A 128885-nucleotide genomic window follows, 5' to 3' on the forward strand; every position below is an offset into this window, starting at 1 on the left:
GACCATATTCACCATAAACTTCCACCAGTATACGATGACTTTCGGCTGAGGTTTTCGACATATAAAAGTAATAAAAAAGAACTCAGCGAAAAACAATTTTTCATGTGAAAAATTCGACACATATAAATCATGTAGATGAGGTACTGAAAGTGCCGATTTTCATCATAGATAGACTGTGCTCTTAAAATGTCTACTTAGGTAAAACAAGATTTCAAGAATAATTAATGATGACATTGCTAGCCAATGTCCAGGAGAAGCCAGAACAAAAGACAAGAGGACTCGGTCTAATACGATGCACATCTGAAAAGCTTCATGATAGTTATAATCTAGTGAGCGCCGAAGGATTATAAAAGCTTATTAAACAGGTTAGGCGCGCGTTTTTTTCTAATTGTGGGGAGCACTTATGGATACCATTCCACTAAAAGAAGGTTTTGGTTATTTCTCCTAGCAGAAGTCTGATATACTATGGAGAAGAACTACCGATTTTAGAGAAATTCTTTCACATCGGCGTAAATGAAAGTATAATATTTTAGAGATGTTTTTGAGAGAGCCAGTTAATCAACACATTGGCTATGCTTATTCTAGGCTTTTGAGCCTTTTGGCTGGGACTGGTTTAACATGAAGGTCTTTGTCTGTGTGTACATTAACTTCACTTCGAGGAGGAAACTAATTTGCTCTGTTTGCATTATATGCAGCACTTTGAATCCAGTTTTCCACTATCGAATTAAAAATATTATAATACTCTTCGAAAAATATTGTTCGTAGTCATAAAAACAATCATCTACTCCAAATTATTTGCCTGCATCGAGTTCATACGAATACAGACCCACCAAGCCGGTCTACCGCAATGCATTTCGATTCTGGGAAAACAGGTGCAGCCTTCAGGTGCTACATGTTATCTGGTCGCTCAGCAAATGCTCCAGTGTGGAAGCGGAAACAGTTCGGGCATACTAGCATTGGCTGTTCGTTCCAGTGCTTACACCAGTCTCTCATGCCAACTCGAGGAAGAGACGCCAAAAGCCAGACACTCATTTGCATTTTTTGGGTAACGGGAAATTTTTGGCGAGTCACATTTGTAATTGCTCGCAAGTATGGCTGAATTTGGTGCGGCAATGGAACGCAGCAAAGATGGAGTTGGGATGGCAGTTGACTTTATGGGCTGGAGACACTGTGACGTTGGTAATCTATACAAACTTACATGTTTAATGCACATTCCTCAGCGTGAGGCAGACACTTGTACTCTTTGTGATTGTTCAATTATGACATTATCATTTATGTTGTGTTAAATTATAGCAGAAGATGACTGAATGTGTGTCTGATTTTCGATGAAGGTTTTGGGGGACAGAACGTTTAAAGATTGACACTTATAGTTGGAGTTATCAGTGAAGCAATTTTGAAGTTTAGAGTCGTATATTACTTTGAGAAAGTTATGATTCCAATAAAAGAGTTATTTTGTTAAGACCGAATTATACTTTAACTATAAAATGTTGAATTTCTATTTTTGATTTTGGTTTTCGAGAAAATATATGCTATTCTTTGGGCCTTTAAATAATTCGAAAGTCTTCTAATCTCAGTGAAAATGTATAAACTTGTAGATTATGTGAATATTTTCCGATCCTTGTGACACAAAGTAGTAGTTGGTTGATCTGGAGTCAAAGAAACTAAAATATTAGATTTGAAAACCTCCTTTAAAAGTGGTTTATAGCTTACAGAGCCGTTGTATTGTATGAAGCTCAATAAAGAATTCGAACCATTAGTTAATTTCATGCTCGATGAGAATATCGGGAAGAAGAGCTGAAGCCATTTTGAAACAATCATGGACGATACTTTTGAAGGAAATCAGACTTTCTATATGAATCCAAGAACTAAAAATGAAGTTGTTGAAATGAAAATGTCATCATCGTTTCCACCTTTAATTTTGCATTGTTTAGGGTTTATTTTTCCCTTTTGAATATAACTTTTTAATCTTCTCTCTGAAGGGCATTCAACATTAAGCGCCGTTAGTTATCTTATGTATTAGTAAGTTATGTTCTAATTGGACTTAAATTTTAGATTTTAACCTTCTCGTATTTATAATGAGTTTGAGTTGATCAATTTAAAAAGAGGACAACTACAGTGTCTTTGACATTTTGTCTCATTTACATCATAGTCAGGTTGGACTATTAGAAGCGGTTCGGACATAGACTATTTCTTCAGTGCAGAGGTTTTTATATGGAGTTGTGAATTGTAATTAACACTTTTCAGATTGCGTGCAGGGGCTTCTTAGAGTCCTGAAATCCGAATATTTGGGTTTCTGAGTCCAGTTCAGCAGTAAGATAAGGCTATTGTGCTTAGGGCCTAACGGTTCATTTTCGTGGCCTTAACATGCTTAGCAATGTCGTCTCTGTTTTTGATAATCACACCGCCTAATGTTACTTTAGAAATAACCGACGACATCGCTGAATTGACTTCAACAACAATTGCTTTCATAACTCTATAAGGTCTTTATAACCAACGAGTATAGCTAAATTGAAAAATTTGACATAATATCCACATTTTCTTCCTTTTAAAGTGAACTTGCTGGCCAGAGGTTATTTTGGGATGTGTATTCTCTGAGATTAGGAAATCGTGTGATGTAGAGCAAAAGCAGAGTGATAAACCGCCAGCGTAAGGCAAGCATCTTCTTAAAAAGATCTATCCTGATCTAATCAGATCTGTTATAAAGGCAAGCATATAAAAATAGGAAATGTGTGTTAATAAAAATGAAACATTTTTGGTGCAAATAATAATGAAACGAATTATTGCAGCCGACTTTAACTCAGTACTGAGCAAACGATTTAACAAGGATAAATGATGTTGAGCCTGGCAGGCGAGTAGACAGCCCAAGTAATTGGCTACAACAAGGATTTGCGTGAGACAGCCAAACAAAGCGAGTGTCGAGTAGGGACAAGGGAAGGCAAGCAGGCAGTGAAATAGACAGATGCGAGTATATGTGAGGGAAATATAATATATGTACGGGGGTACTATAAATATGTGTATACCATATATTTGTGGGTGTGTGTTGCTGTTTTTCGCTGGTATGACAAAAGAGCCAAGATGAAGTAATACAAGCAAACTCGTAGAAAGGCATATAAGGAAAGGCTGAGAAAGGAGTTAAATTGATTACAAAAAATATTTATATGCAAATTAGACAGGCAAAGCGACGCAAGCGAACGAAGAAAGATATGGAAATAAGAAAAATTATACAAACAAGAAAATGTGTGAAAGCGGTGTGAGTGTGTTGGCGGCTTAAGCAAATGAGGCGTGTGAGTATGCATACAAGAAAGCTCTACTATATAGCTAAATATATATACAAATATATACATATACATATATATGTAATTGTGTGTGTAAGAAAACGGCTTTCAAGCAAGCGACAGCAACATTGTCGTATCTGTCTGCCCACTTTGTATTCATGTCCACATATGTATGTGTGTAATTTTGTTCACTCGCCGGCAAATCCTTGTGATTTTTTGCGTATGTAAGTCCGTGGGCGTATACGTGAAATTGATTTATGATAAGCGAAAGGATACTAAATACACACATACAAACATATATCTACGCATTCGATGACTGCGCTAACGCTCATCCTCTGCACCGATCTCCGCCCCGCTTTTAATTTGTTTTATTCCACATACCGTTGTTTGTGAGCTCATTGAGTTCTCTCTTCTCTTCATCCGTATTCATTTATTTTATTTCTTATTTTGCCTATTTCTTTTTCATACTCATTTCATTTTGCTACAGTAACGTATAAAATCTTATTTTTTGCCTGGTGAGCAGAAAAAGGTGACTGCGTTTACGAAAAACTATCAGTCAAAGTTTGCGAAAAACTTCTAGTGTTAAGATTTATGATGCTGAATATTAAAAAGAAATGGCCGGATGGATGATTGGAGCTCAGCTAATTCGATTGAGATATGTAAATGAAATCGGGGTCACTCTCTCTTCGAAACCTGAAATATCTCTTATTTGCAGCTATATACGGGATTTAAGAATGTCTTGTGGTCCGACTAAACTAACGTATCGAAAAATTCAACAAACGATTATACTGAAAACGAAATTAAAAAGAAAATGGTTATTCTCTTCGTTTATGGATTGATTTTGGATTGCAGTATGCTACCCGAATGACGTATTCGTATCATTACAATATTGCAATAAAAAAAGATGTTTGAAGTAACTACTTAACCTACAATAGAAAATCGTAAAGTTTGGAAAAACGGATATATTTTGTTTTCGAGCCTCTTGTAAATAGCAAAGTCGTCATGCGGGATTTCAGCTCTAGGTTGGCCGATATTGCCCATCGGCGTAACCGTTCTCCGTCACATATATAGCTATGTCGTCCGCATCAGCTATCAGTTTAGGGGATTTCCTTTACAATTTTTCCAGAAGATAATTAGCTACCAGTGACCACAAGAGTGGTGACAGTATACCCCTGAGGAGTTCATATTTTTGCTAATCTGAACAGTCTAGCTTCGTTCCAAATCTACATAGTAGAGGCTTGTGATCGTGTTTTCCTTCTTTATGTAGTCTATTTAGATCACATCTTGTGAAACCTAAACACTATGGTAATCACACTGTAGGTCGATGTCTTACGCCTACTTCGGAGCAAGTTCGCCAGTTGAAGTCCAGTGTTTCAATAGTTCATTGGCCTCTATGTGTATTACTGGAAACGATGGAGGTGGGAAAATGGTCAACGTATACAGCATTTAAGATCTTTCGGATAGCTCTTCGTAAGTTACGTCGTTTTTGGGTGCCATGAATAGGCGATCGAAAAATAAGATGGTAATCAAGTGCAAGCGAACATAATTTAATCGCACTGTGATTCGAGTGTCGTAGATCTACATATTTATTATATAGAGATCTTATTCAGAAGCTTTATCAAATTTAATGGAGAGCTATGCATTGAGGGAAAATCTAGGTATTATATTATATGTTCAACTGCTTTGAGCTCGATATTCACTTTTGATATGCTTATCCACCTAGAAAAGGACATTTTATTGTATACAAATATTTCTTTGGGCTTTTTTATATTATACTTCCTTTCAAATCCGAATAGTTATTGCTTTACAGTGTACGCAATTAAACATTTATAGAAATCTTGTACGATTGTGCTTAAGCAATGACTTTTTTGATTGGAATTTGAATTTACGCTGGAAGGTACTTTATACTTTTTAGTATTTTTCCTCATATAGAACAATGTTGGTACATGCAACGAGTTCTGGTTTTGGTTGAAAAATTTATTTTTAAATATTTAAAGGTTTTTGAAGAAAACAACAATAACAACTTTTTATTACTACAAATAAGACTGTTTGTTAAATTTTATTTTGATTTGTCAAAATTATTGCACATGAATTGAGCTTTGTTTAAACAAATGCACTTACAAATGAGTACAAATATATTAACATACATATATATATATATATATATATATATATTTAAGTAATGTAAAATAATATTTTAATAAAATTATGATAACAATATCAATTATATAGGTAGTATTGCACATGGAAATTACCCGTAAAGATCAAACTTGCTGCAAACATTTATAAATGATTAGGTTTAAACATTTATTAAAAATAAAATATTTTATGTAATTACTAATAAAATTTCTTAAAAAAGATATATTTTTAAAAAACTAAAAATTATAAATGTGAATAAGAATGTACATTGGCATATGTATGAAATGTGGTTGAAGATGTACAATTTCTACTTTCTTAAAATTTAACAAATAAGTTTTTTATGGAAGAGCATCAGCATTGGAATATATTTAAAAAAATTTAAATTACCAAAAAATTAAAATTTAAAAACGTGTCGAAGTAAATGTTGATTGACATTTTTTTTAATTTAATGTTTTAAAATTAAAAAATTGTAATTTTATAAAATGTTATAACAATTTTACCTTCAAATTTTTGTTATCAGTTAGAAGGGCTTCAGATTATGTAGCTAAAAAATTAATTTTTGATTTTTAGTTGAAATTTCGTGGAAAAATATTTCAGGGCATTTATTAGTTTTATTATTAATATGTTTATATTAATCCCAAGCACATAAATAAATTTTAAAAATGTAAAACATAAAGATTTAATTCAAAGGAGCTGCTTTATTTTCTCATTTTTATATAAGAAATCGTTAAATAAAATGGAATATAAACATTTAAAAAAAAATTCAAGACAAATTTATAGCTAAAAAATAATTATGAAATTATATAATAAATAATTAATATTTTTAAGTTTAAATAAAATACATTCATTAGTTGAAATGAGAAAAAAAAATTGATTAACTAAAAAATATTTTTAATATTCAATAATTTATTGTTAAATATTTAAAAAAAATATTTTGTAATTTATAAAATTCTTTTTATAAATTTAAAAAATTAGTCTTTTTAATTTAATTAATTAAAAAATCAAGTCAAAAAGAAAATAAATTATTTGTTGTCAGTTTATTAAATCATTTCAATAAAAGTCAACATTAATTAATTGTTTTAAATTTTAAAATATATTTGTTTAATTGTTTAAAATTTAATTAAATGAAACAAAGATTGAAGAATAAATATAATATTCGAAATTGCACTATTTCTCCATAATTTGCTTTTTACATAACGTTTTTTTTGTTTGCAGTTAATCAACAAAAAATCGAATTTACACCAAATTAAGACCAATAATTTGATTATTGCTATTTATGTTTTTTTGCTGCTCGCCAACTTCTGCTCTCTCCTACTTCATACTATTCATTTGTTGTCAACTTTATTCATTTTATAATTAAATTTGGTATTATTGCATTTTAATTGAATTTTCGCAATTTCTGCACGGTTAATAGCTTGCAGAGAAGACGTGAAAAATGTTGCAACCACAAAAAGGTGAAAAAGTAACAAAAAGGAAAAAAGAACACAGCCACACTCAGAAAGTGTTGAAATATAGCGAGCAAATTCATTTATGGCGCAGTGAAAATAATTAGTGAAAATGAAGAACCAAATAAACAGTTATTTTGTGGATTTTACAGAGTTACATTTTTTGTTGCAACAATAAATTTCATTGTATTTTTGGTCAAAATTAATTCTGTAATAATTATTGAATAAAAATTTTATTTCAAATTACAGTGACGAGCACTTAAACATTTGACATAATTGAGCAAGCGGTTAATTATATGATAATGTTTGAAGTTAATTGGTATGATCTAAAAAATTTTATACTTTTAATGTAAAAAATCAGTTTTATGAACTCAAAGTAACTAAAAATAAAGAAAAGTATTATAAAATAATCATTATTCATAAAAAAAAATCAAAAATGAGCATAATATTTCATTTACACCTGAAAAAATTGACAAAAAAATACACTTTAAAGTTTTTTAAGTTATATAAGAAATTTTTTTTTAATTTTCGGATTTTGTGAAAGAAAAAAAATTAAGTATTGACAATTTTTAAAACGAGAAAATTTTAAAAGAAAAAATTAAGGAAAATTAAGATTTTTGGATTTTTTGGTTAAATTTTAAATCCAAAACATGAATAATTCATTAGATAATTTTTTAAAACAGTTGAATAGATAAAAATTTCAAAATGAAAAAATTAAGGAAAGTTAGCATTTTGAATATTTGAAATCAAAAACATGAATAATTTATTAGATAATCTTTAAAATAATTGAAAAATTAAAAAAAGATACAATTTAAAATAATAGGATTAGATTTATTAATTTAATAGATAATACATTTTAAATATTATTTAACAAACTCATAAGCAACCAAAAATAAAAACATGAAAAATTATAAATAATTTAATATATTGATGATATTTTAAAGTATTTATTATATGTACAATATTAGTAAAAAATTAAAATTACTGCTTGAACTTCCAAAATAAAATTTTTGTTAAATAAAACATAAGAAATTCGAAAATAAGAACATGTATCAGATATAAAATGACGTTGGAGCATGGATGTAGCTTACAGAAATAAAGTTTAAAAAAGATTTTTAATATTTTTTAATTTATTAATTAGTAAGAAAACGTTTTCAAAACAACAATCATATATCATAAATAAACTAAAACATTAATTAATTCAAATAAAAAACAACTTCCAAGTAAGCTAAAATAAGATTATAGTTGCCGAAAAAATGAATTTTAAACAAAATACTTTATCAAACCAAAGAGTTATATATATTTAAAGAATTATTTAAATTAAACGACAGCTATCTTTTTTGTTCTTTAAATTGTAATTCCTTTTTGTAAATTCAAAAAAAAAAACATATAATAATTTGCTATCAAAATAATATAATAACAACATAACATGCTATCAAAACCAATGATATTGGCAATCCAATAAATTTTGTTTTTGGAAATTTTGCTTAGTGGTTTGAAAAAAAAAACAGTAAAAATTAGAATCCTGCAAATTTTGCAACATTTAAATGAGAAATAAAATAAAAATTAAAAAACCTTCAATTACGCAAACATACATATGTAATATGAATAAAATTCTTTTCCAACAACATATAACAGAAATATTAAACAAAAACAAAAAGGAACAAAACAGAAGGATTATAATTTTGTGACAAAATCAGTGAGTGCCCTTTAACAAAACACTAATATTAGCAAAAACTACCGATGTCAAATTATTGCATTGTTGCCAGCCTACTGAATTGTAATAATATTATGCATGCAAGAAAAAGTAAATAATGAGCCACACATACATACACACACGTTGTTGTAGCTGGCCGACACGCAAACGCAATCGAATTGAGCCGTGAAACCGCGATGCCAATCAGTGAATGTTGTGGCGCCGTTTTTGTGGCCGCTACATGCTGTCGTTGTTCTTATTGTTGCAGCTTGTGTTGTTGACACCACTGTTTTTGTCAGCACTGCAACCAAATTCTGATTTTTTTGGAAAATCATTGCTTTTTTGTTTATCATCTTTTACATATTCCGAATGCTCGACACCGCAACCCCGCGCTCTAACTGTCACACGCTATATTTTTGGCTTTCATGGTGCTGAAATTGGCTTAAATTGACTGGGTTGCTTGCTTGTTTGTATGTGTGCGTGTGACTGTTGGGCGTTCAGGGGCACCCGACTCAGTGTCCCGTCTCGAAGCTGACATCCGCATGGAATCCCGTATCGTCTGCATAATAAATGACATTCTGTATACGTCCGTCCGGCAATAAAATATGATATTGACCGCGCGTCACACCATCCAAATCACGATTCTGTTTGTGGCCAAAATCATTGCCGGTATTAAAATCACGTATGCGATAGCCAAATGCATACTTTGCGGCGTATTGCAGCTGCAATGAGACAAGCAGAGGGTGTGTACATGTGAGAGAGAGAAAGATATATGTATATTAAAAGTATCAATGGAAAAGAGAGCTAGTGATGTGACTCCAGTCACCGAGCGGACACTAGAGAATATACAAACAAGAAAAAACGTTAACTTCGGTTGCACCGATGCTATAATACCCTTCACAGAACTTGATTCGGATCGTTCAATTTGTAAGGTAGCTTCATGTTATAGTGATCTGATCTGAACAATACCTTCGGAGATTGCATTATTGCCTTGGACAATAACTCACGCCAAATTTCGTGAAGATTTTACGTCAAATGAAAAAGTTTTCTATACAAGTACTTGTTTTCGATTGTTCCGTTTGTATGGCAGCTTTATGCTATAGTGGTCCGATATTGGCCGTTCCGACAAATGAGTATCATCTTGGGGACAAAAGGACATGTGCGAAATTTCAGATAGCTTAAAAACTGAGGGACTAGTCGCGTATTTATAGACGGACGGACGGACAGACGGACATAGCTAAATCAACTCAGCTCAGCATGCTGATCATTTATGTATACATTTTATGGGGTCTCCGATGTTTCCTGCTGGGTGTTACAAACTTCGTGGCAAACTTAATATGTTACCCTGTTCAGGGTATGAAAATAATTTTTTAACGAATAAAGTTGAAAGCGTTAAAATATAAATGTATTTATGCATGTGTGTGTCTGTTTATGTATAAGTGTGAGATGAAAAGTCAGTGAGTGAAAAAATATGCGCAAAAAATCAAATTGTGATAATTGTATTCATTGGTTATGCTTTATGTATATGTATACATACCTATAGACCACATACACCTCATTGTATAGGTATACATAAGTGTGAAAAGTTCCGATTGTGACAAATTGAAAAATGAAAAATGCTTTTTTGCAAAATCATTGTTTGTAAATTTTAATAGCATTATTTATGTATGTGTACATATGTTTATATGTACATATTAAGTGTCTGTATTTCTAATATACAAGAAATAAGGTTAATTTGGTTACACAGTAGCAATAATACCCTTTACGAATAAAAATTATTCATGTATGAACTTGATTATAATCGTTAGTTTGTACATATAATATATCAGATATAGGTTTAGTCCGATATGAAAAATTTTCTCGCAGATTAAACCGCTGCTGTAGACAGTAATCCATGCGAAATTTCGTGAAGATATCTTGTCAAATAAATAAGATTTCTGCACAAGAAATTGATTTTGATTGATTTTCAGTTTGTACGGCAACTATATGTTACAGTTGGTCAAAGTATATATAGCCTGGCCAGGTATAAAAAGGATATACACATGTATATTATGGTGGACCAATTAATAATTTTTCCTTAGATACAGTGAAAATAATGATAATAATAGAAATTACCAGAAAAAATCTGGTAATTATCTCATATACCATATGTATAGCGCATTGGGATTTTTGATTTCCGATTATCCCATATTCTCTTATTGGGTTTTTGCCTCACTCTACTATATATATGTATATATGAAATGTAACAATTTATACTTTAGAAAATCTGTCAGCTTACTGTTGCTCTAAATTTAGTCTTTCAATGACCAGTGGAACTGTTAGTTCTTCAATGAAACGCTTCACCAATATCTCCACATCAATATCATGTTAATAAAAGTAATAAATTGAAAATTCCATATCCTGTACGAAACCACTGTAACAAAAGTTTCCTCTTGAACCATTGGCATAAACACTGAAGAAGTTTAGTAAGAATATAATTTTCCACTCTGAATTGGACTTATGTGTGCTCGATATGGGACCACAGAGAGGCTGTTCTCTTCTAGGCTTCAGTTGCTATAAGATGGTTTCCAATAACAGCTTAATTTTTGTAAATTCAGTTTTGATCTTTGAGTGATTACCAGTTTGGAGTTTTATCCTCGTCAACCGATGCAAAGGTTTCAACAAACAGTCTATCAGATTCAGAGGTTTCTACCTACAGTCTTTCTATTCGATTAGCCAAACTGTTGGCTTACTCAGATGAGAAAAAAATTTTCAGGCGAAGCAATCTGTCTTTAACACATAACTAGACCGAGTAAGGCAATATTAAGATTAAGTAGCAATAATTTCATCCATTAGTTAGGAGGAGTGGACTAATAGCGCATATATTAAAACAACGTTGTATTAGTGCAGAGCTGCAGTGCGAGTCTCTTTAAAAACGGAAGGAAGCAGAGAAATTATTATTATTTACAAATTTTCCTAATCTTTACGTGATAGTGGGTCTTAAGTATGTTTTTAGAAAGTTTCTCAATTTTCGAGAATCTCATCTGCTTAGTCATATGGTCTAAGCCCACATCAAAAGAGAGGATTTCTAAGAATTTCTGATAACAAGATTACTTCATATGTTTTGGTTGTCTTTCTGGTACTAAAAGAGTCAATCCACATTTCAATTGTTGGCGGTTTATATTGAGAACATATCATGCAGAATACATCCCAGCCACCATGGCCTCCTGACCTTAATTTGCTTAACTTAAGTAAATTGTCACTAAGTTCAGATGATATATGCTCTCCATTATTATTATCTTCTTCAGCGGCGACAGGTGCGAAATTGGGTATGTATGTATGTATATCTCGAACTTTTTTTTACATCGAAATGTTAATGATCTTGAATTGTTAAAATTGGTTGCCACATATACGGACCTGGAAGTGATCTCAAACGAACTCTATTAGGGTAATTTATGATGTTTGTTCTTGATAAATTCCATGAAATAAATCTTTAGAAAAACAGTAGGGAAGCTCTTATATAAATACCGATACACAGAGGAATATATTCGTACATATATTTACTCATATGTTTTTGCATATATAACAAATAGAGATGTGATATTTATAACAAACATTTTGAATTGCTTTGATGTCTTTCAACTAAACATTTAATGTCCTCACAGATGTAGCATGGATGGTATGTATGGCTGTAAAAATACTACAAATATTTCATTTTGTAATTTCTGTATGTTTTGACGTGGCATTTGACACTCGTAACTTGATTTGTGTATTTCGAAAATAATTTTTGTGCATAAATTTCTAATAGAGGAAGCGAGTTTCCAAAGTCGGCGTGATTTATTGCAAATTTTTGAATATGACATAAATTGGTTAAGGTTTTTATTAGTTTCTGTTGAAACAATTAAATGCAGATAACGGTGACTAGTTTTTTGATTTGCGTTGTCTTTTAAAGTAAACATATTACAAATACACAATATGAAAATATTTTATTCAAAATTTATTTTGATTTTAATTGCTTGCAAAATAAATTGAGGCTTACGTAAATTGTACAGTTAACTAAAAAAAACCAAAAATTGGAAAACTTGTTTGATTCATTTCACGTAAACTATAGCAGCCGACTTGGATCGCCAGGTTTGTTTTTACGATAAAATTAGCAGACGTATATCTAAAGATTTTTAGCTCAGCATTGGTAGCATATAATTTTTCTCAGCAAGTGGGGTCAAAACTCTACGTAAGCTTTGAAAATTTCTTGGATTCTTGGATTGGATTGAAGTTCCCTGTCAAGTACCAGGAGTATTTGGAGAGGAAAGGATCGGCACCGTCGGGGAAAAATGTGCGTGAGTAAAATGAAAAAAAAAATCATTATTTGTGTGAAAAGTTAGTTCATTCATTTATTGTTGCTGACGTGTACCCTTGAATTTATTTTTTGGTATACATATATGAGTACATGATATATGATTTTTATAAAAATCAGTTTCTCATCCGTCACAAACTTAGTTTCTAGGTGTAGGGATTTGAACAGAGTAAACATCCTACCGGTTGTTAATCGTAGAAATTAATTCGAAGAAGACGACGAAGAATCACTTCAACGTTTTTATCTTCTCTGCTCCATCTCTAAAATACTTTTACTAAAATACTTTTTGCGGGATTCTATGGATAGATGGATCTGAATCGCATTACAAAAATACTGTCTCTAGCAGTCCAAGTGTGATCCCCATCTTAGGAATCAGCTATAGCACACAGTTCGTTTAATCATCTGCTTAGGCCTATGTGACAAGGCTTTTACTATTATCTTATTATTCATATAGCGTTGTCCTTTGTCTTCGCGTAAATACTGTGAGAAATCAAGCTCAAGTATACATTTATTTACTAAGAAGCATACAATCAAATTTAAATTGAAAAGTGTAAAAATTATATGATATAAATGGTAAATTATGACAATAATGCATTCAGTTCTACTTAGTCGTTGTGTTTTATAGCCTAAAAAAAGGTAAAATAAGTTTGCCACGATGTTTGTTACACCCAAAAGGAAACGTCGGGGACCCTATAAAATATATACATAAATGATCAGCATGATGAGCTGCGTTGCTTTAGCCATGTACGTCTGTCTCTCTGTCTGTATATACGTGAACTAGTTCCTTAGTTTTTGAAAGATGCTGCTCTTTTTTCGGAATCACCGATTTCGGACAACTATAGCATAAAGCTTGCATATAAACTGAATAAATAAAGTGCTCGTAAGAAACAATGAACGAGATATCTTCACCAAAATTGACACGGATTATTGTTTAAGACAGCGGCGCAATCGCCGCAGAAATTGTTGAGATCGGATCACAGTGGTAGCATATAGCTGTCATACAGCCTGACCGATTAAAATTAAGCTCTTGTAAGAAAAACTTTTTTATTTGTAAAGGGTATTATAGCTTCGAAGCAATCGAATTGCAATTGTTTTTTAAAGTGCTGTGTAGTTCTCAAATCAAAATCATGTTGAGATAAGTGAATTATAGGTATTCTTAGGTGTGTTTAGTATGGAGATGTGTTCTAAAAAGATTCCCCAAACCAAGAGCAAAGACTTCCTTAAATGAACTAAAAGCTTAAGTAACAAACTTCTGGAAAAGTGAGAGAATTTCACGCTTTCAGTTTCTTGAGTGATGACTTCATTCATCAAGTAGACAAGTCAAGCCTCGAACCTTCTAAATGTCGGCAACATAAGTAGTTTCTTGAAGGTAGTTTTTTATCTTATGAAAAAGTGTCTTTAGTATGCTCTTCAACTTGATAAAGATGCCTACAAACGCTTAATCATATTAATTTTCCTAATGCTTTTGCGGCAGAAAGCACAAAATTATACCTTTTCATATTTTCCAAGAAATTGCTTCTGATTATTTATTATTTTAGCCACTTGTCACTGCTTCTAATCAAATTTTCTACACTTTGTCGGCATTTCTTACAGATTTTGCCACCGATGGGCACCTTTGCAAAAATGTTTTGATTTTATTGATTTATTGCTTGACAAATAGGCACAGAAGTGTCAAGAAGCCTGCAAAAAGACGCAAAAGGGCAATCACAAGAATGCTCAGCACTACTGCCCTTCCCTCCTCCCTGGAAAATGTGGGCAAGATAGCTGCATAAATAAGCGTATAGTTACTATTGGCAATTCAGTGGAGGATTTGTTTTTGTGTCCTCTGTGACTTGGCAGAAAAGAAGTTCATTACTCTGACGGTATCCCTGACGTGACAATGTAAACCAAAAAAAAAAGAAAGAAACACAGTGTTGCACTCGATGAAGTTATTGTTGCTGATTAGTTTTGTAATCAATCACTGTTTGTATAAAATCGAACTATGGTGATTCTTCGTTTGTGTGAAGAAATAGTGGCGGGCAATACAGAGCGAGATAGTCAGTTTGTTTGTCTTCCAGGGTGTGTGGTTTTCCATTGCTTGCCTTTTTGGTACAAATGTTTTCATGAAGAAGTTTGGTGATATATCAAGTTCATTATTATCTCTCCCAACGAGAAATAATGCTTTTGGACTTAAGACTATCAATAGACTTAAGATTAGAGGACGTGATCTCATAATGTCTATGCCAAGGCATCCCAACCCGAAAGTGAAAACAAATGTTTAAAAATCTCTTACTATATGAGTTCCTGTAGTATGGTTCTTTTAGTATTGAACCGAAAAATTTAATACACAATGTATGAACTCGGTAGTGAAGTAAATACCATCTGATAAAATTTGACCCAGACTCACAAAAAAAAAAAACAAGTGTGTCTCTCGGGGACTGCCGTGGTAAGGCTATTGCATATCATTTTTTTATCAACTTATGCAACTTAATTATTTATTTAGTTTTTATAAAGTATTTTTTTCTTTGATATTAATTCAATTAACACTTTTTGAGCATGGTGACAAATAAAAAAACAAATTGTTTTCTTTTATTAAATACATGAGAAGATAATATTGTTTAAAATATTTTTATTATCTTACAATACATGTAGGTTATTCAGGTTTATGGTTACTGAAATAAGAAACATAAGTTTGAGACTTGATATCTCCTAAATATCTGGAAAATACCTTGTCAATTGTGGTCCCATATTTTGTTGTAGATTCTTGGGGATCATTCTTAATTTTCAAATTCATTTTTTCCTAAAGAAAAGTTGTCAATCGCTTTGATTTTATCAGCAAAGTTGACATTGAAATACTTAATTTCAATTGTACTGTTCAATTCAAACGAAATACTGTCCCGCAAGGTGGGATAGCTATTTTCCAAAATAATAACAATGTTACTAATTTTATGACTGCAAATATTGAATAATTTTTTTTTATTAATTAAATTAATGACAAATAAAAATATGGAAATATTTAAAATTAAATATAATTTTTTTTGAATCACCCTGCTGTCTCTTCAATTGATTTTTTCCGCTTGAGATATGCGAAAATACGCCTTAAAGTATGCAAACATTTTGCGCATAGTGATAGAAGCTATGCAATAGCTTAAACATTTTTACGTATTTTAATACAACTCTTTAATATCACCTAATAGGTACCTTTTGAGTCAATACAAACATGCAATTGTACTAAACCTCGATTGGGATGGTCCTCAGTGCCTTCAGCTTCAGACTTTTAAAGGCTTCAATGGAATCATGGTTCTCAGGTTCGAAAACGGAAAAAAGTCACAGGAAGTCAAATCTCGTGAATACGGTAGTTGAGCGATGACTATCGTTTCGAGTCAGTCATAATCATGCTAGAATGTTAGGTCGCATGTTTGTGGTGAAGAATCCATGAATTTTCCGTCCATATATTTTCCGCCTACAAACCCGGTCGTTTACAACGAATTGCAGGACGTCACACCTCAAAACAGCCAAGTAGAATTCCTTATAGACCTTTTGACCTGTGGAATGAATCGGTGCTGAACCATTCCACAATAATCAAAAATTATTATGAGCATCACATGGACTTTTAAGCGACTTAGACGTGGTTTTTTCGGTTTCGACTAATTTTTGGTGTGTAATTCGCTGGATTGTTGGACCGTTTCAACGTCATATTTATAAACCTACGTCTCGTCACCAGTAATGATGCCTTTGATGAATGCGGCTGCATTGTTAAGCATATTTTTTTAAGATGAGTTTTCGATGGTTTCACGACCTTCAGTGTATAAGGTGGATAGCTCATGGTTTCCGAAAGAATGTAAAGACAGAAAAGTCTACCAGTCTTGATCTCCGTTGACGGTCGATGTATTTCCGAAGTACTTATTGCTCTGATGGGCTTTGACGTTTTCTAAATAAAGAGATAAGACAATCTAGGGGATCGCTTGGGTTCACAATAACAGAATTCTGCCTACAGCTAAGCTCTATTAGAATAGCATAGATCATTTCCTTTTGATTTCCAGTGGTACCAGGAAAGTTGATGTGGCTCAAAAATGTGCTACTAACGTTAATTAGGGACATATTAATTATAATAATAAAGAGCAATCTGTGGATCAGATGAATTTGCTTGAACAAAAGTTAATATTTCTAGATCACTAAGCAGCCAAAAGACATCAATTCAATAACTGGGAAACTGTCACTAGCGAAATTCCTTTTCCATTTTAAGTATACTTTTGCTCCCTTGTTCTTACATGTATCTAGTATGCATTTCCATTAATGCATTTGTCATTTTCACACGCTTTCCTCCGCGCCCCTCCATCAATTACCGATATCTTGCCCAGCAATAATCAACACGGCTGACTGACTAGCTGAAAATATCCTTTACATTTGCTGTTTGCATAGTAAACGGTTTTTTGTTCACACACTTAGCATTGCTGTTATTGTTGTTTTCTATACAAATACGAGCACTAACGCTGCCGGTGCTACAACCAAAGGCGGCTCATGCATTTATACTTTTGAGCTGGCTTTGCCACTGCCATTTCCATTTCCGTTTCCGTATCTGTTTCTTGTTGACATTGACTTTGCGCGCTGATAACGAACTTTAGCCACACTAACACTACAACATACTGTAAGTGTAGCTGGTGATCAGAAAGGATATGCTCTTGCGATTTTTTCTTGCCTGGTAACTATGCTTGAGAGCTCCGATGTGGATGCTCGGTCCAATGCCCGCCTTTGTAGTTCTTTGCACTGTAGAAACATACTTTTATTTATTCCTTTTTAATGTGCACTTTGGATATTCATTGTCGCATATGTGTTGATGCTTACTACAGTGGTGTGCAAAATAAGCAAAAGGTATGAGTTGAGAGCAGTCATGGCAAAAATTTCGGTTGAAGATGTATGCAAGCTCCGCTTGATAGGTCGGTGCGTCTTTACTTTTGTCAAATAATATAATATTCTTAAACACAACGCTGTTCGATCAGTAAATTACTGCGACATTTAATTTGACAGTTTCCAATATTTTAGAAACATTTAATTTTTTGACGAATATCGATATATTAAATAAAGAAACTAAGCTATTCATAATAGGTTTAAGTTGGCTTTTGAAGTTTGAAGTCCAATTTTTACAAAACAAGGTTATCACGCACGAAACCGCCGATAAAATTGGCGGAATAATACTATAAGCCGACTTCAACTAGATTTTTTGATATTTTCGCATATGTACATTTACTTAATCTTGCGAAGCTTCCCACTATAGAGCAAATATTTTCTGAGATCAAGATGTTTATTCGATGTGAGCTATTTTAGCGTCGATTAGATTAAAAAGGATCGAAGGGAATAAGAAAGTAATGTTACTCTGAATTTCTCAGAACTTTTCATTATGCCGTTATAGCTAAGTTTCTAATCAGCAATGTGTAAGTGCTCTATTCGATTAGGTTAGATTTATTGGCCGACTGTTACGCTAAAAATACCATACATAGGTCAGCTGATCCTTAGTAATGCCAGATTGAAGTTCAGTTTAATTTGAGCTGAAGTATTTGTCAAACAGAACGTTAACGCTTTTCCGAACTTTAAGAGCGAATTGATATAATTTAAATACTTCATCCAGTCTCTTGAACTGCGAGGCTTCCAGATTTCTCTCATGCCTACTTCCCTGTACTTTCGGCATGTATCGTCATTACAAATGATCATCCGGCACGCATATGATGTGACTGAGTCGTGCCCTTAGGCCAACATCCCTCCTGCAGCCCTTTGAATACCGTGTGAGTAAAAAGCATGCATGTTTACGTTCGGCGCTCTTGCACATGATCTTGGCGATCCTGGATGTCCTTAAGGCATTCTCACCCTGATCTGGCCGGTAAGCCGGAAATTTCTTTAGGTATAGATTTTAGCGACTTACGTATTTCCTGTACTGGTTCAGTAGCCAGACAGACTTTTGGCAATCTCATCAGATATACTGTTCCCGGAATTTCGTTGTGGCCTGAAAACCAGTATATATGCAGCCACTACATATACTGCCTTCTTGCTTCTAAGGACATTCCTTGACGTAATGCCATGTGATATTTTTGCCTGAATTGCCGTCTAGCTATCGCCGAATATATTGAGTTATTCAGCTAGATATAAATGAGTGATTTTGATGACAAGATTCTTTCGGTTGAAAGAATTAGGGCTTTTATCTTAGCACCAAAGTTTTTATTTGTACCCAACGTAGCTTTAAGACTTATTCTCTTCAAGAATGCTCCTTTGAAATGAGATTACTTTCGGTACAAATCACCATTAGCTCAAGTCTCAAGGTCTGATATAAAGATCATCCTGCCACAAATACCGATTTTTGATTTTTACTCCAGACCTTTAATGATATAACTTAGAATATTACCAGAATGAATATGAGCAAAACAAAATTTTCTGCACTTTTGGCAAAAAAATATTTTCAAGTGATCACTGTCTTAACAAACCACGCTTATTCTTGGTCGACATTTCATTGAGTTTTTCTTTTGGAAAGTTGTCCATTTTCTCGTTTTATTCTCCTTCTACATTTTCTTGCTCATTCGCAGATGTTCTGTCACCGCTGTTGCTGATTTGCAGATAAAGCGTGAAACGTTTTTCAATATCGAACGTGATGTTATTTATTTTCGTAGTTATTCGTAAATACCTTTTCATAAGCTAGACGGCGTCAATATGTACAATTCATTGCGATGAAAACATCGCCTCCACTCTCGTGTCTCATCTCTTGTATACGTAGCTAGTTGTGACATCTTCATCATGTTGCACACACACCCTCTTTCTCTCTCACTCAGTTTTGACTATTTTATTTTTGTTTTCTTGTTTTATTTTTATCGTCGTTGCATCATGCCTGTCGTTGCTAACAGTTTTAGTCCTCGCTGATAACTTTGTTGCTATTTAATGTTTTGTTGTTGTGTTAAAAAAATAACAGTTCTTCCAATTTATATGTCATTGCTACACCTGCAATTCTTTGCTGTGATTTCTAGAATACTTCCATTGTTGTTGTGTATCGCGAGGAGTAAATGAAAATAAATGTTACAAGAGTATCTATTATTACTAAACTAATGAAAGAAATTGCAACAACAATAATTGCAACCTGTTTATTTGCTGTCAAGATGAGTATATTGTAAATGTTCCATACATACGTATATATGTAGGTAAGTACACATGTTGAGTGTGTGAAAGCGTCGTAGAAGTAATATGCCGTAAGGATAAAATTATTTAGTTTTTAATTAGAATTAGAAGTTTAGATTGGGAGGACGTGTAAGATCAAGTCCTACACTCTTAATTGTGGGCGAATATTTGTGTTTTTGCTTTCCTTTTATTTGAACAGATCTTAAGAATCACATGCTTTAACTATATTTTCCTATAGAATTTCATATATTTTTATTCAAGAGTTAGTTCCCACAAAATTAGCAATAATATTACTGGATGACAAAGAGAAGGCAGAAGTTTTCATACGATTGTAGAATTCAGAAACAAATACGACTTAAAAAGATAACGAAAAATCCGAGGAAGAAACGGGGTTTTAATTATTTGTCATATACGTAATCCATTATAAGAAAATTACAATTTCAATTTGATATACGTAATCCATTATAAGAAATTAAATTTTACCTACTATCCGAGAAAACAACCATCAATAATCATAAGCGAAGACGCTTACCAACGATATTAAATTACAATTTTTTGATTTCCACAAGTCATCTGGAAATAATATCCGAACTGCTAATCTCTTATTAGACACTGATTAGCAGCTGTTAAGAAATTTTGTTTGCCGAAATAGAAAAGTTCCAGCATCGAATGCGTATTAGAAGACCCCTAATGAAGATTTAGGCTGATGGATTTCTTTAATAAGCTCAAATATTACCTTTGACATATTAGCAATTATTTCTACTAAGAAATATTCGAGGCATAAATATTATGGGTGTATATTTTTAAAGTATAATATTTAACGAATTTCAACCATCTCTTCCCTATCACTAGAATGGGGGCTATATGAAGTTCAAAACATCTCTGATCTCACTATTTTTTTAATTACGCGATTCAGACATTCCATTCGAAAGATATCGCGAATTTAAAAATGTAAGCAACATAATATGCGATATAGGCGTCATGGGGTCACGGGGGGTAGTCAATGTCATGAAATAAAGTGCAGCATGGTTCACTCGCTTAGTTGGCTCCCTATATATAAATGATCACGGTGTCTGTCTGTCCGTCTGGGCGATACCTTGAATGAAATTTTAATCGAAAACCTATAAATTGCCATAACTAAGCCGCGAATTCAGATACAAAACCGTAATTTGGTGCAACCAATCGCAATAACAAATGGCATCTGTGGTTTAAAAAAAAATTCAAGTGGGCCTGTCCTCGCCCGCTAATAGGTTTAATGTATATATTTCCCAAGCTATTCAAGCTACAAGTATATCACCTAAACTTGTACACGATATACCATTTAAACACATCTTGCAACAGCATGAAAATAGGTGAAATCGGATGATAACCACGCCCTCTTACCATGTGCTCTGGTTACTTCTTGTACTTCACTGACTTTACTCCATATAAATATTAGGTAATGTAAAAAGTTCGTTCGGTTTTTTATTGATTTTTCAAAAGATAATAACTTTGTGTACATTTGTCCGATTTAAGTCAAATATGCGCCGTTTTGTTCGTAAACTTGTTGCCAACGAGATGCCAACTTCATTATACCCCTCTCGTAGAAGACTGCGTCCCTATTGCCAAAAAACTCGGGGAGCCAATTTTCACAGGCCTCTCTTGAGGCCAACTTCTCACCATTAAGCGCGTTCGCCATGGTTCGGACTATAAGGTGGGTGCATTAGAACCTCCCATCAGAGCTCCAGGAACTTTCGGCGAGTCACCAAAGACGTGTGTGGCCTGGCGTTGTCCTGATGGAACACAATTCGGCCTCTGTTGATCAAAGATGGCTTCTTCTGGATGAGTGCTGCCTTCAAGCGGTCATAGGAGAGCAGCTCGTAGTAAATGATTTTTTGCGAATCCCACCAAACATGCAGAAAAACCTTCCTGGCCGTCAATCAGGTCTTGGCCACCATCTGGGCCGCTTCCCCGAGCTTTGACCACGACCGTTTGCGCTCGATGTTGTCATAAGTGACCCATTTTTCATCGCCAGTCACAATCCGCTTCAGAAACGGGTCGATTTTGTTGCGATTCTGCAGCGATTTGCAGATGGAAATTCGGTCCATCATGTGTACCAAATAACAGTCTTGTATCTTATTGAGGAGCTTAGTTATGGCAATTTATTTGTTTTTGATTAATGGCGTTTTGTGGGCGTGACAGTGGTCCGATTACGCCCATCTGCAATACCAACCGTCTCACGGTACCAAGAAACAAAATGTACCAAGTTTCATAAAGATATCTCAATTTTTACTCAAGTTAGAGCTTGCACGGATGGACGGACGGACGGATAGACAGTCACCCGGATTTCAACTCGTTTCTTCATCTTGATCATTTATATATACATAACCCTATATCTAACTCGATTAGTTTTAGGTGATACAAACAACCGTTAGGTGAACAAAACTATTATACTCTGTAGCAACTGGTTGCGAGAGTATAAAAAGTAACAAAGTAAGCTCTAGTGGCGCCATCTATGTGTCGAATAGTGCGTTAGAATCTGTTATTCTTTATCGACTTCCAGTAGTAATAATACTAAGTATGTCTATGACCTTTAAAATATGTTAATAAGATACCTAATTTGATTGTAATCCATCACCATTTCGTCGAACAATGAAGTTGAACCTTTGCGCTAAATTTCTTAATATAGAGTTTTGCCAGCACCTGAACGTATTTCCCCGACTCTGATCCTTGCCAGTTGCAAGAGTATGAAATGTTAGGTTACACTCGCACTTAGCCCTTGTTTTCTTATTTGTTTTTATTTTTGGTTTGAAATCAAATTATTTTAAGTAATATAATGTCATCGAATTTGATGGAATATTTTATCGGCCGCCAGAAACTGACCTATACACATAGAGTCGATTAGAAGGACAGAAATTCGAGTACTCAATATATGAAAAACCGATTTATCATAGTTTAAAGTCGTTTGAAAAATATTGTATGTAAGTATGTATGATTTAATTATCATTGAAAATGAAATTTCCAAAGATTATAAAGAATTGTCATCAGGAGTTTTCAATATCTCTTCGCACAAACCTTTCATATTCTCGCCAAATGTAACCAGAAATGAATAATGAATGACAGCGTTGCATAGTTTTAGGCTACTTCAAAGCTTACAACCTCAAGTACACTGTGAAAAATGAAATGTAAAAAATCGCTTAACTAACAAAAACGTCTGCGAAATTTGGCTGAAGTGTCGTGTTTTGAGTATATTAAAATAAAAATAACTGTAAATATTTTAAAAATATACATACAACTTTTGCAACAACCACAAGTGATCTTTACTAAAAAATAAGTGAATATATGTATATAGCAGTTGTTGTATTTGTATTTTTGCGTTATTTTTCAGCAATTTTGTAGCAATGAAGCCCCTTCACTGCTTCAAGCAGAGCTTTACAAAGCTTCAAAATGCCAAGCACACACACAGCCACATACACACGCGTATTTATACAATAGAAGCACATACTATGCGGTTTAACAAGTTTTGCGCCGCCACAAAAGCCAAATGCAAGCAAAAAATAATAAATAACACTTTTGTTACATAACCGGTTTGGCAGTGAACTCATAGCAATAGCACTTGTGGCATGTGGCAAGTGGCAAGTGTATTTGTATATTTGCGTGTAATTTCAATGTTGTTAAGTGCATGTGCATGTGTGTGTGTGCGTGTGGCACGTGGCGCGTTAACAAAGTTGTAACCTGTTGTTAACTTGCTATTGTTGTTGTTATTGCCTAGTTCGTCTAATATTTTTCACATGTACTGTTATGCGTTAAAATATTATTACAGTTGTTATTTTTATTGTTATTGTTGTTGACTTATATTAATAATGTTGCTCTGTCTTAGTTATTGTTGTTGTTGCCAGTATTGTACTCAGACATACTCAAAACAAGCACGTTGAGTGCCCTCAAACCAATCAAATGGACGCTTGAAGGCAGACGAACGGGCGCTGAGCAGCGGAGCGGCCAGCAGGGCGGGAGGGGGGTACCGCTAGAGACAGTGAGTGGCAACTCAACAGACAGTTAGTTAGATAGATAGATAGTAGCCACAAAAGTTGTTACGTTAGTTGCATGGACGGCAGTTGGACAAATTGTTGCACTTGCTTTGTGTTGAAGGGTGTACGCTTGATGTCCGTCCGCATATTTTTAGAGTAGTTCACTGTTTGTTATGTAACGGTAACTTTTTTCCATTACTTTTGTTATTTTATTCTCGTCTATGTTCCGTTGAGGGTGTAGTGAGGATGTTTGCATTAACACTACTTTGTAACGGTAAATAATAAAGCTTCAAAAACACAAATTCTCGCACTTGAGCGGACGGCAACCAGCAAATAGAAAGCGTGTAAAAATAAATATAGAAAATGCAAAAAAATATGCTTAGGTTGAGCAAAATCATATCGGGAACATGTGAGCGCATTGTTTGAAAAAATAATTAAAATAAATGGAATAAGTGCCTGCTTTGTGAAGTTGGCAAGTGAAGTGAGTTTTACAAAGGTATTAGAAATTAATAAAAAATGAGAAAATGAAAGAGAAAAATTAAATTTTTTCTGCAGAAAATATATAAAGAGCTTATATAAAACTCTGCAGCCAAACAAATATGAATGAAAAAAAAATTAAATAAAAATTGCAAAATATTTCAACAAATACTATAAATAACTTTGTTACGATTTTTTGTAAGTTATTTATATATTAGAAATAATATAACATCTCCCTATGCTTATATTGATATTCCTGCATAATGGAAAACACAAGAAAAAAGTTAAATTCAGCAGCAACGAAGCTAAGGTTTGGTGATTTTATATTGCAGCTAAATGCTATTGTGGCCCGATCAAATAAAAAAGTGTTCCACACAAGGCCCTGTTTTGATCGCTCAGTTTGTATGGCAGCTATATGCTATAGTAATCCGATTTCGGTTCGGTTCCGACAAATAAGCGGCTTTTTGCGGATGAAGGAACATGGGCAAAATTTCAGGTCGCTATCTCAAAGAATGAGGGACTAGTTAGGGAATCCATTAAAAGACGCAAAAAAGCGCAAAAATAATTTTAGTCTGTAGCACTAAATACGAAAATAGGATAATTTTAGTACTAATTGTGTAAATCTGTACTTATTTTAGCTTCAGTTAGGAAATCGCTGGATTTCATTGAGTCCAAATCAATAATGTTTAACAAAACTTTGTATGATATTTTTTACCCTATTAAAAAATAGTTCAAAAAGACAACTGAAGTGCCCCATAAATGGTTATAAAACCGACTTCGATACTTCTTTACATCGGAAGAGGACAATTGACATTGCTACTGTCGAACTTTGGAAAGCTGGATACTTAGATGGTACAAGCGCATCTTCCCTCTACCTACTACGTTGGCGATCTCGGCTCATTGTATTGAGCTATTAGTTTTATGCACCTGGTGATACCGCAATTACTTGCAACCGCAAGATTGATGAATGATTGCCCAATAAAAATTCGTTGGTCGGAGGAATCCGTAGCAGATCTTAAAAACTATCGTCTTATGCCTTTGCTCGATTCTTGCCATCGAACTATTTTTAAAAATTTTATGTGTGGGTTTTGAGTATTTCTACAAGTATGCTTTCTGACAATATTTTTCAGAGTATTCTGTCTAGCTAATCCTATGCATTAGCCCACAAAAGGTGGTGCAGTCACACAAAGCTTCACGTAACGTTAACGTCAAACAATCACAAGGGCCAAAGGCGCGAAAAAATAATTTCCAGGCCATCAGCAACAGTCAAAAAACAAAACAAAGGAAAATTGATTATGAGTGTAAACAAAAAGCGGTTGTAATCAACAAAGCGAAAGCGGAAATGTTGCCACTAAGTGCGGGCAACAGCGTCAGGAAATTATTGAAAGGGGGACCAACAATGAACAATGCGTGATAAGGGTGAAGAGTAAGGGGAACGTATTGTCGTGAGGCGTAAAACTAATGAGCTAGGTCAAAGGTATGCACCGTCACGGGTTATTGTACGAGGACCGTGAGTTCACAACGCAATATCAGTTCAAACGTTAGACTTCTACGAAAATACATACCCATGTATTCGGGGTTCTTTGTAGAATACATATAAACATATATGTGGAGGGTATTTTTTTAGATGTGGGGTTTTTAATGAGGCAATAAGTTTTTCGGAATTGGTAGTTTTGGCAGCTGTTACTGGATTTATACTCATTCTGGTATGCCATTTAACAATGACCAGACTTACTACCTAAATAAGGGATCCATCGCGCGCTGTATTCGGTTGACATAATCGCCCAGCAGAGACGGTAATTTGAGCAACCACGGACCGGTTTCGCACCACTTTTACTTTCGTGGTTAATGCGCATCGTCAGAGATGCCGTACAGTGCGCACCGAAGACGAAGTAAATATCGAAGAAGACCCGAATGAACGCACTCGCCATAGCGCGCAACAATTGGAGCTGTGCCCATCCACATTATGAAAGATTTTGCGAAAGAATTCTTGTGGTTTACGGGCTTACAAAATGCCCGATCGTGAATGGGCATAAAACAGCGTGGCCACCGATCCTGAGTTTTACAAGTAAATTTCATTCAGTGCCAAAATTGTCGCAATTGGAGGGATAATAATCTATGAGCCATTGTTTAGACGCCATTACATGCTCCAGCGTTTCAACGAGACGGCGCTACATGAAATACAGGCAACGAAACAACCAATTTATTAAAGGGACTGGACAATTTATTGGTGAGCGGATTATCTCTCGTCGTCGGCCCGTGGCGTGGCCTCCAAGATCAAGCGATTTAACACTGTTGACATACGGTCCCGATTGCTGTAAAAGTGATCGAATATTGGGTCTCTCGGCTAGAATTTATTCGAGCCAAACGCTGCGGTGACTTGCCCGAAATCATTTTTAAAACATAACGGCCTTATAATAAAGCTAAATTCTTGGTCATAACACTAAATTTCAAGCGTTCTATTCCTTCTTGAAAACCACATGTTATAAATAAGCACCCTTTATTGACGAATATAAATTTATGCATATAAATATGTGTTGGCTTTTGATGAAAGCGCTTTTATGTTTTAATTTGCATATAATCAAAATACCACAAAGGCAGCTTTAATCCATAAAAGTAACGGATGCAAATGCAACAACAACGAAAGAATATCAAAAACCTAACTCCAGCTTTGCCAACAGTGAAGAGTCAAAAGGAGCGATAAATAAAGAGATAGTTGACTGAGTAATTTGTGGCTTCCTTTATTTCCTTTATTTTAGTAGCTACCACAAAGCGCACTTATTTTAATCGCTTCCAGCTGCTTTGCGCTTTTGTGCGAAAGTTGTTGGAATTTTTTGTTTTCAAGTTAAATTGTTGCCAATCGTATTCTTTAACCACTTCTGGTTAATCGCAGTAGTAATAAGTCAAATGAGTAAACTAAATTTTTTTTATCTTTTTTAATCCAAAGGAATTGTAATATAGAGAAAGCTCAATCTTACGACAAAATCGGTTAAATTAAGAATTTATCTATTCGCTAGACCGTAGAACTCGTCCATTAAAAATAATTTAAATAATATATATATAATAATCGTGTAAGTGTGCCTAAACGAGTCTGTTAAAATGCTAGTTCCAAAGGCTATTATTATTTTCAGGATGTTTTTTTAATTGTAGAATTCTCTCTTTATAACATAATTATCGAGTAGCTAACGGGTTTTCTTTTTAAAAACTAAGCTTTTTCAACATTAGTTTTGAGCCGTTTAGTCGAAGAGACCGAACCCAATAAGGTTGCTTTCCTTTGACTCTGACTTCTTATTTTGGGATTTTGCCTTATTTCAACAACCATTTATTACCCTACTGGCTAAATCGCAATGTATAAAATTATGCAATTCTGATCAGAAATTACTGAACTTAGTTTTTATAAAACTAGGAACTCTTTAATTTTTATCGATACTATTAAGAGTATCTACAGGTCTCCTTAAGAGCCTACGAAGCATGCTTATGTATACCGGCATTAAAGTTAGAAAAGTCTTCGAAGCCTTTAAAAATTAAACTAATTATATCTTAAATTAATTATTTAATTCCTCACAGCTTACTAAAATATGCGAAACTATGTGCCATGCACTCCCTTTAATAAATATCGAATATTAAAGTGCTATGCAGAATGGTGGAGCCTTGAGTTATGGAGGCATCATGCAACTGAAATTAGAAATAAGAAGGTGTAAGAATAAGTCCCTGACCTACAAAGCTAGAGAGAGGCAAAGATGGAGGTGGAGCGAGACAGATAGATAGTTAGCTTGATGTACAGCGAGAGACAGAGAGAGATACACAATGAAAGATCTATTCAGTTTCAAATTATTTAAATTAAAAATAAATTATCAAGTGGATGGACACGATATCCATATAGCGAAGTTAACATCATACATGAATTCCATAAGATACATTGCATATCCCTCTCATTAAAAGTAATTTCGGTAGTTTAACTCTAAAATACCTTCTGAGTCCTAAGCTATGCTGAAATTTTTCTCTTCTTTGCACATTTACTATATTTATTTATTGGATGCTGACAATTGTGGCCAAATTGTTTTGGCTTTGCATTAAGAATATTATAAATGTATATGTATACAGCATGTAATAGCTACTCTTACAACTTTTCATACATTTTCTCATTGACGCACACTTCTATTGCCATCTCTTTGAAATTTCGCTCATTTCTTCATTTCCTCTACTAATCTGCTTTAATACTTCCTTCAATTACTCTGAACATTTTTGCTTTTTTGTCTCGTTTATGCTTTTGTGCTTCAGCTTACAGTATCCAAGCTTACCATAACTCCATTGACCTCCTTTGTCCTCCATCGGGCGGTTATTATGACTTTCCCATTTCACATTGTTGATAATCTGAAATATTTTCCTCTTCATTTGCGGTTGAAGTTTTGTGGCATTAAATTTGGTATTTGTATTTGCAGAGACATTTATTAGAGATATTCCATTGTCACAATTGCAGCTTAGAAAATTAATTATAAAATTTACAAGTGATTATCGCGTTCATCTATTGGGTTTATTAAGAAGTTTTCACAATTATTTATTGAGTTAATTTTCACAGGCACAGAAAGCGGATAATAACTACATTGTTTGTTGGTTTTGGACAACTTTCACTTGGATTGGTATATTGTGTCAAATGAATTATGTTTCTAACATTCACCATTATTTAACTTAGTGAGTCGCTTTAAATTGTTCCTGTCATACTTTTAACTTTAACCTCGGGCTGCATATTAATAAGTCGTAGAAAAGTCTTTTCAGGAAGTCCTTCTGGAAACCTACATAAATGTGCACTACCTTGAAAACTAAAAAGGCATGTTAGATTCCTGATCTTGTAGTGGTTGAACCAATGATTTGACGAAGACCTCAGAATTCTTATAGAAGTAGAAATTGGAACCGTCGGTTCATAAAATCACAAAGAAAATGATAGTACACTTAGGTTGTTTACATTAGACAGATAATGATGTGTACATTTAAGCTTTACAAAATGGTCCCGTTCGACTAACTCCTCATCGATGTTTTAAAGTCATCGACAAAATGGTGCACATCATCGTAAGAAAACTGTACCACCGAGATCCATATATTCGTGTTCAAGAAACAATCGCGGCTCTTACATCGTCAATTCATTCAAATCAGAGAGTTTCGACGCAACTTGATGACTTAAGACTGTTTCCATACAAAGTTCAGTTTAGGTTATAAGGACCCCTATCTTTATTTAACCTTCCCAAAAATAATATATAAGGTTGGAAGATATCTCCCTTCCGCTTTTTTGCTCTTCATTCAATGCTTTATAAAAAGTGATACATTGATCGGATTTAGTTAAAATATGCGCCGTTTTGTTCGATGATCTGTTTCCATCTAGACGGCAACTTCATAATACCTTCCTCGTAGAAGCCCCCCTCCTTATTTGCGAAGAATTCGGACAGCCACTTTTCACAAGCCTCTTTTGAGTTCAACTTCACACCACCAAGGGCATTCGCCATGGACAGGAACAGGTGGTAATCACTTGGCGCTACGTCCGGGCTATATGGTGGATGCGATAAAACCTCCCATCCGAGCTCCCGTAGCTTCTGACGAGTCATCAACGAAGTGTGTGGTCTGGCGTTGTCCTGGTGAAACACTACACCCTTCCTGTTGGCCAATTCTGGACGCTTCTGGTCGATCGCCTGCTTCAAGCGGTCCAGTTGTTCGCAGTAGATGGTAGAATTAAGCGTCTGGCCATATGGGAGCAGCTCATAGTGGATGATTCCCTTCCAAGCCCACCAAACACACAGCAAAACCTTCCTGGCCGTCAATCCCGGCTTGGCCACTGTTTGGGACGATTCACCGGCCTTCGACCACGACCGTTTTCGCTTGATATTGTCGTATGTGATCCATTTTTCGTCGCCAGTCACCTTCCGCTTCAAGAATGGGACGAGTTCGTTCCGTTTCAGCAGCATATCGCAGGCGTTGATTCGGTCCAGAAGGTTTTTTTGCGTCAAATTATGCGGCACCCAAACATCAAACTTTTTTTTTGTATCCAGCCTTCTGCAGATGGTTCAAAATGGTTTGGTGACTAACTCCCATCTCCTGGGTGATGTCACGAGATGCCATATGCCGGTTTAACTCGATGTATTCCATGATTTGATCGGTATTTGTCGTCAGAGGTCTTCCGCCAGCTGGCTTATCCATGGTGTCGTTTTCACCGGCTCTGAATCGTCGAAACCATTCCTCCGCGGTTCGAAGTGATAGAGTACCATCCCCCAAAACACCATTAATCTCACGGAACGTTTCTCTAGCGGATTTGCCTTTAACGAAGGAAAACTTTAAAATAGCGCGAATTTCGGCGTTAGTGAACTCCATGTTTACACGTCTATAACTGTTGAATGCAATACCCAAACTAATCATGCATAGCGTTGTTTTGTAGGTTATGTCAAGACCTTTCAAATTATGTATAGTGTTGCCAGATACGAGCTCTGTAGCGCTTTGTACATAGCCGCGAAATTCAAAAGACAAAAAAGCGGAAGGGAGATAGCTTCCAACCTTATATAAGCTATAATTACACCCTGAGCAGCGTAAGTTTGCCACGAAGTTTGTAGCACCCAGAAGGAAACTCAGAGATCTTATAAAGTATATACGGAACTGATCAGCGTGATGTGCTGAGTCGTTTTAGTCATGTCCGTCTATCAGTCCGTCTGTCTGTTTGTATATACGCGAACTAGTCCTTCAGTTTTTGGGATATTGATCTGGAATTTCGCAAGCTGTTCATTTGTCGGAACCACCGATATTGGACCACTATTGCATATAGCTGCCATACAAAGTGATCGATCAAAATCATGTTCTCGTATGGAAGTTTTTTTATTTCTGAAGGTTATTCTATTGGTAAAACCCAAGTTAATTTTTTTTCTTATTTTTATAATCGATTGCTCATGTCTTTGATCAGGGTTTAATTATTAAGGGTGAAAATTATGAGATTATGGGTCTAGTGCTTGACTTGCGTTTAGAAAGAATATGTACACTACAATATATGTTATTTGAAAGTATTACTTGAAATAAGGAAGTTCATTTTGAGTTAAAGTCCGTCGGTATATTTTTATAAAAGAATAATATTCTAAAATTTCCAGCAATTCTGCGGACCTACATTTTATAAATATTTGTATCGAAAGAGGTATACTAACCTTTATTTGACCCCAGCACTAAGGTGCCACATTTTTTTAAAGTAAAAATAAACCCGTTATAAAAGCTTACTAATAACAAAAAAAAAACAACACCATAATAATTTTATTTTAACATTTTAAAATTGTAATTTCATGGGAAACTACTTCAGGCACCAACGCATAGGCAAAACTCATAATCCCTCTGACCTCAGAGGACAATACAAGCAGATTATTGTTGCATAATTTGCAAGTAACATTTGCACTTTGGCTAGGGCGAAGTACAAAAGTACGAGGGCTAGCGTTTGAAGAGAGCACGCTTGCTGTGGTGGCCCAATTTGAAATGCACTACACGAAGCTTGCCACAAATATTGCCACACAGACGCTATCTGGTTGACTGGCTGGCATAACTAAAACTAAACCTAAGCAGCAGCAGCACTAACAAGTAGCAAAGTACAGCAACTGCAACAATAACGACAAAAATACTTTGACAACCCCTCAACGCTGTTGCTGCTGCTTGCAACATTGGCGCGCATTGGTTTGATATTTTGCTTGCGTTTTGTAAATCTCAACACGTAGGGCACGGCGCCGTGAAGTATGCTAGCATTTGTGGCAAAAATCATGCGAGCACATACATGGCTACCAAACACACACACTTCTGTGAAGTTATGATGTATAAGTGTGAAGATGTTAGCTTTACACTAATACTAGTAAGCATATGGCAATAGCATGTGTATATGTGTGTGTGCCGCTGTGGTATTTGCCATTTGAATGATGATTGAATTATCAAAAAGGTTTGTTGACTCTGCGCACTACACCCACACATTCGCGCACATGTATATGTGTCTCAAATCTAGGGTTAGCTAACGGTTTCATTCCACTGCAGCATTCGCTAGCGCTTATTTAGCTTGTGACAGCCGTTGCCAAATGTCATTCCATACGTGATGCGCTCACTATCTCCGGCTGCGCTCGTGTTTGTATGTGTGTGTCAACCGCAAGTATCGTCTGCCCTCGCCATTCGCTCGTTGTCTTTGTCACACCATCGCAGCCTCACTTAATGCCGGGTAGCTGGCACACCACGTACCATTCGTATCCGCTCGGGTTACTGCATTTAAAGTGAGCTCATAATTTTCGCTGCCACAAAATTCCGCTGTCGAGTATTTTAGAAGGTTTGCACTGAAGGAAAACCCCTGGGTGTTTTCGTATTTATTTATTAGTTTGCTATTATTGCTTACGGTATTATCAGTGCATATGTGGGTGTAGCCTGAAGTCGCATTTAGAGACATGTCCCTGATTCTTCTTTAACGGGAATAATGAAATGGGAAATGTGGTGGTAGTATAGTTCTAGGAATATTTCTGCTAGATCCAAATACTGACGTTGAACGTCCTTATGTTTAAAAGACAAGATGACCTTCAAAGTGTCCTTACATCTAAAAAAGACAAAGAGATGATTGGGGTAGTTAAAGTAAAGCTCCTCTCTACTGCGACTCGGGAAACACTTGATCTCGGAAATTAATTTTTAAATTTTGGTTCGAACGGTTCGGGATCGTGGAACTTAGACGAATACAAAGAGTTATTGTTATGAATTAACATTTAAAAAAGTTCATGTAGCTCGGTCTAGCTGATAGTGTTGTACAAATACAGTGCATACAAAAATCTTTTTTCCGTTTTTCATAGTGTGGGTATCGTTTATTGGGTAAAATGTTGTATTTATAGAAAGTACATTGTTTTGTTATAGCTGACGTTCATTCAATACTTGCTCCAATGTCCCGAGTTGTTTATTACTCGTATAGCCTGACTTCTTTGATGGCAACTTGCAACTAAATTTTCTGCATACTCCACAGTAAACGACCTCCAGGTATGTTGGAGTAGCCGAATGAAATATTTTGTTGACGTTAAATGATTTTTGATATTTTGGATTTCATTTAAGCTCAAATATTCCCTATTGGATTGGCGTCTGGTGACTGTGGTAGACAATCTAAAGTAACAATATTATTTTCTTTTATAAATTGAGTACAGAGTCTGCTTCTATGTTTCGGATCATTGTATTCTTGCATTATTCAATCATGATTGTTTTTGCCGTCAGCTGAATAAAATACTTTTTATAATAGTCCACTTGGCACCTTTACGATACATCGTTTGAAAGGCTGCTGAGAACTCATTTTTATTATTTCACGGCACGATGTGACACATGTAGAAATCAGAAAAAGCTGAACGCATTGTTTTCGTCAGTTTTCGCATTTGAACATATGCTAATTTGAAAAAATATAATAATAAAAACTGTTTTCCGCGTATCGATCACGCAAAGAAACGCTTTTTTTTTGAAAGCACTGTATTTGGATAAATATCTCGATTTTGTTATAAAAGTTTCGAAAATATCGCATATTCACCGTTTTGATTTTATTTAAGTACATTTGAAATCATAATTAATAGCGTCAGTGATCTACAAAAAGGTCATGGGATTTTATGCCTAGCTGATTAGACAACTCTTTTCTTTTAACTCCCCCGACTTTTACTGGTCGGCGCGGTCAACGGCTTCCTCTGTAATAAACTAATTAGAAAGGTCGAGTAATTTATCTTCGGCTTGTAAGCTGATTTTCTTGTGACTATATCTACTCGAGCTTTCCTTTTACTAATAGTTTACAACATTCTGATTCGATCTGAAGCAATGCAAGCAAATAGTCTTTCTCTCGTCGATTTGGTTACACCATATCTAACCTCGTCTTAAAAATTCTGTCCGGGACATCTAGGTCTCTTTGTTCGATGCTATGTTGGAATTTTCGGTTCTAAGCCGATACATCTGATAATTTGTCTTCGAAGACTTTTGGGTGTTCATTATTCATGGTTGTACCGAGTCTATGATAATGATTAGTGCTGCAGTATATTTAACATTAAGAACTATTTAGATTCAAATAGTTTGTCTGATTTTTACTGGATATTATATTATTTGATGATTAAGAAAAGTTTTCACCGCTAAAATAGTGGAAAATTTATGTTAACTGCAATTAATATCAAGGGTTTTATATAACTGAATGTAGACTTGGGTTTTGCGATATATTTAACTGCTCCGATTTTCCTTCAAGTCTTGGCTCAAAATATCTCGGACGGGGTATCTTGGATTATGAACTACGGAACTGGAAGACTTGGAAATGTACTTTGTATCCTTGTAGCTTTTATAAGGAATATCTATATATACGCTTGCATTTAAAAATCTTAGTCATTACAGTCGCCAATAGCAGAGAATCATAATTATGGAGGCAGAAGAATATATGAGTAGTAAGCCAGTGTGAACCGGCGTGATGGCTGGGGAATTAGGTCCACGAACGGCAGAAGCGTGTAATACAAGGTATTTTATTATTAAAAGTATTTTATGACTGTCAATTTGTTTTTTTCCATTAATTGAAGATATTTGGGAGCAGTGCAGCGACACCTGGCGGAGAATTTGGAATTAAAAAGTCGCTGAAATAAAAATAAGTTTCTTACAAAATTATGTAACCTAAAAACAAACAATTTTATAATGCCAGCGTATTTGTGTTCAGAATTAATACAGGGCGAAGAAGGAGCAGAAATAAAAAAAGCGGCGTAAATTGTGCAACAACAGCATTTAACAAGCATTTATTGCCATTTGCGTGCTTGTTGCTGTTCTTATTGCCTGCTTTGTGGGCTGTACAACATGAGGATTATTGTTGTTAGCTTGCGCATTTCATTGTCGCTACAACTGCCGGCCAAACATTCAAAACTGAAGCGCAGCAGAAAAGTGAGCAGACAGACAGAAAGACAGGCAGACATTAAGTACAAGTATGAAGGCATGCATGGGTTTGAAAACAACAACCAGAACAATATATCCAACAGCAAGGGTGCTAGATGTAAAAAGGTGCAATTCTTTTGGCACAGAACTAAGTCTGTGTGTGTATTTGTATGTGTGTACCTGCAACCTGTCATCCGCATATGCAGACCGCCAACAGAAGGCCGAATAGGCAAATAAAATGGCTTCCACTGACCTTTGTGTGAATGTGTATGGTATGTGTGTAAATTTTAAGCGTCTCATTGCTGGCGGCTGGACAGTATTGTAGACTGCTGGACCTGCTGGGAGTACAATATTAGACTAATTCTTGCGAACATTTGTGAAATTTATATGTATATGTGTGCAGCTGAGCAGAAGACTTTGCAGCTTAAAGGCGTTTTATTATAACGGAATGCATGCGGTAATGAATGTGTGTTATAAAGTCCATACTAGTGCCTATTGTTATAGAAAGTGTGGACATTAGAAGCATATCTGCGCTTCAGTGTCCAGCCAAAGAGCTGTTCACGTGACGCCTGCTTTAAGTATGTGTAATCAGTGTGTGAGTTATGGCTGTCAGACGAGTTCCAGCTGTTCTAGATATGCCTTTGTGAAAAGTATTTTATTTTTTAATAAAGTTGCCAACCAGCTAAAACTTTAACTAAAATTTTTCGAAATTGGTACTAACTTGAGCACCTTAATTTCTTTTTATTAGTGGAAAGATAAAATAACATCCAGAGATTAAATATGATAGATAATATGTTGAGATACTTAGCAGGACTTTTGTTTTGTTTTTTGAAAATCGTACACTAGTATATACTCATTGCCGAATTCATTCTAGTATCATTAATTTAAGTATTATACTAATCGGTGATTTTTAAATTAAACGCGCTCATTTTTTGAAATTATTGTTTTTCCAAATAATGTCAAGACTATCCTTTGATTTCTTTCCTACACGTTTAATTCAAAAGTTTATTTCTTCTCTTACGATTTCCCAGTTAAATCTTTCATGGAGCTTGTTGATTCTCATTAAAAGGATTATTGATCAGAAGTTGGAAAAATTCTCTAAAGTTAACGAACACACTAACTATCGTGAAACATCACCTGTCGAAAGACTGGATTCTCTGGATATGATAATAACGTGAATATAATTTCACTTAATGTGTTTAGTTTTAATTTTTACATATTCGTTCCCTTGATTACGATTTTCTTCAAATTTCGAATACTCTAAAAACCACATTCCTTTCTAATCTATATAGAGAAGGTAGCATTTATGAATATTTTATTTCACGAGACCTTTTCTTGTTAAATGTATACTATCTTTGCTAAAGATTTCCAACCATGCGTACTACTTTCAATAATAGCACAGCAAGAAATACCTCAATTGCATACTTGTAGGCGTTAAGCACAGGTTCATCGATATGTGTGTGCCTAAAAGTTAAGTCGAGTATGAAAGTAGAGAATTCAATTTGAAAATATTCTTTTTGCTCATATGAATGAGTAAAAATAACATGCTTTTCAATTTAATGCGCAATAAGCTGGCGACCACATCAGCAGGTATGAGGCAGGTACAAAAATAAGCCGCAAAGTATGCAATGAAATGAACATAAGTTGAGGTATTTCGAAGGAATTATAAGGTAGAGTGTTGTAGTTTGTTGTTTAAATGCGTTTGGTTGGGAGTGGCACGAAGAAGAAATCCAATGAAAAGAAACAAATAGTGGAAAGCAAATGCTGTTGGCAGGTTTCGGAGAAGAGGTCTTCAGTTGATTGAGTATTTGGGTGGATGTGAAGCAGGTAACTACTGGTTGAAGAGTGGGAGAGGAACTTTTTTGCTGTTTCGCATGAAGACTTTGGCAACCTTTTGTAGCATACTTTGTGGCTGCCTCATATTACCACCCTTACATCAATTTACTACTGAATACTGTTTGTCTACTTAGTTGCATTACAATTTGTCAACTGCAATGATGTAGAAAAATGTGTAGCGTGCCATTTCAGCGGAGCAGTGGAATCTTTGAAAAGCAGCTTTCATAAGAAATTTTCCAATAAATAAAGCGAAATCAGCTTAAGCGTGGTATGAAAAGAACGCCGGCAGGAGAGTAACAAGTAAAATAGCGTCGAGTTTGCTGCAGCTGCTCGCTGGCATGCCGGTGGAAATGGTGCAGCAAAAAATAAACAGTTATTCTGCTGCTGCATCTTTGCTCTCGAAAATGTGTAAACTTGAAAAATGCAATGCAAGTGAAGCCGCGACGAAAAGTGGCTTCATTTCAAAACAATTTTAAGCAGATTTGTGCAAGTCAAGAAAACCGCAGTGAGGAATGGTCAGAAGAAAGTGCCTTCGTAGAAAAAGTGTCGCATTGTGGTGGCAAGCAAAAAATTACTTTCACGCTGCGGACATCAGCAGTAACGAGACAAGTTGTGCCTTCTCTTTTTTTTAATTTCTTTTTCTTACTTTTTCGAAAGTTCTTTATTTTTTATGCATACTTTTTGGCGAAAAATAATAAAAGGTTGCACCAAAATATTTAATTTATATACCCTTCACGAAGCTCAGAAGGGACATTATTACTTTTTTTTGCCGCTTTTTTGCATATAAAGCGTTGGAAGCCGAAAAATTCGATAAATTGTGAATTACGTTTCTATCAGTCAAATTGAGAAATACTCGCTTAAGGGACGTCACAAAAAGCATTTATATCACAGTTCCTTTAAAATTTTAGAAAACGAATATAATAGGTGAAATATTGCAAACCTCTAAATGCTCTGCTATGTATATATTGGAGTCACAAATCTTCGGTTAGGAATGTTTTACATTTGCGACCTTTGACAACCTTGCCTTGCTAAGACCAAATTTTTTAGTAATCATTCAGTTTGTATTGCAACCATATGCTATGGTGGTCCGATATGAAGAATTTCTTTAGAGATTGTACCGTTGCTTTGGATTTTTGACAAAGACAAAAGTTTTTCATGCAAGAACTTGATTCCAATCATTTAGTTTGAATGGTGGCTATAAACCATATTAAAGTGGTTCCATGTCGGCGATTCAGAGAGATGAGCAGCTTCTTGGTAGGGAAAGAACGTGTTGAAAATTTCAGATCGCTATCTCAAAAACTGAGTGACGAATTCGCGTATATAGAAATAAACGGAAATGGCAAAATCAGGGGCAAGATATACAAAATTTGGTTAGACACCATCGAATCAGAAGTTTATGGCTCGCTCCGCGTTAAGCTATGTCGTCATTAAATTAAAATCTTTAATCCAGGAAGTTCTCGATCTAAGCATTGGGAGAGACAGAACTTAAGTTGTTTTGAATCATTTGAATGGACTTCAATTTGGAAAGCATCTTTCGGCTGCTATTTTTGACCATTACTTATCGACTTATTACTATTTATTTCCCGAGTTTGATAGCATTCTTTGTCAGACTTTCTGCAATAATAATTACGAAATCAACTGGATCATTCTAACAGATTTCGTACCGCTGGGTTTCTCATATGGTGTTTTAGTATCAGCTGTGAAGGTTATTTGTTACATCAGTTGTCCGTTATTTTTGGTACCAGAACTATGTTTTACATGACAGCTATACTACAACTAGACCGTTTGCAACAAACGCATTACAACAACATTATATCTGCTACAGCCGTTGGGGAGGTTGTTTAAGAATAATTTGAAATAAAATAGTACGTAGGCTGCCGTTGTTTTTCAAAGGTAGTAGTAGTATTACAATAAAAATAAACACGCAGACTTTCTTCTTAGCGCCCAACTCATCAGGTCGTTGTAAGCGTATTTATTTGGCAACTTTTCCATGGCTTGCCATTTTTCGTGCAAGTTATTCGAGATTTGCTTGTTTTTATTGTTTAGTAAAATAATACTCTACCTTGTTTTTGTTGTTGTTAGTCTTGTCAATTGCTTTTTCGCACTTTCTACAAACTATGCACAATCACTTGTAAGGGTATCGCTTCCAATTTCCTGCCAACACAGGCAGAAGCTGAGCGAAAGCGCCGAAAAAGGGAGAAAAAGTGCAAATTTCGGAAATAAAAAATATATAAATAAAATCTGCGAGACTCGATGCAATACTAGTTGAACTCGAAAAAGCCAAAGAAGAGAGTAATATTCCCTTACCTTGCTGCGCTACAAATCTTCTTTCTTCCCTCGTTGTTCTGCATGTGTAGGTGGCAGCCAAAGGCTTCGAAAAGTTCAGCAAACTGCTTGAACGGGTAACAACGCCTGAAAGTGTGCACTGCAGATTGTATGCACACACATGCACAGAAATATGTTTACGTGTGTATGGTATTGCATTTTTTGCTGCCCTCTCTGCTTTTCAACACTTTTCACACGCTTGCACTTTGTTGATTATTTTCGCGCATTTTCTTTTCACAAGTTTCCGATATGTCTAAGTTGCTGCTAAAGAAAATTACTTTTGGGGTTATGCATCTTCGCAACGTTGCACTTGCAAAGTAAGGTAAAAGCTTAGTTGTACAGCGAGTTGTAAGGCGTAGCTGCTGGGTTCTTTTCGTGACAACGACAATGAAAACAACAACAATTATGGTATTTCGTCGGCATTGACAACTTTCCTCATTACGTGGCCATTGGAAAATGTTGCAGCTGTGTTGCATGCATTAAATCTTAGCATATATTCAGGCGAATTACCACAATGCCTAAATGTATGCTTCAGGGAAGTTTAATGAAGGTTTTCGAGTTTAAGGAATGTGATCTGACTTGCTAAGCAGAAGAAGGAGTCGAATCTACGAAATTATTTGGAAAAATATTTCGAAACCTTTTTTTAAAAAATTTAGATTCCGGTGACGAGATTTACTACCAAAGCTATGAACCAAAGCTAAAACAGTTAAATATAATAAGACACACAGCATGTTTATAGTAATTTTCGAATACTCTTTTACTAATATGTTTTCTTTCGTGGATATGCGAAGCTTGGGTTTCTTGAAAATATGGGTACACTCGGTTGTTACATTTACAGACTGCGTGCCAGATTTTCATTTTTAAGATTGCCACGAAGTTTATAACACCCAGAAGGAAGCATCGGAGGCCCCATAAAATATATACATAATCAGTATGACGAGCTGAGTCGACCTGGCAATGTCTGTCTGACCGTCCAACCGACCGTCCGTCTGTGTATACGCGAACTAATCCCACAGTTTTTGAGATATCGATCTGAAGTTTTGCACACATCTTTTTCTTCCAAAGAAACGGCTTATTTGTCGAAACTGCCGATATCGGACCACTACAGCATATAGCTGTCATACAAACTGAACGATCGAAATTAAGTTCTTGTATTAAAAAATTTTTATTTGGCAAGATATCTTCACGAGGTTTGGCAGGGATTATTTTTAAAAGCAGCCGTAAAATCTCAGAAGAAATTTTTTATATCAGATCAATTTAGTATAAAGCTGCCATATAAACTGATCGATCAAAATCCAGTTCCTGTATGGTATCTTATGTATTTGTGCTTCGTTGCAACCGAAATTAATGTTTTTTTTGTTTTGGATCAAATTATTTCTTTTGAGATTTAAGTGAGCGGGAATCCCTTATACTTGAATCTTTCAACACAAATGATACAGTAAAAGCACATATGTATAATATTGCCTCTTGGCTGGCACCACAGTCTTTCAATGCTCAACCAAGTGTCAATATATAATATCAACGGAAATTTTACTACATATCTTGTCTTATCTAACATATAGTATGTATACCATTATCTTCCTTATTTACTCTGAAGGCATATGAAAAAGTTTGTAGAATTCGCCATAAAGCAATTGAAATCGCTAGGACATAAAAGTCTATCAAAATATTACGTAATTTCCTCTCGAGTATCTAAAGAGACGGATACAGGGTCCGATCTAGCTATTTAGCCGCTCCGAGCAAAGATCATTTTCGTCCTTTACATGCTCAAAGCTATATAAGTTTTGAGCTAGTTTTGTTGGGGAATGCTAAGTATACAAGTACCAACACGTGATATTGTTGGGATTATTCCTACTCATAATATTCACGTCAGTTTATTGGGCCTTCTGAAGAAGTACCTATACGAAAGTTGCTGAGTGTTGTTATGTTAGTAAGTATATGATGTATGTCTGTATGGGCCTCTTTTCCCTTGTGCTATTTTTCGATGTTTCGGGCTAATGTTGCCTATGTATTACTAATGCTGCCCTTTAACTAAGGGAATAGTATACATTTTTTGTCAGAAGTTATAAATATTAGGACCAAGCTGTTTAATTGTTTATTATGGTCAATCGGTTCATATAATTTAAGTTAAGGTTCATACGGTATGTATAAGAAAGATACAACAAAAGATTTGTTTTAAAATTTAGTACTGATAACAATTATATTACTACAAAACAAATCAATTATTTTTTAAAATGATGAAACCAAAAGTTAAAAGGTTTTTAGAGAATATTTAATCCTTCCTCGTAATTATAGTAATTTTCTTCGCACTTTTTGTTCTGCAAAATTCTTAATAACATCTGATAAATTTATACTGTCACAAACCTTGTGTTCTATTGAAATCATAGATAATCTTTCTGTTACTGGTAAAGTTAAAAGGATCCTGTGCGCATGCTGATATTTGGACCAAATCTTAAATCTGTTTCAAATTTTAAAACATCTTGAGGATATAAATTACAATTTAAAAACATACAAAGGACTGACAACACCTCAAAAAGTTCTAATGCATTTATATTGCTGGAGTTCTCATGAGTTAAAATAGCCTCGAGATTCTTACAATGTTCTAACAATTCATCTTTTCGGAGTTCCCTTAAGGCATATATGTTATACAAAAAAGCAAAATGTTTTCTGTGCTCAGAAATCTGGGAAAATCTTAATTCTAAAGAGTTTATGGCTGTATCCACTTTTTACTTAATTGATAAAAATAAAACTACTAAATAGGAAAATAGGTACCAATTATGAGAAACTGCCAACACAAGCTCTAAACATAAGCTATTGTCTATATAGAAGGGTAATCCCGTACGACCCAAATCTAATGATCTGACTTAAATTTTGTTAAGAGTATCGATACCTAAAAAATATGGAACAAAAGGTTGAAAGATAGGAATAAGTAAATTTTGCCGCTCTGCGCAAATGTTTCTTAGATCGGGCCCTGGGCCTATATACGAGTATATCAGGAGTAGAAAGATCCATGCGTGGACTTGTCTGATCGGCTCAAGGTAAGACTTGTTCAAATTTTTCGACTTATGGTTAGGTATAAGAGTATTCTATCATTTTACATTTTTGTTCCGATGAAAATTACGCCAAAGATCATTTATTTCCACAATATTTTTTGTCTTTAGTTGAAAAGTCACATTGATCTTGCTGATCTGGTTGGCACTATCGCAGATCTTCCGAATAGCAATGACACCAACCTTAACTTAATGAGCCTAGTGAGATCATATACCTGTGCGAAATGAAAGAGCGCAAGCTCTTATCTTGTGAGCTGTATAAAATGAAGATAATTATGTTCTGGTTTCATGGGTTTACTATAACATTTACTGGAATAAAAACCTCCTGACTGAAAGTTCAGTACTCTCCGTAATTTTATTTGCACATAAATGTACATTTTACACATATTCTTGCTTTCAAATTTAATCCCCCCGGTATTTATTCCGATCGCTTTGTTAGTAGTCATTAACACTCAGTTCAAAAAAAAAATGCAAACACATGTTTTGCGTAAACTCCTATAAGCCACATACCCAGTCAGCGAACACATCCCTACATATGCGTGTACCATTATACCACACACCACATAAATGGAACGCAAAAAATGGAGTACTGAAAGGGGAAAACATGCCACTAACAACCAGCAAAACATCGACAACGCCAATACATGGTTACGTAATGGCAGCGGTAAGCAGAAATTGTGTGCTAAGTAAGAGAGCAGATAATAGCAGGGGAGACATGTCAGCTATGCAGAGGCTGGAGTAGCGGAGTCAATATATTGAAGAGTAAGTTGAAAACCATTGCATAACTCTAGGGATTACAAGCAAACTCAAACTGTTTGTTAATGTGTAGCAGATACGACAACACAAATACGTAAACATACTACTATATAACAACAATAAAAACAAACTTGAAACTGCTAAAGCGTGGCAGGAGTGAGCACACAACAAGCGCACTATGACGACGGCTCGGTTGACAGACTCATTGAGTTTACCTTTAAGGTGGTCATGGTAAGAGTGCATAGCATACGCTTAGGCGCATAAGCAGTGTTATGCCTGTAAGGTACTTGTGCGCGGCGGGGTGTGCGTTAGTTAGTTTGCGTAACGATTTGCAGCGCATAGGTTAGAGTTGGAAGAGAGAGTTAGAAGTGATAGTGGAGCAGTTGAGCGGGAGTACGGGATCACAACTGATTGGGTTGCGAAACGTGCTACCTAGGCTGCGAAGTGTATGGGGTGTGAGACTTTGCTGCACGAAGTACATGTCGGTATGCGATTTGTCTTGTTGGTGGTTTTAGTTGGCTTACCTAACGCTTTGATTACTTTAGTATGACGCGCGAGTACATCAAATAGGTAAGGGTTGGGTATGCCGCCACTAACTTACAAGTAGTTTTCGTTCAATACGCCTCGGTTTACGTATAAGTCTATGGCGGCTGGGCTGGACGTGCGGAAATATTATGTTTGTAGATATGTGCATCACCGTTTGTATTTGTCTAGGCGCCTATAGTCATACCCATACAAGCACATATTTAAAGCTACCTGCATATAATATCTACTTTTGCCATGATTGCGGATCCATGTCTCGCCGGTAATGCACTTAATCGAATAATTTTCAAGTTCGACAAACATTTTCAATGTCGATTATATTCAAAGAACGCTTGTAGAGTAGAATGCTGTGGATAAGCAAGAGCTGAAGAAAATCGAGAAGACACATGACTCTGGGCGATGTGTAGAGAAGGACGCCTGTAAATCATTGAGTGTGTTCGGCAGACTAACAAAAGCGGTTTGTTATTAAGATTGTGAGTACAGGGCGGTATCGCTGAACGGCAAAATGGTAGTTTGTCGGCAGAAATGACTAGCAACTCCAAGGGAGCTCCTATAATACATACCATTTAAGTTTAATATTTGAGTATTCATTATACGCTCGAAAAACTTTTGCCAAAGCAAAACTGCGCGCCAAACGCATTTGAATGAAGTTCGTTACCGGTATGTGAGAGTGAGAGAGAAAGGAACTTCGACCGGGGGTTATAAGAAAAATGTGAAAAAATGTTGTGAGACAGTAAGTAATGGATTAAATAAGTCCAAATAAGGATGAGGAAAAGTAGAGAGTTTTAGCGCACAGTTTACAAATGGCGGACATTGTTTTAAAGACGTCTTAGCAGCTGCATTGTATAGATTACGTTTTTAACAGGGTTGGAACTCATGCATTTACTATCGCTGGTTTTTGAACACGGATCAAAATAAAACTATTGAAAGGTATGGAGATTGTTACGAGTCTCGATGGCTGTGCTAACATAGAAGCGTTAGAGTATACTTAGCCTTTACTAAGGTTTAGTGCTGAGTCCATCCAATGTGTGCTAAGTCTAACTCTGACTAAACTTGACCATTACATTTATACTGAAAATTATTTCATTGCTTAGTTAGAGACAATTTAAGAACTTCCTTTACTTGGGTTGAAACACCATGATAGAAGTTGCACTTGAGTATTTTGGTAGTGCCAAAAGCCACCTGCTTGTGAAACGAATAAAAACCATTTTAGTTATCGACCAATATTGGTTTGTTCATTCTCGACCAGTTTAAATGGCAACCCTGGTCTGACCGAGTGGAGCTACAAAAGTGTCATCCGTTCCGTACTAATATATGGTGCGGTGGTGTGGTGTATGAAACTATCGAAAAAGTGCCTCATTAAACCTCTGGAACAGGTGCACGCCCGCTTTGTTTTTACAGGCGCAATCAAAACTACATCAAAAAAGGCACGCAGGTTATTCTCAATATCAAGCCGGGTAATGATTTTAGTCCACTGGAACCAGACTCGGCTTCACTGTGGACATAGTATCATATTCAACTTTGTTAAGAAACTTGGACTAAACTAGCAATACGACCGAGACAAAGAGATCCATGAGGAATTAAATGCAACGTTTTGTTTTCCCAGTAGAGAAGAATGAACTAATGGTGTATGGTCGACAGTCCCAATGGCGAAATCTACCCTTTTCGATCCGTCGGATCAAATCGTGAAATAGACAGCAGGCTTCTTCTGTAGTAATCCATACGCAAGAGGTAAATTAAATGTCTACAATTCAGTCTTCCAAGCCTCAATACAAAGTCTGAATGCGTTAGGTTATGCAAATAGGCAATAACTATACACTCAGTAGGTAACTCGGTTAATATCATCTGGGTACCCAGTCATTTAGAAGGTCATAGAAGGCAGACGAGTTGGCTCGCTTGGGGGAAGATGAGAACACAATTCCTCTATGGCGGCACCAGACCATTTAGCTTCTCAAGGTTTTTTGAAACAGTGGACCCTAGAGGAACACCTCAGGTCTTGGAATATCAGCAACACAGAGCATACCACAAAATTACTTTGGGGTGGTGTTGATGGTGGACATATCAAAAAGCTTCTTTCTTGCAAAAGGAAACTCGGCGGAATTTTTGCCAATGCCGATCTTTTAGTCGGATGAGACGGGATATATTCCACGGCTCTCTATGCTCTAGCTTAAGAGACAATGTGCAGCTGGGGTGGAAAAGTGACTTAATTTGTTTACCATCCGGGAGCTCAATTGGCCTAATGATGACCTTAGTGGCGGCCACCTGTAGTCTATCTCTTCATAGAAAAAATGTTGGGACTGAAAAGTTGCTCAGTAAAATAAATGCTCTTAATTGAAGCTCTCGGTGATACGGTACTGTCGTTGAACTGATTGCGAAAATTTGAATGTTAAAAATATTTAGTAAATAAATGTACTCTTACTCTGACTTCGATAATTCTGATAACCAAATAAAGCTCAAAATATATTGTGTGGAAGTTTTAAAAAAATCGTTCTTATTTTCAAAGCGGAACAACATGGAGCTAGTCGACGATCAAGTCCCAGTTTAAATTTACAGAATAGTTTCAGTACATAAATGAAGTTGTATCAAATATACAATTTATTGTAAAAATTTCATAAAACACCATATTAACAGTGTTCTAGTTAAACTCACCCCATCACCATAGCTTAGGCTTTGCTCAATAGATTCACCGTTGCCATGTTGCTCAGCTTCCGCCACAATTGCCTTCGCATGCTCAGCACCAGCGCCACTATTATACATTCTCGGATGATGTATAACTTGTTCTACTAATAACTTAGTTTTCTGCCCAGCCTCACCAACTGCGCCAGCTTCAGCGCCTTTAATGCCCTGATAATTCGGCGAGAGCCCATACTCTACAAATGAGTTCGGCAGTGGGGCTTTTGGTTCAACCTTAATGGCTACATATTGCTTCGGTGCGGGGATGGCAATATTCTGCACTGGACCATGGCCGTTACCTTCAGCACCACCACCAGCACTAGAGACTGTTTTTTGCTCGGCCGCAGGGCCGTGTTCCACAATTGGTATATATTCTTTGGACTTGGCCATACCGATCAGACGTCCATGAATGCCACCAGCGAAAGCCTGAACTTGTTGTTGTTTCAGTTCGCCTATTTGTGGATGGTCGACTGGAAAAACTATGGGTGCGGTATTGGTATGTACGCCGGGACCACTTGAAATGTACAGCTTTTTACGCTGCAGCTTTAGTTTGTTCTGCATCTCTTTGGCCAAAAGGTAGGTTAGACCATGTATCTGATCTTCGGTCGACTTGCCGACTAATGTGGAGAGTTGTTTGAATTCGGGTAGCTCTTTGAAATTCTGTTTTATTTCATCTGCAGGACCATGATATTCGATTTTTACCAGCGGTACTTCGGCTTCTTTCTGTGGCTGGGCTGCGACTTGGTCTACTTCATATTTATAGTGTTCGACGGATTGAGGTACAGTTTCGGCATGACCGACATCTTCTTGACCACCACCAGCGTGACCACCTGCATATACCGCAACAGTTTGTTGCTCACCCCCTCCATTTCCACTATGAATGCCATCATAGCTAACATGACCATCACCATATCCCCCTGTTTCGCCAACAGCAGCTTCTGTCAGTTTATTCTCGTTGAGCAGAGGATCTGGCTTCGAGGGTCGAAAGTGTACAGCCTTAATAGCGACCGCAGCAGGTACGTCTTCCTGCAATGAATGCGACACATCGGCTGAGTAAGTGTGGTGTACTGCCACTGTTGCCGCTTGAAGTCCTTGGTGACCAGCAAAAGCACTTTCCTGCACTATAATTGGATGCGCGGCACCCCCGCTCTCATGACCGCCACCTTCGCCGCCTTCTTCCCCTGCCATAGCTTTAGCTCCGTAGTTTTCAGCGACGTGTGCGATTCCCACGGCATGTTGAGCTTGAGCTGCGTGGGCGGCATGAGCCGCTTGAGCAGCTTGAGCTTCGGCTACTGCATGCACATTTTGACCAGCATAAGCTGCCTGTACTGCGTGAGTAGCAGCAGCATGTGCTGCCGCCTGCTGCTCTGCAGCCACCGCTGCATGTGCGTTAACATCATAACCATGATCGACCGGTGCGGCGGCTACAGGTGTATATATGTAACGGATCTTCTCAACAACCGGTACTGGGTGTATTTGTACCTGTAATTGTTCGCCCTTCTGATGTGGCGGTATGTATTTTATATATGATGCCGGCGATAGTTTGCTGCCACCACTACCAATGCTGTAGGTCGGCGGTAAAGCGAGTTTCGCACCATAAAGCGATTTCAATTGACGATAGTCGACCATGTGTGCTGGTATGTATTTCACATAAGCTTTACCACCGCCAGCAGCACCACCACCACCAGCGCCATGATCTTTCATTAAATGTGTTATTATCTTTTGTACCTCCACGGGTAGCGAACTGATTGACTTTTTTGCCTTTACGACGGGCGCTTCCTTATAGACAAAGGTGCGCTTGCTTTCGCCATTGCTCTGATCGTTGTCACCTTCGTCAACGTCCTCCTTAACAGGCAGCTCAACCGGCCTGGTTTTCTTTGTATCCATACGAGCTTCACGCTTATTGATAACAGCATAACTACCCTCGTTAGTGTTTTGTTGGTCCTTTGCTTCTTTGCGACTTTGTCTTATCAAACGGAACTGTTCTAATGTAGCCGCATTTGGCTCACGTGCATCCTCTAGTTCGAAGCGTATCATCTGTGGAGCCGAGCGCTTGACACGTTTTCCCTTACGCTTCATGAAGAGCTTTCCAGTTTTTGGTCGATAGTATTTACCCGGATTGAAGGTTGGCAGCGGCGCGGTCACAATACCTGTTGCGGGTGCATTCCGATGTACACGTATCACTGTTGGAGCTACAGTGCTGACAGCGGCATTGTTACTTAACCTTTGCAGCTCTAGATTACGCATACGTCTTATAAGTGCCTTCGTTTGCTCATCAGGCTCACGTGCTTCGGAAATATCGAATGGTATTAGTTTTACTTGAAAATTGAATGTCTGCCGATTTATTGGTGCATTAGACGCTGCACGTTTCGGACGTTTGTTACGTGTAATTCTTGCACTTGTACCTCGTGAAGAACGCTTCGGTGCTACAGTGGTTACTTTAGCCTTCACTTTCAGAGATTCTTTTACCGAATTTGTCGTATTTTTCTCATCCGCATTGGTTGGACTTGTTGCAGTTGTCAGCTTTTCTTCTCGATTGCGATGTTGTCGTATGAGTTCCTTTACCTCAGGACTGGGTTCAAGAGCATCGCTAATTTCAAATTTTACCAGCTGTGGCTCAGTTGGTAATTTTCGTGCTTGCTGAGCTTTCGTCGCCCGCCGTGAACGTTCGCGTGCAATGAGTTCGTGATGGTCATTATATGCTTTAATGTAAGTGTCTTCTGTGGGATTATCTATGTAGCGCATGGAGCGTTGATTGCGCGACGCAATGTAACGACGCATGTCCTGTTTTTGAATGCGACAGAGAGACAGAAAACGAGGGAGGATATGAAGGTTAGCAGATAATAGTACTATAAGATTTCAATTTTTAAGTTATATGTGTGTTCTTACATCATAGTTAGCAAAAGCTTCCAAATCGGGTGTTCTTAGTTCCAGAGCGGTAGAGGATGCCAGCTAAAGAAAAAATACGAATAAGAAATGCTTTATGATATGATCGAAAAGTTAATATAAGTTTGAGTGCATGAGTTTTTTCGATTATGGAATGATTCAATTCTTCCAAATCAAATTGAATAGAACTCAACTGATTCCTAAAGCTTTTTAGCGCTAAGGATATAATGGCAATAATATATTCTTGTACATTACTTTTGACAATTTATTATACATACTTTAGTTTAAAAATTTAATAACTTAAGCAATTCAGTGTATAAAACTACTATTCAGCGGCCTCATTTTTTGAATGTTTAGTTCGCATTTGAGCCGAGCACTTATAACATATTTTATTTTAAATTAAGATGCTAACGGGCATTCTCTGTAATTTCAGCAAATATAAATCTGAATTATAAGAATTCGGCAACAAGATATGTATGTTGCTAGTAGATAACATTATAGACCGAAACAATATTGATCCTTAAAATTTGATGATAACATTATTGATAACTTTATTTACTCTTAAGAAGTGCTGAATAGCATTAGTAGCGCTACTGTTGGAATTTTTTTGAGCTGAAAGGCATTACTGAGTATTTAGCTACTCAAAATTCATCAGTAAATTACTTTCTAAGTCAATAATTAATACAATTTAATACCAAACAGCAACATATAGTATTTATATGCGTGCATATATTACAAATGTTACAGGAATAGACATATTTGTAGTACCTTAGAATAATTGAAATTTGGCACTTAGTATTGGATCAGTTGGAACTTATATATTTAAAATGCAATGCTGAATTGCACAATTTTAGAAATAAGTTACTATGAAGTGAAAAAGCTATTTTGATTTGGTAGTAGATAATAACTGATAAATAAAAATAAAAATGTTAGTGATATTTGGTGCTCAAATGCCGTTAGGCAATAATCTATAAAGCACTATAACTAATCTCCAAATTAAAATACAAAACTGTTATTTGGTTAAGGAAATCACTGCGAAGAGAGACACCTGTAGACTGAAAGTTTTTTAGAAGAAGGTCGCCACCTAAATGGTTTAATATACATATCTTCCAAACCGCTGAAGATAAATAAACCAAACTTGTTGAGAATAAGCCCTTTATAATCTCTTCATACGCCATTTAAATGGCAACGTCTAGGTTGCGAAACCCTATTTAGTTTACCGATAATTAAATAAATTAGTGCGTCGACGACGTTTAATTTCACACCCAAGATGATAGCAAACGGCTTCATAGGAAACGGTGCCAAAATGGGCCAATCAGTGTCACACCGATCACCTTTAGCTGAAAAACTAAACTACTTAACCAATTGAAATTTATGTATAACATTATCTCAAAACTCTATTATGACATTGTGAAAGTAGGTCAAATCGGACAACAACCACACCTTTTTCCAATACAGCAAGATTTTAAATTCCTATGAATCTCTCACTTTACAAAATACAAATCAAGCACCACGAGTTTATCAGAATAAAATTATACAAAAATAGTGTTTCTATAATAACATGTCATCTCGAAAAATTGTCGAAAGCTGAATTCTGAATAGTGGATTTCAGTGGCCATGGCTGACTTTTTACCGAAAATATCGGTAATGAAATTGAGTAAAGTTCATGAAAATAATGTGGTATAGCGCTGAATATGATTGAGGTATTGAAGAATATTGACTCCGATTATTTGGTTTGCTTCTTCTGCATATACGCAATATATAATATTATATATAATTTAGTCTCTTTGATTGAGTTTCATTTGGTCCTCAGCAAATTGCGAGAGTATAAAATGTTCGGTTACACCCGCACTTAGCCCTTCTTTACTTGATTTCCGTTTAGTTTGTGCTTGCGCTTTATACTTACTTCTACAGAGTTCATTAGGCAACATGCAAAAAAGATGAACGACAAATATGTAGCAAACATGTGAGCACATACACATATCTAAACAACTGTATATATGTTAATTACTAACACACATATGCAGCAAATTTATGAAAATGTAATATGTGTGACTTTTGAAATTGGTGCGAAATGCCATTTGTACTGCAGTTGTTTTTGTTGTAATAAGAGAATGTACACAAAGTGAAATTAACAAAAGTCTGGAAACACTAACAAAGACATAAGGCATGAAAAAAAAAATTATGTTTGGAAATTTTAAAATAAAAGCGGTTTGGGAAAACCGCCTGGAAATTAAAAAAATACGTATAAAAAGTTTGCAAACAAATATATATTTTGAATAAAAATTTAAACAAAAATTTTGTGTGCGCATGTGCAAAGCGTTGAGATGAATCCAAGGTAGCCGTGAAAATTGCACAAAGTTCATGTACACACACATATTAGCATACACTTGCACTGACACAGAGGTTTGCATACAGCTGGGAGGCAACGACTTCAACATACGACAAATACGTTGCACGAAATAGCCTTTTTGGTGTTTGAAAAAACGAGGCCAAACAAATTTTCTAATTGTTTTATATCTCGCATTCTTTGTGCTCACACACCCACCTTCATGCACAGTGTGCAACAAAAAATGTGAGTAAATATATATGTACGTGTATATGCGCATGCGTAAGCGGTACTTAGGAAAAAAAATAAATACAAGTATATATATAGATATATATTAAAAACAGTGCTCAATGTTCCAAAAGTTCTTAAATACCATCTAAGCAGTTTCTTTGATGATTTTTTGTTGTTGTTTGTAAAATTTTTAAAGAGTGTCTTCACCATGTCTTACAATCATTTAAGTTTATAGAATAGCGCAACACTCCTTTTAAAACTCATCAAACCAGTTGTACTGTACTGATTAGAGGTTGGTATATCCAAAGTATAGGTTAGGTTAGGTTAGGTAAGTATGCTGATTTTTAGTGAGGCCACGAATAATCACCAGAGATGCTTCAACCTCAGTCTGGCGAAAGCTGAACAATGGAGGAGAAAGTATAAAGATGTCCTTTATTTTCCACTCTGAGCCAGAAGGCTTTTGCAACCCCACAAGCTTACTGAACTCGCGCGAGAACCGTAGATTCAGCGTCCGAGCGCACGAAAAAAGCTGAACACCAGCTCGTTCCCATCCTGATGGAATTTGGGTAAGGGAGCCCTTTATTGTAAGCTGATCGGCCTTACATTATCCGACGATTCCGCTTGGTCAGGAACCCAAATTAAATATGGAAGTAGCTTGATACTGCAGCTAGTGAAGTTATGCACTCCTTGACCAGATTTGAGCTCGCTCTCAGCGTGCTCAAGACCTGTGTAGCAGCTATTGGAGTGGATGCATATCTCTCGCACTTCAGAGAAGTAAATCTGATTCAACTTTAATGGCTGTCACTTCTGCTTGAAAGACACTACAGTGGTCTGACACAACAATCAAGGTTGATTGAGAGCATTCCCCTTGAGCTTTGATCGATCCGTGAAAAAGCAACTTCGCTTATCGTATCTTACAGTTTCAAAAATCCTCACAAACATAGAATATTATGACCTAACTTTGATCTATTCTGTCCTTTCATTGCCTCATCCAGGGCCACCACTGTAATAAATTTATAATATTTTCTTGTAGCTAGAGAATCAATCCTTTTTACTGCTCATCCTTTACTTTGCAGCCAGTGCCAGTCTCGCGTCGCTCTTTCTTCTTCTCGAAATTAATCTTTTAATAGAATTGTTGCGTTAGGATCAATAATTTCATTTCGCATTCCATACTAGAAATGAGTTCTCCTTTTGTCTTGATGCTAAATGAAATATGTTGTTTACTCATTAGTGAAAATATTTTTCCAGAAGAGCTTTTCAGCAATTTTGCTCAACCCGTCGATGTTAAGTTTAATTCCATAAAAACGAAAATTCGTTAAAATGTGTATTTTATGAAAGAATTGGAGCAGATAATCACATTTTTCTTAGTAGTGCTAGTTTTCTAGTTTCAAGATGGTCACCAATGATCTTTGTGTAGCTTGTCCAAATGTTCTTCGCACAATCGACTTCGGACCCGATGAAGCTGAATGTCTCGTAAGATCCGACAAGTAACTATCCATAAAACAAGATGCTTGGACAGGCGTCTAGCGTAAAGTAGGAGCGTTAAAACATTTAGCAGTTTTATGCAACATGCGTCATGTGGACTTGTGTTTTGCGGCATGTTGTTATTATGTAATGCGGCATGGTCAATTACATTTCTCAATAAATCACTTCAAGTTAATGACATCAGGCTGGTTAAACCCAATTTGGCTCTAACGGCACGACATTTCAAAGCACAAAAAAGACGCGCTTTTGTGCATAAAACCACAAGCAACACACACAAACACGATTCAAGAGCTTCAATATTTAATTTAGCCTGCACCTCGGTCTGCGCCTGTGGCGCGTGCGTAACCAGTTTCATTGCAACTCTGTTCATTTTTGCCCGTTGAAAGTTGATTTGGCCTCAGCTAGCCATAGTAGCAGCAGAGTCTTTTGTTTTAACGCCAACTCTCCGGCTCAATTATGAAGCATATTCTTTGGCCACTCTCACTTACAAATGATTGCCGTGGATTGGCGACGATTGAGATTTCGGCTACAACGGACAGAGGCTTCCTTACTTTGTTCAGCTTTTCAATTGTCATCGTTGTTACTTTTTTTACTTATATATATCTGATCGTGTGTGTTTCTATGTGGCAAATGCAGTCATCCAACTCTTCTAAGCGCCTTCAACTGATCCACGAATTCATAATTATTTGCATTATTGGCAACGTTATTCAGCGCATGAAAGTGAAAGTCTTTCGGTGCCAAAAGACGCGCTGAATGCATCTAGATTGTTGGTATGGCACCCAAATTGGTTTGGTTGTAAATTTTTATGCATTTATAATGTAATATTTTTAGTTAAATATGTGTTATCGAATTGCAGCTTCAGCGGGAAAGTTGGAATTCATGTGAAATTATTATTCAACGTAATAATAACTTATGCTGAATAAAAAATTTTGAGCTGAATCGAGCTCATATAAGGTAGAAACATAAAAGAAAAAATTGTCAAAAATCAACTGATACTTTCTGATTATTTAAATCATAAAAAATTCTTGAGTCTGCAGACAACGGGTGCAATTGGTAAAATCATACTTATGATGCCATATAATAATAAATATTTGATGGAAAATTTAGAGTGTGACGCTATTTGCTTGAAAAATAAAGTTTTACCATATCTGTTTCTCGTGTGCATATCTATCTGTTTTAGTGAGGAAATGTGAGCGTATGTGACTTTGAAATATGAATTACTGGGTGTTTTTTTAGACATGTGATTTTCCAGAAGAAATAAAAAGTATATACATAATCTTATGCCCTATTATAAAGATAAGGGTTTGCCAATTATGTTTTAAAAACGATTCGAACGAATAGGTTGCGACCAGTTTTTTGCAGCAATTGTGGCCGTATGTCAGCAAAAATGCGCTAAATATTATTTTCCAATGCTAAGTTGCTTACTCAAGCTGAAGTAACTCGTTTTGAAAAAACCATATCTAACAATGACGGGCGCTTCAATACTTGTAGTATCAAAACTTCTTTAGTACTAAACCTTTCGAAGAGCCTTACGCTCTATTCTGCGGTCAGGAGCTCTTGCGCCATCCATTTCAATCAACAATACGATTTAACTGTTTTCTAGTCAACAGTAAATTCTAGTGTTGGAGCCTGGTTCTGGATGTAAAGGATATATGAAAGTCATCGACATTGGATAAATTCGATGTTAGGATTGGCCGATAATCATTGCTCATGTCGGAAAGCATTCTTCTCTTCGGCTATTTTAGTAGTGTAGTTAAGTTACCATAACTTCAATTAATTTCATTGTACTTGACTTGAGTATCTTATGTTTGTTATCTGATGAAAAAAGTAATATATAAGGGTGGTTATTCAACTCGTCTTATTAGTATGCATCGATCATTATACCTTGAGCATTTCTACAATGTCTGTAACATCCAAAGGGAAGCGTCGGAGACCCTATAAAGTACATACAGATAAAAATGATCAGCCTGACGAGCTGAGGCCATTGAGCGATGTCTGTCTGTCTGTTTGTGTATGTACGAACGAGCTTTGAAATTTTGCACACGTCTTTTTTCCTCAAAAAGCTGCTCATTTGTCGGAACCGCCGATATCGGCCCACTAAAACATATAGCATCCATACGAACTGACCGATCAAAATCAAGTTCTTGCAAGGAATCTTTTGTATTTGTGAAAGGTATTACAGCAATATAATTTCGGTGCAATTGAAGTTAACGTTTTTCCTTGTTTTATACTATATTATATGAGTATTTTAACAACCAAGTAAATATACTTTTTTTTAGTTAAAGCATTAACTAAAAAATCGATTTGAATTTAAGATACAAACTCACAGCAAAATAAGAAAAAAAAACTAAGGAAGTTGTTTTAATAAATCTATTCATTAGTCAAATAAAGTGTCCAGCTGTCAAAACCATATTTCCAAATGATAATGATTTTGTCAGTTAATTATTTGCAGAAAGAATAACAAAAATTAGTAAAATAAGAAATCTCTTTGATATTTTGCCAAAACTTAAGGATCTATGTGTGTGTTTATATTTACTTATGTATATGTATATCTGCCATACATCTGTTGGCTAAGCGCTATCATTAAGAATGATTTATAACGGCAATTGTAAGTGGCAATTGTCGACGAGATATGCCGTTGGCAATGGACATAACTGTTTGCAATGGAACATTAATTTTATGTGCATCATATTTTTTTAAAATTTTGTAGAAAATGAAAAGAAATTTGGAAAAAAGCATGAACAAATTTGAGCGATGGAAAAAGCAAAAATAATGAAAATAGATAATATAAGTGAAAGAGGAATAAATTAAATACATATTAGTTGAAAAAAATGAATTAAATACAAATTAAACTTAAAAACATAAAATAAATTTTTAAAGTAAGAAAATTAAAAAAAAATTTGTAAAAAAATTAACATATAAATTAATAATTATCAAAAACTGATTTTAAGAATAATAATACTTTAGAAATTTTAATAATTTTTTTAACTCTAAAAAAATATAATTTATTTTTTATCAATAATGATTTAATAATATTACTTAATAAAATAAATAATAATTAATTAATATCAACTTTTTATCAATATAAAAATTACATCCTATAAAGTTAAAAGAGTAGAAAAAGGAAATCGGATACATATAAACCCTAAACTATCAACGACGCCAAAAAACCAAAGATATTTAATAAGCCACACTAATTTGCAATTGAAAATTTCACTACAAATGAGTGAGAAAGATGCAGCTAACAACTTCCGTCCACAGAAAAATGCACAAAAAACTAAAATGAAATACAACAACAAAGCTAACAAATGCAAATGATAACAAAACCCAAAAAAAAAAAATATTATTGAAGGAAACTGCAGAAAGTAAAAACAAGTAAAATAGCATAAATATGCATACATACATACACATTTGCATAAAAATTATGTATGTATGAGTTACTGCACAAATGAGTCGCGATGCATGCAACACCACGGTGCACTGAAAAGTGCGGAAAGTCAAGTCAACTAAGCGGTAAAGTGAATTGAAGTGCTGATGGAAGTTAATAAGGCGTTGAGAGATAAAAATCTATGTTTGTTTTTATTGTTGTTGTTGCTATGTTTTATTTGCATGCGCAAATTGTCGACAAAGTGTGGTGGCTGGGTGTGAAAATGTTAGAAAAACAATGTAAAGAGCAAGAAATGAGCCGAAATTATTCAGAGACTTTATAACTTCCATGAGGTGGCAGCACTCTTTAGGTATGTTAGTGCCATTAATTAGTACGCAAATGTGGACCGCAGCAAAAATTTTAAATCAAATGAAAACAAAAGTGGTGTAAGAAATTGGAAGTGCTTCTCCAGCAAGAAACGGAGAAAGTAGAAAAAATCGTAAAATATATGCGTTAAAATCTTTTATTTGACAAATTAAGAGACCATGGAGAAGTAAATTACTACAATTTTATTACTCATAAAAAAAAACCAAATTTTTTAATTTTAAAATTTATTAAAAAAAGAAGGCCATTTGTTACCGAGTATTCATAAGAAAATTAGAAAATTAACGACAGTGTTGGATATAATAGCCATTCCTTTGTGCAAAAGTTCTGAGCGATATCTCAAAAACTGAGGGGCAAGTTTGCGTATATACGGACAGATGGACATGGCTAAATCAACTCAGCTCGTAACAATGATTATTTATATATAATATATATTTTATAAGGTCTCCGACGTTTCTTTCTGGGTGTAAGAAGTTTTTTGCCAAACTCTATATACCCTATGCATCGTATAGGTACAGCTTTGAAAAAGTTTTTTTGTATACAAAGGCTTTGAACTAAATTTTTTTTGTACCACCAACTTAATTGAAATCGAAGAAGAAAATTTTTTTCAGCAGCTCTTTTCTAGTATTCATGAAAAAATCATGTACTTGCTACTTAAATTAAAGATTTCTGAATAAATGCGAGCGTTCTTCGGAGAAAATCTGTCATACCAAAATCAATTTAATGACCGTTAATGGTTAGAACTAAATTCAAAAAAGTAAAAAGACCCTAAAATTTGGTTAGACCGGAAATTGGGTTGGACCGAGGCTCCCGTCTCAATTCTTCTGTTCGAAAATAAACAGAAAATGTAAACTCTTTTATCAGTTTGAGGGAATCACAAGTTTTGAACAGAAAATTTATTTCTAACGCATTTTTTTTCGACAACGGGTTTGAAAACTCCTCAATTGAGAATAAATGACCATAGAGTACAAAAGTGTTCAAAACTTGTGCTAAAATCTTATCGAGAACAATAATTTTAAATATTATTATTGTTTACTATTCATGGCGCCCTTCTTTACATCGATGGTAATACCGTTATGTTTCGAAATGAGTTTTGTTAAGAAGAAGATATCCGCTTGCTATGACATTACCTCAGTTCTCGTTCATTTGCTGGATAATCTACCAGTGATTTTATATGCGCTCAAATCAAAGTCTTAAGATCGCAATGATATGCGGGGCAAAGTGATGTTGAAGTCAAAGAAAAATACAAAAACAGTCTTATGCTCAGTATGAGTGACTCGATTATAGTAGATGATTAATCGATATATATGTACCATAGTTGGAGTCGTTAATTTAATATACGCTCGCTTTGCTCACTGGTTTACTATATATGATAAAAGTCCTTTTCTACCAATATTCCCACACATTTTTTTGTAAGCAACGAAATACGATAAAAAACAATATAAATAACTAATTTCCACAGTGTAAAATTTGCATTTTGACTTACCACAGCGAGGGTGAAGCTAGCAGCAGCAAGTGCCACCAACCTGCGAGTCGGCAACATTTTCATATACGTTTTGTGGCTAAATCGACAGTTGCAGGTTATGCTGCAAGCGAGTTGCTGCAGGCTGCAAGCAGTTGCGGGCGGCGTGAACGTCGCTAACGGTATTGCAGTGCCCGTTAAAGTTAAGTGGAAGTGGTTATGACTTGCGCTTTTTCGATAAATTGCTTTTGTTGTTATTGTTGATAATTTTACTTATTTCTTTGCTTGTTGTGTGTTTTGTCAAGCAAATATTTGTAGCTGCGTTATTGTTGTTCTTGTCGTTCGAAGCTTGAGGTATGCACACTTAACGCACTCTGCGCGAGCCAAGTTCAAAGTCACTGCACGCAGCTGTTGGGCAAAGACCACAACAACAACAGACAATAAAATAACAAAGGCATACCAACGATGATCGCGAATATTTAACGGGTTTCAGCAAGCGTTTCGTTACTCTTATTGGACTAACAGTAATTGTAGTTTTGTATGCAAAATATTTGCGTTTCACACTGACTTGAAGGTGTTGGAGGGGAATTTGGAAATTAAGAAATGTGCGTATAGAAAAAAAGGAGATATTTATGATAGGATAATATTTATGAAAGGCGAATATTTTGTAATTATTATTTTTATAATTTTTGTTATAATTAATTTTATTTATATATTGTCTCTGCGCAACAAGGTTGCTATCCAACAACAAATTTTGAAATTATTCAAATTATAGTATGAATAATATTATATAACATTTAATTTTTGTGGTTATAAAAGATTTTAAATTTTTTAGATATGTTGAGTCAAAATAAAATAATTTTTTATTAGAGTAATAATGTTTTATTGCATTGTTTTTGCTTTTTGACGTTCTTTTGAATTTTGATATATTTGTTAAAAGAAATAAAATAATCAAACATAAAAATATTACTATTTCACAGAGTTTTTTAAAATAAATTTTATTTTAATATTCGAAAAAATTATTTTAATAAATTTAATATTTTAATTATGATTATTCCTTTAATGTACGTATATATTTATTTAAATTCCTTTTTGTATTATAACTAAACTAATTTCTATTTCTCAAGTGCAAAATCCCTGTATTATATTAATGGTTTCATAAGTATTTAGCATAGTATTTTTTTCTAAATTTATATACAATTTATATAACTCTTAAATTATAAAATATAAAACTTTTACGGTAATAATTTACGGGTTTATTCATGTTTTTAATGCTCTAAGGTCCCACAGGATTTTTTATTATTAGTTAAGACTATTTGAATTTCCAATATAAAAATACAATAAAAACAAAAAAGTTCTCATTATAATTGTGGGCTTAAAAAATAAAAAAAATAAAAATTTATTTATTTATATTTGATTGATATTAACTTATTATATTTAAATATAAAAAAATATTATTTAAAGTAAAATCCAACATTTAAAAATTAAGTGAACACTTTAAATAAAATTTTTTTTTTGAGGCAACTTGTTTGCTATTATCCCTCCGCGAAGTTGAAATAATTTTATAAAAAATTATTTAAAAAAAGATATAAAAAAAATTTGAATTTTTTTTATTATATTAAATGCCATTATATCAATAATATTATCTATTGATTTTTAATTTCAACATAAAATTATTTGATATCGATTAATTTTTAAGTTTTAGCTTGAATTAACTTTAATTCCTTTTCGCACTGCTTTTACTCACAACACTTTTTGCAAAACTATTCAAGCTTTATTTGAAATTCACTTTCAGTCACAATATTTTTTTCTCAAACAAATTTTGTAGCTGTTGCAGCTTTTCCCGTTGCTGATCTGCACGCTTGCGCACCACTAATTCAACTGTGCAACAGTTTTTAGCGTCACTTGTGTTTTGTTGCATGCAACGCAGTAGTGAAAAATTTTCATAACACATTTACCTCGCGAGGTACATTGCGAAAAAGTGCAACAAAAGCAAGTGGAGTGAATGAAAAGTCTTGGTCATAAGCACGTGAACTGGTCGATAATTCGGGTTCCAGGCGACATTTTGTTTGTGCTTTTCCTCAACTAGATACTCTCTTTTCATTTCAGCTAAGGCTGCCACTCACCTCGGGCACCGCATTGACACACGCCCACTGTGGGTATATTGCGGGTCTCCTTCAAGCAATCATACACTCACTACCGACAGCAGTCATGCAGTCAAGCGGACATTCAATCATTTATTCAGTCTGGCAGTTACGTTTGATCCCATCTATTGGCTATACAACTGTTTTTGGCCTCATCTATTCGTTCACTCTCACTTTCGCAGCGCCTTTGCTGCTTGCAGACAGGATTACTAGCGTCGTGCCTGATTTGGGTGAGTCGTCTAACCAGCTGCACACATCAAAGAAATAACTGTAAACGCTCTCGGATACACTTTTTGCTCTTTCGTAATCAGTTTGTATATAACTGTACATATATATGCTTTCCAGTCGCTTTTGTTCATGGCCAAAAGTGTAAAGTGGTAGCTTTGTTATTCAATAACGGGATTTGCAATTGTTTTTCATTATTATTTATTTATTTTTTTTTTTCGATTTCCATCCACCGAATTTGTCAGCATCATCACTTTGTTTGACTTAAATACTCTCCGAAATATTCAAAATTAAATTAAATACTCTAATATAATCTGCTAATTAAGCGGTAAATTTTTCTTCGTGGTTTTTGCTTTTGGATTTCCTGTTGTTGATATGTAATACCACTTGAGTTCCCGTTAACCAATATGATCTCTTTCGTGCCATTCAATTGACTGATTTTATTATTAATTACTATCAAGCGTAATTATTTAGTTGCTTACACTTTTTACAAACGAGAGTCAGTTGTGTGTTAAGTATTGCCGGTGCGTGTATTTGGCTATGATCTTAATTCATTTTTCACTTCTGGTTCCATTTTTAAAAACACAAAATGCAGGAAGTGAAGCAATGAAAGCGAATCGAATAATATAAATAAAAGCATTTGGTGATCGCAATATGATATTTAAATGTTTGTTCTAAGGAATAAAATTCAATAAACGATGCTTTATATATTTTGTTAAATTTTTTCTTACCATGAGAACATTTCCCATCATAAAACTCCGTATATTAATATATAATAAAATTATTATTCACATTTATTACAAACTGTTCCCAGAGGGCCTAAACTCATCTTATGAATAGACTTTTATTAATTCAATACGTCCTTTTATAGTCCTATGGGTAAATTAATTTTTTACTTTCATTAAAAACTGTTCCCATGTTATCTCAGCTTCTCATATTAGCATGTTTTTAATAATTATTATTTTTATTAATTATTGCGCCTTTTATAAAATTCTACGTAAATTTTTTTTTAATTTTATTACAAACTGTTCCGATGTCTTTTAAACTGTTCAAAAAATTCATGTTTTTGTAAACTATATTTACGTGGACTTATTTTAAAGCTTAAGAAGCTTAAGCTTAATGGTTTGGATTTTTGGTTCTGCGTTTGGTTTATAGGTGTTGAACTGTTCCCACTAAAAATATTTCTATTGTATCTACCACCTGTGACAAAATTGATATAGTTAATACGAAAAAGATTTTGAAATTATTTATGTAATTTCCATAATGACACGACCAAATATACAAGGTGCGTTTCAAAGTAAACAGGACTTTAAAAAAAAGGACAGAACAAATGGTTTTATCGGCAAAATCAATTAATTTTATTCAAAATAGTCTCCTTGGCTCTTGAATGGCCACCACGTTTACATAACGCTTTCCTTTCATCGGCAAATGCATTTTTCCAAAAAGGTAGAAGTCGCACGGTGCCATATCAGGTATATACGGGGAGTGGTTGATTGTTAAAATGTGATTTTAGGTCAAATAATCGGCCACAAGCGTCATCGATGAGACGGCGCATTATCGTGCAGCAAACGCCAACTTCCATCTTCGCGATATTCGGGCCGAACACGTCGAATACGGCACACCAAACGCTTCAAAACTCCAAGGTAGAATACCGCATTAACGTTTTGGCCGGGCAGAAAAAAATTCTTTGTGGACAATACCCTTGGAATCATAAAAACAAATCAGCATTGTCTTCACTTTTGACTTCTCCAGGCGCGATTTTTTGGGTTTCGGCTCATTTCTCATTTATGTCCTCACGACCACTTTGAAAACGTTGAAACCACTCGTGCACTCTGCTACGGGATAGGCAATCATCGCTATAAACTTTTTTCATCAATTGAAACGTTTCGGTAAAAGTTTAACCAATTTTAAAACAAAATTTAATGTTGGCTCTTTGTTCGAATCTCATTTTCGCACCGATGACAAAAACATACTGACACTTAAAACGCAATAACTTCTCTTCCAATTGATGAAATGTTATGAAATTTTTACTTGAAGTCGATAAATTATAGCAGATTCGAACGCACTAGTCGACATATAGATGGCGCCACTAGAGTTTACTTTGTTATTTTTTTATTGTTTACTTTGGAACACACCTTATAACTCGTTTGGCATCTGTCCGTAAACATGTGTGAAGGAACATGCCACTAATGCCACTTTATATAATTTTTTACAGACTGATCCCTTCCCTTGTATGTAAACATGTACTGTAAAGAAACCACTTGAAGTTTCAGCTACCCAAGTGAGTAGGAAAATATACTATATCCTTGCTTTATTCTATAAACCATATCAAATTTCCCAGAGTCGGAGTCCCAAAGCTTTGGAGGTATGGAAACACGGTTGGAACTAAAGGATAATTAATTAATTCTAAACTAAAAAATCGCTCACTATTTTATAAATACTTATATCTTCATTCGTTAACATTATGACAGAACGCAGTATCTCGCAAACTTTTTGATAGTAGCAATAAAAATGCTTCTTTTTTTATTGGAAACTCAGATGACCGAAGGCCACATCAGAGATGTCTATAACCCAAGATAATAAAAAGTATGTGCATATATGTCTACAATAAAAGCATATACTAACAAAAAACCTGTTTACAAAATATACAATACATGTACCTAATTCCTCCAAGGCAAGCAATGAAGTGCAGTGGGTCACACTTGGCCAAATGATGCCGTGTGTCACAGGCAATTAGAACTTTTCCACCAAAGCCAAAGCTGAAAAATGTAACGAAGCGAATCGAAGCGAAATGTAACGAAATGTCAAATTGACAGCAATTACACAATTTCAATTGTACAACTACAACTACAACAAAAACATACACACATGTGAGCATTGCTCCGAAAATAAAGCAGTGCAAATCATTTGCTGAGCGAGGAGAAAGAAGTGAAAAGAGAGATAAGTAAAATGGAATTGCGCTAAACAGCGCAGGAGAAGAGGGGCAAGGGTGCAGAGGTGTGGAAGCTGGGAAGTGGGGCTGTGATGGCTGTGTGTCAGAACAATTAATGGGCATACTTAAGTGAATGGGACAAAATTACCACACACATATGTATGTGTAAACACACATACACCTCGACAAATTAGGAATAAACATGTGTGATGGGACCTATGCTGGGCCTCCAAGTGACCTCTGCTGCCACATGCTTCCGACACTCAGTTGTAGTGGAGGCGGAAATGCCGAAAATCAAGTGAAATTGATATTATTCCGAACATCGGATGGTTAATGCGACGTGCGGGAGAACCTAACGGCCAAATGAGGCGAGTTGTCAGTTGAAATTACTGTTCGTATAACTCTTGCTGCTTACACTCACACACCCACCAGGGGCTATGTGTGTGTTCGTTGTGCTGAAAAATTGCGACAATTAAAGTGGCAAATTGTCTATCAATTCTTCTACTGCACCCACTACTGCTTGAACAATAATTTGACGTGCTCTGTGATCGGTAGTACATGGAGGAGAAGAAAAGGTTAAAGAAGTAGAAAGAAAGAGTAATTGAAAAGTTGCTTGGCATTCTAGTTTCGTTGACTGCCATTATTGAATATTGCCTGGAGTTGTTGCTCTTCCTTTGTGGTATTTGTTTTTGTTATGTTAGTGTCTTTACCGTTATTTATACAGAGTTACGAATGCCTGTTGCTAGCTTGCTTTGATTATTTAAAGAATGATTATATAGCTGATAAGAGGAATAACGGTAAGTTTCAACAAACTTCTATAATCAAAATAAAAATAAGAAAAAACGTTAACTTAGGTTCCCTCAAAGCTATGCCCTTCATAGGTGCATTTCTTATAGCATAAAGCGTATAAAAAGATCTGCAACTTGATTTTGACCGATCTGTTTGTATGGCAGCTATTTGCTATAGTAGATCGATCTGAACAATTAGTTCGGAGACTTGATCGTTGCCTTTTACAACAATCCAAATTTTGTGCAGATATCTCGTCGAATAAAACAGTTTTCCATACAAGCACTTGATTCCGAACGTTCGGTTTGTATTATAACTCAAAAACTAGTTCGAGTATTAATGTATGCAGACGGTCAAACGGACATGACTAAATCAACTCAGCTCTCATGCTCACCATTTATATATACGTATATTTTATAGGGTCTCTGACGATTCTTTATTGGGTGTAACAAAACTTAATATACCCAGTTCAGCGTATAACAAAGGTAGCATTAAGTTTGAGCCATATAATTTATTAATTTTTTATTTACAACACCTCTAATGGTTGTACTTGTTTCGATGGATGGCAACTCTATTCAAAATATGTTGATTTAAAGTTTCGCTGAATAGATTTTGAATAATTTTCTTAATTGTTTACGTTTCACACACATCTTGTCATGTTTTTTGTAATTTTAACATTTTTTATAGACATCAACCTTATTTGAATGATAGCTCGCTAAATACTCGCTGAAAGACAGCTTTAGTCACCTATTACTGCTGCATAGTAAGTTATTTTCCATGTTTTCATTATTTGTAGGTGGCAACTTAATATCCATAAAAGAGTCCGGAAAAAAATATTTAAGGCTCTAGGTTGGGCCAGGTAAGGTTAGGCTAAGAGGTCGATCATAATAGGGATCTCACTTAAAGAGCTTAGAACGCCGGTCCGTTGTGGTACCTAAAATTGTTATTTATCCGTAGTTCATTATAAGGCGCTCATAATTCGACGAAGCAAGATACTGTCACAAATTTACTTATTAAGGACGGCCATGATTCCTGGTTCACCGAAGTTAAGACTACCGATATGTTTCAACGTCAGTCTTGCGAACGCGGAACAATGGAACAGCAAATGCTTAGATGATTTCACATCATCTTCTCCCGTACAACTTTGACAGCTTGTGTCCTACAACATTTTTAGCCTTCCTGGTGCTTCGGTAACATGTTTAAGAAAACATTTTGAAGAACAATCTTTTAGAAAGTTACAGAAGATATAAGTAGTGAATTTAATACCTGTTGCCGATCCTCTATTATAGCTCGAATAAGCTTTCAGGCCAAAGCTTTAAATGGAGTAAACTTTTGGAAAGCAGCCTGATTGGAATTTCTCGAAACTATGCTCCATTTCGTTCAATCAGGAATACTTATTATGCGGCGACTGCCAAATTTTCTTCAGTTTCCGCAGTTGCAGAATTGTGACAATCAAAGCCAAAATAAATATTTTTAAGATAATGTTAAAAAGAAATAAATGAGAGTACTGCCAATCCCCGTCTCAAAATGGTACTGATTCGACACCCTACAGATGAGCGGGTCCCATTTGGTCTCGATAAAAGATGTGTAAATTGAATAGTTCAACTTTATATTGGTTTTAATAGACTACACCGACACCATTGATACTTGTATGTATGGTTGTTTGAAGGACCGGCGCTTCCCTTTTGAATATCAAAAGTGGTTTATTAGATTTTATCGGCTGTTCAAATATACTCTTATTGTAGCGCTGGACTTAGGTCTAGCAACTCCGAAATTATCAGGTGGCCATTGATTAAACAGCGCTACAACCTATGGCCACCTAATGAATTCGGAATTCCTGTCTATATTTGTCTATATATATTCCTGATTGACGAATATTACCAGCCTAAAAATCAGGTTGGGTTTTACTAGTTGCTCGCCTAGGTCGTCGCCGAAAGAGCAAGAGATTTTTCTATAACACGGATTCATTTTTGCAGACTTATGTAATTTCCTTTGCAGTATGCGCCTAAGAGTTGTTTTTGTGAAGTGTCTTGTGAGACTTACCATATAAACATAGAAATATTACTGGAAGCATCCAAACAGATTTATATTACTTTTTGGTGCTTAAGGAAGAAGAATTTTGTTGAGCAAAAATTACAATAAAGTCCCTCACATCGCACTCGCGCGCATGGAAGCAATGGATCAGAAGCCCGAATTCCAGTCAAAAAACCAAATTTTTCTCAACTTATGATTCCATTTCGGAAATTCAATATTTCCATCTGCTCAGCTACAAAAGACAGCTTCGACACCTCGTTTGAGATTAGAAAAACAACTCAAAACTCCAGCAGCCCGACGCGTTTCAAATGACATACAGCACATTAAAAATTTATCAGTGAATTACGTGCTCTTCTCAAGAGCAATTCATCTATTATGTGCTTATGAAATACCGAATTTGTCTTGTCTACGCAGGAAATTCGACGAACAAAATGAGGCGAGAGCATAAAAAGGCCAACCACGAGCAGAACGCACGCAATTCATGTTGTGCAATATTTTCATGCTTTGCCAAATCAATTGATTGACAGCAAAATAATTGCGTTTCCTAGCGGTCAACGCGGGCGGGCGGATGGTTGGTCGCAAGGTCCATATTTTCCAGCAGTAGACCACTCGGGCCTGTGTGAACGAAATGCAATAATCGTATGCGTGTGCGCACGTTTCGCACTTTATTATTGCTTTGGAGTGCAAGGGTATTCACACTAATACTACCGAAGCTGCACACACATACACTAACATATATGGCAAATATAAATAGAGGGTTAGGCTGGTGTTGGAAGTCCATCATTATTATCCGCCCATATGGCGTATGAGTGTCCGCTAATACACGCCTCATTTGTCGGATTAGTGTAGTGTTTTTGTTGGTGGTGCCTCCGACCATTGTCCACGCTTTTAGTCACGTAGCCACACGCCAACAAGCACTCATTTCTAATATTTCTAATAAGCGTGCAGTATACGAGTATTCATTCAGTCCATTGCTTGGAATGACGGTAATCAGCACATAAATTGGATTGCGCTCATAGAGAATGTATGGATGTATGTAGGTGTGAAAAACAACGAATTCGAACCATGGTAAGCGAGGTCTTGAGGAAAATTTCGAAATAATCAGTATTAGGAATGAGATGCGCTTCAATCAAAATAGCAATGGTTGTAGTTCTGCAGTAGATTTGTGGAACTAGTGTTAGCGGCTAATGCTTTCTGTTATTTAAGCTCTTCAACTATTAAAACTAGTCTTGCCTGAAAGATGCGTTCAGTTTGCCATAATAGCTTTGCTAATACCTTTCTAGGAACTGTCCAAAAAAAATTGAGTCTCACTGAGAAAATAACTTCACGGTTTCAGCCTAACCTCTTAATGACTTTTGCTAGCTTAAAGAAGTCCTACTGACATACATATAAGAAATCGATTAATTTATAAGCTGATATAATATCAGATGCTCTACGATTTCTTGAAGACTAAACACTCGACAGTTTAGCCTTAAACACTGTTAAATGATTACTAACATTTTTAATATGGGCTCTCACTGAATGAGGGCTTGCTATCTAAAATCCCGCAGCAGCAGTGTAATGGCAAGGGGGTGCGAAAACAATCGACATGACCTGATGACCAATGTCTTACCGTTGCTTCTAATAGCTATCACTCCGCGCCACATGCATTATCTGAGAAGTAAGTTCCATCAGTCATAAAAGTGGCCATTTGCTACAGAACAGCGACTCAAATCAAAATAACATTGTATAGAAATTGGCTTTTCATCTTCGAAAAATAGTTATTTAACTAAATGATAACTTGAAATACTCGTACATACTCAAAATGCTTCCATTGTCAAAATACCTTGGTAGTTGTCTATTACTTTGTGTGATTGGTCATGTGACAAAAATGTGAGGAGAACGCTGAGTTTGTTGAGGAAAGTGAAGATGACAGAATACTGGAAATTTTTTTGCATCACTAAAGCTGCGTGGATGTACAGGGCTTTTGAAAGGGATATGTAATTACATATTCTCTTTGGTACATTATATATATATTTCAGATTAAAAGCACTAATAGAAGTGCAACAAAGAATCAATAATAGTGAAAGTCAGGTAGTAGAGTATACCTATAACTTTAACCAGAAATTAGTAAAATTTGATCTACTTCTTTATAAGGTAATCTGGGAAAGACCAAGTTTTTGGAATATTTGTGTCCGGTCATGCATAAAGGAAAGCCCTATGTAGGCCTTAAAAATTATATTCATTTTATAGCATTATGAACCAATGCAGTTTAAGGTGTGCCGTAACAGATAGATCAGTAAGCAGCTCCTGATAGTGATCTAGTAATAATAGAAAATGTTATTGAAAACTGTTCTGAGGAAATCAAGCTGGTCCGTTAGAACCAAGCCATCAACTAAAGAAGCAGCAGTTATAAATTATAGTTGTCTATGTTCGGATTTAAAGATTGTATAATAGATGTTATATCAAAATACGATTAAAGTATGTGTGATATCTTTGAAATAAGCCACTGAGGTAAATATGCAAAGGTATGTAGTCTAAAACCCATAATACCATATTTGAGCAATCCATTGCCATAAACAATAAAACCACTGAGCAGAAGACACCACATAACAATTACAAAGCGAGGAAGCGCAGCAGTCGCATAGCTAATGTCGCATGCAGCTCGTGTGGCAAATGGCAAGTGGCAGGCTAAGGCGCTGATTTATTGCAATTCCAAAGGCAAAATGATTTTTATCACATAAAATCAGCGCCACAAGCGACAACCGAAAAATACATTAAACAAAAAGCTGACAATGAAAAGGAGCTAACCAGCCTGCTCTCCCGCCAGACTGATAAACCACGCTGGCAGCCGATTAGACAACAACCTAAGCGTCGCAGACTAGACATCGAGCGGTCGACAGTGCAAAACCCATGACACTGGCTGGGGCTAGTCACAGTGAATGTTATATTGTGGTGAACGCGTATTCCCAGGCCGGCGGCGAATAAAAAGAAGCTGCGTACGACAACAACGACAAACACAGTGCTCTTGTGGAGACAAGTTGCATGAGATTAGAGCCGAATATTGCAAGCGGAAATCTCACATTTGCTGTTGTTTGGTGGCATACCACACTCGTATACATATGCACGTGCACTTACAACGCGGTGGTTGGTGTAAAATTTGCTATATTATAAAAACTATCTAAGTGTACTATGCATACATAAATAGTATGCGGATGCGTTTGATATGCCACAATGTGTCGACGAAAAAGCAAAAATAAAATAAGTTTTTAAGCGCGGAAGTGACTGACTGACTTAGCTGGAAACGGGTTAACTGCGTGTACAGTGTGCCGAATGGGTGGAACTGTGTTAAAAGCCGAATGAAAGTGCCCTGTTTATCTCTCAGACGACTTGAGATTATACTGTACAATCTGATTTTAAAGTATACTACTTTACAATGTTAAATCCAGAGACGCTCGAAGCGTGTAGTTTCATAAATGTTGCTACCTAATTTGATATCCTGAACAGCGTATCTTAAGTATGCCACGAAGTTTATAGCACCCAGAAGGAAACGCCGGACAAATGTGTTTTGCCCTGTTATGAACGAATAATAAAATTTGAAACTCCTCTGAATGGGTATTATTAGGGAGAGGTATGGCTGGGAGCTTCCTCATCCTCTAAGGAATTTGAGTACCAAATAATACTTTAGTAAACTTTGTGATATTTGTCGCAAAGCAATGGAAGTCGACCGACTGAAGCCCGCTATTTGTAATACACATATTTATATGTATTATAGAGTGATCTTTTCTCATTTCTTAACACGCCTCTTTTTTTAAGGTTTTACGATATCTATAGACATTTCAAAATCTCTTTCACAGTCATATTGATCGGAAATTGTGCTTGCGGAGGCAATTCAACTAAGGCGGCGATTATATCAAGGAGGCATATAAAATTAATTTACTCACAGGTGAATAATACCGAAAACTTTCTTTGATACTTGTTCAAGCTATTTTATAGCTCCATCGGCCCACGGTGATTCATCATATTATTGCCACAAAAATGAGATATAACATATTATCTTGACACCAGTTCTGAAAGAGCTTGCTGCTTTACATAGACTTGCCTTGACTTGTCTTGACTGACAACTTAAATTATTGTTGACTTACAAGTTTTTCTTATGTGGCTTCCGCTCTGCGTGTTTCATAAGTAATTTGAAAAGCATGCAACATGCCACTTGCAACATGGCACTAACAATATACATGACCAAATGTTGGCACAGTGATACAATTTTTCACAGTAGCCTAATTGCCTGCAAATCAGTTTGTTTGCGTGACAAAATGAGATGGAGACCAAAGAAAAAAACTCTGGAAAACGGCTAACATTGGGAAATTTATTAATGTTTTCGCTGGCCTTAACCAAACGTGAACTATTTTAATTAAATAAAATATTGACCACATGTTTGCTAGCCAAGGCGAGGCTTCCGAACTTGTCGGTCAGTCTATTTATTAAAATTAGCTTTGAGAGTTGAAGCTGTTGGAATGCCAGGGGTGTTTTGTAAATAAGCAGGGGTTTGTTTACATCAAAGTCGTCTATCTAACATTTTTTGGAAGCTCTTTCATTTTCATATTATACATGTAATATGTGTTAAAAAGGGGAACAAATTGTGACAGCATAATTAAAAATATATATTTATATTTCTCAACTCTATTTGATTTTTATTTTTAAGAACCTACATCGTGTAACTAGTTAAATAACCAGTCCGTGAATAACTAGAAAAAAGGAATGCTCGTCCATTTTTCACTGTTTGGTTATTTTATTGGTGTGATTCGATTTACACCCACGCACACTGTCACCTCATCGCTTTACACTCACGCTCGCAAATATGTCACACTTATTGTCAATGTTGAAATTACATTCCATTGGAGATTTGTCGGTTGACAATAACTGTCGGTGGCACGATGCATGCTGACGGCAATCCACTATTTACATATATCTAATACGAATATGCACCCGTACGTTCTCATCATACGATCACACATACACATACATATGCATAGGCAAGTGTTATTAAAGCTCATTTGGTTAGCTTGGTCCGCACACTTCACTTGGTGGACACAGTGTCAACGCAAATATGTCAAACGCTTTGACATGTGGTTGACAGGTGTATAAGCTTGCACTCGCATGTGGGTAGGCATTGCAAGTGTGTTAGTTTACGTCACGCTGTTGTACGAGTACAAATTGTCAGGCGGTTAGGAAGTGCATAATCAACTATTTCGTGTGATTAGTGCCTGTGGTTGTAAGCGTCAAGGCGCTGGTAATTTGAACGCGCAAACCAACGCATCTGGTCAGAAAGTAAAGAGTTTATTGTCAAGTTTATCAATTGCGTTTATGGCGTGCTGTGTGCGTGGTCAGTGAGCTTTCGACAGAGTTATGAACTTTCGTTTTCATCTCTCGCCCATTATATATTATAGAGCTATATATTAAGAAACTCAGAGACCCTTAATATTTTCTACGCTTGAATTAGTTGCAAAGATATAATCTTCTCAAAGAAAACCACCGACATTTCCCAATCCTATATATTTGAGGCCTAAAAACTACGCTTTGACACTTAGGAAGCTTATATGCGTATTACCTTAATAAAGCTTGAAGGTTTGTAACTGTCAATCCGGGGAGACAGCTGTTAGAATTTTTTCGAAAATTTAAAAGAATCTCTCTCTTCTCAAATAAATGTCAGATAAAAAACTAAAAACACAGAAGTTAAACGGATTTTCGTAGCTAAAAGTCGGTACGAGTATTTATGGTAAGTAAGTAGCCTGATAACAGACACCCAGACTGAAAACAAAAATTGGAGGGAACATAAAACTGCTAAAGTCGATTTTTGTCGATTTCAAAGCCGCTTTCGACAGCATTGACAGGACGCCATGTCTAAATTTTATATCTTTTCGAAACTCATACGGTTATGCCGGAAGACGTTGAGCAAAACCATCAGCTTCAAAATCTGGAAGAACCTGACGAGGTTTTAGACAGGGAGATCCCCTTTCGTGTGTCTTCTTCAATATAATACTGGAAAATGTCATTCGTGCCGCTAATCTGTAAAGGTACAATGGTACTGGGGTACGCAGATGATATTGGCATCGTAGACCCACAGCCTTTCCTAGCCTGGAAAATGAAACGAAAGAAGTACGTTCTATGGGGAACGAGGGAACGACAAAGTACCTGGAGGGCATACGCAACGGTTCTTCGCGTCTGCCACAGTCAGCTATAAATTTGAAAAAAAGCTAAGGACTTTGCATATCTCGGAAGCAGCATAAATTCCACCAATTATCGAAACTTAGAGATTAAGCGCAGAATAACTGTTGCCAACAGGTGCTACTTTGGGTGGGTAGGAAATTGAAAAGTAGATCCTTCTTCTCTTACGCTCAATAAATATCTCGTTTTTCCGTCCCATTATACGGCACAAAAACATGGACGATGACTAACCAAGATGAGAAAGCACTTGGAGCATTTGAGAGAACTGTTCTCCGCAAGATCTTTGGAGTCGAAGGAAAGAGCGATAAAGATCGAAGAAGATGAAATCATGAACTGTATGAGCTCTACGGCGAGATGAATATGGTTAATCGCATAAAAGTCAAGGGAACGCGCTGCTTAGGCCGTGTCATTGGCATGGAAGATGATTTAGCGAAAAGCTTCTTCGATTAGAGACTAATGAGCGGACAACGCACCAAGTGCATATCTTTGAAAATGGCAAAAAATTAATTAAACAAAAACAATTGTTATAGTAGATTGAAATCCATTGGAAAAAGAAGAAAGATAAGGGGAGGGGTTGGTTGAATTTTTAAGGAAAAAAGATGTGTCACGTAACCTCAAAAAATATGGAAAAAATTAAAATAATCAAGCATTTGGATTTTATTTTCATCTTTAAGAACAACTTTTTACTTTCACGAAATTTGGACTAAATTAATATATGCATATCCCAAACACGTTGCAATTTTTTGATACAAATATTTATTTTTTCTGCTCATTTTGCCTTAATATCAAAAGAGACTGCAATTTTCAATTGAAAATCCTCGCTTCAAAGTAGTGGCGTTTTTTAAATATTTGATGGAATCGATGTTCGTTAAAATCTCTATTTCCTGATTGAAAACAAAAGTTGTTCTTATATAAAGTTTTTAATGCGAAAATTATTATAAAACTGAAATATTGAACCAGTCTTCGTCAGTTAAAAGTGAGTATTTCATTTTTGTACTCCCATTAATTTGCGGACAAACAAATTTGCAGCGAAGTTTTGCGAATACTCACTAACAGTAATCCTCCCCAGGGGTTATTACGTCTATAGATACATGTTCAAGCTTACGCATACATATGCAAATTTCGCACATATACTTCATATGTAAATCAACTCATTTAAAAGTTATTGTAATTTACGGAAAGTACGTGCTCACAACACGCTCCCCCACAGCCAACAGCAGCAAGCAGCGTGCACGGCTTGAAAGCCCCACACACATAGCACGTGTTTCTAATATCGTAATTTTGTCACTTAATTAACCGAAAATGTTGTTACGAATTTTCTGACACACGCATACACATGCATCTGTATGTGTAGGCAACGAAACCACCAAATGACAGTCAAATTATATGCGAAATGAATGAGATATTCCAATCTTGGCTCTGGCGTATAGAGTCTGCACTCACCCACCAAGCGCCTAACCTCATATGCCACCAACGCAACCACGAATTTGCATATCCTGAGCAGGCAAATACAATACGGATATTTGTCATGCATACTGTGTATGGGAGTGTGTATATTTATGTAAGTATGAGTATAACTGTATATGTGCTTTTGTAGGGCTTTTTCCTTCAAATCTGGTAATTTTCAATAGTAAAATAACAAAAATGAGGAGTAGCATACATTTAGGCGCCATACCAAAATCGCTTACATAGTTCATTAGGCTTAATACTGAGTTAGAGTGCTTAAAATCCAACGACAATGACAGTTTCAGCAATTTATTGTCATTTTGTACAACAATGCAACTAGTGAATGGCGTCTGAAGTGTATGGAGATATACTTTTTGAAAGGATGAAGACTTGTTGTTGCGAAATTTTGAAGGATTTTTTAATGATGATGCATACTTATATCAAATACTGTAGAGATAGCTGTAGCTCTTAACCAGTAACATTCAAATTTGTTTAACAATTAAATTTGAATTGATTGAGATGGCCTTTAAGAGTATCTTTAAACGTATAAGCATCTAGCATACAAATTAAGAATGCTTTAAGTAATTTTGTTGAAGTTTCTTCTTTTCTTGTCATAAACTTCAGAATCTTACTTAATAAAAGCTTAGCTCATAATGCAAGCTGCACATACATATGCTACTGCATATTTTTAGGTATTAATTGTGCTATACAGTAGTGGCAGCAATTACTTGGCCGCCTGGTCTCTGCTTAAATAACTGAAGAAAGCGTCAGCGAAGTATCCTCGTTCTAGTTCACTATAGTCGCGCACAATACTTAAATTGTTCTTAAGGCTGGTTTTATTTTAGATTTTACTTTCACTTATGACTATAAGTTAAGTACTTAAAAGACTGTGAAACGTCCAAGTAATATCTAGAGACGTCTTTCTAACAGAAACGACAATGAACTTTTGTAGTTTTTATATTTTTAAAATTTGAAGAGTATTATTTTTAAATATATGGTATTTAAGAAGAAATAAATCGCATACAATTTAATGTTATGGCCAAGACCTTAGCTCTATTATAAATATATGGGTTTGCACTATGTTAAAAAAATTATTTGAAATTTTAAAATTTTTGAGCACATTTTGCAGCAAATTGGGCCATATATTAACAATAATGCGTCGAATATGTATATATTATCTTTTCCAAGGCGTCAATCATCTCGACTTATCTGCATAGACAAGCAACTTCACATAACCCCACAAAAAATAGTCCAACAGTGTTAAATCGCATGGTCTTGGAGACGACTGTTTTTGGAATTGACTGTTTCGTTGGGTATATGGCATGTAGTGCCGGCTTGTTGGAACCAAAGATCGTTCACATCAACATCCTTCAATTTAGGCACGAAAAAGTCATTAATCGTGGCTGTATAGCATTCTCCATTGACTGCAACACTATGGCTGGCTTAATTTTTAAAGAAATAGGATTCACTGTGCCCATAGAGCACACAAAAAAACTGACTTTTTGAGAATGTAACGGCTTTTCAACAATGGCTTGTGGGTTATCATCACTCCAAATGCGACACTTTTGTTTATTTACGTATTCAACCAAAAGTGAGCTTCATAGATGAACAAAATTTTCTTCGGGATCGGTAGCCATCTCGTTTTGGCCCCATTCACCAAACGTGCGTCGCGCGTGACGGTCGTACTGTACGGATGTATCTGATGATGTTCGTCATCCACTAGAGTATGCATAGTGCGAAACCTTATTCTGATGGACGCTTATATCAACCGAAACGTTATACCGAGCTAAGTCTATTTATTATAAAATGGCAAGTCAAAAAGAGTATAAATCAAGTAATAGCTGTCAAAAAGATCAACTCCGAAAAAAGTATTGCCTCATTGAAAACTAGACGTTAAAAAAACATCAGTTAGATACGTTACTGTCTCTAGGAGTTGTCAATAAGCCCCACGGGTAATCTCTCTCAAGATATACATAACCTAATTTAAGCTTTCTTTAGATATCAATAGTCGTGTTAGTTCTATAGTATAATAGGATATCATAAAGATTACAAAGTGTAACCTACATCGATGTTTTATTATTTTAGCCTTATGGATCCTTCGAAGATCTCTCCAATTAATTTTACAGAGAATCATTTAATACCACAACTTAGTTCAGAAGCTTTCAAGAGATACTTTTCGATCAATTTGACTGTCTTCAATGAGTATTTGTATATGGTTTCACTAAATTAACTCGCAGCGCTATACAAAATTTCTAGAGACCATAACCTAAATATACCAACAGGTGCTATTTTGGAATCTGAAGACAATTCAGAAGCAGATCTCTTTCACGACAAACAATAATTACCCTCTATATGCCTCTCATTATTTCCGTCTTATTATATGGCGCCTTAAATCAGGAGGATGTACTTCGTAGGGCAGATCTACGTCTAGAATAGAAATGAATCCCTCACTTTTCTTTCTAAATCTCCTTTTTTGCCGTCATGTGTTGGCATTGCTAATCCCGATTGAAGATTGGGTACTCAACCTGGAAAAAATAGGAACGAACAAAAGGGTGATCTGGTCCTCCTAGAGGGGGTTGGGCACAAGACTGACAACCTGTTCCCACAAAAAAGTATATGTCACGGAAGCTGTAACTAAGCCGCGGATAAATAACTCTCAACGACAACAACCCCGTAAACGTTTTAAGGACAAAGATATAAAGCTATATACAAGGAATGTGTGAACCTTATATCAAACCATGGCTCTATGACGATAAGCAGAAACAGTAGGATAGTACAAAGCAGACATCGTGTCTGTCCAAGGAATGCAGTGCGGTATTATCCACAAAATAAAATATGATTTTTACTATAGTTGCAATGACAAGCTCCATATGTTTGGAGTAGGTTTCGAGGTCTACGGTAAAATTAAACAACAAGTTATGGATTTTGCGAGTATAAGGGACACAATGTGTGTAACACGCCTATTCAAAATAGTACTCCGAAAGAAAAACAGAACTTCTAAGATATCTTGGAGGATGTATTTGATAGGTGCCCGAAACACGACGTAAAGAAAGCAGTATAATAACGAGCTACAGACTATAAGCACCCCGATATTGTAACAACAATTAAACTAAACCGCTGTTGTGTGCCGATGTGTGTACGGTAAGCTGGTGATATTACTCGTGCGGACGAGCAAAATGTCCTGGGCAGATGCAGAAATAACAGAAGCAGAGGCAGACCAAAACTTAGATAGATTGATGGTGTGGACCAGGACGATGTAGCGCTGGAACTACGATGTTGCCGAACTCAAGCGAGGGACATAAATAATTGGATAAATAAATTGCAGCAAGTGAAAACCCGCACCGGGTTGTGGAGTTGTTGATGATGATTACACGGCGCAGATGCATGGACAATGACGAACTGAATATGAGCTCTACGCCGACATGGATATATTTAAGCGCATAAAAATTCAACGAATGTCGTTCGCATGGAAGATGATGACTTAACGAAAAACTCCTTCGATTCGATACCTTTCTCGTACTCTGACATCTTCCCACGCAGAAAAAGTCGAAATAATAAACAACAAATTTTGGGCGACTTTAATGCAAAAACAAACAGATTTTCGACTCACTAATCCAGCACGACCCGTCTAAAAATGCCAAAACAGCTTCAACACGCAACCACAGCAAATCGCTTAGCAGCATAACTGTACTTTGCTGCGCTAGCTTTGATATCATCAGTATACATAAGACCAAGAAGGAACGAAGTAGACCACCGCAACAATGTCACGTGATGAGCTCAAGAAGCTCGCATGAATACGACAATACGTGCATATACGTGTGTGTGCCTGCATTTTTGAATTTGTGTATATTTTCCAAAGCATTGTTAAACGAATTGGATGCTATTTGCTTAGTTAAGTGTTGGTGAATGAGTATTTATTAATATATGCATATATTGGTTTCTGTATGTGCGGAGGGGAGTTGTTTCGAAGGACGACAATTGAAGTTGGCTTTAGCGCTTACGCAATTTCCATCTTGTTTTACTTTGGGATTATTTGTGATTTATGCGGTATTCGAGATGACATGCAGATTTTTTGCTATAAGTAAGCTTACAAAAATCTTCAGAGAACAGTCGGGAGAGAAAAAGACACTTGATACGAAGTGTTTGTGGTTGACGAAGAGGAAAGTAAAATTGGATAAGGAATGAGAATGTGAATCTGAGTTGAAAGAGGAGTGTGGGTTGTGGAAAGTATGATACTTTTGACAAGATTGTTGAAGCAGAAGTATAATGGAATTTATATATAAAAATAAGGATGTTGTTTAAAATACTACTTTCGTAATTCGTGTTCCCTGGAAACTCTTTTTATGTTTCAGAGCTTTTGATTCGACTTAAATTTGTTTAACCAGAATCGTCCCGGCTTAAATCTAGTTCTTCTCAAAACTTTGAATAAATTTAACGCGTCAATTGTGTGATGTTCTTCTCCCGCCTGATGAATATGCACAAAATCTGAATAATTAAAATATCGTACAATAATCTTTGGGCTACCACGAAGAATTTCTTCAAAGTTATAAAATGATTGATATTGCCGTTGATGTTGTGTGTTATCTTAATATCGTCTTCTTCGTATTTTTATACTTTTATTTGATGTCTAGGAAAGGTAAATACTCTAACCCATAAGTGGTCGTAAGAATAAATTTGCACTTGTTAGGCTATCGTTTTTGGAGGTCGCAAATTGTTGAGACTGCATGTAGAAAGGTGAGGTGGGGAAACATGTGGACACTTTGGACACCACTGTCCTAGCTGCGTTTCTAGCTGCTCAAGTGGGATCAGTCGTCCTTTCACAAATGTCAATTTGATTACCTAACTTACCTACCGGCAGTTGTCCTTTTCTGCGCTTTTTGACTCACCGCTTTGGAGGTTCAGCATGCAAGTTTTTAATAAATATACCTTTGTTTAATATATCTGATGCTGCTTCAAAAGCTGTATTAAAATTATCGGCGGGTTCTTTTGGGCTTTTATGCACCTTTTTTCAAAAATGCTGGCTTCAGTTCGACTTAGAATAGTAATAGTACATATTTTCATCTCTTTTTAATTTAAATATTTTGGATCTCGCACTCTTCATGTGTTCTACTGCAAGACCCGTTAAATTTATTGTTCTCCCAGAATTTCAAAAGCCATGTAATTAAATTAGTATCATGTAATGCGACGAATTTATTGCTTAGGTTCAGAGATATATTCCTTTTCCAAGTCGCTTACTTAGTTGATACAAACATCGATAGTTTCTCGATCATATCCAGTAAATTTTAACATGGCGACAGTACTCACCATATAATTTTTTTACTTTCATTCGGGGAGCTTGTTTCAACGAAACCTTAGGTATCTGCGTGTATGCCGGAGAGCGGACTCAGACAACGGCGAAACTTACCTCGTCTTACGTTAAGGCTATTGTTCATATGCTCGAATTTCGAGCGCCAACTTCCTGCTTTCAAATGAAGTAGTGAAGACAATTGTAAATGAGCCAATATACCCTGGAGTCAATGTGTGGAAAAAAATAATAGCAATTTGTATGAGTGTGTATATATACTTGTAAGTCTCAGTTTAATTAAATAAGTGTCTAGGTAGAATTGGATTTGTCTGGAAGTATGTGTGCGCCTGGGGAACCTTCTTCAACTAAATGACATATCCATGAGCTCATATATTAACCTTGATAACGGTGACTTTGCTGTGTCAAGATTCTTTCTCCAATGATACGCAGATATTTCTTGTGATACCTCCTATATATATCTATTTATATTTATATATACATATATATATATTATATATGCGTAAATAGGAGTATATATACACTTATGTGCGCAAAATATATGAATTCATTACTTGAATGCGAACCAAAGCTATTTATTTGTCCACAAAACCAACCAACTGCATTGCGCAAGGAATTAAAAGATTTCGCTAGTTGAAAGGGACATAAACACGGATTTACTATTAAAGAAAATTAAATAAATTTGAAACGGAAATATCGCAATTCTTCGTTTCTTTCTAGTTTCATTAGTTCATTCGCTTGGCTGCTTTAGAAGTTTGGTTGCTTTTATGAGTGCGTGTGTATGACTACAAGTATATGTATTTATGTAGGAAGCTGAGCTGCAAGCGGGTGGAAGCCATTCCTTTGTGCGTTTATTTCGATGGCAGTGACAGTGAAAAGAGAATAGCAGTAAATGAAGTAGACACAGCAACTGTAAATAATAATGGAAATTTGTCTGGAAGCATTTTTGTGAGAAACGGATATATGCATTCATGATGGAGTAGATAGCTAACAAAAGTGGTGAGATAAACATATTTGTATATTTGTACGTGTATATTAGAGTAGGTTGTTATATCAGATATAAACAAAAATGTTAACTTCGGCTGCGTTGAAGCTATAATACCCTTTACAAATACAAAACATTCTTTACAAGAACTTTGATAACTCAGTTTCTATGGCCGCTATATGTTATAGTGACTCGATCTGAACATTTTTTCCAGAGATTGCACCATTGTCTTATGTAACAACGCATGTAAAATTTCGTGAAATTATCTCCTCAAAACTTAACTTCGTTATCTTAGGCAGTATCTAAGCAGATATAAATTTTTTACAGCGATTATTGCTGCAAGTTATTTATGAAATAGTTGAAGCTCTTCGAAAATTTTAGCCAAAAGCTTTATTGGATGGAATATCGATTTGGGACCTCCTTATGAACTCTTTTATTTAAAAAATTAAATTTAGTTATTATCTACCGTAGAGTTTACGTATACTTCGGTGGGGAGTTCACAAACTCAGTGATTTATCAAACCAACCTCAAATAAAACTATATTTTGTTGGAGAACCAAACTAAAGATTGTGTTTAATGGGTAGGAATACCTTATATATATGGGTCTTAATTTAGAAAACAGTGATCACTTTATTATGTTTAAACTTATTTTGATTAAGTATATATACATTTTAGGTTCATTATGAATACTTTAAGGTAGTGACTAGTTCTGATACTTTCTAAATAATAAACTAATTACCCTATTACCTATTGCCATTGTCAGTTGGTTAGTTTCTCTCTTCGGTATGTGGCAACTCATAATACCATATTTTGCTTTAAAAAATGTGAAATAAATTATTTATATTGCTTTGAACAAAATTAATTGGATTTATTTATTTGCTGTGATATTTATTTTCCTACTTGCAGCAAAGTCTTGACTGAGAATGGAGTCATGAATACAGAAATTGCCAAGTTTGGGCGTTAAGATTTTCGTTTTAGCTATGTCGTACTTCCATACAAAGCCTTTTATGTTTATGTGTGTCAGTGTTGTATTTGGCAATCAAGTTGGTAGGAGAGAATATGTTCGGTAATGAAAGCAATAAATTTTCGTATGTGTGAAAGTTATTTGGGGCTTATAAAGCCATTATTTAATTGCGTCAACAACTTTTAAGTGTCAATTTGGTTTTTGGTAGTTTTTATTTTTGGAAATTCAAATAGTAGAAATGTTATACAAAGTATATATATATAAAGTATCATATATACCTATTTATATGTACATTCGCATATGCATTTAAAAAATGTGTTCGATATATTCACATTCAGAAATGCTGATTGCAGATTTATATGTATTAAAGTATTCTAAAAACTAAAAAAAATATTCAAAAATTTTCAGGACTTCAGGTTATTTTGGAAAACGCTAAATTTCAAGGAGTTTTTTGTGCTAACTTAAAGTCATAAATAAATAGCTACCTTTTAATTTTGGCTACTATTTTTAAATGTACAATATACAGGCCTTAAGTATTGTTACTTTCTAAATAAAGAACATCCTGTGTGAGCTAAATTAACAAACATAAGCTTATTGAACCCTGAACGTGCTGCTCCGATTGTGTTGAAAATAGCGTGGTACAATTACGTGATAATCGTCACTGTTTTATATATCTTGTTTCGATGTAGTACAAAGTCGTCTCTGCGAAAGTGTGTGAACTCGTCTGACGGTATCTGTTGTGTTTTGGCACCTCATAAAGTAAAGCACAGTTGCAAATTTTAATAAATTCTTCAATAAGAAGCCTTAAAAAAGTTCAGCTTCACAAAGGCGGTTTCCATACTTCCATTCCTGTAGATCATTCTGTACACCTCAAGGAAACCTACAAAAACTTTAAACTGGTTCTTTGCAAATTAAAATATAAAGACCACGGTTGACAAGTGTGCGGTGATTTCAAAATAATGGACAAGTTGATCAGACAACAATGAGGGTTTATCAAATTCAGTTTATTTGTGTCCATGGGATAGTAGAGACCTAGCAGATCACTGTACTAAGATCACGGTTGCACTATAGTAGCTAGAATTCCTTGCAAAAATAAAAAAGGTTCCATACAAGAGCTTAATTTCGATATATGTATATGTAAACAGTGATGGTACAGGTGGCAACGCTGCAGGCAACTGCAGGAAAATTGGTAAGAGTGATCGAGCAAGAAGAAGTTGGCAATTGTGATCAAGGAGGAAGAAGGAAAAGTGAAGCGTCGGGGAGCAGTCGTAGAGTTGAATTTTTCTACTGATAAACTTACACAAATAATTTATATTTTCAAGTCTTAAGTTTATAAAAAAGCATTAAAATATAATTTTTTTTATTATTTATTATATATTTATATTATTTTTTATACACTCCGACGTTTCCCTCTGGGTGTTACAAACTTCTGGACAAACTTTAAATACCCTGTTCTTTTCTATGATGCGTAGTATTGCCATATATTCTAAAAAATTATTTATTTTGTATACATTCTGAGGTAAAATTACATGTTATATATTAGATTACCGCCTGAAAATCATTGAGTTAAGCACATCATAGATTACCCAAAATGTTAACCAAATATCCCAAACGAAATAAAAAATAGTCTTAATGTAAGTGTTAAACTCGTAGAGTCGAATTTTCGAATAATTTATTCAATAAGTGATTGACATAAAAGCTTTTAAAATCAAGCGAACACTTTAATTGCGCTTTTGAAACAAATAGAGAAAGCTCCACAATATAAGAGCTTATACAAAACGACTTAACTGAGGAGCGTTTTAATTTCAACATATATGTATGTCTCGTCGAAAGTAACCGAAATAGGGGTTTGAGTGATTGAGTGAGGGAGCTGAAAGAGCTGGAACTTTTGAATACTTATGTACTTATATGTGACTACACCCCTAACCTCGAATCTTCACAAAAATGTGCGCTCAGATTGCAAGTGCAAGCTGTCAGCCAGCAGCGCGTGGAGTATATCGGCGGAAAATAAACACAAGTGATTTTACGAAAAAGGAGGGGCCTAAAGTGGAAGGAAATTTTCAGCTACGCCGCTTCGCTGAAAGGAAAACTTAAACCCACTTCAAATTGCTGCCTTTGAAGGTCGAGAATGGCTTCCGTGTTATTCGCGCTTGTATTGGGGTAGCAAAATTAAAAGGAGTTGCTGCTGACTAAGATGATGCAGATGATGAGGTAGCTGATGCTGATAGTGATGGCGTGAAAGTACTGAATTGTAATGGCATACTACTGATGATGAGCATGCTGATGGACATGTTGGTGCATCGTCGTGAACTCATGTTGTTTTGGTCGAAATATGTTGTTGTGTTGTGCTGGGTACACAAACACATTGCTGATGAAGCCGTAAAAGCATTTTAATTTATGCTGAACTTTGGCATTGATGTTTCGCTGTTTGAAAGTATGCTTTGAAAGGCTGTATGGTTAGGGAGTGATGTGAACTGCTTAAATATACGTTATAAATTTAGCTATGCTTTGTATTAGCCCATATTTTATTATTCTGATTAAGTGAAATTTAAGGTTCATGGGTTTTAATTCCGGCTTCCAGAAATATCACTAGTGAAAGGGAGACCATTCGAGTGTTCGAAACTAAGGCAGTAACCTGGCTACTGAAAGCTTTTTCTCAAAATATAAGGGATTCAAGAAAAGTAGGTTTCGTGTGTTTTATATACGAAACAATTATTATCATAAATATGCAAAAAACCTCGATGATGTATGTTGAAGCTACCGCATTCTACAATAAACACCTTTACCACTGTTATGCGACAAATTTTTCTTCTTCACGTCTTTTCCTGGCATCTTCGATTTTAACGTGTTGTTGTTTGTTTGTTTATGCCGCAATGTAGTTAACAAATTTATGCAAGGCACTTAAGTGGTTCGATGAAGTTTTTCAACATACAGGTTTGTGTATGTGTTCATGAGCCATGTAAGTTTTGCATAAATAATAGCATACTTTCAGGCGTTTACTATGTAAAAACGACAATTTGCAAATACCCATCAATTTACTTATTTTTCGAAATATTCATGGAGCATAAGAATCTTGTATACGTATTTAAATGATCAAGCGATTTATATACACCTACTAACTCATATATATATATAGATATATACTCTATGTAGTATGTATGAGCAGTTATGAGACTCTATGATGGCTTGCAATTTGCTTATATAGTTTTTGCTCACTATCAAGTCATCAACGCTTCCACTGCTTAAGTCTCTTCACAAGTTCTTTGAAAGCAGCCGCTCGTTCCACTACTTCGCTTTTGTTTTTAAATGTTATCGCTTGCGAGTGTTACTGTGCAACAAAGTTGCTAGTGCAGTACAACATAATAGTTTATAAACTCATGCTAAAATTTTTATGTGAGATCGTAACGCTATACTTATGTATATGCGTGTGTGCTTATGTATAAAATGTTGAATTTTGAAACTGTGTTGCGTGACGAAAATTTTCTAATGAATTTATTTTCCTCACTTTCCACAGTTATGGAAGTTAGGTGAGAACAGTTAAGTAAAGTTGTTAAAAGCGCTTTCGAAATTCTTTAAAATTCTTCAGGTGTTATACTCGTATATGGAGTGTGGGGAGATTCTCAAAAGCAAATTAATATTCGAGTGAGTGTTATTTGTAAAGAGAGGTTTCAAAAGGTAGACATTTTTAGACAAGGTGCTAATAAATGGCTCAGAACATTAGCATTGATGGTGTAGTCATTGAAAGATTTAGCTTCTTAAAGGATCGACATTGATATAACTTAAAGATGAAGGAAACAAATACATTCGTCTCATCTTATCTCATCTCATCTTGTCTCATCTCATCTCACCTCATCTCATCTTATCTCATCTTGTCTTATCTCATCTCATCTCATTTTATCTCATCTCATCTTATCTCATCTCATCTCATTTCATCTCATTTCATCTCATCTCAAATCAACTCAACTCAACTCATCACATCTCCATTAAATTCATAATTCCACCACTCTGAGATGGTTTTCATAAGGGTGTTGACTCAATTACCGTCGTTTACTTGGAAGGCCCCTACTATTTTTCTTGCGGATCATAGAAGTTAGAAAATCACTCGATTAAGTATATCGAGATAAATCGCCATTTTTCCAAAATTTTCGTTGATTTAGTCCCTTCACGTAAGGTGGGATGAGTTTTTGAACTGTTACTGTTAATTTCGAGAAATACTGTACATTTAGTGAACTAAAGGTGTAGAAAAAGAGCCTATTGAACCACAAGTCGACATAGATGAACCTATCCACTAATTGATGGAACTTATTTTTATACACTGAATATACCCTAAATTAAGTTTGACAATAAGTTTATACCACCCAGAAGAGAACTTTGGAGACCTTATACAAGTTATACATATATAAGTGATCAGCGTGACGAGCTGACTCAATTTGGCTATGCTTTTCTGTCCATATATACGCGAAGTAGTCCTTCAGTTTTTGAAGTATCGGTTTAAAATTAGACACACGCCCTTTTCTCCCTAAGAAGATACTCATTTGTGGGAAGCGCCGATATCGGAACACTATAGGATAGAGCTGCACGATCCAATATATGTCATTGTATGAAATAAGTTTTTACTTGATAAAATATGTTAACAAAATTTCGTATGTATTATTGTCCAAGACAGCGTTACATTCTCCGTGAAAACTATTTTAGGTCGGACCATTATAACATATAGCTACCATACGAACTGATTAGTCAAAATCAACTCCTAGTAGGGAAACCATTTTGATTTGTGAAGAATATTCTAGCAATAATAGTTAACGTGTTCCTTGTTTTATCATGTTTTTGATATCTGAACAATCAACTAAATATAAAGATATATAAGAATTTCTCTATATAACGGGTGATCCAAGTAGAGGTACCTTTTTTAATAGCCTTTTTCTGACAGATTAAACGTAAGCGGTGTCAAGTTTTCCTATTATTTTAGTTCAGTATTGTTTGGCACTTTATCATGGAAAAGCCGCGGCTAACATTTGAAAGATTATCTCTGGCAAAGATTGTTCTTTCGAATGATAATAAACATTCTCCGTTAAGTTTGAACTTTTTGTGTTTTTTTCTTTAAAAAAGTAGGAAACCTCGAAATAGATCACCCTTTATATAGGATATAGACTTATTATCATCGGCTTAGAGCTCATTTGGCTGAAGGCTTTGCAAGCGTAAGTGATATTCCGGAGGTAGAAACTGGAAGGTATTTTATATTTTTTGAAGTAATCAACATAAATTTTATTCTTTAACAACGCCTTGTGTATAATTATAATTATATCGAATATCGAATTTACACTCGCATTGCTTTGATAATTTTCGCATGCCAACTGCTCTCCCCAATTTACACCGGTCACTCAGTCACATTTACATATAAATGTTTGCGCTGAAGTGAGCTTTTGGAGAACAATTCCATCACAATATATATACATATCGTTTTGTTATTCAAGTTTCATCAAACTTTGTCTTACATGTATTTATATAGTTATGCCTGTCAATTGAATTGAATTCCTATTGAACTAAATCTCAAAACCCATTATATAATCAGCAGTTTATACATATATATATTCACATCGTATAATCTAAGTAAGTGCAGATGTAAATTTGAATAGAATAAAATTAATAACATAATAGGAAATTTATTTTGGAGCATTCCACTATGCCACTCGCATAGATTTATGCATTTTCACTACCATGTTAACGTAATTGTGTAACATCTGGCAATTGCATTGTATTGCGGCCACTAAACAGTCTGACTGGTGCGGCAGCTGCAGCTTAATGCATCTCAGTGATAATTATTAGGAACTTCTATGCTCCTATATGTTAATGTATGTCTATGTATGTGTATATATGAATGTATGTGTATTCTTATGTTAGTCACTTGCCAAAATCCATTCAAGTTAAGTGAGTAGTGAGCGCAGTTGCTGTTAGAATGCCGAAATTCTCGGCATATCCAAGTTGCATGTGTGAAATTGCTCCATTTTAAGTGGGTTATTGGGGCGGTAAGGTATATAGGTGTGTGTGCACACATACAAGGAGCGTTCCAAAGTAAACAGGACTTTTAAAAAAAGACAGAACAAATGGTTTTATCGGCAAAATCAATTCATTTTATTCAAAATAGTCCCCTTCTGCTTTAATACAGCTTTTTGCACAGTCCAAAAGCATGTCGAACGAGTGTTTTAGCTCGTTGCCCGGTATGGCCGCCAGTATGCCGGTGCAAGCCTTTTGAATGGCCACCACGTTTGCATAACGCTTTCCTTTCATCGGCAAATGCATTTTTCAAAAAAGGTAGAAGTCGCACGGTGCCATATCAGGTGAATACGGGGAGTGGTTGATTGTTAAAATGTGATTTTAGGTCAAATAATCGGCCACAAGCGTCGATCGATGAGACGGCGCATTATCGTGCAACAAACGCCAACTTCCGTCTTCGCGATATTCGGGCCGAACACGTCGAATACGGCACACCAAACGCTTCAAAACTCCAAGGTAGAATACCGCATTAACGTTTTGGCCGGGTAGAAAAAAATTCTTTGTGGACAATACCCTTGGAATCATAAAAACAAACCAGCATTGTCTTTACTTTTGACTTCTCCAGTCGCGATTTTTTGGGTTTCGGCTCGTCCGGCGCCTTCCATTCAGCACTCTGGCATTTCGTTTCGGGATCATATTGAAAACACCACTTTTCGTCACCAGTCACAATCTTGTAAAGGCAGTACGGGTCTTTTTTTGCCTCTTTAATGATGTTCTTCGAATGTTGAATTCTGAGCAATTTTTGGTCGTCAGTCAATCACCGCACCGATAAAGGATAGCAGATTCTAACGCACTAGTCGACATATAGATGGCGCCACTAGAGTTTACTTTGTTACTTTTTTACTGTTTACTTTGGAACGCACCTTGTATTAATGTAAATTTTCACATTACTCGTTAATAAGTGAACAACACCGTAATTTATAACTAAATGAACAAAATTTAAATTTTCATGCGGATATGGATAACATTTGTATGGATTATATACACTATCAAATACATATGTGTACATACTTGTATATACGTTTATGCTTATTAAATTTCCGGCCAACAATATATATTATATTATTGTTTGGTATTTATTATATTATATACATACGTGTGTTATTTAAATAAACATAAAGACGAAAGTAATTTAAGTATGTAAATGTTAATGAAGTAAACCTGTAAAGAGTTGTCACTAGTTATCAATGTGCCAAAATGTAATATATTATAAATGGATGTAGTTTTTTCAGTATTAAATATATAAAAGAATTCTAACTTGTATTAAAAAAACTTTCATAATAAAAACTAAATTTTAAAGATGGTATATATACATATATTAAAAAACAATTGGGTAAGAATATGTTTGAAAAAAAGTTCAAACCTGTCAGATAAAAATATATAATAAATTTAATGAATTCAAAATATATTTTAAAAAACATTTGCATCTAAAACTGTCTTTACTAGCTGTTTCCTTGATTTAAAGAGTTACCACAGGTTTGAAAATAAAATTGGGTTAGATATAGAGTTAATTATATAAAAATAAAATCTAAATATATAGAGCGTTGTTTACAAGTATATAGGTATATAGCTGATCAGGAGAACGAAAGGAGCGGAGTTCTTAGCGACTATCTGATTGTCCATCTATTCGTCTGTCCGTCCGTGCAAGCGATAACACGCTTATATACCTTGTTGAGGATATAGTGTACTTCAATATGTTAGTAGAATACGAATTCCGAATTTAAAAACTAATTACACCTTGAACAGGTTACATTCATTTTGCCACGAAGTTTGTAACACTCCGAAGGAAACATCGATGACCGTATAAAGTATATATATAAAACTGACCGATTGGAATCAAGTTCTTGTGAGGAGTCTTTTGCATTTGTGAAGGGTATTATAGCTTCGGTGCTACAAAAGTTAACGTTTTTTCTTGTTTTATGAACATTTAGCGCTTAGCTCAACATTTTTTTAAAGAGTCGCCATCATTATAAAATAGGAGTTTCAACAAATAAATTATATATTTCGCATCAAATGCTACAATATATTTTTCATAAAATTGTGTAGCAGAGTTAACACCAATTTCCAAAACTTAATATGCAGCACCTACGGTTTCCGTCAAACTATGTCTGCTACGCAGCATGCTTGCCACTACAACAACTGCAGAATTGTGTCTATAATACTGAGGCTGTCAATAATAAATTAAAAATATAGTTATAAAAGAGATGTTCTTCCGTTTGAATTAAGAAAAAAAAAATAAAAATATATTCGTATTTGTTTCCTACAAATATCTGTCTTATTCACATGTATTCACTTGTACTCACTTATTTACATACAGACATAAGCGATAGTCTGCTCATGGCATACTTCATTCAAAGAAATTTTAAACATTTTGCGGGTAACCAAACAATTTCTGACCGTTTGTATGAATATTTGCAAATCTTGTGAAATTTTCAACATATGCAAAATGATTAAAGGGAATGTCCGGCATAAAACCTAAATTCGAAAGTATTAGTATAATGGCATATGTAATACTAAAATATACATATAAATTGCCGCGCTCATTCTTATATATAAAATATATTCGTTCATTGCGAAGTGCATAGGAATTCTGCCTACTAATGAAGAGAATGTAGGATAAAGCAATATCATACTTCAGTTGTCCACCTCAGACCACCTCAGCTCTTGACTGGACAGTATAAATATTTAATGGAATAAGAAACATGAATTTGAAATACTGCTGAAGTGTAATCCTTTTTTGCTACGTTGATAAATATTTAGAAATTACTGATTTACTAAGTCCAATAAGCCGTTAATAGTCCACATAGCGCTAAAAGATTTTGTTAATAGCTGAAAACCTTGATCACATTGGAGACTTACAGACCTTATTTGCCTTTATTGAATACATCCATATGATATTTAAGACCCCAGTTCCTGCTAAGTATACGTTGGCAAGTGTGAACGCTATATTTATTTCTTTTCCAATGATTTAGAGTTGAGTTCGGCTTTCATTTTTCGGACGCCACAAAAACTCGAAACGGAAGTAAAACCTGGATAGCGAAGCAAGGTGACGATATATATTAGAACAATGCGGTGTATCCTCGGAAAAACTTCAATGCTCAATATCTTCGACCGGAGACTTTTACTGAGTCCATCAGTATCAAAAAGATCATCATTTTGATCTAGAGTTGATGCATATTTTGAACTCGTTCATGAACCTGCACTGGCCTACACAGTCGAGCAATGACACTGATATATTATATTTACAATCCTCGGTATGTTGAAGAATGTGACCGACGAAGATTGTATGTATACACGTGTATATGAAGTCTCCGACAGTGGAAAAGCTCACCGATTCCCATTTAAATGAAGCTATTGCCAACAACATTTCCGCAAACAAATTTCCTCAAGCAACACGTGTGCTTACAAGTAACTGTTTATTATACAGATTTGTTGGTGGTGTTGTTGTTGTAGTTACTACTTTTGTTATGTGTTTTCAGCAACCTGAAGATACCCTGCCATGACACAGAACAACATGTAGCAGCTGCAACTCCTTGTAAGACAACTCACTTCAGCTGAATCTAAGGATCTGAATTTTTGTGTTCACCTCCCCCTGCACTAATCCCTTGGCTGCATAAATTGATTACGACTTCGGTCGGTCGCTCTGTTGTTTGTTGTTGTAAGTTGCCACCATCTTTGTGGCATGCAACCGCATGCTGAGCAGCTTTGTCTATGCCGTTAACGGAGACGTTAGGTGATTTGGGTTGGTTTTTGTGGTGAGACAATTTCATTGTTGTTACTGTAGAAGTAAGCGTTGGCCACCTCGGTTGGTGTTTCCTGCTAGGAAACTACTATTTTCGTCGCTTCTTTAGCTGCTTTAAATTGTTGTGCTTTGTCGCCTTTCTTTGCTTCATCTTCCTGTTGTTCATGTGCCTTTGGATCTTGTCGGTGACACTGATTGAAATTCTCCGCAAAATGCAATTTACGAAATCATCGTCAGCTTTTAAAATGTGGGAATAAAGGCAAATGAAAGGGGGGTGTATTTTGGACTTTGCTTTCGTATATATGTACTTATGTATATAGAAGGAGTAAATGTATAAAATATAGGTATTATTATATTTGGTTTAATGTAGTAGTCAATATACAGCTAGACTTTAAAGAATGTGAGTCGCCCATAATATGAATTGTTTCTTTACAGTCCATAGAAACAGTCGATAAAGGACGATTCACCTAGTTGCAAATGAGAAATTTTGAGTGCAATCGGAAGTCAGATCCGGTTGTCTGCATGATTTTCTTGCTCCTTAACATGCCTTCAAATGATCCCTTAATATCTTTTTGATATTACGTATTCAGATTTACAAAGAAGCTGAAACGAAGATTGGCAAAGATGGTTTGGTGAGTTCAGCTCCGATAAATGGTTAATGCTGCTCTCATATCAATTGTATTCTCCGGAACTGTGTCCTCTCAATTTTTGGCTGTCTTTAGATATCGAGGGAGAGAATCTTTGCTGAAATAGAAAATGTATTCGCCAAGAATTTAAGATTAGAAAAGAGTAGCGAATTGAGATCGCTGTTCTCACTTTCGCAAAAAATACACAACTTTTCGATAACCATAGACATCTCTGTGTTTAAGGAAAGTAAATAATTTTTCCATATTCTGCTAACATAGGTATGTGAAATTCCGCCTACGTTGTTCGGACTGACCCATGCCTAATCTGTTTAAAAATTCTTAGTTTTACCATTATTTTTAAAGATGACAGCTTTCTATCTCTCTGTGGACTGACACATGAGTGTCGTAAAATTTTCGAGCGTAAAACTACCGCCGAGTGTAATTTTTTAGTATTTCCCTTGTATTTAAAAGACGAGAGTAATAAAAGAATACATACATGTTCATCCATGAACTCTGTACACTTTGGACAGTATGGACTAAAGTCATGATTAAATTTGTAAAGGTAGCTTCTAAAGCAGCCATGGACACTGAGTATTTGGGTCAAGTGGAAAATCATGTCCTCATGTTGTCTATCTTTCTACGAATAAATGTCCGGTATCCGTTTCGTATTGCAGAAAGTCGATGCACCCTGTTTATTGATCTTTCATAGGATTTGACTACTAGAGTCCGAATCCGCATTGGAGCCGCATACAATATTACTGAGGTCATTACTTTTGCGATTACGAAGCACGCAGCCTCTGTTTGCCATCGATCTTCCAGATACTTCAGTTGTGGCGGTGAAGTAATCTTATTCTTACCTATGTAAGCACTATTCGTTCTTTCACCTTCCTTGTGCTTATGAGCAAGATTTCTGTTTTCTGCTCACCCAGTTCAAAGCTCACGGAAGAGAACCATTGGCGTAGATCTTTTATGCACTTATTGCATTTGTTCCCTAAGTCATTTAGTTGTTTAGCCACTGTTCTCACTATAAGATCGTCCGCATATGCAATTAGTTTCACGTCTGCCCAACCTTCAGCTGAATGAGATGGGATATATTCCACGGCATCCAATGCTCTAATTTAAGAGACATTGGGCAGCTGGAGTGGAAAAAAATTAGGTTTTATACCAAATCCACTGAGTTGCTGGATAAGGCTTAATTTGGTTACCTCCCGGGAGTACAATAGGCCTAATGATGGCCTAAGTGTCTCCAGTTGCGGTCTGGCACTCTTGCGCCTCCTTTTTTGAACCAACCAATTTAAATTTCGGAACCGCCATGTCTTCGATATCAAGGTTTTACTTCATAATGGGTTATGTCATCGAACAACTGGTGGTAAAAGAGAGTACTTATATATTACGCCGGCTTTTTACTAATCCAAATTTATTAGCAACAATTTAAAGTGCGAAATCAGCACTTCCATGGAATACGATTGGCGGTGCAAAAGTTGTTTGATGTGGAATAAAAAAATTCCTTTACTGCATTTTTGTATATGTGATTTATATAAGAATTCCACATACTTTCTTTGTTATGAATACAGTGACTGCCCTCTTTGGTAAATTAAGGATGTTTTTCAACTATAATAGAGCGAACGTCCTTTCTTCCACTTCCTTTCTTTTGAATTTTCTTTTCGACATCGAGGTTATTGTGTGTGCCGTTTGTCAAACGTATTGGCAGCATAATTTTTCTCTCTTCGCCTTTGGTACAGTTGTCAGCAGCAAATGCACTTTACGGATGTAAATCTTAGGAGTTCTTTGTTCCATTGTAAAGGATTGGATGCGCTTTTCTGTAAAGATTGTTTTCCTTTAGTTCCCTTTACTTCTTTTCAATCTTACTTCCTTTTTTTTTGGATTTGGTATAGCTCCCATAAATATATCTTCTTTCTGCAAGCAGTTAAATGAGGTTCTTCATATTGACACTCGAATCAATCTCGTCATTTGTGTTGCCACAGCTATTGGATCGGAGTTCTTGTATACTACATATATATGTTAATCGATGATTTGAAACAACTAGTTAATATTATTTATTATTAAAGTGTGGCACTCATAGAAAATACGACGTATTTATAACCAACATAGTTTATCAGCTTCGTGACATTGGAAATAGCTTCATACCAGATTGTATGTTAGACTACCGTAACTGGGCTTTTCATTTATGCGCGATTTTGTAATATATCGTAATATTATCGATCATGCAGCTTTACTTTTTTCCTCTAAGCAGCCAGCATCGATAAAATTTTAAGCAATAAGTACAATGAACTCCATTACAATGCTTACAAATTTTAAGAGCATATACGAAATTTTTGGGACTCTGAGCCCTTTCAAAATTTCTGTGCTGCAAAATCACTTTACCGGGGGGTAAAAGCACTCAAGTTAGTATGCAAAAATGCATATGTCAGAAACGCACCTAATTATACTGTTAATAGCGTAATTAATTGCCTACAATTAGGCACTAATTCGTGCATGCAAAAGTACAAACGTAAAGGTGATTTCAACAATTTTAATGAGCTAATTAGTGTGCATTGACATGACTTGCACATATGAAGGGGGAATAGTTGAACATTTTTAGCAGCATAGAAAAAATAATGTTCCACAGCTACTAAGAAAACGCCTAAGGGTAGGCAATGGAAAAATGCATATGCAATAATTGCCTGGGGTAGATATGTGTTTCTAGTTCAATTTATGAAGGAAATGTGAGAGAGTCAGCAATTATTATGAAATTGAAAGCTAAAGCTCAATTGTCGAACTAACCTGTCAGTGCTCGGTAAAGTAATGAGTTTCATACACTCAAAAGTTCAGCGCAAAAAAAGGCATACACTTTTGAAAGTTTCTATAAAGTGCAGAAAAATAAAAATAAATAAATACTTGTGCGCCTAAAAAGCAGTCAAAATGTTTAAGATTTATCCGACAGCTAATAAATTGTCGACGCTTACACATGTACCACCACAAAGCAAGAATGAGGGCATAGAGCGTTTTGTAGAATTGCTGAAAAGGTTCGCAAAGAATCGAAAAGTGACAGAAGCCGTTTAAAGTCTGCGTGGTAGCTCAATGGGTGGAGGCGAAGCGCTGTTTTTGAGCAGCTGCGACATGTTTGCCAATATATTCCAATGTATATTTAGGCACGTATACTTGAACTTTTGACAGTACAATTGTTAGGCGTTAAGTGATGATAAAATATCAAATATTTGTTGGTAGGACAGGAAAAAAAAGTTTAGAAATATGAAAGAAATTCTTTCCATTAAAAAAAAAATATTAAAAATCACCAGAAGCGGTAGGGATAAAAATTGTAAGGTTGAAAAAAGTACTTCTGATTCAAAGTATTGGTTGAGGTATTTCACTACCACTTTGTTTAAATATTCAAAGATGTTTGCTCGAAAAAAATGAAGCCGGATAAAAGTAGACAGAACAAACGGTTTTATCGGCAAAATCAATTAATTTTATTCAAAATAGTCTCCTTCTGCTTTAATACAGCCTTTTGCACGGTCCAAAAGCATGTCGAACGAGTGTTTTAGCTCGTTGCCCGGTATGACCGCCAGTATGCCGGTGCAAGCTTTTTGAATGGCCACCACGTTTACATAACGCTTTCCTTTCATCGGCAAATGCATTTTTCCGAAAAGGTAGAATTCGCACGGTGCCATATCAGGTGAATACGGGGAGTGGTTGATTGTTAAAATGTGATTTTTGGTCAAATAATCGAGCACAAGCGTCGATCGATGAGACGGCGCATTATCGTGCAACAAACGCCAACTTCCGTCTTCGAGATATTCGGGCCGAACACGTCGAATACGGCGCACCAAACGCTTCAGAACTCCAAGGTAGAATACCGCATTAAGGTCTTGGCCGGGTGGAACAAATTCTTTGTAGACAATACCCTTGGAATCATAAAAACAAATCAGCATTGTCTTCACTTTTGACTTCTCCAGTCGCGATTTTTTGGGTTTCGGCTCATTTCTCATTTATGTCCTCACGACCACTTTGAAAACGTTGAAATCACTCGTGCACTCTGCTACGGGATAGGCAATTATCGCCATAAACTTGTTTAATCAATTGAAACGTTTAGGTAAAAGCTTTACCAATTTTAAAACAAAATTTAATTTTGGCTCTTTGTTCGAATCTCATTTTCGCACCGATGACAAAAACATACTGACACTTAAAACGCAATAACTTCACTTTCAATAGATGAAATGTCATGAAATTTTTACTGGAAGTCGATGAAGGATAGCAGATTCTAACGCACCAGTCGACATGTAGATGGCGCCACTAGAGTTTACTTTGTTACTTTTTTACTGTTTACTTTGGAACGCACCTTTTAGTATTGCCGTGGCAGATGAATCCTCTGAATTAATGATTTAATGGAGAACCCGAAAGGTAAGGCAGCTAATATAGGACTTTTTAAGAAGGGTCACCGTAATAGGGCAAGTGACGACGTTGTACAGAGAATTTGCAAAGTTCGGGCGCATTCTTTAAAGAAAATCAATCTCCTTGGGTTAATCTAAAGATGATTATGAAAATAGCTTTTTTAATTGGATTGAAGATATTTTCAAGCTTTTATAATTCTTCTTTCGAAATTTTTTTCAGTAGTTACACCTTTACTCTTTTTACGGCTGAGCAAGAATACTCAAACCCTCATTCGCTACAGATGCAAACATTTCCGGCAAACACTTTGCTTCACAAACAAACAGCTTCCACTAGCAGTATGACAGCCGCGTTGAAGCAAGAAAACGTTTGTCACGCATGCCAATGACATTTGATTTGCAAACAATGTTTGTTTTTCACGACTGCCTGTCCCAATGTCAATACATACACCTCCACACATGTTCACCGCTGTTCAACACTTCCGCCTAGCAAGCGAAACCGTTAGTCTGCTCGCGTGAAACGCCAAATCTCTGCAACTCTTTGCTCCCTCCATCGACATTCCTCAAAAGCTGACACGCTGCTACTAGTCACAACTACATAGAAAGCGTTTGCTTACGACCATATGCTGAGAACGAAGTCAGCTGCGCAGGGATAAAGCAAGGATATGCAGGAAGCCAGTAAAGTTTAAAAAAGTGTTGAAGGAGTGTACCGAAAAAGGTTGAATACTTAGCTTTGATTGTTTGCCTCTGTTGGTAGGCGGCAGATGTTTGATTTTAGATGACACCATTGGAATGAATTTCCGAAATGAAAAAGAAATCAGTTTGTCTAACCCAAAGGAATGGTAATGATTTAGAGCTTCTGCGAATATTGGCTTTTCGTTTTTCAATATGTTGGCATTTCAATATTATTCATAGTCATAAATCACCAAAAATATGAGGGAAAGGTAAGCTTGTGCGCTTCTTACATGGCTTAGAGTTTTTTTTTTAGTTATTCCACAAGTATAGGTAAGTCCACATAATAGAGTACCTTTTGAAGGTGTGAAGAAAAAGCGGAGGCTAGAACTAAAAAGTTCAAATTGGTTGTTGGCTGTTATTTAAAAGTCCGACTTCATGATGATTTAAACCAATGGAAATATGAAAATATTTAGGACCATATCAAAAGAATGCAAAAATATTTGGCTTTCGATATAAATCAGGCTCACCATATCTGGAACTTTATCGGGCTCAGTCCTTCATATTCCAGTACTAAACACAGTAAGATACAAGAGAGACGGTAATATTCTTTAGTCACCATGGCTATGCCCAAATATTGTTGATCAACAACGGTGTTTAAAACCTTATCTTAGCTCTAAGGTTAGATTCAAACACCTGCCTGGTAATCAAGGATACCGACATTGTACATACCTGTCAGATTACCACTGCTGTTTTAACACTAAGGTATTTTTCTATGAGTGTTCCCCTATTACACAAATGTTAAGATCGAAGGAATTACAAGTAATCCTTTAGTATAAAATTAATGACCGCAATCCCTTAACAATTATTCAAGATGCTAAAATTTTTGTCATATATTGAACCAAAGAACTTTGCTAACTCTATAAATACTAATGGAGGCCAACTGTAATCGTTTGAACTAATAGATCGGTTATTGGGTCTGCCTATGTTTAGAATTTGAATTGCATTTGCTTTGGCTTTGTTCTTTACTCCCGATAGACCTATATAGACCTTGTTCAATGTTCAGTGCCCTGGGTAGCAAAGGTGGTAAGCCAAGTTGCTCCAATTTTACTATATATAGAGAGATAGATATTTTGTCGCTATTGGCACTTAAAAAACGCTTTGCTAAGTTAGCTCAAGCTTCATAAAAGGCAAATGGAAAGTCATATAATTATAACCCGAAGTTGTATTAGTTTCTAGATGTTCTTCTCATTGGGTTTAGTATCACTCGTTGTTGATAAGGATCTCTAATGCTCGATTTATCAAATTTATAAAACCATCGACTTGACTTCCAGTCCCTTTTTAAACGTGAATTATATAAAATCTAAAAGTTCCGAAAAGTTTTATTAAAATAATAAACTTCACAGTTTCTCTATAAATACTTACAAAGAATAAGGTTATTAATACAATTTACAGACATATTTCGGATAGTGTCAACATCCACATCCCGCTGGCTTGCGAATATTCACCTTCTTCAACTTGGTTACCATTTTTGATACAGTGTTTCCAGCGATACTTCAGGAAACTCTTATTTACTTGATATTTTGGCACAGAATTTAAATAATGTAGATAAGTTAATCGAGCTAAGTAATTAAATAAAACTTAAATATTTATGTTAATGAACAGCTTATATAAATAAATAAGTATATATGCTCCGCAAAACAGCTTTCTCGTATGTCAACTTTCAATTACTGCTCCGTCTTATTTTCTTCGGCATTCAAAGGTATACCTTGGTCATTGATCTCCACGGAGGGTACCAGTGGTGGCTTGAAACCATATTCCATTTGTAAATTTCTACCAAATTGTGGACTGCGCTTCAAAGTGTGACCGTTACGCCAGCGTTGAAACTCATCGTAGGGCTCGTTGTGTGACGTAAAGGGACCGTTATATGTGTCCGTCAACTGTTCGGTGTCAGACGAATCCGCCACGGAAAGATCATGCGGCAGGGTGTTATAAATGTAACGTGAACCCTTCGACCATTCAGGGCCAGTTGGTGGTGGCGGTGGTGGCTTCAAATCGAAGCGTATATCGCCGATCTTGAAAGAGTGCTGCTTGTTTGATGAACTGCTTGGTGAGACAGATTGCGGTTGTTTTGTAGTCTTTAGGGAATTCGCTGCGCTCGTTGTTGGTTTTTTAGGACGCGCTTGTGTATGTGTGTAAATAGTGTTAGAGGTCGATGATTCAGATGACGGTGTACCACGCTGCGCTAGTGCTTGTGGCAGCAGTTTCTTCAACATGCGTGTATAGTAGTTTTGCAAAACTTTCGACGGTATTTGCAAATTCGTGGAACCACGACCGCCGTAATCGCTGGTTCCAGTCTGATCGGACCAACCGCCGAGCGCATTCGGATGTGGATGGTAAGGAGGGCCGAAAATCTCAGCGTTTTCATTATATTCAGGTAGTGGCTGATGCGCATACGGTACAGGTACAGCGACAGGCACGCGTATGGGTATAGGCACTGGACGATGTACTAGTTTCTCAACAACCTTCTCAACTTCTATTGGAATTTCTTTCTCTACAATTCTTTCGACCACTTTCTCAACAGGATAAGGTACACGCTTCTCAACGATCTTTTCGACTGGATAAGGACGATCGATATAGCGTTCCACATGTACAGGTACTGCGACTGGTTCAGGCACCGGATATGGGACGGGTATATGCGTTTCGACTATCTCTTGTACGGGATATGGACGATCAATGTATTGCGGTACATGCACAGGGTAGGGTATATGTACAGGACGTTCAACTATTTTCTCAACCTGCTGTGTGACTACTTGCTCGACAACCTCCTTTTCCACAGCTGGCTGGTGCTCTTCTGTATGTGGCTGTGGCGGCGCCTGCGGGAGTGCTTCGTGAGTATTTTCTTCGCTAGCAGTGTGTTGCGTTTGTTGTTGTGCCGGATATGGATCTGAATGTATCTCGGCGGATGGAGCATATTTCAGCTGTACATATTGCACGTGTTCTTGTGGGTGTTCTTCGCTTTCATAGTTGGCATGAGAATGTCCGTTTGATTGGTGATGGTTTGGCAGTGGCAAAACTTGCTGGAGATGAGCGTAAGACGACGCTTCCTCCTGCTGTTCGGGTTCATCAATGTGCTGAACATTTATTGGATTAGTCGAGAGCGATGCATATTCCTTGGGCACAAAGTAGTAGTCATTAGGATGGACACCCTCCTCAATCAGCGATAGTTGTTGGGCATATTGTATAGGATAGTGAGTGTGTGGGACCTCAGCTCGATTTGCGGGTGCTTCCGTTGCACTGGGTTTCTGAGGCTGCGCCGTGCCTTGCTGCGATTGTAGCGGGCTAATAGCTACAGGTTTGGGCGTATACTGCGGCAATGGATAAATGGTTTCGTGCTCCTCGACTAACTTGCCATCTTTTTCGGTGATCAGTTTGTTGTGGATATTTACTGATTTTTGTACTTCGACAAATGTGTAGCCACCATGTGGACGTCGTACTACTGCTGGTGGTGTAGGTGACACATGTGGTGAAGTCGGAGAAGTTGCAGCTCCACTCACAGCTGCCGAGACGTATTCATGTGGTGATTTCTGAGTGTAGGTAGGTTGCGAGGTTTGGGCTTTAGCGAACTGTGTTTGCGGGGTGGCCGCGTGTAGTGTAACAAAAACTACACTGTGAGGCGTGGGTGTGGCTGGAGCCCTATGTGACAAGGGAGTAACTAAAGGATACTGATAAGCCTGATGATTCAAAGAGGCGGGAGCCGCTACTGAATCAGCAGATATTTGAGTCTCTACCTTAGAAGACGGACTAGGCACCGAGGGCTGACTGGAATATTGTTGTTGCTGTTGAGATTGGGTCTGTGTGTAAGGCTGCTGTGGCGTGGATTGGTGTTGTTGAATATTTTGCCTTTGAGCATCGTGTTGTGCTTGTTGCTGCTGCTGTTGTATTTTTAGTTGCTCTTGTTCTTGCTGCTGTCTTCGTGCCGACTCAACGGCTTGTTGTTGCTCATGTTGTTTGTCAAATGCGATCTGTTGCTGTTGCTGCTTCCCCTGTTTATATTCATGCGGAGGTGGATGTTGCTGATAAATCGCATAGTGTTGATGCACTGGTTGTTGTCGTTGTTGGTGTTGTTGCAGCTCTTTGTGGAACTGTTGCAGCTGCTGTTGTTGTTCATGTTGTGAGGTTGGTTGGAAAAGCTTTTGTTGCCGCTTATCATCTGCCAATTGTTGTTGCTGATCTTGTATCTGTTTTTGTTGTTGTTGCTGTTGTTGCTGCTTCTCTTGCCACTGCAATTGCTGCTGTTGGCTTATTAACCGTTCGTGTTGTTGCTCTTGTTGTTGTTGCTGAAGCAATACTTGCTGCTGTTGTTGTAGTAACTGCTGCTGCTGTTGTAAAAATTGTTGTTCTTTAAGGTAACGTATTTGCGCGGCATCCTTGTCGTATTGCAGCAATCGCAGGCGTGGTAGCTCTGTAGCCGATTGCTTCTGAGGTTGTCCCGCGTCTTCAACTTTTCCAGCAACCACACTGGGTTCCACACTAGGATTATTTGCTTGACTTCCATCTTGTATAAATATAATGGGTTGTAGTGCATTGGATTCATAGTGAAAGGAGCCTTTCGGCGTTGAGGTTGCTACCCCCGTGGACAACACTGGATTAAAATTCCGCAAAAACTGACGCGATGGCGCCTCTTGCGTTGGACTTAGTTGCTGAAAAGTTTGTTCTGCATGCTCCTGAAAGTTGTCGAGTTGTTGGCTGGGCGCCCCATGTCTTGAAGCTTCACCAAATAATTCAGCCTTGCCGTCGTCGGCTTGTTGATCCGGTTCGGGTACAAAAATCGGTTGTTGACTTATTGAGTCTGACAAATTAGGCGATTCGCCGTGTATAATTCTTACGTTTCCTTCCGACTCGGGCCGTAAGAGCAGTCTTTGCACGTCCACTTTGTAACCATATTGCTTGTCATCAACTGGCAAACGCTGATACACACGTTGACCTACATTTTGGGACTCTGCAATAAGATTGTCTTCAGCACTTATGCCTTCCATATCAGCGCTATCATCGTCGTTCAATATAATGATAGGCGACTGTTTTTTTGACTGCCTTTCTACTGTACCGTTAGCATTCTCTTGACTCGGATTCATTAACAAACTCGGTAAGACCGGCGAATCTGCTGCCGCCCGATTGATGCGTAACAAATCGTCTTTGGTAATCAGATTACTGCCATCACTGAACTCGATACTGTCAGCGTTGGCGCTGCGCGGCAACAGCTGCAGCTTCTCTACCACAATCTCCGTATGTCCAGGACGTAGTTCGCGTCGATATTCCTTTGAAACACTTGTTTCGTAGCGATAGAAAGCTTTTGTGTGTGATTGCTGTGTTTTTTCGGTTGTTGTCGTTGTACTTGTTGTTGTACTGCTAGGCGCTGTTGTAAGCTTGGCCTCAGGTGTTGTCTCAGGTGTTGCAGCCGATGCTGACGGTGACATTTCTTCTGTGCCTTGAGTTGCAATATTCGCTGGCGTCGGTTGTTCTGAGGCATAACTGAAGCGAAAAATATCAGTAAAACCATTCGGAAAGAGGTTAGAAAGCACTTCGTTCACGGTCTCCACGCGTGTGGCTCGAGTTGGTGTCGCCGTTGCTTGTATGTTACCATCCTCTTCGTTTATGTCGAAATTTATGTACGCGCTTGACTTTGACTTTAGACGCATAGTTTTATCACTATTTGTGTCGCTGTGGGGGTGGAATAAAGGAAAGTTTAGGAAGATATCTAAAATATATATTATAGTTTTGATAAATTTCTTACGAGCTTTTCGTCTTATTTTCGCTGTAGAGCTCAACAACTGGTGCCGGTATCAATTCGATTGCCTTTTGGAGATCCTGCAAAAGAGATAAAATATAGTAAGGTTAATATAATAATATATTGTAACATATGCTTCCGAAAGTTTACTACAGTAGTAACTTTCTAATGGTAAAGAAAAACTGCAATGGTGAGACCTATTTCCGGTCATATTGCAACTGACTGGAGGTTATTAAAGTCTGTATTGATTACAATTTACAAGATCATACTGCAGATTAATGTTTGTGTCATAGTGATCCAAGAGTGTAACTCAATCTATGAAGGCGAACCAAATTAATATTAGTGACTCTTCGATAACATTATCTGTTAATTTGATTCAGAAGAAGTTATAATTCAGTAGAAATGTTCTTAAAGAAAATATACGAGTTGGAACTCGACTATTTTATACCGCACTTTAAATTTAGTTCAACGGCTCATTGTTCCTTAAAGAATAACTATCTTTACTACTATTTGAGAGCTTCTGGTTGACAACTTGTGGTATACTTAAGTAATTCCTCAGAAATTTACTTAGGTGTCAACTGTACCTATATTCCAGTAGCGTCCTAAAACTGGAGTAAGGTAGAAAATAAAAATATTTTTCATTGAGGAATATAAACTCTCATTCGATGCTACAAACCATAAACGAGAGCCCAATATTACAACCACTAAGTAACATTTTGAACATAAGAACAAACGCGTTTACAACCTTTACAAAGTTTTACCTCTCCGCTTTATCAACGATTCTATGCTTACCTTTTTCTCACTGTCATCTTGCAATGTGTTGCTGTCATTTCTGACAAGATTGGCGACATTCTTCACATTGACATTTGACTGCCTTAACGCGCGAGCCAATGGAGAACGCACAGTCGCATTTGTAGCTGAAGCTGAAGATGTTTTTGACTTCGTGGGTGGAGACAAAAGCAGTTGTGCCGGCGGTTGCGTCTGGGACTGAGGTGACGCAGCGCTTCCCTGCTGACGCCTGGCGGATCTCCTACCGGTCGTTGGTGTGAGGAAATTACTTGTTGTGGTGCTTGTCACATTTAAAGGTGGTTGTAGCGGTAGTAGTGATGTTGTGGTTTCGCCGCGTCGCACACCCTCTGATACGGCTTTAATTTTGTTGCCAAATTTCTGAGCAGTTAGCGGAGTAGTGTCGACATCTTTTTGATTTCGACTTCTACTCACAATTTTACTTCCATTGACATTTGTTGTTATTTCCGCTGTGGTTGTTGCTTTGTCCCATGTTGTTGTACTGTTGGCGACACCATTCACTCTTGCGGTTGTGATTGCCTTTGTTGTTGTTTCCGCTGCTATTGTTGCGGTTAATAAAAATAAACAGATGACAGCTGGTAACGACAGTTTTGTTAACATCTCAACGTTGTCAAGTTGAATGTAGAGAGAGGTGAGAGTTAATAAAAATTGGCAGCTTTTTCAACTTTAAAGTCAGATAAACTGTAGGAGAAAAGGTAATATATGATTATATTAGATGCAAGTGGTAAGTAGAAGGATAGTAAAATTAATTTTATAATTTTTTGTTGAGAGCAGGAGCAATCAAGTGTTTTATGACCTCTCTGTAATCCAGATTTATATACAGGTCTCCTAAACAGAATTCTTTTTGTTAAAAGCCTCGCTTAAAGATATTTAACTTGGAATGGAGTGAAATCACTTAACAGTGACTCTTCCTTTTCCTTAGGTTACTTGACTGCTAATTATTCTTATAGCAGAAATCGTAACAGTTCAAGTTTATTCTTAAGAAAGATATTGCTTTCATAACAATATGAAATGGTATCTTAAAATCTGCGAAGAATCGTTAAACGGTGATTTAAATTACAATAAGTGAAATGTCCAAATTAAGGAAAGTCTTTATAAATACTTGAATATCTGACTTAAGCTTAGTAACTATTAGCTATTCAAAGATATGTTAGCTACCTGCGATTCGCTAAGCTTTGAAGAGTGTCGAATCGAACCAACTGTACCAGATGTTCAATACGCGAACTAGTACCTCAGTTTCTTTCTTTGTCAAGGGTATTTTAGTTTTAATGCAATTGAAGTTATTACTTGCGGCAACCGATGAGATTGGATCGTAAAGCTGTTAACTGATTGTTGTAGATGGACCATTATGAGGTTGGTAAACATATTTACCGAATCTGGAAGTATCGCAAGTATACCGTACCATCGAGATTCGTATGTTCGTGTTCAAGAAACAATCGCGACTGTTGCATCGTCAATTCAGGCAAATCCAAGAGTTTCGACTCGCAACTTATATTATATATAAAATAAAATTTGCTATGCAATATAAAAATAGTTATTACATTTTATTTTTGTAGCACGATTCGTACGCCACCTTGTACACCGTCTTACTCCCTTACTTTGACTATGTATACTAGCATTTATACATTTCATTACCGGCTTAACACGCATAAAATATTTTTAATGCAGCCGTTTAGACTAAGTATCGTTAAAATTTCACCGTTGCAGACAAAGCGATTCGTAGCTATTACGCAAGCATCTCTTTTATCTCTTTTAAAAGATGCAAAACAATTGCAAAACAAAACGGCACTTAGTTTTGCTTACTTTGCCACGCATAAATATAGGCAGACATAAAAAAGCAGTAATTCACATACAAACATATGTATATACATTTGAACTTTATTTTCCAGTTTCCAAACATCACTTTTTTTCTGCCTTTTGCCCTGTTTCTGATTATCTACCTCTGTAATATGTGTACTCGCTTTGTTGCCACTTGTTGTTGTGGTTGCACAGCCGTTATTGACATTGTTTCACCGCGGCCACTTTTCTACGATTTTTATGGCTTTCTTGTTTGGCATTTGCCCAGTTAGGCGCATCTGTCGCGCGATGTCAATGCACCTGTCTGTATGTACATATGTACTAAGCATCAACTAGGCCTGCGCATAGATAGCAGCTAATCAAGTGACAGTAATGCCAACAATGGCAGCTCCATCATGGGTCATGGTATTTGCAGCAGTCGAATGCCTCCCATGTCATTCAATGTTTAATTATGCAATTGTGTTTCTTTTGTTTTTGTTGCACTTAATATACGCTTTTTGGTTTTGTAGTTGTAGTTGAGCGTTGTTTTAAGGTATGCATTAGCGCTTACTAAGATTGGGAGATATTAAAACACCCTAACGTGACTATTTGGGTGTGTATTGCTATGTCTTTCTAATAATTTTATGCATTAAAACTCTGAATTATAAATGAATCAAACTTGAAAATTATTTAAACGTTTGATTTTGCCACTACATGGGAGCATAAGGGCTGTTTGCAATCGTGGAAATAAAAATCTGATTAAAGAGTAAGCCAATATTAATTTATTATGATTTACGAAGGGTTTATTCTTACATTACATACAGTATACAGGCTTTCCCTAACATTTTCTGGCTATAATTCAGAAACAATACTGTCACGCTCTAGAAAGTTCCACAAGTAATCGGGAAGACGGGGTGGAAACATCTAGACACTTTCTTCTTTACTGTCCAGCTTTCGCCAGATTAAGGTTCAAGCACCATATTTTCTACGAACCCGGAGAACTTGCTGGAGTAGATATTAGTCAGCTCAATAAATTTATGGCTGACTCTATGCGAATTGTAGATATACGACGGTCTTTTTAATCCATACATCGAAGTTCTGGGCATCACATCGGACAAGCGTCTCTAGCAGTCCAAGTGGTATTTTTCGTGGTCTCACGAACAACAGCGTAAATACCTAAGCTAACCTAATCGTTAAATTTAAGATAGAAAATAATTTTTTTTGCAAAATATGTATGACGGACGCTTTAAAATCGACTCTGAAAGGGTAAAAAATTTGAACTGTTACTTCGGTACAACAAAAGAGCGCCAATGGGACCTAATGCTCGTGTAAATTTTGAAAGTTTCAAATGTATTATTCACTGGCTTTTCGCTGCCTTGCAATGAATTTCGCGGCGGTGCTTGAAAACCGAGTCTTTAAAACCCGTGTTAAGAGCGCTTTGAGATTCAACCTCTTTTGGAGCTAAAAGCAGAAAGCCTCAAAAATAACGAATAATAACTATTGAAAATATTACTAGTCTAACCAATTATGGGTGATAACTATTCCCACGAGGTTTACCAGCTATTAATGCAGTTATTAGAGGACGTTTGTGACAGTGTCTTCACGTTATTGTAACTAATATATTTTTAACATGAGAAAATGTTAGTATTATATATATGTATATTTTTTTTGTATCAAATAAATATTTTAATACATCCCTAATGTATGCACAGCAATATATGTTTATGTATGCCTTTGTGTAGATGCATAATTTTCTTATGATGCAATGCGAATCACCTTTTAATGTGAACATCAATTTTGAAATCGCAAAACTTAACGAATCGAACGTTTAGCGCTCGAATCATTACTCTTGCTTGCGATTACATGATTAAATTAACAAAGAAAATTAGTAACTCAAATTTAATTACACGCCAAATTTAAACTCTTTAGTTTTAAAGATTTTCGGAATTATTCACGGAGTCAAATTACTTCTCTGAGCTTGTAAAGGAGTTGAATGATAAATTAAGATTTTTCTTTGGAAAATGTAGTCAAATGGCGTAACTTTTTCTTTACGGTTAATAAATTTGGCATCTAAATGGTGAAATTTGCATTGAGTCATTATTTTTTAAAAAATAAGAAAAAACCAAATACAAAAGATTCCTTAAAAGAATTACTTGGTTTTGATCAGCCAGTTTGTATGGCAGCTATGTGTATATATATGTAGGCAATAAATATCTCGTCAAATTAAAAATGTTCCATACACTCACTGAACTATCGGAACGTTTACTTTGTATGGCATTTATATGATATAGTGGTTCGATACCGGCCGTTCCAACAGATGAGCAGCTTCTTGTAGAGAAAAGGACGTGTGTAAAATTTCAGATCGATATCTCAAAAACTGAGTGTCTAGTTCCTTCTGGGTGTTGCGAGCTTCGTGAAAAATTTAGGGTTTAAAAACATAGATGAGTTATTCATTTGGTAGTTGCAACTCTTTACGCTTGTAAAGCGTGCGTTTGTTTGAAAATTTGTTCTATATTTGTTTAAAACAAAAATCTTTTTTATGACAAACTACATGCCATCTCGTCTACAAGCAAACAAATTAGTGGCATCTGGGAAAAAGAAAATACAGAAGTGATCATCAAGAAGCATCAGAGAATTAGAGAGCGAAATTATGATTTGGTTTCTGTAATCGAGGCATCCCTACCATATTTTACCATGCCGAAATAACAAAGTAGGGTTATTGTCGATAGCTGGGTACTATTTCTTCGATGCGAAAGTATTACTAATTTTCATACACGTATGATATACTTTAATCATTCGTTCATATGGAGCCGGCCATAATGTTACAGTCATTGGGGAACGCTGTAGAGTTTTGAATGATGACTTGAAGGACATTGATATGAATGACCTTTGGTTTGTGGAAGTATTGTAAGAATTGGCAGTAAATCGGATAAAATTGAAGAAAATTGGAGTTGTTTTATCACTAAGTTAGAAATGTTAGAGGAGGCAACTAATTTAAGAGCCATTCGAAAAAGGGAATAAGATGCATGATCTCAAAGAGGTTTGAAAAATTATAAAACAGAAATATATGATCCGCTAGATATTACGTATATGGCTCGGATTATAAACAATCAAATATACTACATTTTTACTCCTGTAAAAATATTCTTGATGCTAAAAGCTTGTAAATACTTATTCGACTCCCTCTTGAATAATGTAATGAAATAACTATGAACGGCAATGATTTAAGTAAAGGAAGAGATTTTGCGAGCCTGTTTTTCCCTAAAGTATTCTGAGATATCTGTATAGGAATTAATTCTGAAATTATGTGGCATCCCTCGTCAAATATTTCCCTCTTTCGAAGTTTTGATACGGTCTTCTTCCAACTCTATACCTAGATTAGATGAAGCCTTTGAGAACTGAAGTTTCAAATTAAACACTTTGTTTATACACTAAACAGCGGATATTAAGTTTGCCATGAAGCTTGTAGTAGCCAGAAGGAAATCTAGGGTACCTTATAAAGTTTATGTATATATAATTGACGAGTGAGCCGATCACAACGTTACCCTGATCTGGGTATATATTAAGTTTGCGACGAAGTTTGAAACAGAATGACACGTCGGAGACCCTATTAAATGTGTATGTAAATGATCAGCGTGACCAGCTGAGTTTGTTAAGTTATGTGCGTCTGTCTGTCTATATGTTAGCGAACTAGCCCCTCAGTTTTTGAGATACTACTCTGAAATTGTCCTTTTCTCCCCAGGAAGCTGCTCATTTGTGAGAGGCGCCGAAATCAGACGATAGATTAAGCCTGCCATATGAACTGGACGATCAACATCAAGTTCATGCATGAATTAATTTTTTATTTGACAATGTATCTTTATGAAATTTGGCATAGATTATTGTTAAAGGCAACGGCTCGATCTTCGGATAAATTTTTCAGATCAAACCGCTATCGAATATACAAATACAAACAACCTGACCGGCCAAAATCGAGATAAAGATAGCTCTTCTTTATAAGGTAACCTTAATTGAACTTGAAAGTTGTTTATATCAAACAACGTTACCGTTGAATGCAAACCGCTGGCCGACAACGTTCTCAAATTTAATTAGACATATCGTTGCCAAAAGAAGTGCGACTGTGAGACGTGTTATACGTAGCTTCGGTGAAGCTGAAGCAGTATATAGAATTACTGCGGAATTAGGAGTCAGCTTCGCATAGAAAACTTTACTTAACCTAAAAATATAATAATTTTTTTTTTAGTTTTTGTAAATTATATAATAACATTTTTAGGCGTAATTTACTTAATTAGCATGTAATTGGTTATATTTATTTATTAAGTCTGGACGTGCAAAACTGCACGGAATTTGCATGAGTCACGTTTTTCTTACAATGTTGCACTATTTACTTTACCAACCTTTAAATTGCGCACAAAAACGCTGACAAATCAGGAAAAAGTGATGGCTAGTGACATGCAAGGCCACTCGAAGAAGTTAATGTCACTGCAACTCAAAACAATCGCACACTTCACATATACACGACGAGTTATAAAAGTAAAAAGAAATGAGGCGAGAAGCGAAAAATTCGATTCACTTAGTTTCACAAATTAACCACACGAACAAAATCAAATTTGTTTATTTTCCTATCAACTTTGATGGTCGTGAAGACTACGTTTGAAGACCACGAAAGAAATTGCTTTCCACGCGAAAAAAACCGCACACCACTGCGCAACTGCAACACAATGTGGCAAATTAAAATATGAAACAAACACCGCAAATACTGAACGATGTGTACAAACAAGCGCTGCTTGCAACTGTTGCAGTTGCGAATTCTAGAAAATAAATTATGATTTTGTTGTTATTTTCTTAACTGTTTATATATTTGTTCAATAACAACACACACTTTTTTTCTACTAAATCGATTTAAGCTTGTTGCGCACAATAATTATTTGTGTCACACTCTGGTTTTGCAATATCCTTCGTACTTGCGTATGATCAGTTGCTCCTGCGTCGCGACGGATCGTTGCGTTCGTGTTGCTGGTTTCGAGTCATGCGTTGAAGGTGAACACGTCTGCCGTGGTACGCGCGCGTTCGACGAATGAAAGTGAAATTGCCACAGCGTTTGCGTTTTCATGCAACAAATAGTGTTGCGGCTGCTGCAGCTACTGGCTGGTTTCCGCGGGCTCTTGACTGGCTAGTTGCTGTATGTGGCAAGTTGCTGTACGCCGACGATCAGCTGTGGATGCTACAGATGAGCAGTGGAGACAGCAACGAGCTCGTCAACAGTAGCTGTAACAATGGTTGGAACTGTGTGTGGCAGCAACAGCTTTGGCTATGACTGGTTTTTGCGTTAGCCGTGATTTAAGCGTTTGCTTTTGCAGTTGCAGCTAATGTAATCGCACAGTCGTCTGATCATGCTTCTTAACAGTGGCATCTGTGTCGTTCCTTTTTGCGATCGGAGATAACCAGTGCCTGGTATGAAACCAAAAATCAAGTCCAGGGACTGTCAAGATACACAAAGTAGTAAAATGTTTTCTATCTTTCAAGGTAATTGATCGAGGATCAGTTAGAGAGTGAGTACACTATCAGAGCAATTACTGAATTCACATATTGGTGATATGAAAGCAACTGCAATTTGGAGTGACCCTGTAATGTATCCCTGGCTGTTACATACTTCTCAAATCAAATTAAAACACACTTTTTTGTTATTCGCGCTTCAGAGTCCAATCTTGTAAGAAAGGAGCTTTTTTAAAACATATCTCCGATATATGTTAATTCTATATATAACTTTTGATTTAACCATCAGCTCTTCGACTTTCCAGAATCTATGGTATTGATCTGTTAATATTATGTTATTCAGATAATCCTGTAGCAAGCTTTTAACAATTCCAGCCAGCTCAGTTATGCTCTGCTCAGGATACTCTTAGAGTGCAGACAGAATGTGCTTTTGTACAGAGCTTTTTGTCTTTTGTTTCTACCCAGCGTTAGACACCCTTCTTATAGTTATTATCTGATCAATATGGTTATACAATTCTGATACTGAGCACTATTTGTATTTAGTGAAAGAGCATGGCATTTTAGGTTCATTTCAGGTTCACTTAAATGTGGAAAGAATCTTTTGCCGTATGTTCTACATTTAAACTTGTTTAAATGCCTTCAAATCGGGAGGTGTTTCAAATAATACTTTAGTCTACCGGTCCAACAAATCAGAATGCAGAAAACGATGAAGAATATAGTTCAGAGCTTAAAGGCTTTCCTCCCTTCTTTCTGCCTTTAGCCTAATATTTCCAAGACCTGTACGATTCAACGTGCTGAAGTTTGATCGAAGCAGTTTCATATTGTAGATCATTCAGACTTTGAGTACAAGTAGAAGCTCCACATTATATGCATAACCGCATATTGTGTTATCTCACATTCTTCAAAATTCTCTCAGGAATGCAAATCCAAAATTACGCCTCACATTGCAATCGATGTTGTATACATAACACTTGTACATGATTATGATGACTTCACCATTATGCCAACATGTCAACAGGGTCAAAATGGACAAAGCTGCGTGTGAGGCAATCTACAAAAGCTACAAATATAAAAAGGTGAATTTTTATATAAAGAAAGCAAATAAGTGCAAAACGAAGCGCTGAAAAACGTGTGATATAAAATCAAAACAATGCAATGCAATAAAATGTGTACCAACAACAAAACGAACAACAAACGAAATTGCAATGAAAAACAAAACGCTTGACATGCGAGCGCTATTGAGTGCAGCAATAAAACGGGCAACTTGCAACAGCAAAGTAATTGCGCAAGTTCCACAATGCAAAAACAGTAAAGCGAAAATCAACAGGAAAAGCAAACGAGTAAAAAAGTTGAAGTAAAACACAATTTGATTTGCAAACAATACATAACCAACTGAAAAGTCCAATAACAGAAAGAAAAATTTTATCGATAGCAGCTGCTGGCTGCCACTGGTGCTCAGGTTGTGCTGCCGAGTGTTGCATGCAGTTTATTGTGCTGCAACAAGCTAGGCAAGGTGCCACATAATTCACGCTTCATTTGCCAATACCTATCGTCACCGATTGAATTCGTTTCGAATTGGAAATAAAACAGTAAAGCTCAGCAAGCACTTCAAAATTCAGTTAAGTGAAATAAATTTGAGTGAAAACTAAATTAGTTGAAAGTGAAACAGTAGCTTGAATAACTTATTTATAGGATCAAATAAGTAGCTCTGACACTATAAAACCGAAGCTTAAATTATAAATATGGGCAGTTTTATGGCAAACCAACATCCTTTTGAAGAGGAGAATTCATATAAAATTAGTTAAACTTTTAGATAAGTCTCAGTAAATAATTACATGGCAATCTTACTTCTAGAACTGTGTTATTGCTTAGAAATATCTACATTGTTTGTGCAGAAGATCACGGAGCAGATAAAATATCGATGTGTGTGAAAACTTGACCTTTTACCAATTGGTATTTGGAACTTAAGTAAACACCCGTTCTAATAAAAAAATAAGTGTCAAAGTCTCAACTAAGCAATTTTCAAAAAGTTTTGTACAATATTGCCAATTCCACATTCTATGGAGGGTAGTCATAATCCGTTCCAGTTACTTAGAATCGCTTGTGGGTGGATCGAATTGAAATTTGATTACCGAACGCACGGAAAAATTTTGTTGGTTAATTTTTATTTCTTACGAAATTGCGAAGCGGTGCTTTGACAAGTGCACAAAAAATGCTCCATTGTTGCCTGGTGCCTTCCTCTTGACATTTACTTTAGTTTTCTCGATCTGTCAGTCCCATCCGGAAGGCGTGTGTCGCCACCAGACTGTGATCAGTGAGCGTTCCAACCGTGTTTCTACAGTACGTTTGGCTTTCTACGTTGCTGTTAACTTTAGAGATACTGCTGATGCATTAGAGGATAGCTCCGAACAGCGATCCTAAGCAAGCATCATTCGCAATCTGCAGCCAGTAGACATCCCACCGAATTTGTCGCGCAGTTTTCAGCGAAGCGGTCTATGGCAGGCTTAGTACTAATTCAAGAGCCGCAGTTGGTTCTTAGAGCTTTTGCGTCCTTTACTTTCCGTTCTTTTCACAAACATGTACGTACTTATATAAGGTCGATAATACGAAACGTTGAGATCGTATGATATTTGTGTAATGTGACCAACGCGTCCACTTTCGAACAAAGTTTTCTTAAATTTCTTCATGTTATTATCATAGTTTTTGACGAGTCCGGAATCAATAAATACATATTATACGGGTATTGCATACGCCAATAGTTGCTGTAGAAATGCGTAAGCTTTTTTCAAACAACGAAATGCTTTTAAATTGTAGTGAAATCATGCAGAAGACTTATTGAAACTTAGATCTCTTAGACTCATGAATTCCTAAGGGACAGCAAGTAACGAAATTGTATTTTAAAAACAGTAATTATTTTCAATTAGTGTAGCTAGGTCTCTCACGTTCATGATCTCATATGTTCCCAAGCTATGTTTTAACATTTTGAAATATAGATAAAATATTCCTGGCTACTTATGGTACGGCTATCACTTCATTCACTTATTCATCCACCTTGAACTAATTCAGTGCTCTCCAGGGAGCACTAGATTCAGCTTAGACCAGAAGTTTCAACTTTAGAAGGGCTTATTGTATCACAGCGTTACGTTAAGTTGCAACAAGAGAGCAACTGGAACATGTGTGGCTTAATGTTTTCTGATTATATCTCAAAATAATTACATTAAATTGGTTTTATATTTTCGGTAATAATTGATGATTAGGAAGTCGGTTAAAATGATATTGTAACACACATTTAACTTTTACTTTAAAGTTCGAAAGCTTATACAGGAGTATACGTCTAGAAGGCCAATTTGTGACGTTAACTTCGATTATGTCTGGTATTAAGAGATTCTTCCAATATTGGTGTTTTGTGGCTTATGGCTTCTGAGATAAGGCTTTTCTCGTTGAGTTTTATGCCTTCTAGCTTTTATGCCATATAGTAAACTATATCTTCAGATTCTTTCAAGAAAACTAAAAAATTTAAAAGTCGGCCACAATTCTATTTTTAGTGAAAGTATATTAACTGGAACACCAGTACCATTCCCTTCTACTGCCTTGCGACCACATTCAGTTAGTACGTGCCAATTGTGGTGCAATCGCCAAAATAGAATGCAACAGGTGTTTGAGCCGCAACTAAGTGGCTGCTTGTGAAATGCTACAAATGCAACAAAGCAGTGGCGGCCACCAACATCAAAGCGGCAGCAGCAACAGTTGTTGAATGAAAATTGCACCAATCCGAATGTCTGTTAGTATGTTGTGTAAAGCAAGTTGAGTGGTAATTGCAAAGAGTAGCATTACAACAACACTAAAAATAAGGAAAGCTACAGTTATAATTGCCATGGCAGACCAACAACAAATTACACCAAAATTAAAGTAAGTAAAAGCAAACAATCGCTGAGGTCGCCTACCAAATTGACCCAAAACAATTTTAACCACAAAGTGGGGTGCTTTTGGGGACCAGCAATAGCTAATAGCGCACGTTGAAAGGAGGAGTGAGTTGGAAGTGGAAGAGGTACATAAGTGTAGTTAGTGTATTAAAGAATGAGGCTCAACTACTGTGAGAGTTTTCAAAAGCTAAAATCTTTTGAAACGCAAATCCGCAGCTGAAGGCACAAGTGCTTTCACTATGAGAAAAAAACAATAACTAATGATTCGACCACACTGTCTCGTCCTCGAGATCAATAAAAATTTGTAGTAACGCCAGTTACTAGATCACAACATTTCACAATTCTAAAAGAATTTTTAGATTTTCATTTTTAGTTGCAACCCTTGGTTTGGCTACCATCTTTCCCTTCGTAACTTCATTAGGTTTCGTTGTGTAGATTCTAGCACACGTGTTTTTTCTTCTTATAACAAGATAGTTGCATATCACAGAATACTAATCAAAATTCTAATCAACAGCGCATGAAGAAGCGAAAATTGACTCTTCACAATTAGATTTGGCCGATGCTATACGAAGAATTGCAAAACTGGAGAGGGACGCTAAAAATCGCAAACGGCGCAGCCCCAGGTCCGTTAATTCAGACTCCACTTCAAGTAATCAAATCGAAAACCGCATCGTAGAGGTTATGATCGTGCGTTTTTGGTCATCCTGTAGCTCGGGTACTACCCAATATTCACGCTCGAGAAGTTGTGAACGTTCTAACAGAATACACTACAGGAATCCACACCGAAATGTTGAATCGCAAAAAATCCGGGCGAGCATGATCTGCGAGCCCCGCCACCGGCGTCAGGCATGTCACCTGACATAGTTCACGATCGCTCAAACTTTTTATTCTGTGAATTATATATAAATTAAGATTTGGCGCCGGAGTCGTCAGAGTGTGAGAGTATTTTTACAGACTCCATGTTGGGGTTCATTGGAACAAATACCACAACACTAAGTCAAGAGACTAACGACACATGCTCTCAAAAAGGACATTTTCCAATTAGCGCTTCAAAATCAGCTTGGTGCACTGGTCAAGTGTTTTTATAAAATTTGAAGCAAAACGCGGCAAAATGCGGAAATTTTTAAGATTTATCTTCATAAGGCAATTGTACAAATTCAATTGCTTGCCTTTTGGTTTACCGGTGGCTCCTTATATATTTACCACCTGAGGAACGCGAAAAAATCAAAATAACATCTAAAAACTTAAGGTCAATGAAAGGTCTGAAGTGAAGATTTTGTTTCTAGCCCAATTTATGGGTTACCTTATTGCAGCCTGTCCGGCCGTCTGATATGGAATGCTCTACACAAAACAGTTGGAAAGACAAAAATTTCTAGCCCTGAAGAAGTGCAACGGGGATTACGAATAAAAGGTTTATATCGACGCTTACCTACAGAAGATCTTGATTGGTGTATTAATAACACTGGCATAGTAAATAATCCCATTCGAGAAGGTAAATTTGTCTTAGAAATTTTCTGCGATGCTTCGCTTTCTGGCTGAAGGATTTTATGTGTAAGGAAATTCTCCTATGATCCATATTAACCTGCTTGACTTAAAAGCGACTTTCTACGGACTGATATGCTTTGCAGCTGAAATTAGGGCTGCTGAAATTTTGCTCAGGATAGACAATTCCACCGCAATTGGCTATATAAACAAAATGGTCAGTATACAATACCCGAAATTTTCGGCACTTAGTAAAGAAATGTGACAATGGTGCCAAGACAGGAAGTTGTGGATTCAAGCTACATACATTAAATCATCCCTAAACATTGAAGCTGATAGGAAATCGTGCATTAAATCGGATGAAACGGAATGGGAACTTGACGGTTATGCTTTACAGAAATTGTTCTCATGTTTGGTCAACCAAATATTGACTTGTTTGCATCAAATTCCCAGATTTCTTCTCTTGGTGTCCGGACCCAGAGGCTATAAAAATAGATGCCTTTAGATCAGATTGGTTCAATCTCGAGTTCTATGTTTTCTCTGTTTGATCTTATTTTAAAAGTAAAAAAGAAAATAATTAATGACAAAGCAGAAAGCATTTTGGTAGTACCAAAATGGCCATCGCTGCCTAGATTTTCACTTTTTAATAAATTACTTGTGACTCGATTGCCTATTACTTTCTGGTGTGAATTTTGTTGAAAAAAGACACTTTCACCCTTTGAATCTACGATTTCAGCAGGGTTGGAGTTTTTATCTTCATTGGTGAGCGATGTAAATAAATATGGCACGCTTTATACCTAGAGGTCGGCAATTTCATTATTTTCCCCGATTTTATAATCGACCAATCATTGATGAAGCAAATTTTGCAGATTCTGTTATTAATATAAGAATTAATAAATTTATAAAGTTATTATAGATCTCGATGACGAGACAGTGTGACTGATCCCCAAGATGGGAGAGAGGCATTTAGAAAATAATTTTAAATGCTGTATTCGTCAAAATTGTATCAGTGGATCCTCCAATATACCATAGTATACTCTTCAATAAATCTTTAATAGCAATCATCTGACGAAGCATTAATAATATCTAAGTCCCTCTCCAATCCGTCTTTCTAAAAACAGACTACTTAACTGTCAGAAAACAGAGAATTTCCACAACTTATTAGGTGTTTACAGTGTAAAGAAACGTCAACATGAAAGCTCACTGAAATCTATCTATGCCGTTAGGTAGCTCAAATCGCTTGGCCTTTCTAATATGCTCTGATGATGATACAGTTACCTATGAATCAGCGTTGAGTGTTTTGTTCGTAACAGTCGAAATTATACAATGTTCGGAAATCTGCTTTCATAAATGCTTTAAACAGTAGCATCAGTCGAATTCGTTACTAACCTATAAAGAAGTTCTTTTTAAGCAAACTTCAACAATTTTATACTCGTATACACGGGAACGGTTGTTTTTTTAAACATGTAAGTTTCAATGAGGCAACATTTTGACCCCCCTGATTTATGATTATATCTGATTTATACTCAGTTAGGTTTGCCATAATAAAGAAACCTAATCCGGAACAGCGTTTGAAAATCTCGTAAATGTATTAGTAAAATAATGGTTCGGTTCGCGCGACGAATCCCGCGCTGCGTTCAATATTTGGTCGACATAATCGCCCAGCAGAGTCGGTAATTCGAGCAACCATGGATCAGTTTTGCACCCCGTTAACTCAAGTGGATAATGCGAGATGACTTACAGTGCGCACTGAATATGCTGCTGTGGAGCAGAGTATCGAAGCAAATCCGAAAGAGTCCATCCGCCATCACGCGCAACAACTGGAGCTGTGCCCATCCACTTTATGGAAGATTTTGTGGAAGGATCTTGGTTTGCAGGCTTACAAAATCGAAATCGAACGAATTGAACCCGAACGACGATCAAGCACGTCGCACGTTTGGTGATGAGCCCAAAACGAGATGGCCAGCGATCTCGAAAAAAAGTTTGTTTAGCGATGAAGCTCACTTTCAGTTGGATGGATACGTTAATAAACAAATTTGTCGCATTTGGAGTGATGTCACTCCAAAAGCCATTGTTGAGACACCGTTACATCCTCAAAATGACACTGTCGGGTTTGTTCTATAGGCAGGGGAGATCATAGATCCATAGACGCTATAGAGCCATATATGTAGCGTGGCATACAAATTTATATATGTAGGACAACAAGACCCTCAGACAAGGTCTTAAAATACGAATACGATTATAACTGAAAAACTTATCGATTTGTTAAAGTTTAATATGCCTTCAGAGGCAACATACGAGTATATGCTCAACGAATGAACCAGATACATATACTCGTACATATGTAATTATACGGTGTTTATGAAAAGCTATGTTATGCTACATATGTTACGCTTCCGCCTGTACACGAATTTATTAGCTATACATATCTAAGCATGTCGAAACTATGCTTGCCAAAGACAAGATTTGCTACATTTCATTGCTTTTCACTATATGTTTGAACTTTTTTTTTCAAATCAAAAAATATCCGACACAATTTAAGGCAAAGCGGAAGTAGTTGTTGTTCAGCGAAGCGGTAAAACGTTTGACTTACTTATTTGCAGTAGTCGCACATACCTACAAACAAACTGAAACCTCGCCTATTTATGTAGCCACTGAAGCTGCACTCCCGCCCGTCGCTTGCCAAAGGCCACACCCTATTAATATCTGCAGGCTGACGCTTCCGTAATAATGTCGTGGTCTGCGCTGTTGTTGTTGTGGCAGTGTGCTCTCCACCTACTTTCCTTAAAGTGTACCAGTTTTTTGCTTTATTCAGGAATTTTCTGCAATAAAAAACTGATCCACAACTAGTTTGCTTATTGCCTCCATTATGTAATGCAATTGTTTAGTTTTTCAGGCAGACGAAATGAATTAAAAAGGAAAATTTATTTGAAATGCTACGTTTTTTTACGGAAATGAATCAATACATTTTGTTATAGTCAATGAAGCTCACAAAGTATGCCTCCAAACAATTTGTATTTGCTTCCGTTATTAATTAATTGCACCTTTCGGGGCTCATTAAAACAAATAACAATTATATACTCGTATGTATGTATATGTAGGGTCAGTGGTGGTTTGAAACGGGGTTTCAGGATTCTCATTACCCCATAAGATGTTCCAAGCAATAAAACGAGATATAGAGTCTTTTGAATGGAGATTGACTTTCAATGACTTTTGCTTATATACGCGGAAGATTTAAGAGATTTCGTGCTCCCCATCTAGCACAAGTACATCGCTGATAACTTTCTAATTCCAACAGAACAATTTGAAAACTACAGGCGAAGCTAACACTATGTTCCCACCGACGCAAAATTCGTGTTTTCATAGACAAAAGAGGTTTTCACGCGAAAACTTGTGTTTTCATCCATACAAAATCTGTCAAACGAAAACATAGTTTTCGCTGAAACACCCTTGAAAACTTACATTCCACTCATTATAATCGGTGCCTGCTCTAGTTTAATCAATATTATTAGAATACATATTTTGCTAGCCCTAAATGTGAGTTGACAATTTGCTTACATTCCATAATTAGCCTAAACCAACCCTACAAGAAACTGCTGATGGGTTCACCAATACACTCACATTTGATATGTCAGTATTGTTAATTTACATTTGCATTTTTAAATTCAGAACTATCCACTGTTGGAGAAAGACGTACTCAGAGCTATTGAGAGGTCAAGTGACAATTTATTTTTATATATTCATATTTTATTATATTTTTTGCTGCATCCTTTTTATATATTTAAGTATATTGTTATAACTTATTTTGATTAAAAGTTTGAAATTTATTAAAGAAATAAAAATTATATTATCTACTGCGCAAAAGAATTTTTCACTTCTGATAGCGTTTCAGTCACAACTGACAACTTTCAGCTTTGACGGATTTATGGTCCGCAATGACTCAGAAAAAACAAAACAAACAAACAAAAAGAAAACAAGGCTCTTAAGAAAATGATAGAAACTTTGTTCTGCGCGCTGACAAAATTTTTTCAGCTATGACTGTCATAATACCCATCAGATGACCGTCACTGTTCTGGTAGGGTACATACTCGTATCAAATGTAAACAAATAGATGTGTGAACTGTCAATGAAAACTCATCGAAAACACACAATGTCGGTCAGAACGACTTTAGTTCCACAATCTACAAATTGTGTTTTCAACAGAATTTCAATTCGGTGCGAACATAGTATAAGAGACTGGTTAAACAAGTTCGCCATGCCAGATGACAAATGCTTTACATTTGTGTCTCTCTTTTTGATCTTAAAATTCTTAATTCATGGGTTTGCATAACAGTAGCTGAAAGCCTGAAATTAAATTATGGTATGTCCTAAAAATCTCAATTAATGTATTTAAAGCTGATCTATGAAATTTAAAGGTTGCCATATTATTTGGAAACCAAACCAGCATTAAAACATTTCTTTTGCATTCTGACATCGATTTGAAACAACAATTAAGGCCAAGTTTATCTGCACACGGGTCTTTCTCTTCCTCTTCTTTACCCAGCTTTTTCTAATTAATTTTGCGACACATTATATATAGACTTATAATTTATTTCGTGTTTGGAGAGAGTCCATACTAGCATTAGAGTTTCAGTTTAAAATGCAATCCAAAAGAAACACCTGGTGATAACTGCATCTTATAATAGTCAATTGCGCCTTTGAGTATATTATCTATTACATCCTTAGTACGTAGCAATAAATATTAGGAGAGCCCATCCTTTAAGAAGAGAGATGCAATGAAGCGCTGAGGAATTAACCTTTTTCTACGAAAATTTCCGAAAAAATATCAAGAAGTCCATTTCTCCAACATTATTCAAAAGTAACCTTAGACTTTTCTGTAGGACTGGGTGCTAGTTAGGCTTAGAGACAACTGAGTTATTAATATCCGACTCAGTTATCTGGTCGGATTTGAATACTGCTAATTTGTATTACCTTAATTCAATAATTGACTGTCGCCATAGTTCTCGGTTTAGATGTGCATTTCTTCTAATGGATAGTTTGTGAATTTCTGTCTTCGGCAATATAAGTTTTGAGATACCTTAGTGGATGGGTATGACTGCTTTAATTGTGCATACCAAGCTTAGAAGTTTAGTCTTTAGTATTAGTCGCTTATAAGTATGTCGATGACAATAACTAAATTTGCTGACAAAAGCAATGATGTTAAAGAACAATGAAAAATATTTTACATAAATGAAGGTGAGATTAATAGAATCAAAAGGGGAGATCTAATGGATCATATCTTTTTAGTCTGTTATAGTGTTGACTATTATTCAGCAGTTGGACCGTATGGTTCTCCGATCGAGAGAGGTAACGACTACTAAATTCTGCATTGTTTCTTTTAGAGTAAGCATTTTTAAGTATCAAGTCGACGTCATTTCTAACATAAAAAGTGCAAGTACAGCTGCACAAACTTTCACCTGCATTCCACATATGCAATATAAATATGAATTAAATATTTTTAGTTAATTTATTTTTAAAATATTTACTTTAACTTGTGAGCATATTTTTGCGAATTATTAAATGAATTGCCAGTGTTTTTCAAGGCAAATTCAAATGGTTATTTTCAGTAAACAACTTTTTGTGACCAAATTGCGCCACAACGCTTAACAACTTATTTGTGCGAAGACGAAAGTTTTAAACCGACTTAAATTAAATATATTTTTGACTATATGAATTAGGTTTTGAGCAATTGACGTATGTGTTGTTGTATCTTTCATAATAATTTCGCTCTCTTCAAATTCTTTAACAAATTTATTTTCTATTTTATCACAAAATATAGATTGCAATTATTTAATTTTTTCATAATGTTTAAATTCATTTTAACCTCATTAATGTATTCACGTAATTTAGAATCCTTATACGCTTATTTCGCTTACTTCGTTGAGCTCAAAAATCACATCAATCGGCCTTATTGCCGCCCAAAATTCGAAAAGTATCAACAAAATTCAAAAATAAACAAATATTTTGCATTCATAAACACAAAAAACAACTATAATATTGTATTATATAATGTAATACTCGTATGAGCTGAGTTGAGCTGAGCTTGGAATCACTGAGTCAATAATAATCGGATATAAAATGTAATAAACAATAACAAAAACAACAAACTCACTCACAAATGCAAGCAGTTATATTAGTTAACACAGACATACATATTTATATAGTAAGGGTATAATATTTGAATATTATCTTAATATGTGCGTTTACATGACTATCACTTCAATGAAATTTCGCCATAAAATCGCAAATGTGCACAATCCACTGATAAAACTCATTAAAATCGACTGATAAATTGCGAAAATAATTTTAAATCTCTGTTGTGTATTTGTAGGCATGTGTATGTGTATATGTCTATTGGGTGCAATATTTTTGATATTCATCTAACTGTTTCGTAGTGCACATTTCGCACTTTTACTGCGCATTTTATTAATAGTAATAATTTGGAACTCGATCAGTTATGCTGGTTGCCTTCTGCTTTGTTGATTTAATTTTACCTCGCAACCAATTTCCCTCATTTTAAATATCTTAGCCCTCTGTCTCTACTACTATACCAGATCTATTAATGGCAGGCTCATAACTGCATTCCTTAACATTTCCCTGTGAGCCGCTGTTAATCAACAGAAGACTGTTACATTAAACAGAGGCTAACTATGCTGTGCAAATGAAAGCGAAAGCCTTTTATTGTGTAATATTTGTGATATTTTCTTGGAGGCTATCTCACTCAGCCTCTCTCACTCTCTTTCTCCCAAGTTGCATCGCAGTCCACTCATAAAATGCTCTTCCACATTAACATCCTGTTTACTGTTGAAAGAAAAAAGTTACAAACATTGCTGGGAAAAATGCAACAACAACTAAATTGAATGTAATTACAAGTACAAGTGAAGTCGAGTAAGCTCATGTGTCTACATTTTGTATTTCTTTTGCATATTAACAATTTATTCCGGTTTGGTGGCAATGATTTAGTATGTGTGTTGTGCAGCGAAAGGTGATGAATCTAATGAAAATGAAATAAAATAAAATAAAAAACAATTAAATAAAATAAAAATTAAGTAAAATAACATAAAACAAAATAAAAATAATATACAATAAAAAGTAATAAAATAAAATACAAATACAAGTAAAACCAAATTTAACTTAAACTTGAAATTAAAGTAAATAAAGACGTTATTTACTGTACTAAATAATAAAATTGATTTCGAATAAGTTTAATTAATTTGGAAAATATAAATTTCTGTTATAGTAAAAAACGCAAGTAAAGCAAAAGACAATAGAAAAAAATTAAATAAAAAATATACTAAAATTAAGTTAAACTTCAAACCAAAATTTAAATTTATTTTCGATTTTATTTCGTTTTATTTAAAAAATAAATTTGACTTACTATAAAAATAAAAAAGTAAGCAAATATGCTGTATTAAATTAAACTCAGTCAAATTTAATTATATTAGAATATATAAATTTCTCTTATTTAAACCAACAAAGTTTGATGGGAAAAAATATAACAACATTAAAATAAATTAAAAAAACAAAAATAACAAAAAATAAAAAATAAACAATTTGGAATGAAAGTATAACCCTAAATATATTATTTATAATATTCATTTACTTTTATTTAATAAATATGTATAAAAATAAAGTGATAAAATAAATTAACAATAAAATATATATTTTTTATTAAATAATTTGAATTGAAAATCATGTCCAATAAATCCTGCTCCAATAAAATAAATCAAGTTACTTTTTTGTTTTTTGTTTCCAGGATATCCAATATCCAGTATCCAATAATTTAAGCCGGGTTTCCCTTTTTAACGCTTTATAATAAAACGCTGATGATTGTCGACATTAAAATGATATTCGCTGCCTTTCCTGAAGCGCGCGGGATTGATTCCCAGAAATCTAATCCGGGGCTCAGTTTTACATCTAGGTAGTTTACTGCCACTAAAAGTGAAATGTGGGGTTTAACATCGTGTCGGCTAGGAAATCGTCCGCCTGCTTTGTTGATAGCCGCTTCGAGTCGAGGTTTAAGTAACCACTCATAAAGTTTTCCCATTGTATCGAGCACGTAATTCCAACTTCAAGGCAGGCTTTGTTCATATTCAAAAGTACTGTCGGTCGTCCTGCTTCGATTATTTGAAGTATTTCTGCTGGGATCCCATCTGGGCCGGATGATTTGTTAGACTTGAGCTTGCCAGCATCAAAATAAAATAAAATAAAATAAAAATTTTAATTAAAAATTGCTGTGGTTTTCCATCACTATTGTGGGTTTTGTTGTCTGGTGTATGCATTTTTTTCTAAGCACATTGTACAGTTGCCCTGTCGAAGGGCTCGTAGTTGTCTACACATGTGGTAGCTCACGCGAGGGATAACACAAATCCTCATGTGGTCGGAGCCAGCTAAGCGCTCAACTAAATATGTACGTCCAATTTAATGGTGATGTGCTCAGAACGTACTTGAAGACCTGCCTGGGTAATTTCAGTAGGGCGACACGCTTGCTTACTAAAGTGACTGAATACCACTCTCGAAAGCAAAACTGCTCATATTATTATTTTTTCTTTTTAGTATACCTTAATCAGGATATTACTGGTTTCAGTCCTGATGGATGTGAGCCCGGAGTAGTTCCTTCCAAGCATGGCTAAAAAATGCCTACAATTGGGGATATTTGTACATTGTTATCCGTTGTAGCGTCCCGCCTCGCTCAGTTGCCCCCTCTCATGGGAAGGTATTCCCTGCAGCCCCTTTGAGCCTGTGGATGCTTATTCTGAGGCGGCAGCTATTCACCTCGTCACCGGCAATTTATTGGATGTTTCAGGTCTTTCAAGTCTAACCTTCTCTCCTGTCGCTTTTGGTCAGGGGCTGCTTATTGGATTTTTACAGCTAACCTAATATCTTAGGCCGTTTACAGTTCGCCAGGCAGTAACTCTTGATGGACTGTTCTCAGCCTTGGATATATAAATTTAGGTTATATTAAGTTAGATCAAGTAAATCGAAGTGTAGTAAAATAAATACAATAAATTAAAATAAAATAGACATAATATAAATATTTATCGAATCAAATTTTATCGAAAGACAACACTTAAACACAAACTAATTTTTTTGAACTAAAGCAATCAACATATTCTCACATAAAGCTCAAACTCAACGACACAGTCAAATACAACAACAACAATAGCGAGCTTTGACTTTACCTTGGCAATTTTCCGTTTTTCATTTCTTTTTCGCTTTTTGAACTTTTCCACTTCATTCAACTGTTGACTTTTCTTGCTATTTTTAATGAGACATTTTCTTTACCTTTTTTGTTACTTTTCCAGTTGCTGAAGTGCCTTACTGTTGTTGTCATTGTCTCAGCTGTTACTGCTGCTTTTGGCTGGCGTTCGTTGGCCCAACGTTGCTGCGACAGCCGTCAGACGACCTGCTGCGGCGTGATTTTATTTGCTCAGTTTTAGGCCGTCAGTGATGATTAGGCGTGCAACTGGTTAACTATTTTTAAGTTGCGCGCTTTGTTGCCGTTGTTGTAGTTGCCTTTGTTAACGTGTTTTGTTGTAGTATTTTGCCTTCAGAGCCAATTTCATTGGCATTCATTTTTACTCAGTTTTTTTGTCGATCCCACAAATATGCCAGTTATTGTTGTTGTTGTTGTTGTTATGGACTTTTTCGCCACGGAGTACAACGACATTTGCAGGACTTTTTTATTTTGCTTTTTCGGCCTAAAGATTGTTCAGGTGTTTGGTTGTTGCTGTTGCATTAACAAGCATAATAGCTTGTTGTTGTTGTTATTGGTGCGTTTTCTTTTACGTTGCAAGTGTCGTAGTTATCTCATTGCACTTGCCACTTGTGGCCGCTAGTTCCATGGACAAGGTTAGAGCGGTTTTCTTTTCATTTGTTTATTTTGCCATTGCTCTGGTATGTATAAAACATATTTATTACAGTCACTGTAAATCGTACAAGTAGATCCCGTAAAGCTGATAACAAACGTGGCATGAAGTAGCCAGTATTCATGTTAGTTTATGAAATTAATATTTTTGAGATTTTTGAAAGCAGTGCACATTACTGAGGAAAGAGGTTTGAAGAAACCTTGTTTGGTGTTTATTTTTGTTGTTTATTGTGTAAATCATGCAACGAAGGTTAGATTTTAGCTAAACTAAACTTGGGCTAGAAATAGTTCAACAGATTATTCTTCTAACCTAAAAAGAGAGTATTAAATTTGCATAGTAAGGAAACGTCGGAAACGCTATAAAATATATATATAAATGATCTGCTTGTCGAGCTGAGTCGATTTAGTTGTGTCTGTTTATATGAGTATATGCTCGCTAGTCCCTCAGTTTTTGGGATATTTGTCTACAGATTTGAGATATTGATTTGCACACGTCCTTTCTCCCCCAGAAGGTGTTTTATTTGAAAAACTTTTTTATTTGACAAGATCTCGTCATAATTTTGGCATTTTTTAAAATTGGCATGAATTGTTTTTAAAGACAACGCTATAATTTTTGAAAAATGGTTTTAGGTCGGACCACTATATCATATAGCTGCCATACAAATCAAATTCGTTATGTTAAAACTGTGTTAAATTTTTACACTAAGTCCTGTTTCACGAATGGGTCGAAGCTAAAAAGGAAGGTTGGAGGAGAAGTCTTCTGTAATCGATCATAGCGGAATATCTGAAAACTGCATACCTGAAGGCTAAAAAATCCAGTCGGATACAAACTGTCAAAGTTATATGAAGAATTTCTCCAGCTTTTACAAGACTTGGGTTGAAAAATCTCGGCAGTCATACGATCGACGATTCAGGGGACATAGCCGAAACTAACATTAGCTCAACAAATTTGTGATCGGATCAAAGCACTTCGTCGATATATGAGGGTCTTTGTGATTAATTTTGTTCTAGATACCACAATGAACCGGCTATAAGCTATTCAAGTGAGATCCGCTTTTAACCTAACCTGCTTTCATTTATGAAGACTACCTCAATTTTAAGCGACAAACTTCTTCAAGTCTTCGTCAGTCTCTTTTAACATCAGGAGGGGGCGATCTTAGATAATGTAGCCAATGGTATTGGACAAATAGTAATACTTCCATTTACGTATACTGGAAGTCAAAGGCATATGCACGAATATGCTGAGAATGATTTGACGTATGGACGTCCGAATCTTTTTACTACCTTCACATGTAATCGAGATTGGGGAGATATTAAAAATTTGCTTCTGTCTGGGCAGTAACCATCAGACCGACATGACCTTACAGCAAGAGTTGTTAAACAGAAATTAATGCGTTTAATGGACCTCATTACCAAGAAACACTAATACGGAGAAACAGGCTGTTGGATGTATTCCATTGAATTGGAATTTTTTGTTTATTATTTGTAAAAGAATTGTTGAAGCAATTTAAGGAGTAATCGGTGTGAAAACGTCTGGAAATATTATCTATTTATGTTCATTGCTGAACATAACAATATTAATTACTTAATGATGCTGAGGAATTATTCGGCGCTCTTTATTTTGAAATTCAATGAACATCAGGTAAATTATTGGTCAATTCATAAAATTCGATACTCATTAATTAAATTTTTAAGTTGTTCATATTTATAATGCACGAGCTGTGCAACGAAACTTTAATGTCAACGTTGAAGCAAGCCAAATTTGCTTCTGCATCGATGACATATTATCTTTGTATTAACTAATTTGTTTATGGGTCGAATTCTTCACCCGCTAGAAAAACGAATTGAAGAAAACGAAATTGAAGAAGAATGATGATCATAATTGTGGTGATTTGAATATTATTCTTATTGTATTTTGTTAATCGTTTAATTAAAGCATGATTAATTTCAGCACAGGGAAGCGGGCTGGGTACGCTAGTGTAATATAAAGCTTTGGGGTACAATAAGTCCATAAAAATACATATGCTGGACTCTCATCTGGTTTTATTTTTGGAAAATTTGAATGCTGTGAGTAACGAGCAAGGCGAGAAATTCCATAGGAACATTTCCTTAATGAAGAAGCGCTATCAAGGGAAACGGAGCTCATTAATGCTAGCAGATTATTGTTGGATACTTAAAAAGACTTCCAGAATCAAGAAACTGCATTCAAGTTGGTCTCCAACAGTTTAAAGCCAATCATTTGTCCAGCAAGCCGTTGAAATACTTACGCCAAAATATTTAATGCAGAGACACTTCCTTTCTCCATATTCGTAAACTGTCACCATACAGAGCTATACATTTTAAATATTTCCACATATAATCGCATACCAATTGGCTTGCCACAAATTATCTCAGCATGGAAGTCAACATCAAATCTTAGATAATTCGTCAACTTCATTCATTCCATAAAACTCATTCAACATTGCCAGGA

General features: G+C 35.8%; 2 protein-coding genes across 2 annotated transcripts; both read right to left on the reverse strand.

Annotated features, from left to right (window-relative positions):
* Positions 1–8294: 8294 nt before the first annotated feature.
* Cpr50Ca (Cuticular protein 50Ca) lies at positions 8295–59290 on the reverse strand. The gene is made up of 4 exons (XM_036375800.2): positions 58754–59290; positions 49475–49537; positions 46562–49369; positions 8295–9277 (listed from the first exon to the last, which is right to left on the reverse strand). Exons 1-4 carry the CDS (start codon positions 58814–58816, stop codon positions 9068–9070), a joined length of 3144 nt encoding a protein of 1047 aa, XP_036231693.2. The 5' UTR covers positions 58817–59290; the 3' UTR covers positions 8295–9067.
* Positions 59291–98600: 39310 nt separating this feature from the next.
* LOC106616459 (uncharacterized) lies at positions 98601–110691 on the reverse strand. Its single transcript, XM_036375802.2, has 4 exons — positions 110005–110691; positions 103817–104512; positions 103031–103104; positions 98601–102957 (listed from the first exon to the last, which is right to left on the reverse strand). The coding sequence occupies exons 2-4, from the start codon at positions 104429–104431 to the stop codon at positions 98964–98966; spliced, it is 4683 nt and encodes a 1560-aa protein (XP_036231695.2). The 5' UTR covers positions 104432–104512; positions 110005–110691; the 3' UTR covers positions 98601–98963.
* Between the last annotated feature and the right edge of the window lie 18194 nt (positions 110692–128885).

The sequence above is a fragment of the Bactrocera oleae genome, chromosome 4 (assembly GCF_042242935.1).
Source record: "Bactrocera oleae isolate idBacOlea1 chromosome 4, idBacOlea1, whole genome shotgun sequence".
NCBI classification, from domain to species: Eukaryota; Metazoa; Arthropoda; class Insecta; order Diptera; family Tephritidae; genus Bactrocera; species Bactrocera oleae.

Excerpts from the sequence above, each read along its gene's own strand:
- Cpr50Ca (XM_036375800.2), bottom strand. The coding sequence starts at position 58,816 with ATGAAAATGTTGCCGACTCGCAGGTTGGTGGCACTTGCTGCTGCTAGC. Across the intron at positions 49,538-58,753 it reads CTAGCTTCACCCTCGCTGTG|CTGGCATCCTCTACCGCTCT; the intron begins GTAAGTCAAAAT and ends TTTTTTCTTTAG. Across the intron at positions 49,370-49,474 it reads AAGCTTTTGCTAACTATGAT|GACATGCGTCGTTACATTGC; the intron begins GTAAGAACACAC and ends ATTCAAAAACAG.
- LOC106616459 (XM_036375802.2), bottom strand. The coding sequence starts at position 104,431 with ATGTTAACAAAACTGTCGTTACCAGCTGTCATCTGTTTATTTTTATTA. Across the intron at positions 103,105-103,816 it reads AAGATGACAGTGAGAAAAAG|GATCTCCAAAAGGCAATCGA; the intron begins GTAAGCATAGAA and ends TCTCTTTTGCAG. Across the intron at positions 102,958-103,030 it reads GAAAATAAGACGAAAAGCTC|CGACACAAATAGTGATAAAA; the intron begins GTAAGAAATTTA and ends CCACCCCCACAG.